The 136,826-nt window shown below is 33.2% G+C and overlaps 14 protein-coding genes and 2 pseudogenes across 24 annotated transcripts; 7 read left to right on the top strand and 9 right to left on the bottom strand.

Annotated features, from left to right (window-relative positions):
• The first annotated feature begins 6,177 nt into the window (after positions 1-6,177).
• Positions 6,178-7,187, top strand: LOC114369750 (transcription factor bHLH149-like). The gene has a single exon (XM_028326999.1). The coding sequence runs from the start codon at positions 6,368-6,370 to the stop codon at positions 6,965-6,967; it is 600 nt and encodes a 199-aa protein (XP_028182800.1). The 5' UTR covers positions 6,178-6,367; the 3' UTR covers positions 6,968-7,187.
• Positions 7,188-17,434: 10,247 nt separating this feature from the next.
• LOC114369943 lies at positions 17,435-20,081 on the bottom strand. Its single transcript, XM_028327224.1, has 2 exons — positions 19,751-20,081; positions 17,435-17,955 (listed from the first exon to the last, which is right to left on the bottom strand). Exons 1-2 carry the CDS (start codon positions 20,000-20,002, stop codon positions 17,878-17,880), a joined length of 330 nt encoding a protein of 109 aa, XP_028183025.1. The 5' UTR covers positions 20,003-20,081; the 3' UTR covers positions 17,435-17,877.
• Positions 20,082-22,598: 2,517 nt separating this feature from the next.
• On the top strand, positions 22,599-31,363 carry LOC114371218 (annotated as a pseudogene).
• A 6,696-nt stretch (positions 31,364-38,059) lies between these two features.
• LOC114370770 lies at positions 38,060-38,741 on the bottom strand. The gene has a single exon (XM_028328162.1). It carries the CDS (start codon positions 38,681-38,683, stop codon positions 38,438-38,440), a length of 246 nt encoding a protein of 81 aa, XP_028183963.1. The 5' UTR covers positions 38,684-38,741; the 3' UTR covers positions 38,060-38,437.
• Positions 38,742-45,712: 6,971 nt separating this feature from the next.
• LOC114372605 (rhodanese-like domain-containing protein 6) lies at positions 45,713-49,591 on the top strand. Of its 3 annotated transcripts, none has more exons than XM_028330254.1 (8): positions 45,713-46,014; positions 46,078-46,330; positions 46,527-46,707; positions 46,881-46,962; positions 47,263-47,345; positions 47,503-47,635; positions 48,326-48,494; positions 48,707-49,591. In XM_028330254.1, the coding sequence occupies exons 1-8, from the start codon at positions 45,865-45,867 to the stop codon at positions 49,453-49,455; spliced, it is 1,800 nt and encodes a 599-aa protein (XP_028186055.1). In that variant the 5' UTR covers positions 45,713-45,864; the 3' UTR covers positions 49,456-49,591. The 3 variants fall into 3 exon arrangements, with proteins under 3 accessions (XP_028186055.1, XP_028186054.1, XP_028186053.1); XM_028330253.1 differs by having other exon boundaries at positions 46,078-46,339; XM_028330252.1 differs by having other exon boundaries at positions 46,078-46,360.
• Positions 49,592-50,664: 1,073 nt separating this feature from the next.
• On the top strand, positions 50,665-60,259 carry LOC114369853 (intermediate cleaving peptidase 55, mitochondrial-like). Of its 2 annotated transcripts, none has more exons than XR_003657727.1 (14): positions 50,665-50,921; positions 51,340-51,417; positions 51,664-51,927; positions 52,372-52,464; positions 52,683-52,889; positions 53,049-53,152; positions 53,353-53,419; positions 53,494-53,601; positions 54,570-54,662; positions 55,887-55,977; positions 56,148-56,213; positions 57,044-57,099; positions 58,142-58,202; positions 59,651-59,732. XR_003657727.1 is itself a non-coding variant. In XM_028327120.1 (14 exons), exons 1-14 carry the CDS (start codon positions 50,874-50,876, stop codon positions 59,729-59,731), a joined length of 1,422 nt encoding a protein of 473 aa, XP_028182921.1. In that variant the 5' UTR covers positions 50,666-50,873; the 3' UTR covers positions 59,732-60,259. The 2 variants fall into 2 exon arrangements, 1 of the variants encoding a protein (XP_028182921.1); XM_028327120.1 differs by having other exon boundaries at positions 50,666-50,921; positions 56,148-56,218; positions 59,651-60,259.
• A 12,008-nt stretch (positions 60,260-72,267) lies between these two features.
• On the top strand, positions 72,268-73,101 carry LOC114369526. The gene has a single exon (XM_028326757.1). It carries the CDS (start codon positions 72,335-72,337, stop codon positions 72,869-72,871), a length of 537 nt encoding a protein of 178 aa, XP_028182558.1. The 5' UTR covers positions 72,268-72,334; the 3' UTR covers positions 72,872-73,101.
• A 12,527-nt stretch (positions 73,102-85,628) lies between these two features.
• On the bottom strand, positions 85,629-88,695 carry LOC114371744 (annotated as a pseudogene).
• Positions 88,696-89,776: 1,081 nt separating this feature from the next.
• Positions 89,777-92,326, bottom strand: LOC114371987. Of its 2 annotated transcripts, none has more exons than XR_003658092.1 (5): positions 91,630-92,326; positions 91,501-91,541; positions 91,043-91,163; positions 90,446-90,774; positions 89,777-90,346 (listed from the first exon to the last, which is right to left on the bottom strand). XR_003658092.1 is itself a non-coding variant. In XM_028329345.1 (5 exons), exons 1-4 carry the CDS (start codon positions 91,675-91,677, stop codon positions 90,457-90,459), a joined length of 270 nt encoding a protein of 89 aa, XP_028185146.1. In that variant the 5' UTR covers positions 91,678-92,326; the 3' UTR covers positions 89,777-90,346; positions 90,446-90,456. The 2 variants fall into 2 exon arrangements, 1 of the variants encoding a protein (XP_028185146.1); XM_028329345.1 differs by having other exon boundaries at positions 90,446-90,516.
• A 115-nt stretch (positions 92,327-92,441) lies between these two features.
• Positions 92,442-96,394, bottom strand: LOC114371986 (alkaline/neutral invertase A, mitochondrial-like). Its single transcript, XM_028329344.1, has 6 exons — positions 95,473-96,394; positions 94,920-95,079; positions 94,536-94,747; positions 93,706-94,199; positions 93,486-93,534; positions 92,442-93,088 (listed from the first exon to the last, which is right to left on the bottom strand). Exons 1-6 carry the CDS (start codon positions 96,184-96,186, stop codon positions 92,762-92,764), a joined length of 1,956 nt encoding a protein of 651 aa, XP_028185145.1. The 5' UTR covers positions 96,187-96,394; the 3' UTR covers positions 92,442-92,761.
• A 2,659-nt stretch (positions 96,395-99,053) lies between these two features.
• On the bottom strand, positions 99,054-101,785 carry LOC114369668 (AP-3 complex subunit mu-like). The gene is made up of 8 exons (XM_028326908.1): positions 101,638-101,785; positions 101,443-101,542; positions 101,220-101,330; positions 101,046-101,135; positions 100,716-100,963; positions 100,237-100,446; positions 99,806-100,013; positions 99,054-99,634 (listed from the first exon to the last, which is right to left on the bottom strand). Exons 1-8 carry the CDS (start codon positions 101,670-101,672, stop codon positions 99,389-99,391), a joined length of 1,248 nt encoding a protein of 415 aa, XP_028182709.1. The 5' UTR covers positions 101,673-101,785; the 3' UTR covers positions 99,054-99,388.
• Positions 101,786-109,804: 8,019 nt separating this feature from the next.
• Positions 109,805-113,082, bottom strand: LOC114369561 (Golgi apparatus membrane protein-like protein ECHIDNA). Of its 2 annotated transcripts, XM_028326790.1 has the most exons (7): positions 112,931-113,082; positions 112,760-112,842; positions 112,433-112,489; positions 112,130-112,333; positions 111,908-111,967; positions 111,117-111,243; positions 109,805-110,230 (listed from the first exon to the last, which is right to left on the bottom strand). In XM_028326790.1, the coding sequence occupies exons 2-7, from the start codon at positions 112,772-112,774 to the stop codon at positions 110,142-110,144; spliced, it is 552 nt and encodes a 183-aa protein (XP_028182591.1). In that variant the 5' UTR covers positions 112,775-112,842; positions 112,931-113,082; the 3' UTR covers positions 109,805-110,141. The 2 variants fall into 2 exon arrangements, with proteins under 2 accessions (XP_028182591.1, XP_028182590.1); XM_028326789.1 differs by having other exon boundaries at positions 112,760-112,962.
• A 2,470-nt stretch (positions 113,083-115,552) lies between these two features.
• On the top strand, positions 115,553-117,387 carry LOC114369532 (galactinol synthase 2-like). Of its 2 annotated transcripts, XR_003657656.1 has the most exons (5): positions 115,553-116,072; positions 116,303-116,623; positions 116,714-116,848; positions 116,942-117,189; positions 117,229-117,383. XR_003657656.1 is itself a non-coding variant. In XM_028326763.1 (4 exons), exons 1-4 carry the CDS (start codon positions 115,740-115,742, stop codon positions 117,137-117,139), a joined length of 987 nt encoding a protein of 328 aa, XP_028182564.1. In that variant the 5' UTR covers positions 115,553-115,739; the 3' UTR covers positions 117,140-117,387. The 2 variants fall into 2 exon arrangements, 1 of the variants encoding a protein (XP_028182564.1); XM_028326763.1 differs by having other exon boundaries at positions 116,942-117,387.
• Positions 117,388-123,374: 5,987 nt separating this feature from the next.
• LOC114369255 (ABC transporter I family member 20-like) lies at positions 123,375-126,566 on the top strand. Its single transcript, XM_028326446.1, has 7 exons — positions 123,375-123,757; positions 123,851-123,984; positions 124,145-124,264; positions 125,002-125,097; positions 125,182-125,334; positions 125,418-125,495; positions 126,059-126,566. Exons 1-7 carry the CDS (start codon positions 123,577-123,579, stop codon positions 126,296-126,298), a joined length of 1,002 nt encoding a protein of 333 aa, XP_028182247.1. The 5' UTR covers positions 123,375-123,576; the 3' UTR covers positions 126,299-126,566.
• A 1,818-nt stretch (positions 126,567-128,384) lies between these two features.
• On the bottom strand, positions 128,385-132,043 carry LOC114372417 (ADP-ribosylation factor-like). Of its 5 annotated transcripts, XM_028329955.1 has the most exons (8): positions 131,906-131,924; positions 131,696-131,798; positions 131,016-131,175; positions 130,759-130,829; positions 129,316-129,435; positions 128,903-129,021; positions 128,716-128,797; positions 128,385-128,627 (listed from the first exon to the last, which is right to left on the bottom strand). In XM_028329955.1, exons 3-8 carry the CDS (start codon positions 131,161-131,163, stop codon positions 128,622-128,624), a joined length of 546 nt encoding a protein of 181 aa, XP_028185756.1. In that variant the 5' UTR covers positions 131,164-131,175; positions 131,696-131,798; positions 131,906-131,924; the 3' UTR covers positions 128,385-128,621. The 5 variants fall into 5 exon arrangements, with proteins under 5 accessions (XP_028185756.1, XP_028185757.1, XP_028185754.1 ...); XM_028329956.1 differs by lacking the exon at positions 131,696-131,798 and having other exon boundaries at positions 131,906-132,043; XM_028329953.1 differs by lacking the exon at positions 131,696-131,798 and having other exon boundaries at positions 131,847-132,002.
• Positions 132,044-132,783: 740 nt separating this feature from the next.
• Positions 132,784-136,529, bottom strand: LOC114370764 (WAT1-related protein At1g09380-like). Its single transcript, XM_028328157.1, has 7 exons — positions 136,214-136,529; positions 134,679-134,741; positions 134,284-134,400; positions 133,858-134,113; positions 133,603-133,761; positions 133,358-133,509; positions 132,784-133,225 (listed from the first exon to the last, which is right to left on the bottom strand). Exons 1-7 carry the CDS (start codon positions 136,387-136,389, stop codon positions 133,015-133,017), a joined length of 1,134 nt encoding a protein of 377 aa, XP_028183958.1. The 5' UTR covers positions 136,390-136,529; the 3' UTR covers positions 132,784-133,014.
• Between the last annotated feature and the right edge of the window lie 297 nt (positions 136,530-136,826).

Genomic DNA, 136,826 nt, shown 5'->3' with positions numbered 1-136,826 from the left:
CGATTTTGAAATAATATATGGTGTTAAATAATATTGATAAAAGTTTCTTTTAAATGTTTACTTATTAATAAAAAAATGTCAATATTGTTGAAGTTAGAAATTTTTTGTCAATAATATCAAATGAGATTTACTTCAACACAAATGTGACAAAATATTGCTTTTTTTGCTTAGACAACAAGTCATAACTTTGATGGAAATACAATTTCATATCGCATTTATAGTGTCAGACGTGATCCTACATGTGTTAAACGTTTCTCCAAACATTGTAGAAACATTTGACTTAATATGCTTACATCCACTCAAAGCCGCAAATGTAACATATATTTTGCGTCTAAATTAAACAAGCTCTCGAAATCAAGAGTAGACATATAAATCGGCCAAATTAAATAATTGGACTAGGCTGTATTTTTATGGAGATGAAACATTAAATTGGTTAGGCTCATGTTGATCCAAGACGCATAAGTTATAAACGGTAAGCAAAGTATATGATCTTGCATGTGAAGACTAATTTGATGTATCACAAATTTTAGGATTTTATGAAGCTATATTGGAATTTTTTTTTCTTTTTTCCTTTTCTAAGAATGTAATGTAAACTAAAAGATAAGAAAACAAGTAATAATCACAAATATTTTAGAGATGCAATGCAACAATGGATGAGGAAGTTGGGATATTGTCTCATTAATCTTTCCTCTTATATTTCAGAGAATGAAATAGTCCTAGCACACTATTATGATATTCAGGGTTGGTCCCTTAATTAAATAGAGATATGATTGATTCCTTAGTTAACTAGTCTCTCATGAAATCTTGACTTATAGTTAATTCATTAACATTCATCAAGAACTCAAGGATAACGTACTCCACCCCAAGTAAATCCACAAGACCCATCACAATATTCTTAAGGAATTGGAAACAACATAGATTTGGCTGATCTCAATACATAAAGGATTACTACGCTAATAATTAAGTTTTTTGGGGTAACTTAAAGTTTAATATTAGCTCGACGATGAAAATGATAAGCTACCAATTAAAATGAGATTCTATTTTTTAACAGATACAAATTAAGTATTTTTTGTAGGCAAAGTTTTCACTAATGGAAAATAAGCCTAACGATGGTCTTCATTTGATACCCTATTATTATTTTTGTAACATATGTAAAAGTGTGAGGTGAAAGCTTAATATATTATTTATATAAAATAAGAAAAATAATTAACTACCTAACCAAAACACCATACTCTATAGACTCGACTAATTAACCAAATTAAGGTAATAATGTTGTGAGGCCACCTTCGGACAGTGAGTTCCCAACTCAACAAAAATAGACGTCTCTCTCGCACATTTTTTGAGCCAAGAACTTCAACCACTAGCTAGAGGCATAGTACCCCTTTCTAATGTCATTTTTTTTTTAATTAATTGCATTACATAATATTCAAATCCTTAGGGATCACGATCTTTTTTTCCGATGAAATCCGTCCAAATTTACAATTGCAGGATTTCTGTCAGGTTCCTTTGGCTTTCTCGTTACTAATTATAAGATGAGATCATCACATTAAACAATACGTTTATCACCACATATATTATACAAAATCGTCATTATGATGGTTGTTTTGTGGATAAGCAAAGGATGGATTGATTAGCAAGGCAAACACTCCCGCACAGTTGCGTTAAGTTTGATTAATATGATATGCTAGTAGGGTGATCAATAATTGGGCATTCGTGTGTTTTATTCGTTCTTAGAATGCTGAGGAAGCATATCACCCCACAAAAAGAGATAGCAAAAAGAAATTAATTAGTGTGTAGAAACAGTCTTGTTCAGCACAACACTGATTATTATAATATTAATATTCAAGATAAGACAGCGTGAAACGCGTTAGTTGCACCAAATCCCGAATTAAACTCCTGCCCTACCAATTGTCTAGTAGTTTGGTACAAGCGATTTGGTTAGTGGTTTTATTCTAAGGCTTAATTATCATCTGTATTGATGGAAGACATGTGTACAAATTAAATCCCATTCATAACATTCCTATAACCAATAGCGCAAGCTTTAGATGAATATTCAATGTCATAATTATACTTCATTTACATAATTAATATTTTTATAAAATGAACACTCTACAAAAGATTTTTTTAAAAATTGCATTATGCATATTTTCTATTTCATCAACATCTTTTTTTTACGCAAATAAGAAAATGAATATAATAATTATTTTCAGAAGTTATTGGTTTGTTTAGTCAAGGACTTTGGGCATAGAAAAGATAATTAAATAGGAAAATTATTCAAATCTTAATTAAGTCTAGTCCAACAAAAATTTATCAGCGGGTTTATTTAGCAATTATTAAGCTCAAACTCAAATGTCAGATAAATACTTGGAATTTGCACACCACATCTACTCAGTTATGGAGCCCATCACCGATATATAGTCAAACCAATAAGTCCTTAATTCACCGCCAAGACCATTTGCATCATTTTTAAATCTTCGCCACTTTGATATTATTAATTACAGAACGGTTGATTATCAATAGTATCTTGACAAAACAACAAATTGCTACATCACAACTTCGCATTGCCCTCACAAGCCATATTAAGCTCTATACATTTGTTGGTATGGTAGTTATATAACCATTCTTATGAGTTTAACTGCTTAAAAGTGGGTAACTGTGGAAGGAATCTACATAAAAGGTCAAAATAATTCAGGAGTGAAACCTTTTGGTTATTCAATCCCCATAGGATGAATGCTTTTAATTTGTATCCAGACATGATTCCTCTTCTTTTTGGTGTTCTGAAGAATAATTGGCAGCAGGCCGCGAATTTTGGTGCCATGATCATGAGAATTGGTTCACATTCAAATTGTGACAATAGTTTTACATCAAAGTTGAGATGAGTCAGCTCTTAGTGCCTATTCAATGTCAACCATTCATGAATCATAGCCGGTGAAAAGATGTATATGCATATAAAAATAAGAAACTGAATTATATGTTACGCGTTTATTTAATGTAAGAAAACCATGTTGGGAAGCATAGCAGCATCACTAATGAATGTTTTTTGTCTTATGCGGTCACCTGGTATAACTCGTCTTTTTTTATTTATATATACTAATGTTTGTGTTAAGAGGCTCTGTGAGCTGAACTTCCCATCAAAAAATTATTATAATATGGTCCAAAAGGAGGAAGTAAAATGCAAATTGGCTTGTTCACGGAATATGGTTAATTAGCAGGAGGGATGGATGGAATTATTGGTCTATTAGACAAGTCAAATTGATTGATTATGAACCAGGAAGAGGAGCTGCATAAAAGTCTCGTCATCATATAAGTCATATCTTCTCACATGGATTAATAACAAGATTTTAAAGTGGAAGTCCTAGTAACCCCACAGAAAAATACAAGATTCGGAGCAAATCTTACAAGAAAGGTAAAAAAAACAGTTGTTTTCACGGAGTAAAGATGGTTTCTGACCAGGCTAACTTTAAATATGCAAAAGGGATGTACAGCATACAAGGATAGAAAGCAATGAATATGATAAGAAATGGAGCTTCACTACTTGACCATGTGCTTCATGTTTGGACATAAGTCACCTACCTAATTAACTACTCTTTGATGCGGTGAAAATTTCTTAAGCTAGAGATAAAGGGGTCTCTCTCAGTCTCAATATCACAAAGGTTTTCAACTGTTCATAGTTATTATGATACACAGTGAAATCAATACTCTATTGTATCTTTCTTGGCTGAATGAGAAAATCATTGCACTGGACCAATTGCATTGTTGTTGTTTAATATATTGAGGAGAGTTAAGACAGCAAAGCCTGTCTCTTTCAAGGAGACAAAGTTCTCTGGCTTGTCATTTGGATACGAGGCTGATCAGATTTTTCACAGATTTTGTTTCCAATTTTTTCCATACTCACCACAGCTTTTTTATTCTTAATTTGTTGTTGCCTATAGTTTATATAACATTCATTTCTCCAAAGTCAAGGAAGAGATATAAGGTTGGTCTTGGATGGAAAAAGAATATTTCTAATTGACATTTTTAATCAAACTAATAAATTAACATTTATGAGATAAAAAAAAATCTCAAAGACATGGAAACAATTGGATCAGGTCATGGCCAAAATGGAGTGTATACCAATAATGCAAGGCAATGTACAGTACAATATTATTATTCTCCACAGAGAGAAAGGAGGGTGGGCAATGTGGATGAAACCTGGCCACACCGTCTCAATGAGGAAGTGAGTCCAAAAGCCGTTTCTTTCATAAAATTAAATAAAAAAAGAAATGCATAAAATAAAAATAGAGGGCCAGGTGATGGAAAGTGCGATGAAAACAACCACATGTCTTCCTTTTTTCTGCATCTTTGGCTTCCATTTGGGTGCATCACCCCCTAATGATTGCCAAGAATAAAAACAAATAAGTTTGGCCCCATTTCAGGAACCAATCAACAGACGCCAACTCCATTTCTCCATCCAATAGAACATTTTCATTCATCATCAATGCCTTCCAATTAAAGAATAAAGTTTTTTTTTTCATAGAATAATAAATCCATTACTTTATCAATTCATCTATACCTATTTTTCAAACCCCGTGGCCAAAAGATAGGGAAACTTATTTTTGTAACAATCACAAATTAATAAAAATTAAAGCATGAACAAGACATACACACATACATACAATCCTTGCAGCAGGTAAAGGTAAGAAACACAGTGAAATTTAACATTATCATAATACAGATTTTATGGCTTTTATCACATGCCAGGCATTTGTCATGGACTCATTAGGCCTGTCATTCATGCCCTGCCAAAAAAAGAAAAAATGAAAGAAAGAAAGAAAGCTTTATCATTTAGTGTGATAGGTGATGACTACTCTGACCATCAATCTTGACCGTTGATTAGAGACAGCAATGCCCCTGCACTGTTTTGATTCCAATATTTTTTAGTTGTTTGTTTTCTCATAAGGCTTTAAATTTTGCACTTCGTGTAATCGAGAGTTGGAGACACATTGAAAATGTTCTTTTTGCTTTGCAGGTAGAGTTAAGAAAAGAAGTTTTTAGCTGCAAGGTGACGTAGCACCCAAAAAATAACATACCCAGGAGGACTACACTAACAATAGGTATACCAATTAGATCACTATAATATAATGTTGCACCAAATGAAAGTTATACGCTTTGGTTAACCTAATCATGCTTTAATCTTTTATTTTTTTGTTTTAATTTTTTGCCCCCCCTTTTTCTCTCTCTTCTTTCTATCCTTAGGTTCTATCTTTGCTAGCAAGTTAAGATGATTGAGGCAACATGGGAGATCTTATCCGTAAGAGGTACAAAATAATAGTGATTAATTGGATAGTACATGCTTTGAAAGTGGACTCCTCGTTCTTCATTTAATCACAAACAGTTGTGTGTCTCCCGTGACTTATAGTATAAATTTTAAAGTTTGTTCAACCGAAATTTAGAATAAAAACAGAGGGTTTGAGGGGCCGAAAATTGAAATAAAAAAAATAATAATCACAATTAACGAATTAGTTAGAACTGCTGCACGAGAATACGATAAAATTAATTAGGCAAGTTGTCCACTAGCTCATCTTGTTCAATCAAATAAACCTAAACTTTCCTCATGGGAGGTGCCATGTGAGGTCTCTATCTCTCCCTATTTTATTAATATCATATTCAAAGACATCCTTGTTTGTTAATCTTTCATTTCAGTTTATTAGTCAAACTAAACTCAAAGTTAACTTCCTTCCCTTCCCACATCTTCCTTCAAATTAATTACGCCACTTATTTTGTACTCAAATATCCCCTTTATGTTTCCTTCAAAAATAATAATTATATAAAAATGCAACTTATCTTAATTCCACGATACCAACGGAAGAGATGTAATTTTTTTAGAGTTTAATAATAATATATTAATTATGTAAAATATTTTTTTAAGATAATTCAACCACAAATTATTGTTTGATTGAATGCCTTTTAATATAATTTCATAAAAAATCAATAAAATTTATTATAAATGACGAATTATAATTGAATAACACCAAAAAATTATTATAACTAAAGAAAATGTAATTTGTTCTTACAAATAAAAAATTTATATGTTTATTTATAATATTAAAAAATGTTATTTTAATAATAAAAAAACAACAGAAAAAACGAGCAGAAAGAAAAGAGATGGGGCAATAAATATGAGTAACTAAAGGACGGGTGGTTCCCCGTGACTTGAACTCCTTTTATACTCTTTCTTTTCTTCTATTTACTTCCCCTCACTTCGCTCCAAACACCATCAACTTCTTCTTCTTCTTCTTCTTCTTCTTCTTGCGTTTTTTATTGTTCATTCAATTTCTTTTTCTTCTCTCATCATCTCAACCAACAAATCATTTAATTGCAATCATCTATGGCGTCTTTCGACCCGAACGTAGATTCAAGTAATTCCGACACGTTGCGAGAATCCAATCACAAGAAGCGCAGAAAAATCGGAGACCACGCCGCCGGCGATCTCGATTTCGCCGCCGCCGTCCCTTGGAGATCCGACGTGGAGCAGCGGATCTACTCCCGCCGCCTCGTGGAGGCTCTCCGCCGCACTCCGTCATCGGCGACCAAGCCTAGAGCCGCCGGCCAGGTCCGCGAGACCGCCGACCGCGTCCTCGCCGCCACCGCCAGAGGCCGAACGAGGTGGAGCCGCGCGATTCTCAAGCGCTGGAGGAAGCTCCGCATGCAGCACAAGAAGGCGAAGGCGGCATCGTCCAACAACGGTTTGAAGAGAACGAGGATTGGAAACGGAGAGAGGAGGAACCGGTTACCGGCTGTTCAGAAGAAAGCGCGCGTTCTCAGCCGGTTGGTTCCCGGTTGCCGGAAGGTTTCGTTCCCGAACCTTCTGGAAGAAGCCACGGACTATATCTCCGCCTTGGAGATGCAAGTGCGAGCCATGACGGCTCTGGCCGAACTACTCGCCGGCGCCGCGCCGGCAAATCTCGCCGGCTCCGCGTTGAGTTGACCCGCGCGCCTAGGCTATATTGCGCCAGGTGTTTTTTATTTTTTATTTTTAATTATTATATCGTTTTTTTTTTCAGATTCATGTATTTTATCGTGTACACTGTACATGCCATTTGCTTATTCCTCCTTCCTTTGAGTTCCACTATCACCACCTCCATCTTCTTTTTTTCTTTCTTTCTTTTATTCTTTCATATTTAATTGAATGTGAACATGCATACCTACTTTGATTCTTTCCTTAACGACTTCCTTCATAAATAAATAACTCGTGATACATATTTATCTTGAAAAAAAAAATAAAGACCACTTAAAATTGATATTATGCTTAATAGGTTAAAAATAACTTAAATAATCGTTTTCATGAGTCAATATTATTACTCTTCTTTCCTAGCGGTATATGCAATTATTCATAACAAGTGTTTCCATGTAAAAAAATTTTGAGGAAGGACAAGAGTTGCGTACTATTTCAAGGTTTAATTTATTGCAAAATGAAAAAAAAGTACTTTAATTTTTTTTACAAATAACAAAAAAATGAAATTAGGTTTTTAATCTTCCTCCATGGTCACTTTCAGCCCTTTATCGTTTGAGTTTGAACTTTGAACATCATTTGAATGTTCCACCTTTTATCACTGTTAATACTACACTTTTATCGGGATTTGTATTGCGTAGAAGTTATCAACTTAGATAATTGCAATTACATTCTGTGTACCAATAGAAAATGTCATCTATGCTTGAAAAGTGAAAAATGACAAGCGTCATAATAAAGGGAAACGATAGAATAATCCAGCGTTTATAGGCCAAACTTCGCATTCAGCTTAACGGGGAAGTAAAATATTTAAGTAATCCTCATTTATTAGTGAATGATTCACAGAAAATTGTGAATTTTATGTTTTATGCGGTTCATTTCGTTACTGATTGCCCTCAATTTCTCTTTTTTGAAAGAAACGCTTAAATATAGTTTTTTAAAAATTTAAATTACTATTATTTTTGTTATCTAAATTTAAATTTGTTTTTTAATCTTTCAATTTTGAAAAATGTTGTTTTAGCCACTTCCGTAGTAAAAAATGCATTCGAACTGTAAAAAAATATTTTTAAAAAAAAAAGGAAAATAACCTTTAGGGTTGATAAAATGTCAAACTTCTGCTATTAAAGCTAGTTAAACAAAGTCGAAAGTAATTAAACGATACACAAGCTTGTACAAATCAGTTTCGTGCAGAAAATTCTTCATCCTGTATGGTCCATATATATCCTCTCATCGTTGTATCTAGCATTATATTAGCCGCCACTCCTTCTTGGGTGAGCCCGAAAGCAATTTTTCATCTGAGAGTGAATCCTGATGCATGGGCCTGGTCTTGGGATCATTGATCAGTTAATTAATTCTAGGACCGAGAAAACATTTTCTAATTTCTTCAAGGTCAATATGACGTAGATTCCTTGCACGATCCTCTATAACATTATTTTCTCTGCTCTTCTCCAAATATTTCTTCTTTAGGCGTTGTTCTTGCTGGTACTTCCTTAGAGGTTCACCTCCAATTATATATGTACTGTCCATCATTTTAGCATGAGCAGATGCCTCATCAGGGGCCATCTGCTCTTCCATGTACTTTCTTTGAGTTTCACCTCCAATCACAGCTTTTCATTTAATGATTTTCTCTATGATTGTATTAGATGAGAATCTAAACTTATCCAAATTGATAATTTTTAATAAATTTTAACTAATCATAAAAAAAATCCTTGAGAGAATGTCAGATAGAATATCATTAAATTAAAAAAAAAGTGTAAAAAAATCGCAATATTGTGAAGAGCGTGGAATCTAGCTAGTTTCAAATTGAGCTCGGCTCATGTACAACAAAATTGTACAATCTATCACATTAGATCTGACTAATTGTGTTGTATCTGGTGTAATAAAATGAATTAAAAATAAAATCAGATATAATGTGATCAGGGATATTATTATTTACTTATATGAATCAATAAATAATTTGTTGTGTTGAGTTTTTTTTTTCGATTTAATTACAAAAAAGTTGAACTCATATTTCAAAAATACTTTAATTAATAATATTATTTTTAAATATCTTATTTTACATACTATCTTTACACAAGGAAGGGATGAGGAGGGAAGAAATTCAATTGAGTCTTCCTTTTTTTTTAGAGTAGAAGTAATGATAGGGGAAAAAGACAAGGGTGTAAGAAAAATATTTTTGTACTTTAATATTACCGGTCAACAGTAAAATGCTATATATATATATATATATATATATATATATATATATATATATATATATATATATATATCCTATAAAAATAAATATTTCACGTAATATATGTCGCATGTGTGTATGAGAAATCTTCAATATGGTCCTTAGAAATACCATCCGGCTAGCATTGAACTTTCATCAAAGATGCGGGCGGAATCAGTGGTGCATGTATACATGCTGACCAGATTAATTCCATTCTGAACTAATTCATGATGTCTGCTATATGATTATATGAGAGTATTTCAAAAGATTTATGTCTTACAATATTTACTTTAATTTTAAGTGTTTATAAATAAATATATGTTTAGAGCATTTTAAACAAGCTGCTAAAGGTCCAGTGATACACTGAAAATCCTCTAATTTGACAAACGGGGGCCTCTTAGTGAGAAAAGCTTGTCAGTTCTATTACATGTTGCTGGTAATTAAATTGTTTTATGCAAAATTTGACAGTGGGTCATAGATAATAAAAATGATGATCTAAGATCTCAATTTAAGATTTCTCGTTAAAAATACTCTAATAAACAAGATGAAGTGCTTATACCTTTTGGTGCATAATATCCACCTGACCCGCCTAATCCACGGCCCATGACAGCCTTTATTAGCATATATATTATCCCACTGTCATTTGCTTCACCACTTTTGGTTATATATCATTGTAGTTGACTGCACCATGCTTAAACTAGTTAGAAAATATCAAAGTGATTAAATGTCATTAACTAATAACTATACTCATTTAAAGTACTAAGTTAGTTGGCATCTGCTGGCAAAGCCATTCCTGCCCCAACAACAACATTTCTTCCCACTAAACATGTCTGGTTAAGCCGTGCGTTAATGGTTCATAAGGATCATTAATTCATTATCTTGCATCATTAATTCATAATCTTTGATTCTGGTTGAGGAAAGCAACAAATTCATTAAAAAAAATTGCAAGTACAACTAAAAAGATATAGATTAATAAATAAAAAGGGTACTACTATAACCTCGATCGTTATTTAAAAATATTGTATAAAAAATTATCTCTAGCTAATTCAAAATGCATGTGGTTCAAGTGCAAGTAATCGGATTGGTAGTCATATATATCTAGACTAGATTAGATAGAAAAATAGAGGGAATAATTATAAAGCTGAGGAAGAGGAGATCCTATGGTAGTTTTGGATATTTGTTAGTAAAAAAGAAAGAAAGGAACCCCACGAATTGAAAAGTTAGTGAAGAAGGAAAAAATTGGAAACAGTGTGAAGGAGAGTTAATTTGGTATGTATGATGTGGGTGGGAGGGCCTACAATATGCAGTGCAGCGAAGGCTTATGCATTGGATTGCATGTGACTATGTGAGTGTATAGGGAAGAGTTTCACATGCTATTTTAAGAAGAAGGAAAAGGCGTGGTGTAATGTAATGCATATTTTGTTGCTGTTGTTGTTGGAACAGACACTTGACTTGAGAAAGGTCGAATAAAGACTCTAGGGTTGGGGCCCACCCACAGCAGTGGATGGATTAGCGACTTTTAAGGGATACCTTTTTCTAATTAAAGGCTGACACGTGTGGAACCTTCACATTACAACTGTCAAGTTCCAGATTATCAAATGCTGACATGCCTATATATATGCCTTCAAAAAATTTATGATTGTGCATCATCAATGTAAATATACCATCTTGATGAATCTCAAAATATGTCAAAAAATTATTAAATTCCTTAAGATTATTATAGTCTTAACTAATTTTAATGTAACACTTAATTAAATATTATTAATTCTATTTTATAAGCTGAAAGATAATAATTAAATAAAAAATAAACTTATTATTAATAATAATTTTTAATAAATTCTAACTAATAAAAAAAGTCTTAGGAAGACATCGAGTGTGAGTAACATTAATCTATTTTTAATTTAAACCGGTATTAATAACCACTACATGTAAAAACTAATTGGGATATCATATTTATTTAATTATTTTCCCATTTCGTGTGCGGCTCTATGACTCTATCCATGTGGCAATCCCATTTTCACTATTATTCACTAGGCAGGGTTCCCTCTCTGTAGCCACACCCATTGCAAAAATACGTTACATAAATAATTTAATGAAATAAAAGATAATCACCAGAAAATCATTTATCAACCCTTGTGTATTAATTTGAGTCTTTATTATTGAAAGTGATGACTTCTTTTAATATATATACTTTCTTTTGACTTTTTATATCAAACATTTCATATTTTGTCGTTATTTAAAATATTTTTTAAGTTTAATTAATATTAATTTATTAAATTAGTAAAGTTAAAAAATTATATATGCATTTTCAAAATTTATAACTTTGAATATATCATATTTCATAGTTTATTTTTATAATTTACTTCTTAATTTTAAAAGTTTTTTCTGTAATTTATTGCAATATAATCAAATCCAGATTTTTTTTATCATAATAATATATTTATGATACTTTATTTGTCTTTAAGATACATAATTTTAGAATTTATTGAAAATGGTGATATTTTTTATATTTTAGACTTTTTCCAAAATTAAAACTACACATGGAAAGAATATAAAAAAAAAATAGCTGGTTGATATATTATTTTTAAATTCATGATATGTGCATATACGGTTAATTAGAAAGGGACCATACCCACATATAATGTGTATATTGTTGGCTTACCCCTTCTAACTTCCACGAAATCACATTATTTGTGGGCTTTCATTTATTCTTTTTCATTCCCATTAGTCGTCACATTTCACATGCAACCATGTGCCTCCATTTAAGAAGCCGTCTCTCTCTCTCTCTCTCTTCTTTTTCTTTTTTGTCTTTGTTCTTTTCTTCTTTTTCTTTATTTTCTCTCCCTTCCTTTCGGTTTTCCATTCACCTTTATCTCCCTTTTTTACTTTCCTCTTGAACGCTTGGCTCAAATTGTAGAAGGCAAATAGCCAAATTAATCAAGCCCCGAACCCATCATCACCTAATTTATGGAATCTACCCCAATGGAAAGTACTAAGAATTTTTTTTTTCCTTCTTTAATACTAAGAATAAAGTTTTCATTATAACTAACTACCATGCATGCTATCAAGTAACAAAATATATCAAGTTGAAATTCTGTGCTTGCATAACATTGAAATGTCTTGATACACCTTATACTATACAAAACAATATTGTAGTTCTTTGTTAATGACAGGCGTCCTAGCAATTTCCATAGATGGAATAAGCCTAAAAAACAAGGTACAAAGACTTTGTTTGATGAGAAAACTTGTTCTTTCGAACAGAGATGCATCCACTTTTCAACATTCAAATGTGACCCATCTAGTACCATATACCTTGATACCTAGCTAGTCTGTAGTACTATGTAAAATTGAGCTTGTTACATCAATGACTTTGAAAATTGAGTTTACTTTATGTCCCTTTGAAAAACTGGGGTTAATTAACCCGTTCAACAAGGTAAATGTATATCGATCATTGGCTTCTTTCATAAATCTAACTTTTGTTATATCTTTTTTTTTTTAAAAAAAAAAGAGTATATTACTTTAGTGTAATCATTGGTGTCATGGTTCCAAAATCTTGAATTGTGTTTCAAGCAGTGCACTTTTAGTGTACATTATGTTCACCAAACAGGTGAAGTAATCATATATGTTTAGGAGCCTTGGAGCCTAAAGCATCATAATTTGGGCACTGACCCATGTTGCTTTTGTTGTCTGATTAAAGAGGATCATCGAGTAACGACTAACCTCTTCACTATTTAAAAGATTTTATATTTGGCATTGTGTTTTTTACCTATATAGTATATTGTTCTTGTCTGACTAAATATTCAAGTTTTGACCAACCAATAATGGACAAATGGTAAAACAAAACACTATCACTTTTTAAACTGAAATATAACTATATTTCTTCACGAGTATTTATAAGACAATAATTTAAAAAAAAAAATTGTATAAATTGGTTTTTTCTAATAAGCTAAACTCAACTTATACACTGAGTTGCTTATCAAGAAAAAAATTATATTTAGTTTCTCTTAGTTGTTGCCTATGGTAATCTCATTTAACTAGATTCCTACAACAGGTTATATATTTAACTCAAAAAAATTCGGAAATGCTGTCTCTTCTTAGAATAGTTTTTATTTTATTTTTAAATTACAACTCATGGTTTGCTGAAAATAAAGCTCTTTTTTTTTCTGCACTGCCACTTCCTGTTCAGAAATTCAGATGAGATAATAACATAATTGAGAGGAAAAAAATTCACTAAATTAAAAGTGATGAATCAAATTATTCGATGAAAATTAATCATGAAGAACAAAAAATATTTGATACGAATAATATAGTTATAAAAAAAAAAATCAGCTGTAACCGATGTGCCGCCAAATGACATGTCAGAGTTGGATCAAAAGGGAGAACTTGCATATTCCTCAATCCAGAGCCAACCAACCAAAGAGGGCATTATTTTAGCTAATTTTATTTTTCATTCTTTTGCTTTTTTCTGCCTTTGGTCTTATCAAAATCAAAGCAAATGGCCAAAAAAGAAAGGAAAAAAACAGCAATCACCCTTTCAATTGAACGCCCTAATTATTGAACCCATGTATGTGTCAGCTAGTTCAATTTAGATATATCTTTAATTAAGATTTATTAAAAATGTGAAAATCTCTATTTGGAGGAGGTGAGGTTAATTAGATAAACTATCCATATCATCGTGCCTACATGTTGATAACCGCAATATAAAAAAGCTTTGTTCAGTTGTAGTAACTGAAAAAATGGATACCAATAAGGTGCAGTTGGTAAATGATTTGATTTCTTAATTATGTTGTCATTGTAGTTGTGAGGAGTTTAATTCTTTAATTATGCATATAAAAAAGGTTTTGATGAAAGAGATAAAATTCACTTAGATGATTTTTATATCTAGAGGGTTAATCTCAAGACTTTCTATTATCATAATACATTATTTTCCGCAAATAAAAAAACTGAAAAATGGACGGGCAAAAAAAAGTTTATAATAAATCTCAATTATGTACTTTTAATTTCGTATTTATTATTGCCGAACTTTAGTTTTGCAATGAGAATTAAGAAAAAGAAAAAGTCCAATCCAAGTCACATCTCGAGATTAAAGAGCAACCTAATAAGACTTGTTTGTTTGGTTTAGCAATAAGTAGCAGTTAAGCCCAGCCTTTCATTAGGATTAAATTAGATAGGGGGAAGAATAAGAGAATAGTGTGCAACTAGCAAACGACAACATAAGAATCACTTTTGAGTTGTCAGAGTCCAACGACAACCCCCTCAAACAAAGTGTGGTCACATTGGGTTGGGCCCAAAACCCAGTATGCGACAAAATGTGTGTCAAACAAACCAGCTTCACCCATTTTTTTGCATTCAATGAACATCGTGTCGACGTACCGTGGTGGCTCACACAACGCAACCTTATTTAATATCCATTTAGTGCATCATGTTTTTCTTTTAATGCATTTCTAATTTCTATCATTTTTATTTATGCACGTTTTCTTTCTTTCTCATTTTTTTTATATCTACATGATTTTACATCTTTACACAATAATATAAGCACTTGGTTGTTTAATATAAGCACTTGGTTATTGTGAAAAACAAAAATGAATGAAGAGTGTTGGTGTTGAGGGTGGTTGAGAAGAAGGCAAAATAAAAAAATAAATAAAAATAGGGAAAGAAACAAAGGGGAAGGGTTGTGGACTTGTGGAACAAATACAAACAACTAGTATTTTGGAGACTAAGCGATAAGTGTCCCTTACCACACGTGGCCTCTCCGAATGATGGACAAAAGCTCCTGATGCATTGGGCCCCATCCTGTGGATCTATGAGTATTACTTTTGACACAACAATTTTAGGATAAGATTTCTTGACTCTTTAATTTTTTTCAATTTTTTTTTCTTTTTAATGTGAATATGGAAAAATGACAAAAATTAAGTTGAAGATATATTATCATCATGGCTTGTGATATCGAATAAGATGCTCAAAATTCGCAGATGTACCATTCCTGATATGATACCCCTTCTATTCTAGGTATCCTCTATTCCTCTTCGGTTATTAACATATCTTTATTTAGTTATTTGTTTATTTATCTCGTTATATAAAAATAAGTTATTTTTAAAAGCAAATTTGTCAAGCAAATTAATAAATTAAAATATGTATGTGCAATATTTATTAAATATAAAATACTTTATTATAATCTTAACATACCAAAATATAAGGACGAATAAATTACTAGCTTATTTAGAACTTTAATAGTGTGCAGCAGCCGGAAAAAACGAGTAAGCTGCTGCATTCCCCACCATACACGACATAGAAAAATCTAAACCGACGGTGGAATAAGTATTTGCAATTCTTATACGATGAGTATCTCACATTCTAGATTTGTCATTTCCAAAAAGCTTCCAAAATTAGGCTTACCAAACTCATTTATAAAGAGCTTGTATAGTCGGTAGACGGTATAATTCTTTTTGTTTGAATGCCTAGTTATAAGAGTAAAGTAAAATTTGAATAAGGATTATATATTAAGGGTTTTTTAAATGAAAACGTGTTTAAAATATAAATAAACTTAATTATTTTCTCAAAGGCTAAAATGGTAGTAGTTTTAAAAAATTAAAAGTTGTACTATAAATTATTATTTTTATTTAAACAAAAGGGCCTAAATTGTTTGTCAATCACATTTTAGCTTTTAGAACCAATTAGGACTCGTTTAGTTTGATTTTTTTTTGTATTTTTATGTCTTATTTTTACATTTTAGAAATAGTTTATATTTTTATAAATTTTAGGATTTAAAAATTGTTTTTTTGACTTTTTATTTTCAATTCTTTTTTAGAAGCCAATTCAAGAAAAATGAAAGGCTTCAAATTCAGCATACAAATTAGGAAAAGTATCTTGGGGATCTTTCTACCCATTTTGGCTCTCTTTGCCTTGTTCAACGTCTTTGCAAGTACATTTGGATTCACATTCATAGGTTATTTGGTTGCACATCTACGATAAATGATATACTTAAAACAACTTTAACTAACTTTTGTTTTAATTTTGTTTAGATTGCGACATTTGTGGATACATGTGTTGCATATGTGCAACCATATACGCATTTAGATGGCTTCAACTTGAGTTTAGGATTAGTCAAATATGATTTTCTCATTGACCACATTATGTTAAAAACATGATTCTAAGCTTTAGATTCAAGTTTCATTAAAGAAATTAAAAATAGTTTTTAATAAGAAGTGTTAATAATACATTTTTCTTAATATTGAAAACTATAAAATCAAGAGAGAGAAGATCATGAATGTCACTTTATTTTTATGTGAAATAAATTATTCTCTTGGATAGATAAAGTTGGTTGTTTCTAAACAGTGACAAGGATCATTTTGACCCGTTTTATTTAGGGGCGCTTACTTTTCTTATTTTTCTGTTTTCAGTTTCAATAAAAAAAAATAGAAAATAGGATTAAAAATATGTTTGTATAAAATTTAAAGAATGTTTTCAAAGAAAACGTTTTCTGATTGAAGCCCAATTTTGAAAATGCTCAAAAGTTGTTTTGGACATTTTATTTGTTAAATTTTGAAAATGGAAATAACAAAAATGCGGTGGCAAAATTACAACTAACATGAAAAACTTCTGCTTCCCTTGTTTCATTCATAACACACCATCACGGGATCAACATATGGCAGTGCATGAATTGACCAACACTAAGTTGGGCTGTATATGGCTGACCTTGTCATGTGAGAATCAAGTTTGCTGTGTTAGTGTGGATTGGTCGAGACTAAAATATAAACATTAATCAATAGATCACTCAAAACAAGGCCGCAGCTTCCTCCACCCAAAAAAACTCAAGCAGCACCTCCTTCCATTACGGAAAGGAGTACCCTTTCTGTAATATGAAATGGGGTGTTAGCTTGAGTTATTTGGGGTGCCGGAAGAAATATTCCCAAATAACTTTAGGATTAATAGGGATCCACATACACAAAACTCTGATCCAGTAGTACTCTAAACCAAATTCTCATAACGATGAGTCTTCAGAGTGAAAACAAAAGAGCAAAGGTCTTCATTTTCGGCCCGTAAAAGAAAGGACCCTACAGCCTAAACTGTGTTTAAAAGGAAACTGGCCCATCAATAAAGAACGACTCAACTAAGATTAAGGCAGACTTTAACACTAGTACCTCGTAAGAATCGGTGACGAATTCAATTCATTACCCCCCAAAAAAATTATTCAAGAAGGAAATTGCTAATAGCTAAGACAACCACAAAGATAAATAATGTCTAGTTTTATCATGCACAACAGAGTATCCGGTCAATCATGGAACAACTAATAAGGGATGCAAAAAAACTGCAACAGCATCTTTGGATTGAACCGCAGCTATCATGAAGTAAATGAAAGCATTGCGGACTCCTAAGCCCGAAATATTCTTTTGGCTAAAAACAAGTGATACATTACATAATATGCAATGATGTCACGGGATATGAATTATGAAATAACAAACACAAACTGTCAATTAAGACAAGTCCATTGTACATTACATAACTGGTGCAAAAACCAAACTTTGTCCACAAGAGATGAATGTGATGGAAAAGATGGGTGGTCTCCAAAGACAGTGCGACTTGATCTTTTCAAGTAGAGCATTGTCATTCTGCTGCGGCTAAACATTTGCAATATGGTCTAACAAACAGCGACTACTTACTACTTAGAAACCAATCAGGCAGTGATGAACTCAGCACGTGGCCTCCATAATCCCAGCCTGTACTTGTGTGTGTATTTCAATATTAACTTCCTCTGCAAAGCAAAAACTAGTTGTTAGAAAGAGCTTGCAAGTGAACTAGACAAATTGTATGTCTAGCGGCCAAATTTTGTGTATCTTAGAGAAAATGGTAATTTAAGTTCATAAAGCCTGAGCTTGTTTTAATTGATGGGAATCACATGCCTATAGGCATCTAAGATGCTAGTAATATAATCATGTACCAAACACAGGTATGTGCCAGGATGAGGATGACAGCAGAAGTACATTAGTACATCAAACACCTTAGTCCACACATAGTCACATACAGATGTAGAAAACTAAATCACTTAAACTTAAGAATGTGTAATGTGCACCCTTTTCTACTTAGCACCAGTTAAATAGCAAAAGGGAGTTATGTCAAATACCAACTCTCTTACAGAAAAGATGGCAGGCATTGAGAGGAGAATAAATTTAGTGTAGGACAGGAACAGCTGCAGGTTCAAAAGTCATAGAGATTTTTCAGATATGTAATTTATGTCAAATACCAATTCTCTTAAAAGCTTAAACAATGAAGACTCATGAACGGCTTTATTATATGTCTAACAATTTATTTTGTGCGACACAAACGACACTATGAGTCCTAAAGAGCTTCTAAAGGCCTTTGATAATCTTACCATCAAATCCACCAATTTTGATAAATTTCACATAAATCATAGTCATTCAAGTTCACTTTAATGTGTGGCTTGATTCATAGTAGGGAAGGGGAGGGAAAATGAAATCCCCCAATATTGGAGGGTAGGAATTTTCAGCTCCTTATTCCATTGCCCCAATTCGCCTCCAACCAAACAGAATGTAAAGTTACAATGCCAGTCATAAGATTCAGAGGTTGTTTGGTAAAGGCAAAAAAGGGTGGAAAATGAATGAAATGAACAGTAAAATTCCATGGGACCTACACTTTTACTATCTACTTTAATTCAAAAATTACATCTCTTATTTTTTCACTCTACCAAACATACACTCAATGATTTATACACAATTTTGCCAGCAGACTTAAGGAAGAAAACAGTGCACAATTCAACACAGGTTGAACTACTAACAGCTAACAAGTCAATCCAGTGGCTTCATCAGGTGCCACTGAATACTAATTAAGCTGATCACACGGCACCCAAATGTCTTGAAGAAGTTTATTCCTTTACTAGTTAGCTATTCAGTTGGCTTAATTGATTGATTGTTATTTAAGCACACATGTAAATAGCTGTCAGTTAACTGTATTGATCTGTGTGTGTGTGTGTGTGTATGTATATATATATATATATATATATATATATAGCCGAGCCTGTAGACTTTGCAGTTCAAAGAAGTAGTTTTACTCTCTCAAATGCCAGTGCTCAGCAATCTCTCTCTCTCCATCGTTTTTCTTTACCTTTCTCAGATCACCATTTTCACATCATGCCTACAAGGAGATATAAGGTTGGTTTGGTAGTAAAAGGAGAAGGGAGGGAGGGAAAGGTCATGGGTGGGTCCGATTCTCCTCCGCTAACAAAAAATTAATAATTAACAACTACCATTTGTGGGTAAAAAAAAAAAAACATCATGCTTACAAGAAATAGCATTTTTTTTTTCACATATGCTCCTGCACCAGTGGCTAATCGTCTTCCTCTACATGTCATTCTACATTCATACTTTTGAAGAATTACCAAATTCTTTGTGGCTAATAGGGAAAAGATAATAGCCCAAATAATCATATTGACGGGGACAATATTGGGCAAGATTAATAAAATTAATTCCATATATTAAGTTAAACATTGCATGAGTGCTTCTAAAAAGACAAAATAAAGAATAAAAACATACATGTTTGCAAGGAATACCGAGCTTCTTGAGTTTAAGGGTTCGAATGACGAGAAGTTTCTGGAAATCACCGATTTCAGATTCAAGCTTAGGAACGTGGGACTCAACCCCCTTCCCAATCCCGTTTAGAAACTCTGGTATTCCAACTTTCAAAACATAGGGGGAACATTTCGAGAAGAATCGTGGGAGCGGTGAGATCAAATTAGCACCTCCCTTGGTATTGGTGATGATTCTCTGCAACTGCAACCATGCCATTCCCCTTTTTCTCTTCTTGCTGCCTCTCCCACTCGCTTCAGCCTTCGGGTGCAGGGTTTTGACTTTCGACTATGCAAAACTACGCCGTCATAATAAACGACATCGTTCTAGCGAGTACATCATCGGGTTTTTCTTTTTGAGTGCTGCTAGGTGCACCCAGCATTTTTGCTGGTGCACCCAGCACTTGAAGTGAAAAGCCCGTAATGCCCTTGGGTTATTTTTTAAAAAAATGTGTGTGTCTCTCTCTCCCGCTACTCTCTCTCCATTGTAGTTTCTTCTTCTTCTTCCTCACACAACCTTTGATTCTTCTTCTTCCTCAAAGCATTTGATTCTTCTTCTTCCTCAGAGCCATTTTCGTATTTTGTTGGTGACCTCTTGGACCTATCTCTCTCCCGCTACCTTCTTCTTCTTCCTCAGCCATGAACCATTGTTGCTGTGAAGAGGATCTTGCGTTTTATTTTTGTTCTTATTGTTGTCGTGAAGAGGAGTCACGAACCACCGTCCATCGTCGAGGGAGCGTCGTCAGCGTCGACCGTCGAGGTAAGCGCCACTGTCCTCTGTTTCCGCCATTGATGTCGGAGTAGGGAAGCTTGGAGGAGCTTACGGATCAGGTGATCCTTAAGCGTTTTCTGGATCAAGTTGATCCGGAACATGCTTACGGATCACTTGATCCGTAAAGTAATAAAACATTGTTTACGGATCAAGTTGATCCGTAAGCATGTTCCGAATCAACTTGATCTGTAAACTACTCAAACATAGTTTATTGATCCAGAAAATGCTTACGGATCACTTAATCCATAAATAGTCACAGCTTCATTTTACAAATTGTCAAGTATTTGATTGATACATTGTGAGTTCTTTTTGAAATTAGGAATTTTGGTTATTAGGATGACCTTTGAATGTATGGTAAATATTTGATAAATAGTGTCATTTTGGAGAATATCAAGTGTTTCCTTTTATGTATTACTTTGTTAGAAGAATAAATATTGCCTATAATTTGAATCATTCTTATTAGATTGTTGTCACAATTTGTTTTGACCTTAGTCACAATTTGGTTGTAAATAATGAGATGTTGACATATAGATAAATAGTATAGATTGATTAGCATGAATTATGATTATATATAGATGTATCCTCTTTCAGGGAATTATCGAACTAGTATATATTGATTAGCATGAATTATGATTATATTGAGATGTTGACAATTTTCTTCATTTAAAAAATTCCAAAAGATACCTAGTGCTTGTTAGAAATTATCCAAATATTCCAAACCATATATTGCTACTAAAACTAGTCTCATTATTACAAAGATAAAAATCACAACTAGAGAAAGTTAAAGTCAAGTAGGGCAACTTTTTAGCAGAGAAACATGTACAAGAAGCCATGACGTGACCAAAATATTCACAAATGGCAATGGCATTATTCAACTCAACCATCTACCTACTTAGCTAGTAGTTTCAATAGTAGATCAACTTTCTGACCTTGACTTGATATATACTAGTTTATGTGAGTGTGTCAGTATGACAAATTATGTCACAAGTGTGTGTGCTTGTGTGCATGTTGTTCTTCAAGAGTTACTAAGGTAAATTCCCTTGAATTTCAATGCCAACATAAACTTGTACAGGGTAGTCAGCATCAAACTTCATTATCTCCCTCAAAAACCCTTTCATCTCCAACTTCAGCATCGTCCCCATCCACCTCTTTGACTAGTCATTCATTACATTCATCAATATCACAGAGGTTAATTGCATCAACTTCATCCTTATGGTTTGCTTAAGGGTTGGTTAACAAGTTATGCAATCTTTTATGCTCAAACCTATTCCTTTTCTCAATATAATCTTTAACATTGAGATAAATAACTAAGAAATAATTATAAGAAAGATTTGGAATTGATTATTGACTTTAAAAAAAGCAAATTACTTCCTTATAGACACTTCATTTACGTTCACAATTGAATGCACTACAAATAAAGCTTTAGATATTTATAGCTAGCTTTTGCAAATTGGGAATTGAGCTACAAAGCCAAAGAAAATGTATTAAACAATATTTAAGCAAGTGACTTAAAAAAATAAAAGTTTAAAAGTTGTATAAGCTTTGTTTGTTACTCGGTGAAACAGTTTTCCTCATTAATATGGCAATATCACTCCCCAAACATATCATCCACAATTTTAATATTGTGCAACTTCAACATGATCTTCTGCTCCACCTAGATATCCCACCAACTTATTGATGCATGTACATAATTCCCTTATAACCTCACTATCAAATTGCATCTGAGGATTGTCATTGAACTCTGCATTCGAAAAGTGGACAACCACATGTAATGGGTGATGAAGTTGGATATTCCATCTTCGTTCAATGATTTCAAACACACAAGTGTGTGTGCTTATTGATTTAGTCAACATATGATAAAGTTTCTAAAATCCTAAAGTGACCTAACCATGCTTTCAATGATTTTAATCACTCACTTAACCATGCTTTCAATGATTTTAATCATTTTCATTTGTCATCTGGCTTTGGTGGGTTTGTGAGACTCACGCATGAAATTTGAGAGAATGAAATGAGTGATGGATTTTGTGGTACTCGTTTGCAGATCATGGTTAGGACCAGAGGATTAGGTCGTGCCTTAGGTCACGTTACTGGTAGAGGTGTGGGTTGAGGAGATCGTGATGATTTCGATGATGCTCCGCAACGTCGAAGGCCTACCGCATCTGCACGGAGGCAGCGAGTCGCTGTGACTGCGGTGCACGATGAGCCAGTGATCCCTGCGCCAGATGTTGAGGCTGATGTATTTTCGGATGACCCGATGGCACCAGCTGATGTAGAGGACATTGTGGCAGACATTCCTGCAGACACAGGCGCGAAGGCTACTGAGGATGAGTATGAGGGATTTCCGGGTGGTCCAAGCGACCCATCCGTGTTGACCCAATATGCGAATCACGTTGCTTGCAGCGTATGGACGGGAGAGGTATTTATAATATTTATTTTTAGTTACTTGTAAATTATACTTTATGATTGAAATTAGTTTTCCTTTAAATGATGATTTTAACGAATTTTGCGTTCCTTTATACTTCAATTTAGGAGCGTCCTGAGTTGAAGTTATCCTCTCACGGGAGGAAAGTCCATAGTTTAGGCAGGCCTGTCCCTGCCATTGAGGGACTCGTTGTTGGGACAGGACTAAGTCCTCTAATCGCGTGTTCGGTAGACACCGGCGATCGGGGACTTTTGTCCTCGTTTGTGGAGCGGTGGCACTGGGAGACGTCTAGTTTCCATTTCCCGGTGGGAGAGCTCACGATCACGCTGGATGACATCTCCTCGCTTCTACATTCGCCCATGGTTGGCGACTTGCACGCCTTTCAACCCTTGCACGTGGACGATGCGGTTCAGATGCTGGTGGACTTATTGATGGTCTCTGCAGAGTCTGCCAGGGCTGAGACAGCCCAGTGTCATGGATCGTACGTATGCCTACAATGGGTACGTGATATATATGAGCACCGATGCCAGGCAGGTCATTGGACAGCTGCGACTCACACATATCTTCTTCACATTCTGGGTTGCACTCTGTTTGCTAACAAGAATGCAATCAATGTGCATGTTGTGTACTTGGAGGCCCTTCGTGACCTCAGTTAGACCGGGAGGTACGCCTGGGGGGTGGCTGCTCAGGTGCATATGTACGATCAGTTGAACGATGCCTCTATCAGCAGCAGCCGACAGCTTGGCGGTTATATCGCACTGCTGTAGGTAACAAATATGTTTTTCATTCGTTGAGGTTCAACAATGTTCAACTTTAAATTTTGTTAGACTTTCATAATTAATGTTTATCATTTTGATGTTACATCTATAGTGCTGGATTTACGAGCACTTTCCATCAGTCGTAGACTCCACAACTGATCAGGAATACGACGAGGATTCCTCGCGTGCGTGTAGGTGGATTGTGACGAATAAGACCGTGAAGAGCATACGTACACCGGCGTACAAGGAGCGTCTGGACCGACTTCGAATTCCGAATGTCTGTTGGATCCCGTATGGAGAGCACCGACCAGTTCGGGACTTCCATGCAGACCATTCCTGCTCCTCCTGTCGATTCATGGGTGTCGTATGATGATATACACGACAGGTGGATGCACTACTCGGATCATATCGTTCCAGCAGGTGAGGTGTGCGCTGTGCCAGGTCAGTGTGCCAATGACTACATGGATTGGTTCTTCTGCATCTCGCATCCTTTCATGACACCAGGCCACACATTAGATCCTCTGCCTGATGGTCATGCCCCGCACCCCCGAGTCGTCCCTCAGGCCCCACAGACGGATATCCCTCACGTGTCGGAGCTAGGAGCATCGTCGACATCTGTTGTTCTGAAGGATAATCAGTCAGAGATCCCCAACAATCCATGACATAATCCCAAGCATTTTTTTGCGCAATTAGTGATTTACATTTGGCCTTCACATTCTTGTTTATGTGAAAGCTGCACAACAAATTTGTACATTCAGGGAATACATCCTTCACTGCATTCATCAATGTTTGGTCTCTATTAGTGACAATAACTCCAGGGAGGGCATCACGCTTTAAAAAAAGGCCTCGGAAGCATTGTAAAGCTCATACCGAATTATTAACGCGTTCACCTCAGTCGGTGTCACCCCAACAAAATCGAGCAGTGGGAGTCTATACCGGTTTGTTTTGTAGGTGATGCCTATCAAAAACACCAAATTACATGTGTAGACTAACTTCATTGAATCAGGGTGACACCAAAAGATATCACGAACCACGTCTTCATCCTCTATTTTGTGCCAATGAATATACTGATCACGTTCAAGAAGCTTCATCATATGTTGCATTTCAAGATCGCTTCCTCTTATGGAAGAACGGAATGCACTTATTGCATTGTATATCTGTTTAATGGTCGTACAACTATTGACATTGTGTTCCTTCAGAGTTAGCAAAATGTTTCTTGGCTTCACCATGGACTTCGTCATATCAGCAATAAATGTTTTTTCAGCTTTAGTCAATCGCCCCGCATGTGGATGTCCAACTAATGACTTGGCCAATTCATGATTATGCACTCCACAAATCAACTTCACCATCCAACCTTCTCTTCCAATCGCTGGCTTGCAATGAAACTTGAAGGGACACCCACATTTCTTAGTCCTAGTGTCTCTTCTAATAAATTCTTTTTTCCTACACCTATACTCGTCACTCCTTTCACAGCCAATTAACACAAACGTAGTCCTTCCTCTACTACCTGTGTTTGTGTCCGACCTTAAAGTCACTGCCACAAATCCATTTTCATAAGTCACGGATCGAGCCCACCGCAAAACATCCTCTCGGCACTCAAACACCTACAAAGAAATCCACATAATTTAAGTTTTCTACCTGTATTCGTTTTATTAAATTTGTGACAAACATTAACATTATAACCTGAGAAGTGTTGAACGCATCCGAACAATCAACATGTGGTTCATTCGCACCACATGCTTCTACATTTTCATAATCCATATCCGCTTGTTCAGACATTATTTCATACATCCACTCATCTTCGTCCATCTAACCAAATCAAACAAAAAATGGCCATACAAAAAAATTAGTAATTTAAAAGAAAAAAAGGAAAATAAATTCAAAAACAGCAAATACCAAAAATAATAGACATATGGATCAACTTGATCTGGAGGTGATCCGTACGTCCGCGACAAACGCAACACCTTCTGCGTACCTCGTTTGCCGTCGTCGACCACCGCAACGCACCTTCACCTTCACCGCACCTAACCTTTCACAGCGAACCAACGAACCCGACACAATGCCGCACGAAAACCACAAAAACAGAGAAAAAAGCGGACAAAAATGGAGCCTGTGTGCATTTCTAAAAAAAAATAGCTTTTATAATGAAAAAATAGGCCAAGGGGATTTTTGCCATTTATGAATTTTGCTGGGTGCACCTAGCAACACTCTTTCTTTTTTTTCGTGTTTGTATCTAACAATACCGGCCCAAACTTATGATTAGGGCCTATTTTATTATTTTTCAAGGACCCAAAAAATAAGGTTGTTCTTAATTATTTCCCCTGTTTACTATTGCAACATTATCCCAAAAAATATACTCCCTTTCTAGGGAATAAAATATAACTAGGATTAATTTTTGTATGACCTTTAAACAAACATTGGATATCTTTTTTTGGTCATGGATTCCTGAGAATAATAAAATAATCTGTGAAACAAACTCATCCTAAGAGAAAAAAAAATTAAACATCATTCGTATAAAATAGTTTTACATTATGATCAATCATAAACCATAATTTATGATAAATTTATTAATTTTTACTAAAATTATTTTAAAAATCATATTTGTAATTAAATAACGTGTATTTTACATTCTTAGTACATCTCTTAATACATCAACATTAAACTTTAATAATAATAACTACCAACCAATCCAAACTTACATGTAAGAGATAGTTTTCTTGTTGTGTATGATTCTCGAATTTAGAATCATTTGGAAATAATTTAGCATCATCCATTACTGACAGAAGATCCAATAAAAGGAAAGACAAACCTATCAAACCATCATTCATACTAAGAGCAATTCCATGTTCAGGTCTTTTACACAACCTTAAGTGTGCCTTTAAATGGCTTGAGTCTATCAATGGCAAAACAAGTATACTGTAAATTCCCTTTGTGTGCAAGACTAAAGGCCACGACATATTTTTATTGTCCTCCTCTTCTTTGTTAACGTAAAGACCAATGGTATAACGAGTAATGGGATCATCCAACAATGGTAAAGAAGGCCTTCTTTACAATGATTTCCGATCAAAGATACTTGCGCAGATTGACAAAGGGGGTTAGGGAAGTGTATTTTTTGGGGGATAATTTTGGGAAGAAAAATAAAAGGAAAGAATAATAAGTCAATCAGTGATGCCAAAAAAATGAAATAAATAAATACATTACAACATCCAATGCAAAAACAAACATAATAAATTAATGTTATTTTGCATCAGATTCAATCTCTACTCTCTTCTTTATCCTATATAAGATACTACCTTCCCAAAGTAAGGTATGTGGCTTTGACAGTCCTTAAGAACATTTATTTAGAGAAGTGTTTCATGAAGTTATTATAAAGTGTCTAAGACAAAACTTTTGTCTTAGATTTAGTAGAATATTATCAAAACATTCATGAGATTCTGACATAATATGTAACGGTTAAGACCAAAATATATCATTTTGCGAACTTAGCAGACCCAAATAAATCCTTTTAGAAAATCAAAAGTATCCAATTGAAATCATTAGAAAACATAAATGATCAAAATAAAATCATTTAAAATGATGTTGTTTCAATTAACATGTCACGTCATTATCTTAATCGTCATACTTTTATGTTAACATATTTAATTTTTGAACAAAAAAGAACCAAAATGAAACTCTATCTAAATATAAATGATCAAAATATAACTTTTAAAATTTAATATAAAAAAAGATACTGAAGAATAAACAACTAAAAGTAGCACTTAGTCAAGTTTTAATTAATAACATTAAGTAGTTTTAGTATTAGTCTTACGTCCTTTTATAAAACAATTTATATTAAAATCTTTACTCATTATTTTTTAAAATGACATTTTTAAATTAAGGCATAAAAAAGTTTGTGGGTTATACACAGAGGTTGTTGTCAAGCCCGTAGGTTAAACAGAGTGCACTAAAAAGTCCATAAGTTAAGTGAACTAAAAAAATTGATGTAAAAAAATTGTACGGGTTGGAAGTGACCCGCAAGTCAAAGTCCAAATGTCTGATTCTAAATAGTAGTATCCTAAAACATAATAAATAAAATAAACACATAATACTCTCGTACTTTTTAGAGATATTAGTACGATACTTGTGCGTACACACATATAATACTATTGCTTGTGTGTTTTTTATATCAATTGACAAATGATATACGTGTGAAATGAGCAATTAATTAAAACTATATATTTAAGAGAAAAATATACTATTGATTGAATTTTTAAAAAGTAAAATATTGCTAGTGATTATCTTTTTAAATGAATGTATGTAACACAACTAGGTTTGACAATAAACTACATAGTCAAGAAAAGAGTTGCAATATTATGAAAGGAGTTTAATCAAGTCTTCTATCTTAAATATAACTATGTCTATTACAATAAATTAGCAAATCAACATAATTATATTTGGATGTCTTAATACAACTATTACAAACCCTTCTCAAAGGAAACTTATAACCCAAATTGACAAAAGTTTATCAATGTATGATTTGTTGCATGTATAGTCCTGGTTGAATATGTTGTGATAAAGTGATACCTAGTGACAAATTATATAAGCAAATTAGTTTTTTATGTAATAAGAAATTTGAATATCGATTGATTAGTGTTAGCACAAATGTATATCTCTAAAAACATTTTTTAGCAAAATTTATAATATAATAGTTGACATTATCCTGTGAGAACTTTAGGAGATCCTTATAAAATATCAATAACCACCAAAAACACATTACGTTAGATTATTAGGAAGAATTTTAGGAATACCTAGATCTATAATAATTGATCAAATAAACGCAGCGGAATCTGAATCCGTAGGTGATTTCTGATCTATGTACTCTTCTTAAGATCTGTTACGAAACGAATAACCGACTAATAGCATAACCGGTGGCTTCATGATTCTTCCTCAACTGAAACCTCTTTATTCCTTCCTTAATAGGACATTCATAACTCTTCATATGGGGAAGAAAAGAGAAACTATATGTGACGGCTCTGTATATTGGAGACCATAGCCTTCTTATAGTGTGTTAACCTAATAGGATTCTCATTATCACCTAATGGACCAACACTGACATCTGTTCATTTAAGTCCATATCATCTTATTTGGTTGTCTAACGGACTCACTTAATTTGATCACATAAAATAAAACCCACTAATGATAAATAGCTAATATAATTATCTTATAATATTAGCCCACATTAATTATTGGAATAGAAAATTCCAATAATCTCCCACTTGGGCTACATATTGTAACAATTATATAAAAACTCCTTAAGCGTGCATCTCTATGCTATTTACCTTTAGACTTTCACCTTAAAAATAGGGTCCACCTCATATATCAATAATAGAATCATTGTGGCTTTCGTCACTACAACAAATGTAACTAGATCCTAATGACCACCATATCAATACACTCAATGACATAGGTCAATATGGATAAGCAGCATGGAAATTACATGCAATGTGATCTTAGTCATGCCTATTTCCAACTGGTCCAAACTTTATTCCTTATAGAGATCTATCCAAACACAACATAAATATTGCAAACAAACAACCTGATAATGAAATGATAAACTTCAACTTTATTTTTACAGAAAATCCAAACAACAAAATATTTGTAAACCATAAGATATAAAACATAAGTAAGACTCTAACTAAACTAAGGTACTATCAGGAATTACACCCATATAAGCAGTGTGCTCATGAAAAACTTTAACTGTCATACTTTTAGTAAGTAAATCAGCTAGCATGGAATGAGTCCCTATATATTCTATACAAATCTATATTTTCTTGATTTCTTATTTAACAACCAAACACTTTATGTTAACAAACTTTTACTTTGTTGAATCCTTAATAAGACCGCTAAGATATTGCCCCAATAAACACCCAATGGCTACTTAATGTTGGTGACAACAGGCAAGCCAGTTACAATAATTTAACAATCATGAATTCTAGTATGACATCTCATAGCAAAATATTAACTCCACCAACATAGTTAAATGTGGATCCTTATGTGGAGTGATTGCTATTAAGACATTTAGAAAAAATCAAAGTCAAAATACCCAATGATCTCTAAACTTCTAGACTTTTGATATGAAAACATGTAGTTTCTTATTCTTTTCAATCAATGCATAATGCGCTTTACTACTTTCTAGTGTTGCATACCAAGATTACTCATATATCACCTTAAGACTCTTGCAAAAAAAATAATTTATGACAATAAAAAATAAACTTAAGAATACATGATAAATTCCAATATAACTGTTTTGCAACAATAAATCGTATGATAGTAGGATGTCATCAACATATAATACCAAAAGAATAAATTTAATCCAGTGAACTTTTAGCACACACAATCATCAACCAAATTTACCTCAACACCATAAGAGATAATCTTGATGAATTTTGTAATACCATAGACGAGAGACTTGTTTAAAAGCATAAATGGATTTCTTTAGTTTGTATACCATAGACTTTAAATCATCTTAAACAAGGTTTTCTGGTTGCACCATATAAAGTGTTTCATCAATGTTTCTATTTAGAAATATAATATTTACATCCATCTATGCAAAACAAGTATTAAAATGATCTACAGTGTCATTATAATCCTAAGAAAGTCTTTCTAAGAAATCAGAGAGAAAACTTCTTTGTGATCAATGTCTTCCTTCTTGTAAAAATTTTGGTGACAAGACAAACTTTATATATTTCAATATTACCCATTGAATCCCTTTCGACTATAGATACTTATATACAACTTATGGGTTTCACACTTTCAAGTAATTTGATGATATCCTAAATGTCATGTTCAACCATCGATTTTATTGCATCATTTATTACATCAATTCACTTGAGAGTTAGAACACAACATGACTTAACTAAGGTCAATTAGACATTCTCAGTCAACCTAATGTCATATTCGTGTTCTTCAAGAAATATGACATAATCATATCAAATTATATTTTTCCTTTCTCTAGTGGATCTTCGCATGTTGTTTATTACTGACCAGAGAGGGTCGTGCGGCAGTTTGGATACATGCAGACCATTCCTGCTCCTCCTGTTGATTCATGGATGTCGTATGATGATATACACGATAGGTGGATGCACTACTCGGATCATATCGTTCCAGCAGGTGAGATGTGCGCTGTGCCAGGTCAGTGTGCCAGTGACTACATGGACTGGTTCTTCCGCATCTCGCATCTTTTCATGACACCAGGCCACGCATTAGATCCTCTGCCTGATGGTCATGCCCCGCACCCCCGAGTCGTCCCTCTGGCCCCACAGACGGATATCCTTCACGTGTCGGAGCTAGGAGCATCGTCGACATCTGTGGAGGAGTCTAGACATGCAGTGGTAAGTAATACTAATAATTTACGTCATTTACATCAATATTTGCATAATAATTTGTGTAATCTATTTGTTTTGTATTTAACAGGAAGTTTGTGATGAGATTGCTGAGAGGTTGGAGCGCTATCTGAGTCTAGGGGTGGTCACGTCAGGCTCATCGACACATGAGGTGATCGAAGAATGCCTCAGGATGGCCAGGAGTGTGACATAGGACCATCTAGTATATGTTAGGTCTAAGCGCAGGCGGCGCACGGATCAGACGTAGTTTATTTACATATTTTATATTGATATTTCATGTATATACAAATATTGTACATGAACCCATTTCATCAGTATTGTTGGTTTTATTTATTTTCATTAGTAATGTTAATTTTATTTATTTCCATTGATTGTGTATTCCATTTGTGTCTATATACACGCATGTTATTAAAATGGGGCATGACCATCAGGCAGAGGATCTAATGCGTGGCCTGGTGTCATGAAAGGATGCGAGATGCGGAAGAACCAGTCCATGTAGTCACTGACACACTGACTTGGCACAACGCACACCTCACCTGCTGAAACGATATGATCCGAGTAGTGCATCCACCTGTCGTGTATATCATCATACGACACCCATGAATCGACAGGAGGAGCTGGAATGGTCTGCGTGCACCCAAACTGCCGCACGACCCTCTCTGGTCGGTAATGACACTTTTTTAGGCTATTGAGTTTGAACTTTAGATGGTGTTTGAGAGAGAATCTCAGTGTTGTCTTGTCTTTTAATAATGTTAGGAGTAACATCATTATTTAATTATCATATCCATTTCTTGTACAATGATAAGTACATAAACTTTTCTATTGTCAATAATAAGTTATTCTTTAAAGACAACACTCCTTATGTTTCCTTCCCCTCCAAACTCAATTTTTTCGAGGAGTCTTACACGTCTCAAACATGATTTTAAAGTGAGATTTTAAAACTTATACACATGAGAACTTTAAATGTAACAAAAAAAATTGTAACTAATTATCTTTAAGTCCAGCTTACCTTCATGCAACCTATAAGGCATTGTTTCGGCTGAACACCTATAGGGGTTCTTAATGACTACTTTAATTGGTACCCTAAAAAGATATAAATTGCATTCTTTAATGTCTTTCCCCAAAGCGACTTTGGTATAGAAGAATCAAACTTCTTACCATATCTGTACAAGTCTAGTTTCATCATTCTACAACTTTGTTCATGGTAGGTTTACCTAACACTATATGTTGTAGAAATTTTTTACAATTATTGAAAAAAACACATAGGGGACTCTAAACGTTGTACCTTATGTCATATTTACCATAGTATCTCCCGTGGTCAGATTTGACGACCATAATTTTCTTTCCTAGTTAAAGTTCAACTTCAGCTTTGAAAGACTAAATGTCTAAAGGCCAAAACTTATAATTAAATAAAGATGAATCATCTATGAATATAATAAAATACATTTGTTTATTCCATGAATCCATAAGGAATAGAACACAAATATATGCATGTATTAGTTCTAAGACATCCTTATTTCTTTCAGCACCTAAATTCCATTTGGTTTGTTTATTTTTCCTTTATATACTCAACATAGACTATAAGGTCCAACCAATATAAAGGATCCAGAATATCCTATAACACAAGCATCCAAATTCTCTATTAAGAGATATGACTTAAGTGCTTATGTTATAAAGTAATGAAATTCTCATTTAATTTTAAGTTTTGTACCACCCAAAATTGTTTGCAATAAGAACACTCAAATATTCATAAAAGAACTCATAACTTGCAACATTTGAATCACACGAGAGACTAACTTTATTAATTCTAATTGAACAAGAATAATTGAATTTGTCCAAATCAGAAATAAAATTTGGTCTAATAAATAACTCAATATATGTCTCAACCAAATTCAAATAAAATTGAGTCTTTTAAAGCAACATAAAAGTTCTCATAGTTTCAACTGCAACTTTATGTCATCGCCCACGTAGAAGAATTTTTCATTATCACTTGGCAGATGACTCCATAGGTAGCATTGTATAGACATGCTTTTGTGAGTAATAGAACCAAAATCTACCCACTAACGTCCTTCAGTACAAAACTAAATTAATTTTAAAACAAACAAAAATGAGAAGTTTACCCTTCTTCACACACTAAATAGTGTAATTGAAACTCCGTTTTTTTATATGCATCATCCTACAAAAGTAACAAGGAAATTTCTTATCTTGTTTTCTTGTTTAAAAAAAATAAAAAGTTATGCAATATCATCAACTCTCAACTGACTCCCTTTTCAAACTCTAAATTTTATACATGCATATTTGAGATTCAAATAATATGAGTAATTTAAACCATAGTAGTAACAACAACAATTAAAGAAGAGAACAATAAACATACAATGCACAAATAACCTTTATGGTAAATTTTAAGACCCAAACAAGATACCTAGCACACCATTAATCCTCAATCTTAGGATTGAAAAAGACTAACTGCAAGTGATCCTCTCAATGCATTGATTAAACATGGGTGATAAGTCCTGTAAAACAAAGGTTGTCTTTGGGCACTCCACTACTCACATGGAAATCTTATATGATGATTACTCCCGTCAAATAATGATTGTCTTTGAACATTTCATTATTCACATAGAAAACCACTCTATTTATAATCATCACATGTTTATCATCGCAAGAATGTAATTATTTTGCTAAATTATGTCTTCCTTTGGGCCGAGCACAATTCACACGAATAATTTCATGCAACATCCATGTAAATTCAATCAAATCAACTTACGCAACAAGGTTACATTGACAACATGTTGTTTCAATCAATTTAACCAAAAAATACAAGACAATTTAATATAATAAATGAGAGGTCTTAAAATTACACGACTTTCATGTATAATTTAGTTATATAAAAATATATATAATAGAACATGTAAATATTTTGCAGAACAGACCCATCACAAGATACCTAGCATAACATTAATTCGTAGAAAAATTAATTTGTAATTAGTACTCTCAATGCAATGATTAAATATTGACAATAAATTTTGTCGAATAATAGTCTTTCTTTGGACTCACTATTATTTACATGAAAACATCTCATAATTGTCACGCATTTATCATCACAAGTACAATATTATTTGGCTAAATTTCGTTTTCCTTTGGGCTGAACACAATTCGCATAAATAATTTTCTACTGATGTCTATGTAATTTTAATCAAATCAATTTTTACAATAAAAATTACTTTGGCAATATATTGTGTGGATTAATTTAATTAAATAAAATACTAGACATACAAATAAATGGAAAGGATATGTTATTTCTAAATTTACACCCAATCATGATAGCAAAAAATATAAAACATTAATTACAACAAATAAATATAATATCCTTAAATTATACTTAACACTATCATTGATCTATACTTAAAATCCAACAAGTAAATATCACATCCATAAATAATACTAGATTTGTATATGAAAAAATGTAAATCATATACGCAATTCATAAAGAAAATAAAAAAAGGTTTTATTCTCTTGAATGAAAGTAAATGCTTTAATTTTTTTAACTCCAGTCATAAATACTATTTGTCAAACTGATAATTTCATACATCCTTTTTTAAATTACATAACACAATTTTATAAAGACAATGTCCCAATGACATTAAATTTTTCTTTAAAGGATTAAATCATTAGTAATTGGTGATGAAAATCATGCCTTAACATTGCAATCGACATAGCTCAAGTGACCAATGACTTCGCATGGCAGAATTTTCGAACATAGATATTCCATTAGCCTGCAAAGTACTAAGGTGCTATTTACAAAAGGTACCAACCACTAAATAAACATTTTCTCACATTTTCATCAATGTAATGAAGAACTGGAAAAAAAAAAAGAATAGTCCCACTAATTTTTAATCAATTCGATGAAAAATAAATCCAAAATAAAATTAGGGTTCACGTAACAAAATAACATAGATATAAGACAAACCTAACAATTTTAATTTCCAATAATCTAACAGTAATGATGACTTTTATACCACTTATGGGAATTTTGGGGGATCCTTATAAAATACCAAGAACACATTAGTTAGATTATCATGAAGAGTTTTAGGAATATCTGGATCCATAATGGTTGATCAAATAAACGCAGCAGAATCTGAATCCATAGGTGATTTCTGATCTATATACTCTTCTTAGGATCTATTACAGAATAGATAACCGACTAACAGCGTAACCGGTGGCTTCAAGATTCTTCCTCAATCGGAACCTCTTTATTTCTTAATAGAACCTTCATAACTCTTCAGATTGGGAGAAGAAAAACTATATGTGATGGCTCGATATATTGGGGATCATAGCTTTCTTATAGTGTGTTAACCTAATAGGATTCTCATTATCTCCTAATGAGCCAAGATTGACATAAAATAAAACACACTAATGATAAATAACTAATATAATTATCTTATAATATTAGCCCACGTTAATTATTGGAATAGAAAATTTCAACATATCTTTCTTTAGAATTTTATATCAGAAAGTGTATTGTCAATAATTATTGAATTTGTAAATTGGAAGCAAGAGTATTGAATCTGAAAACATTATTTCCTATAAGCACTTACCAGAATATATTTAGTGTCGATTCAAAATGCACTGAAATTTTGTTGTAGTGTGCAAATCTGCATTATTATCAAGAATGTGTTAGTATTTTAGAAATAAATATTATAAATATAATGAATCAATTTTGAGATGTTTACCATAGATTTTAGAAAACTTCCTTGAAAACCACATTCATGTGTTTGCGTGTTTAGATCATATCCATTTTTACAAATTTGAGTAAAGTTGTGAGAAAATTCCTCACATTCTTTATAACTTTAACTAATATGGAACATGTGACATTAACGATTATGTATACCATGGAAGAATTAAACAATAGATTTTTTTTTTTGAAAATCGGCAAAGAAAACATCTTCATTAACACAAGGTACCAACTGTACCGAAGAGAAACCAAAAGAACAATGGTATACTGCATTTATATCTATGGATGATATAAATATTAAATAATCATGAGTTTGAACCAAATACAAACACACTATGAAATTTTCAGGCAAATTATGATCTTCAAAATATCGGTTTAATGACTTCAAACTTTGAGCTTGGAAGCTTGTATTTAGGTGTAAAATAATCTACTTACTTTCATAAAAAAAATGTTCATCCTCATGTGTTATGTATAATTTCTATTTTAACAAATATATATATATATATATATATATATATATATATATATATATATATAAAACTATCCCCATGTGTTGTATTTTGTATAATATTTTTATTTTGAAAAAAATTATATTCACATAATATTTTTATTTCCATTAATTTAATAATTTTATTCATTGATAATTACAATATTTGGATTAATTAATTTTTATCTCAAAAATTTGTGTTATATATATTTTTGGGAATGTCATTTTCTGTATAAAAATATATAATTTAGAATTAAGGTTAATTTCATAAAATTCAATATTTATTTTATTTTAGATTTGAATGAGTAGGATTAAGATTTAGTTTCATACAATTTAATATTACTGTTACACATTTATTTTATTCGTGTTCTTGAAGTATTTATTTAAAAATAATAGAAAATATGTTTCCTTTTCTAATATTAATATCATAACACTGTCAAGGGAATGAGAAAATATTTATAAAAATGTGTTGCAATAAAAAAATAGTATTTATCATAATCGATTATTTGAAAAGAAAACAAAAAACACATTTGAGAGAGACAATTTAGCTTCTATAAATAGAAGACAACGAAATAGAGAAAAAGGTGTAATGATAACAACCTCATAAATGAAGGATCTTATGTTTGTCATTAAGGATATTCTTTTCCTCTAAACCTAAAAAAATCCTACCACAGGAGACAATAGATATCAGTTAAATTTGTTCCATATGTTTCAGACCATTCGTATTCAATTTAGAATTTAAGAAGACCTATAAATAGACAAAACATTACCCTTGCTGCCCTTGGCATAGACCCAACATCATATACAATATGAAGAGAAGACGATCAACATAATTTTATACACCATCTCTAACACCAAATAAAATAACATTAAGAAAATAAGCAAACATAAGTTATTTGATGAATCTCAAATTCTCCAAATCATTATTTATCACATTTTATCTCACTGATTATATACTAACATTTTTATATTATTAGTCATTATTAATTTAATCTTACCATGTAAAGCAAGATTCCTTCAACCTTTTTGTGTTTCTTTTTACTGGAACAAAAATACATGGTTCTTGTTTCTGAAACCAAGTTTGACAAATGACAATGCATAAAACATTAAGAAAATAAGCAAAGAGTGTTGCTCATTGATGAGAGAAAAGGGAGGTATGAACCACTATATGTGAGGGCTAAGGATGGTGTAAACGATGTCAGGAACCATAGTATAGACATCAATGTTGCTCATTGACTATGACTTCTCTTGCAGTGAGGTAAAGGACAAGAGATAGAGGATGATAAAATGAAAAAGGAAAGAGAAAAAGAAAAGAGAAAAAGGAAGGTTGAAGACAAAGATAGGAAAAGAGAATAAATTTGAAATTAAAATTTGAGGGATGAGAGATAATTTAATTCAATAGCAAAAGTTAGAAAATTAGATGCCATCAAAACATTCATTTAATAATAATAATAATAGATAGATAATAAATTATTATCTTTTACTTTTTATTTAATAAAAAAGATTTCACTTTTTTCTAATTTCTTTTGTTTTAAACTACTGAAAATTTAAAAATACATGTATTTTTCACCTTTTTTTTGAATTCAAATTCTTTACTTTTTTCTTTGAACATTAGTAGTAATCAGTTACAAATCAACGTGCGTCGTCCGTCCGAAACACAATGTTGGTTTCTCCGGTGAGCACGCTCCAACACTGAAACAGAGAGGTTGGGGATAACATTATTGTGACAAATTCAAATCCCATTCTATTCTCTACTCTTTTTGTATACATACACACAGAATAAAAGAGCTTAAACATGCTCAATTCAGAGCTAACGCCAAATGCATCGCGGTATAACATTGGAAATCCCAGAAAGGTAGAGATATGAATTTTGAGAGAACAATTCACAATAGCAGCAAAAACTATAACCTTGTTCAGGCACTGTCTTTCTAGTTCTATTTTTCTAATAGCATTAGACAAAATTTACATTACAGAAAAAAAAGGCATACACATTTAAGACGCATAGCAAAATTGAAAATGGGAGAAAAGGGGAAAGAAGATTGGGTGTGACAAGGCGCAGTCAGATGGATTGTCTCTGCCGCAACAACAACGGGTTCAGATCAGATGGTGCAGCCACAGAACAAGAAGAAAAAACAGAGCATGGAAACGAGAGCCACAGATTCAAACGCCGTCACGACTCTCCACACCAACTCGTCGACAATGGACACGCTCATCATCCCCGACCACCTTAGTAACCTCCGTGGGGACCACCGAGGACTTATGTACGACGCCAACGTCCCTGGCCACGACGACACGGTCGAGAGCTCCCACATCGGCCAACGAAATGTGGATGTAGATGCCATCATACCCTAAAATCAAGCCAAACCTTATTTCTCTAGTAGTAACTGGTAAAGAGGTGGGAACCAGAGCGGGATATTTATTGATTCAGAATTATTAATTAAAAATCATAAAATAATAATAACAATTAATTAATTACCGTACGCTGCTTACAAGGAAAGAGTAAATTGTAACAGGGTAAAAATGATTGATTAACTATAAAGTCCTGTCTTCACATGAGTTGTTCAGTGTTCACACATTTAAGCGTGGAAATATGCAAGACAACTTGGTTACAAGTCAAAGTACAAGAAATACTTCAACCGGCGCTAAAGAACTTTTGAATTTTTACGGCTACAGCTGTTCATCATTAACAAGTTAATAGTTGGAAAAATGTTACATGACATAATGTGTCATGGTGTTGTGGAAAAATTGACTTATTTGCAAGTGAAACGGTAAGAATATTGTTAGGTGTTTTGTCATACGTGGGAGTAGGATCTGCGAGTGTATGAATTCCGGCATAAATCGCGGTTCAACATGCTAGGTGTCATTGGAACAGACATCCACCAGTTTCCAATCAAATCAAAATTAACTTAGAATAAAACAAAATAAACAAAGCTTTTTTTTTTCTTTCTTTCTGCGAGGGAAAATTTAATTTTTAAACGACTTTGTTAGCAAATGAATTTTTTCAATCCCCGCCACTCTGTTTTGGGGAATAATAATGATCAATCTTTTATTTGTTTCATAGGAATAAAAATTGAGGGGGGAATTTTAAATTCGAATTTAAAAAATAATAAAATAATGAATGTGTTTGATGACTTTGATCGTGCTTTTTCTTTTAGTTTTGAAAGTTATTTTATTTTATAAAAAGTCGCTCAAAAACTATTTTTCAAAAGGAACAATGAAAATGAAGATGGCTTTTACATAAAAAGAAGAAGAAGAAGGGATCAAGTAAGCAAAATAAAAAATAACAAAGAATTGAAAATAGAAAATCAAAACAACTTAAAAATGTTCCATTTTTTATAAGTTAGAATATTTTTTTATGGATAGGAATTAAAGATATTGTTAGAGAATTTACACTAAAATACATATCTTTCTCAACTAATGGAGTTAGAACCTCTTAACAAATAAAATATATATTTAGTATTTTATGTTTTATTTTTTGTTCAATTTTCTTCTTTATATTTTAGTCTTTTATCATTTTCAAATAGTTTTAAATTAGTTATCATCGTTAATTGTAACATAATGGCATTGATATACATATTTTTTAAAAGGATCACGGTCCTTAATATTTTTGAGAAAGATTCTGTTTAATTCTTAGTGTTTTTAATTTTGTTCATTTATAAGGAATAAGAAAAACTATTGATTGTATCAACAATATATTAAGCTATTAAAAAATATAATTTGCAAATTTAAATTATTTTAATAAAAAATTAAGCTTTCTAATTAATATTAAATATAATAAAATATTGTTAAAATAATTTTAAATATTTATATTCGAATTTATATTTTGACTATTACTAAACTATTTGTTAAAATGAATTTAATAGGAGTAGGAATAAACTCTCCTTTAAAAAATGGAATGAATTAATTAAAAGTCTATACTTTTTTTTAATAGGGAATAATTGCTAATTCATTAAACTGAAAAGTGCTTAAATATATTTTTAGTCATTTAAATGTAAATAATTTTATTTTTAATCCTTTAAATTTAAAGTTATTTTTTATTCTTTAAAATTCACATGTTTTTTTAGACCATTTGCACAATATGAGATTAAAAAAAAAGAAATTCACAATTATAACAATTTTTTAATGTTAAAATTTAATTTTTATTTTAAAGTATACTTTTTTGCCATTAAAAATCATCATCAAGTCAATAAATAACTAAAAACTCATTAACAACTTTAAAAATTACTTTAAATTTTTTATTAGGCAAAAACACCAAAATGGGGCAGTTTTACAAATTATTTACCAAAAATGGGCTCTTTTGAAATTATTTCCGGGGGGTCTGTTTTTTTATTACAAAGCGCCCCCTAGACAGGCACCTCCACTGTGCACGTGACACGTGGCACAATGGGTAGCGCCCCTGACACGGACGCCTTTGGTAGCGCCCAAGGGTCAGGCTCCACTGGCGCCCCTGACACGTGGCACAATGGGTAGCGCCCCTGACACGGACGCCTTTGGTAGCGCCCAAGGGTCAGGCTCCACTGGCGCCCCTGCTGCAGGCGCTACTGCTAGCGCAGGGCAGCCAGACGCCTGCCCCCCCCCCCCCCCCAAACACCCCCAGCCCTTTCCCACACCCCCAGCCTCTTCTTCTCACACCCCCCCAGCTTCTTCCCACACCCCCCCACCCCAAAATTGTATATTTTTTAATTTGTTTATCAAAAATTTAAATTTTGTTTCATTTTTGTTATTAGTATTATTTGTTATTTTTTTATATTCCCACACCCCCACCCCAAAATTTCAATAAGATTATTTTTTATACACTCTAAATTGTATATTTTTTAATTTGTTTATCAAAAATTTAATTTTTTTTCATTTTTATTATTAGTATTATTTGTTATTTTTTTATATTTTATTATTCTCTATTTTTGAAGTATATATAAGTACATTTTCAATAAAATACATTTTCACCTAAAATACATTTTGAAATCCTAAAATGTTTTAAAATGATTTTTGATTTGGTCAATTCTTTTTTGATTTGGCCATTAAATTACGTTAGAGATCACTTTTGGTTTATGTGTCATTAACATTATGGTTATTTATTTTTATTTATTTTAAAAGCATTGCACAATAAGATTGAAACGTTGAAGTGACAATAATGTAAAATTAACATGAAAAAAAATCATACAAAGTGCATGACAATATGAAACACATGGAAAAAAATAATACAAAGTACATGAAAATGTTAAACCATGCGGAAAAAATGTAAACTCATTATTTATCAATCATCACTATGTCTGTGATGCCGCGACGAAGTCCCACATGGTCGGTCCCAATTTCTAGCTGCCCTATCAGGATTTATTCTTCTAGGATTCGCCCTTTCATCCACTTGGTCAACCTCGGCAGGGAAATCATGACGTAAATCGACCCCTAATAAGTCGTCCATGTCGGGTATATCTCCAGGTACATTCCACGGACCAGCAAGTGGGGCATTTGGGGTCGATACTTGACCACTTTGGGTAAATGAAGGAGTTCCCGTTGAAGAAGGAGAGGACCCAAATATGCCTGCAAAACTATACCCTGGTTGAAAATTATGTGGGTATGAATACATCGGCGGCATCTGAGACGGTTCTTAGGTGAATGCCGGCGGTGTGTAATACATTCCATGTTGTCGTTCTGGCATCGGAGGCAAACTATATGTTGCTGCATCAACAGTTTCCCGACATCGCGCTAAGCCTCGAGTCTCCACACTTTGCCGTAGTATATTAAACTGTTGATGTTCAAATTGTGGCTGAGAAGGGGGAGCATCTTCATGTACCTCAAGTATCCTATCCTCTACCTCAGACAAAAGAGTGATCTTCTCGATACATGGCAGTAAATCGTCAAAAGTACAAACCCTTCTCCCAATAGGCGACACCATAAAATGTAGTGTTTCGGCGATTTCACCCTGCATAGAAAATAAATGAATAGTTATTAAAATAATCTTCAATAAGCGCAACATTCTTTTCTAAATTATAATGGACAATGTATACCAATAGTCCTCTTCTTGCATGTTTTGGATCGACATAAACTTTTGTTTTACGCCTGTACCACCTCATATATTCAGAGTTCAGACTGAGGGTCCCTGTTTGTGGCGGCGTTTGCTCTACTCTCCTTTCATAGCGACTATTCCATTCATTAAGCGCGGGTTGCATTAGTCGCATCCAATTTTTTCCTTCCTTTCCCTTTAATGTCAAGTCATGTATGTTGTTGGGTTGCATTACTGGTCCCGGAATAGGTTGTTGCATTCCAAATTGTCTCATGACTCTATCCGGCTGGTGCCATTCCACTTTTTGAAAACAAATAAGTTGTATGATACATGTCCATAATATAAAAGTTAAATTTAATAAATTAATTAAGAAATACAACATCATTTAATAAACAAACATCAAAATTGTTACCTCGTCGCGTTTCATGACATCTAATTTACGACGAAACTCAATTAAATTGTCATTGCCTATATGATGCAATTCACCTCCCAACCATCTTCACAAAAAATTAAATAACAAAATAAAATGTTACATAGAATAATGATTAACATCAACCAAACATGTTTATTAATAATGAATTCAAAATAGTAAAGGAAAGTATACCTGTAATCAAGTGGCGCGTTTTGTTGTTGTGGAGGAATAACTGAGGGGGCTAACGTTGGACATCGTTCCCATGCCCATAATTGAATCAAGAGAGTGAAACCGCCTATTGATTTAGTATTATAGTCGGTTGCGATGCACATCTCTCTATAAAGGTTACCCAAAACAGCAGCTCCCCATGCATAACTGCTGCACTCTCTAAAGTCTCTCAGAAACTGCAAATATTTCAAATGCACTCGTTTGCTGCTTTTGTCAACAAACATTACCCCTCCTATGAATCGTAAGATCCAAGCACAAGCAAATCTTTCAAGGCCTTCTTGGTTGCCTGTAAAATCATGAATATTTGCAAAATGAGAAGACAACCAACTCAATTTAATTGAGTTCCCATCAATTGCAGCATCGTCAGGCATGACACCCAATAATTCATGAAACAACTCAAACCAGTCAATATTTGTATTTCCAATTAATGGTCTTCCATCCACAGGAATACCAAGTAGCACAGAAACATCTTGAAGTGTAATAGTTGCCTCTCCACACTTCAAATGAAATGTATGCGTTTCTGGCCTCCACCTTTCAATAAAAGCATTCACCAATGCTCCATTCACTTTCAACTGCGCCAATTTCATTATCGGGTACAAACCCAAAATTTGTAATAGAGGAATAATTTCTTCGGGTGGTGCTTCTCTATGATTGTACAGTGGTGTGACTCGTCGGATTTTTAATGTCCTATCATTAGCACCATTCTAAATATGTTGGGATACATGATTTTTTTGCATCCACAATAAATCATCCTCTAATGGTCCAGATGCCACGTCATAATGATGAGAAGATGACGAACTAGCCATATGAAAACTCCTGTATAGAAAGAAAAAAAAATTAATAGTCACACATATCATAAATAATAAATAAAATCAAGTACGTACGCGTAATTTAAATTTTAGAAACGAACACGTAATTTAAATTTTAGAAATGAACACGTAATTTAAATTTTAGAAACAAACACGTAATTTAAATTTTCTTCACATTGAGGAAATTTTTTACTTAATTTTCAGAAAATATATATATTTTTTTCTCCATTTCAACAATTTCAAAAAACATATATATATATATACATATATATATATATATACATATATATATATATATGTATATATAATAAAAAATAATTTCTACACATTGAGGAATTTTTTTTCTTCATTTTCAGAATATATATATATATATATATATATATATATATATATATATTTATTGTTTGTCAATCTCAGTAATTTCAATAAACATATATATATAATATAAAATAATTTCTTCACATTGACGATTTTTTTTCTCAACTTTCAGAAAATATATATATTTTTTTCCTCAATTTCACCAATTTCAGAAATATATATATATATATATATATAAAATATGCCTTTCTTTTTTAAATACGCCTAATAACAATATTACAGTAATATTTATTATGAATCTTAATTAAATTTATATCTAAAAATTAAACAACCGTAACAAAAATAAACAATTTGTTATATAATTAATAAAAAATAACTAAAATAATAAACAAATTAAACTAACAACAAAAATATATAAAGATAAAGAAAATAAACTTGTTGAGTTGTGAGTTAATACAATTTTCTTGTACACAAGATGACTATCTGCAAAAAAAAATATCTAAATAATAAAATATAACAATTTATAAAAAATAAATAAATTTGAAACAATTAAAAAAATAACATACCTTGCTTGCTGGGAGAAGGGAAACAAAAATGAAGTGTTGGGAGAGGGAGGGGGGGGGGGACAAGCCTGGGGACAGAGGAGAGGTTGAGGGAGAAGGAGGGAGTGGGGTGAGGGGGGGACCAGGAGGGGGTGGGGTGGGGGGATCGCCCTTTATCGGGCTGGAGGGGGTGGGGGAGGGACGCGCCTGGTCCCTAGGCGCTTGGGGTCGAGCCTGGAGCAGGGACGCCCAGTGGCAGGGCGCTACCAGACGCGCCCGCGTCAGGGGCGCTACCCTGCTGCTCCCTCGTGCGCGCTTGTCTGGGGAGCGCTTTGTAATAAAAAAACAGACCCCCAGAAATAATTTTAAAAGAGTCCCTTTTTGATAAATAATTTATAAAATTGTCCCCTTTTAGTGTTTTTGCCTTTTTATTAACTTTATCCTAACAGTGTTATACAGTCAAAAATCGTATTTTAACTTTTACAATAAAAAAAATCAATTTCAAACGATAAAAAAATTATCACAAAATTACAAATATCTTATTACCCATTTGACTCAACTGGTGAAAAAGAACTAAAAAAATATATTATACAAATTTCGAGAATTAAAAATAACAACTTAAAATTTGAAGCACTAAAAACAAATATCCCAAATTTAAGACATTAAAAACATATTTAACGCAACTGAAAAGATCAGGAAAGATTATACATCTTCTAATACTAGGAGACAACGAATTTGATGAAGATACCTCAATCCAAATATGCTCCTCTTCAAAATCAAAAGTCTAAAAATTTAAAATTAATTATTAAATATATCAACATAATGGATTAATGAGAATTTAGTTTTTGAAAAAATGAAAATTCAGTTATTGAATGCATAATTTAATAATAAATTGATCATTTAATATTTTAATTTAATAATAAAAATTAAAATAATCTCACAGACTTAATCATCCATACTTTTTAGCCAGCCATTCAGATACTGAATAATTTTGTTGTTGTTAATATTTAAGATTAAACTATCACATGTTTAAGAACGTAAACGATCAAATATCCAACATATAGGCCTATGAGTATGTGATTAATTTAATGATAAAGAAAAAAAAAACAAAAAGGATACGGGGCAACCGGACCTAGCCCAGCCCCAACCCAAACCACGCTGTTGAATCGCGCAACCGCAGTGACAGCACCGGCGTGCATAAACCCTAAACCCTACTATGTCCGAAGACAAGTACGGCGTGCTCCTCTATTACAAGTACGCCGAAATTCCCAACCTCGACGACCTCCTCACCTTCTACCACTCCAACTGCTCCTCCCTCAGCCTCCTCGGTCGTGTTCGCCTTTCTTCTCACGGCGTCAATGTCACCGTAAGTGTTCCTCTCATTTCCTCCTTTATCCCTTTCATTCCCAACTCATTGCTCTTCACACAGGTTGGCGGCAACTTATCCTCTCTCGGGAATCACATCCAAGCCCTCAAAGCCTACAGCACCTTGTTTCACCACACTGATTTCAAGCTCGCCACTTGTCATCATCCATTAAACGACAAAGTAGCCCAGGAATGTGGTTTCACTTCCCTCTCTATTCGAATCGTCCACGAACTTGTTACTCTCAGTTCCCATCCACTGTTAAAGTCACCGAATATCTCAAATGCCGGAAAGCATCTCTCTTCCCTCCACAATACCAGTAGTTGCTGTAACGTTATTATCCATTCATGTATATATCTTGTTATTTTTTATTTATCTTAGTTCTGTGTTACTCTGTTAACATGTTTATTTCTCACTTTTATTTTCACTGTCTAGAACATTCGGTTATGTTTTGGTGGTTAGTATTGAAACCTGATTATTCTATTCATCGTTTGTGTGATCATGTTGTTTTGTAGACAGTGAGAGTCCCGAAAAAGGCCTTGTTTTACTTGATGCAAGGAATCTGTATGAAACAAGAATTGGCAAGTTTGATGTGCCAAATGTTGAAACTTTGGATCCACAAGTTAGGCAGTTTAGTGATTTGTCCTCTTGGATAGATGACAATGGGGAGCGGTTGAAAGGAAAAAATATACTCATGTAAGTTTTCCTTTTATGACATTTGTGGGTGATTCTAATTATGAATTATGATCTGGTAGATATCCGATCAGTGATTTCGGGGTAGCATTTTCCATGTCATGATCATTCTATACTTTTCAGTAACTTGTAATTGCTAATTACTTACACTGTGGAATTTCACTTGTTGGTTACAGGTATTGTACTGGTGGAATCAGGTGTGAAATGGCATCGGCATATATTAGGTCAAAAGGTGCTGGGTTTGAGAATGTGTTTCAGGTAAAATCTGAATTTCCCTTTTCCCTACTCACCCCCTTTTTGGAAACAAAAAGGATTTTGGATCAATATGCAATGATCATGTATTATGTTCATAAGGTGTTCATATTGTTACAGCTTATCACCTTATAAAAGAGCCTCCTAAGTCATAAGTTCCTTTTTATCAGTGTGCAATGGAATATTGACTGTGGATATGGGAGTCTTGTGGTAGTGTATCCTTCTATAATAATTTGTTATGAAACATGATCAAGAAAGCCTTAGAGCTGATGATCATTATTTCTTGTAATTTTGTATTAATTGCAGTTATTTGGTGGCATACAACGGTATTTGGAGCAATTCCCAGATGGTGGGTTTTTCAAAGGAAAAAATTTTGTTTTTGATCACCGGTATGTCTCTTAATTCTCACATCACTTTTAGGCAAGAATTTGTATGAGTATCTTACTATCTTGTTTTGATTGGAATATTGGTATTACATTGATTTTGAAAAGGTAGTTTTGCAACAGTGGATGAAAAGAATCCTTATCTCATTCCCTCTAACTGTAGGATATCAGTTGGAAGTTCAGATGCTAATGTTATTGGGACCTGTCTTATTTGTCAATGTTCATTTGATGATTACTCTTCTCGCTGCCGGTGTGCTTACTGCCGAATGCTTGTTTTGGTTTGTGGTAGTTGCCAGGTATGATCTGATAATGTATATATTATCTATTATCTTTATGCCAACATTTTCTGTTTGCATGTCTGAAGTTTATCATTTTGAAGGAGTTAGAAAGCAGACAAAGTAAATGGAAAGAAAAAGAAGTCGTTAATATCTCCTGAATCTGATATTGTATACTGGATCTAGCAGTCTCAAGCATGCTGCTGTTTTGGAGAACTAAACTAAGAACTGTGTTATATATGCTAGTTTGTGAAGTGCCCATGAACTTCTAAAGAAGAGTTTGGTTCTGATTATTTTTGCTTACTAACTGAGCTTAACTTGAGTGTTGCTTTTTTTGAGCTGACTTACTTGTAACCAGTTCTGGGTAATACTAATAATGTGACTTGCTTCTGATCCAGAATTTAAGTTTGTTATTGGGAAAATAGTTGGATTTTTCTCAAATGAGGTTCATGAGCTGATTGTGTAAGCCCCCTACTATTACTGTAGTCCATAGGCCTCAAAATAGGGTTTCAAGCATGCTCGCATTTGAATAACATTTGTCCTAAAGCCATGGGCCCTATAACTTGGATTAACTACATCTCTGAATTGGTACTCCAGAAAATTTATCCCTTCTCCATCATCTTTAATTTCCTGACTCCAATCTTTTTTCTATTTGTTTGCTGGGGTTCTTTGTTCTCTTTTCTTGCTTCTGATATTTTTGTGGTGCACCAGAATGAATCTACACAGTACGTTTGTGAGCTATGTCAGAAACAGGGAAAGGCCGTTAGGTCAACACAATTAATTGAAAATGGTGAATCAAAAACATCATTGCCAGGTGTTGAATTCCAGAATTTTTCTTCAGATACTACTATGTGTTTGCCTCAAGTGCCTAGGGGAGATGGTAAGGTCTGTGATCCATATTGCTCCATACACCTTGCTTTCACATGTGTTTTGTCAAATTTTAAGTTAACTAATGGTTGATTTTACAATTGGTACATTGTACTGACTACTGAAAAATTCAAGTCTCCTGAAATTTGAAGCACATGCAATTTAAAATGCCCTCTATAATTTACCAAAAGGGCAATTTATAACATTCCGATGGTTAATGTTCAGATCCAAGGACCTCAAGAAAACTGAGAATATTGTGCTTGCATGGGTTCCGACAGAATGCATCCAGTTTCAAAGGCAGAACAGCATCACTAGCCAAGAAACTCAAGAAAATGACTGAATTTGTTTTTATCGACGCACCTCATGAATTGCCATTCATTTACCAAACCCCCATGCCTGAGCTCAATGTGAATTGTGCATCGTCATCGCCACCTAGTCCTCCTCCACCTTTGGATAATTGCAAGAAGAAGTTTGCATGGTTTGTGGCACCCAACTTTGATGGAAGTAGTGCTGCTGACTGGAAGGTAGCAGATGGTCCATTTGATCCACTTCAATACCAGCAGCAAACTAATGGATATGATATTTCGGTATCACACTTGAAGAATGTGTTTTCCCAAGAAGGACCATTTGATGGAATCTTGGGATTTTCACAGGGAGCAGCAATGACTGCCTTGATCTCTGCACAACAAGAAAAGCTGAAAGGTGAAATGGACTTTAAATTTGTAGTCCTGTGCTCTGGCTTTGCCCTCCGGATGAAGGAGATGGAGTGTGGCCCTATCAAGTGCCCTTCTCTTCATATTTTTGGTAATGAACATGGTAAAGACAGACAGATAGCTAACCAAGCTAGCAAGGAACTTGCTTCTCTATATGATAGTGATTGTTCTGCGATCGTTGAGCATGATTGTGGTCATATAATTCCTACCCGGTCCCCTTACATAGATGAGATCAAGGATTTCCTTGGGCGTTTTCTGTAGGAGATCAAACAACAAAGATCTCAAGTTTTTGATACCATTCAAATTTTCATCGTTGCTTGATATCTTGTCTTCTATGTACCACACCAAAAAAATTGTACAATGCTCTAAAGTTATGCAATTGCCTCGTTAAAACTAACAAAAGGACATGTTATGTCGTGTTGAGAGACTGATTAGTAGGGGAATGTTTTACATGATTGAAAGGAAGAGGATTCATACATTATCAATATTAAAATGTCATTTTTTATATGTTTAAAATTTATTTTAAAATTTTAAATTCCTGCAGATATTGGTAGTATCTGTCTACTTGTAAATTGTAAGGGTTATAAATGGAAATAGTGGGAGTGTAGGAAGCAACAATCTAGCCTAGTCTTATTATCACGGATGACTCTTAAGTGGATGTTTAAGAATTTGAATCTTGTCCTTCCAACTTTATCATGCACCTCTCATTTTATGTGTGGAAAAAAATAGTTCTTTAGGGGGAATTTTCTTTTTGGAATACATCTCCGAATAAACATAAGTGTTCCAAAATGCTTATTCTGAAATAAGGTGATACAAAATTATTCTAGAATAATTTAGAATAATTTTTTTGAAAATATTTTTTTATTTCGAAATAATTATTTCGAAAGTGTATATGTATTCTAGAATAACTATTTCATAATAAAAAAAAATCCTTTCCAAAATAGTTGATGTAAGAAGCTTTAGATTTGCTAATCTAGATGTGGTGTGGTATGATGGTAGATGGCGTGTGATGACATTATTAGAGGATGTTGGAGGACGAGGCAGAGGGTGGCACAAGGCAGGACAAAGGGTGGTGGGTGGTGGGTGGTGTAGTGCAGGGTGAAGGGTTGATGTGCATTACTAGGGGAAGAAGACAAAAGAAAGAGGGAGTGACATTTTTGTCCATTCAACTTCCTTTGGGAGGTGTAGGATTCAAATACCATTTTACCTTAACCTCCAAAAGCATGTGAAAATCAATTAAAGTTTAATTTTGTATTTGCTTTGACCTTTAGTAATTATCATTAGTAAACAACATTGAAACGATTTTTCTTTATTTTAATATTTAACATATTTAAAGTAATACTTTGTTGCAACTTTGCAAATTGTTTATTTATATTTTTTAACATCAAATAAATGTTTGTGTTTAAATATTTCCTAGCGCATATATCTTTTAGCATTTAAAAAGGCAGTATAAATTATGAAAGGTTAATGGAAAGAGAGCATTCCTGTGGTACGAGACACAAATTTATTTATAGACGGAACATAAGTTGGACAAAAACGACGACGGTTACGAGTACGAGACACAAATCAAGTGACTGCAACTTGTGAGGCTTCTCACTTCTCAGTCACTCTTAAACCCCTTTAAACCTCTGGTCTGGTGGTTATTGTTGAACACACAACACAAAGGAGCTCCAACGAAGATGCAGGGTGCCGTAAGAAAACTAACCAGGATAATTTCACACCGACAAGTATGTATTCCTTCATCGCTTTCTGCTACCTCTCACCTCGTATTCATAGGAACTCAAACTACATGTCTTCTTAGTATGTTCTAAATGATTTTCTGCTGCCACTGTGGCTCCAATTCAATCATGCAAATTTAGTTTTGTTTCTTCAAATCCAGTTAATCATTTTATTAATTGCTTCTATCTCTTGCTTTTCGGTTGGGCAATTCAATTGTTCTCACTCTGCAATTTACGCTTCCACTGCAAATATTTTAACCATTCATACGCCCGACCTTTGAATTGGTTTCTCAGCGGAAGCTATATAATCGGTGGTCTCATTTTTTTTTTTTTTTATATTCTTATTTGCTTGGCTAAATCTAGGGAATTTTCAAATGATTCATTTGGGTGATTCTGACTCCTTGGCATTTGCATGTTTCGCTCGCAGGTTGTAGGTTTTCGTTCCTATTGCACTGACAAGGTGGTTGTTGATATTGGACAACCAACCTCTGCGTCTCATCCGCAGGTTTATTATAGTTTTCCATTTGTGTTTATATAAAAGTTTAAAAACAAAAGTAGAAAAAATTGTGAAATGTAACTAGAAGTATTTGAAGTGTCTATTATGTGTTTGGCACAGGTACGACAACTATTTTGAAGTGTTTGAGCTTCCTTGCTTGGCACTATGTGCTATAGAAGTATAGAGCATTTAGCTAAACTACTTGTTTGTTTAAGATTAATTCGCTTCTTTTTTTTTGGTCGTGTTACATTGTAGCTACTAAAAGATGGGGAGCTCACACCGGGTATATCTACTGAGGAATATATCCTAAGAAGAAAAAAGTTGTTGGATCTTCTCCCGGAGAAGAGTTTGGCAATCATTGCTGCTGCCCCAGTAAAGATGATGACAGATGTTGTGCCTTATACATTTCGACAAGATGCCGATTACTTGTATATCACAGGCTGCCAACAACCTGGTGGTGTGGCTATTTTAGGACATGACTGTGGTTTATGCATGTTCATGCCAGAAGCTAAGCCTAATGTGCGTCTGATATAATATCTTCTGAAAATAGAATTATGTTATGCAATATGCATTGATGATGTAAATTCAACTTTTATTATGTTAAGTAGCATAAATCGTTCACAAGTTTAATTTTTATGCATTTCCAGAGTAAAGATTTTTACATGGCTAACCAATTAGAAATCACCCTGTGTATGACTTTTGAAGTAGTTATTACAAAATTCAACAATCTTACCATATATGACAATCTATGATCAGATGGCATACGTATAAAAAAATTCTTTGTTTAGTAAATATCTGATCTGATTATCAATATAAATCTGTGTAACATTTCAATTTTTTTCATGTTAGATTCAACTATCTGTTGGTCATTGTGTGTGTGATTTATCTTGACTTTTTGAGTTATGGGATAAAGAAGTAACCAATTTCGAGCTAACATAATTTTAAAACCTTAAATTTGTGTAGGATGTGATTTGGCAAGGGCAGATAGCAGAAGTTGATGCAGCATTAGATACATTCAAGGCTGACAGGGCATATCCAATGAAAAAATTGCAAGAGGTGAATCACTGGTATTGACTATGAAAAGCTTTTACTTTTATAGAAATTATATAGTCAACTATTTTGTCCTCACCTGAAATATTTCCACTGGTAAGCCTTCTGGAGGCTTGAAGCCATTGTTATCCAAGCTTTGCAGTCTAAAAAGTCTATTTTCACCTCCTTGGTACTTCTGTTCTTTATAATGATTTTTAATATAACATTTTTAATTACTGATTCAGATCCTTCCAGATATGATAAGGGGATCATCAAAATTGTTCCACAATGTCGAGACTGCAACTCCTGAATATATGGAACTGGAAGCCTTCAAAAAGCTAGCTTACTGTAACAATGTAAAGAATCTAGCTGTTTATACCCATCAACTGCGATGGATAAAGTCACCAGCAGAGCTCAAGCTGATGAAGGAATCTGCATCAATTGCTTGTCAGGTACTTTCATCTTTATTGCATGGCCAACTATTTGGTAACTAAATATTCCAAATTCTCAATGAGGCTGTTAGATGCACATTTGGTAACTGTACCATTAGTTGGTCCTAGTTGCAAAATGATGACCAGTTGATGATTTGAACATTTTGTGGTCTTGAACAGGCTCTTTTGTTGGCAATGTTGCATTCAAAGACATTCCCTTTTGAAGGTATGCTAGCGGCAAAGGTTGAGTATGAATGCAAAATTAGAGGTGCTCAGCGGATGGGGTATGTATTTCTTTATTGAATAATTTGACCTTTTAAGCAATTTTTTAATGTCTGAATACTTTGTGTATTGTTGTTGATAATTTACGAAGCTCCCACAACAAAAATAGAGAAGTTCTTTAATAGAAAACAAATTCAAGTTTAAGCAGCACTTTCTTCCATAATTGATGATATGATTTTTCTTTTCTTTTTCTCTGTATCAGGTTCAATCCTGTGGTTGGTGGCGGGCCTAATGGAAGTGTTATACATTATTCTAGGAATGATCAGAGAGTAAATTCATTTACTAAATGCCATTTCCTAGTATCTTTAATTTCATATTTCTAATGGTTACAAATGTTTGGCAGATTAAACATGGTGATCTTGTTTTGATGGATGTTGGATGTGAGTTACATGGTTATGTCAGTGATCTTACTCGTACCTGGCCACCTTGTGGTAGCTTTTCTTCTGCCCAGGTTAGCATGATTGAAGTCCTTTTAGAAATTCTATCTATGTATTGCAGAGAGCTTAATAAAGGTTTATTTTCATTTCATCATAAGCAGTAAACTTATGTCTATATTTCTTTCTTGATTTTTCCTGTCGCATATCCAATTTATTGATCAATGAATAGCAATCTAAACAAGCAAACTGCATGGTTTCAGTTTTCTATTGCAAACCTCACTCCATGATGGGCATATAATTTTATGGATTCTTGTTTGTGGACGTGTAACTTCTCTCATACACAAAGCACTTCTTCTGGATTAAGTTTCTATGATGTGTAAAATAACTTTACTCTTGTTTCTTCATTTCTTGTCATGAGTTATTTTGGCTATGATATAGTGCTTTCTAAGTTTTCTACTCAAGGATGAGACTTTGCAACATTAAACTTCATGACGTGAAATCTTGGGCCATTTTTACTTTGAGAAACTGTTTTCTATTTTTATTTCTTGTTTCAATTTTAATTGAAAAAATGCTACTTTGTTTTCATTTGTTTTCTGTTGTCAAAGGTCTGTGAAGGAAATAGAGAACATTTGTTTGCACTGCTTCCTATACAAACCTTTAAAAATAGAAGATATAATGAAAATAATGTGACATTGTTGTAATTAAAAGTGAAAACAGAAAATGAAAACTGAAAACATTTTCTCAAACCAACACAACTCCTTATTTTCCTTATTTCTTTTTTTTTTTTGGAGGAAAGGGGGTTATGAGATCTCTTTCTCAACAAATAATGGGAAGTGTTGGTAGTTATGATATTTGAATTTGTTCAATTCTACAGTTACACCTCTATCAATTACTGTTAGGCAAATGACCTCTATCAACATAAAATAAAACTGCTAAATCCCCATATTGCTTTGTTTTTTTTTAACTTTTTAATCTACATAATGCTTTGCTCTTTATTCTTACCACTTTTTATATGAATGGCATGGTTTCTTTTATATTTCAGGAGGAGCTTTATGCGCTTATACTGGAAACAAATAAGCATTGTGTGGAACTTTGTAAGCCCGGTGCCAGTATTCGGCAAATACACAACCATTCGGTATCCCTTTTTTCTTGTCTCTTCTCAATTTTCCAGAGATGTATTGATGTAATAAGGTCATTGTCATTCATAAAACCCACCTAATATCTCAAGCTTTTAGGAGAGTTGGTGATTGACGTGGTGTTAAAGCCTCTATGACTAAGTTGTCATGAGTTTAATCCTTGCCGCCCTCATGATTCTAAATAAAAATTGAATATCATCACAAATTTGGGTGGGCCTGTGATTGTCCACCTTTCAACATGAGGGGTTGTGTTGTAGATATAATAATGTCATTATGAGCCTTCACCTATCAGCTTAATATTTAAGAAGAGTTGGTGATTGACACAGTTTATTAGTCATTATTACAATATTATCAAAAGCTGCGTTTGTGCTCTGTTTCTCTTTTCTTTTCCAGTACATGATGGGATTGAGAGGGAAAAAGTAACCTTAGTTATTCTAATATTTAAACATTCTGAATGATCTGCTTAGGAATAAGCAGTACTTTCACAAGTAATTGATTAGATCTATGAAATTATGTAGGAAATAATTAACTCTCTCTCTCTCTCTCTATATATATATATATATATATTTGGTAATTATATAGGATGCCCATCTGCATATTTTGAATTTATTTTGATTGAACATTTGCGATTGCTTCTATTCCAGTAATACTAGATTTTGGTTTGCCTCAAAGTTGGATGCTGGCTCATGCTATGTGGGTAGTAAAGCATAGGTTTCCTTTAATATCCCTTTTATGTGAAACTCATTTGTATATCTTCTCAGCACTGTCATTTGATTACTTCCTATTTTATTCTATGATCCGTTGGAGAGATACATAAAGGAGAGCAGAGGGAGTTTAATTATCTCTGGTTTCTGTTGTAGGCTTGTTGAAACTGTCCTATAATTCAGTTGCATACAATGTATATATTACCTGACTGTTAATTCTGTCTCAAGATTTCAAGTGGAGTTGAACCTATAACTTTGATAGTTAGCTTAGTTAATGTTCAAATTTTTTCTTCTCACCAAAATAGTACTTTCAATATTTGATTTGCCCTATGCATGATGAACACTATCTCATAACCAGTAACAGCAATTAATGTGTGCTAGTGGCTCAAGTATATTCTCGAAAGACCCATTTTTATTTGTTGATTGTCATCTTGCTTTTTTCCTTTTACACTTTTGAAACTCTTTATTCAACAAGCTGAAGTTATACAAAGTGTAATGTGAAATGATCCGGTTTCATAGGTTGAAATGCTGCAGAAAGGACTCAAAGAGCTCGGGATTTTGAGAGATGTTGGAAGCAGTTCTTACCATAAGCTGAACCCAACTTCTATAGGTAGCCTTGTGCTGAAATTTGCTTGCTGACGAAGCATGCAATACTTGGCCATCAGAGAAATAATTTTGTTTTGTAGATTTCATAAGCTAGTTTGAAGTTTGAAAACAAAAAATTGTGATAGCCAAGAGAGACTGCATATACATATATCTGATCATATTTTCTTGGTCCAGGTCACTATCTAGGGATGGACATTCATGATTGTTCAACGGTCAGCTTTGACTGTCCTCTGAAGCCAGGTGTTGTAAGTTGTTTCCCTGACCAAGCAACAATTTCATTTTTCCCATCTACTTTCTATAAATTTGAGATAATTTCTACCACTGACAGGTAATATTTAATAATCACTTGCCTTATGTGAATAAATATTGTTAGACATCTTTAATTATGTTAATTAGGAAATTATTGGATATTGTTAGATATCTTTAATCATGTTAATTAGGCAATTATTGGATTGTTTTTTATCCATGGGAATCAAAGACGGTGTTAGGGAGTTTACAACAACTCACACACCTTTGCTCAACCAACTGAGCTAGACCCTCTTGACTGCAATTATTGGATATTGTTAGATATCACTAGTTATGGTAATTAGGTAATTATTTTCTCCATAATTACTACACATGCTATATAACAGTACACTCTTCTTCTCAACATTGACATTCTGCTTTGTAATACACTCTGTTGTCTACCTTTTCACAGATTCAGTCATATCCGTTGATTTCAAAATCACATTAAAGTATCTCTTTTAATTAAATGAAATTGTCAAGTGTACTTGGACAGTTGTACCCGATGAGTGTTTTGTAAATATTAGTTTGCACCTAAGCCTGTTAATTGTTATTGGTGCCTAACTGCCTATTCAAGATTTAAAGGCATGTTTATTCCTTGAAGTACTGGTCCAGTACTTTCATCACTTTCTTTTCATTTTAGTTTAATAATTAATCAAATATTACCTTATATTGCAAAATTTTCTCGTATCTGCAGTGCGTCAATGCCAGCTCACATTTTTCAGTTTTCAGAACTGTTACCTTGAAAGGTATAGGTACTCACAGTTAATTTGTGTGGCTGTGTGCAGGTAATAACTATTGAACCAGGAGTGTACATCCCATCTTCTTTTAATGTTCCAGAGAGGTACTTATTGAGGTTAATTAAAGAGCTTGTTTTTTAACAAATTGATTATTACAATTTGATGATTCCCATTGCTTGATCCTCTTATGCGATTTTCGTGGCTTACCAGCTAAATCTACTAAAGAATGCAAAGTCACGGGACTTTGTTTCCTTTGACTAGCTCCAAGAATTTTACCTTTCATTTTTCCTTCCAAGAATCTGGTTGCATATACTAGTATATTAAAGCCTGAGTTGGGTCTCCCTGATTGATTATAATTTCCAAGGATGTCTTAGCACCGCTTACCCTGCTTGTTCATAATCTTCTTGATTCACTGAGCTCTTATTTGGAAATTTGGAATGAGACTAATCATTGCCTAGGGTGTTCTTATACCATCAGAAAGAGGGAATAGCCATTCCCTCCAAAATAGGAACTGTATTTTGTTCCATCAAGATTTCTAAAAATGCTAAAAAATAAAAATCATGTTCTACCAGTGCTGCTCCATCATGGTCCTACCTTCATCAACCCCTCAACTGCCACCACACCGGTTCCATCCCTTGTCATAAAAATGTTTTATTATACTCCTATTTGATTTGTCTCAAGTGTAATAGAACTAGAATGGAATAGTCATATAATCATATACACATGCTAATGGAAATGACTATTCCATTCTCATCTGCATTCCTATTAAAATCATTCCATTAAACCCAATGGGACCCAAAATTCTACAAATGTATAGTTTCTTAATTATTTAATCCTTAAGAGACGTGTGTCCATTTTTGGAGCTCAAATTTTTCATACGCAAATTCAGAATCTTGCTTAAGTTAATCGGTATCAGTTGTACATTTGGGCTAACATAATATGGATTTTATTTCTTTCTCATCTGTATTCTACTTGTTACGTCTTTTTAGTTATTCACTGTCCATAACTTACATTACATCATTTAAATAATCTCAATCTTTGTCCACCATATATTTCATGTGAGCATTTATGTTGTCTTCAATCCTGGCATTAAATGTTCCTGTTTCATGTGCAATATAATAAATCTTGGAAGATGTTCAATTGCAGGTACCGAGGCATTGGGATACGGATTGAGGATGAGGTTCTCATCACAGAAACTGGTTATGAGGTAATTTCTTTAAAAATATTTCAGTTGCAACTAGTTTGCCAATTTGTAACAGCTAGAGGTGACTGCTGATTACCATGAAAAACTAAAAATAGCAATCTAACTTTCAAGTAAAATACTTTATCCTTTAAAAAAAGTAAGCACTTGCACATATGAAACTTGCTAGCTGGCAAAAACAGGATGATTCTTTACCATCAGCTATACTTTTCCATTTAATCTAGATTTTGATTGTTAAATAGTTGTCAAAGCCAAACTCTTAATGATGTCACAGACTCACAATGCATGATTGAGTGATACACGCTGTTATGGTACGGTTTTTTTGGGATAATAGTACCCTTGATGAGTTGTCACTAAGTATTTTATTGATTGTTGCTTCTCTTCTCACAAGTCACAATTAATCTTTGAAATCCATAAAGTTCTAGAATTTCTTAGTAACACTCAGTCTTCTTGTACAGTATCATTAAATGTGTTCTTTGTTAGTTGTGTGATCTATCATTGTCTCACCAGTAACCAATAAATATCAGGGTATTGGCACGTTAGAAACTAATAAAAGTACCAGATTAATTCCCACCATTAATCGTGTATTTAATCAGAATTAAATCCTTAGCATATTTTAAAACTTGGATGCACTGGTTTTAAGTTAATATATTCAATACAACTATTGCTTCTACGAGTATCAAAAGAAACCAGCCAGCAGAAGCAAAACAATCGAGCGATAAAAGATATACTAGTAGTTTCAGACTTTCAGTTTCTTGAGTGTTTGCGGTGATATTTTTTAATAAAAACATGTGAATTTAATTTTCTACACTTATTTTTCATTACCATAGTTCTACGGAGTATCTACTGATTTTGTTGATAACTAATTTCTGTTGGAAAATCTAACTGATTATTTTTTATGGGTTTTTGTTTTCAATCATATTTTTTTTCATCTACAAAAGTTGAATCGTTACTTAAAGAAATTGAATCCAGTAATACTGGTACCGACGACCGGTTGGTTTTGCACCGAATACTTTACAAGGGTCTTGGAACTTTGGTTACGGAACTAATAAACAGTAGTATTTTTTTTTTTTTGAAAATCATGGTCGGAGTAAATTCATACTATAGTAATAAAAGCTTTCCATTTTTATTCCATAAATAGTACCTTACCACATTAGTTATCAGTTTTGTCTTAAAATATAGAAAACGGTAGCTAAAACATATTGCACGTTATGTTTTCATTGGAGAACAGTAATTTAGGTGCTTATTCCGTAGGTGATTGTGGTGCCTTTCCTTTAGAGTTTTACCTCAATAAGACAATAACTCATGCACTAAAGGTGGGTGTAGGTTATCATGGTAAAACTCCAATTTTAACTAAAAAATAACGTTAGGAGCAACTAAGAATAACATCTAATTAGTTTTGTTCTTCCACAGTGAATCAGTGACTAATATTGAGCTATTGCTAAACAACACAGGTCCTAACAGCATCAATCCCAAAAGAAGTGAAGCATATTGAGTCCTTGCTGAACAATTTCGGACAACTAAAGAGCTTATAGCCCAATTGATATATTGGCCATACGCTTGCATGGCACTGTCCAGAGCAGTAACTGAATTTCTATCCTTTTGTTTTGGTCTCCTGCATATTTTTTCAACCTGGGAACACGTGTACTCTATAATCTTGACGGGGAAAACAAGGTGATGGTGGTGGGGTTGTCATTTATGGTGTGTTTGGATTTTGATAAGAGAAAAGAAATAGAGAGAAAAAAAAATATGGATGGCAATATATATATATATATATATATATATATATATATTTACTCTAGCTACAACTTCAAAATAATTTCTTTCTTTCTATTTTCTCTTCAATACAAAAAAAACTCTTTTCTTACTTTCTTTCTTTTGAACCAAATGGAACTTTAGTAGTTTATTGTTGTTCCTTTGGCTAGACGTGTTCCCCATGTTTTGGTGCCGAATCATGGCTCATTTCATGTCGGGTGCTTCATTGTTGTAAATGATTGATGATTCATGATAACAACAAATGGCCGACTCCAGATACTAAATTGTTCACTGTTGTTGGAATGTAATCTTTTGCACAGACTTTTGGACAAATATGATAATAATCTTTTGCAAACCCTCTGCGAGAAGAAGATTTAATGAAGTCAAACACTTCTTACATTAAAACATTACAAAATGTAATAAGTATATAAAATAATCACTTAGGTAGTGACTTTACAAAGTAAAATTGGATATATAACCATTAGTCACAAACTGTTAGTCAACTAAATAATTGGAATATCATAAGTTTCTGTCAATAAATGGCATTCGTAAGATTTTAATATCAAATCATTTCTTTATATTTTAATATTTCAAATATAAATATTTAATTTATAAATCAAATATTACTTAAATGTTCTCCTTTAAACAAAGTGCGACACACTCACGTACAAAGGAGTCCGTGCATTCTTCCCATGAATGCTTATTGGAGTCATAAGTTTGGCTTAGTCTATATGCAAAGGGCGGTGAGAAAATAATGGAGTTCCAAATTAATCTCCCATGGTCTGTATTACAGAAATTTTTAGTAACCATAAGTATGTTTCATTAAAGACAGTTACATGTTCAAGTAGAATTACTTATAAAATATTAAAGTTTCCCTTTCAAATATTCAAATATTTAATGTAATTATATATCTTTTAAATTGATACTATTAGTTAAGTTAAAACAATTTTATGCATGCAGAGCTGGTGGCAATTTTCAATGGCTTACACCTAGCTTGGGAGTTGGGTTTCAAGAAAGTTATTTGTGAGACTGACTCTTTAATGACTCATGATCTACTGCTTACTGGTTATCATCCTTGGCATACTTATGAAACAATTCTTAATAGGATTACGACGCTTATTGATCGATATTGAGAATTTTCTTGCTCACACTCTAAGAGAAGGAAATCAGTGTGCGGATTGGTTAGCTAAATATGGCTCTTCGAATTCACATCAGTTTGTTAGATGAGGCTCTTGTCCTCCACAACTGTAACCTCTTGTTCTGGCTGATGCAGTTGGTGTAGCTTTCAATAGACCTTAGGCTCTTCTTGTTTGTGGTTTTTTTTTTTTTTTTTAACTTTCTCAATGATAAGAAAAATTATACCAAGGATGCCATATTTATTTGTCGTAATTTAAGTATAAATTAATGATAGCGTTAAATATAATTTAAAGATACAATATTTATTTTATGTGATTAATATCTTTATATTTATTGCTATCATGATTGATTGAGTGTAAATTTAATAGTTACGGATTCTCCTCATTTTTTTGTATGTGTGATAATTTTTTAATTAAATTGATTGACATGATATATTATCAAAATAATTTCTATTGTTAAATTTGATTTGATTAAAATTACATAGATATTGAGATTATTTATGTGAATTGTATTTGGCTTAAAGTAAGACACAATTTAATAAAAAATAATAACATATCGATGATGATAAATATGTGACCATTACAAAGTATTTTCATGTGAATAATGGTCAATAAAAAAAAAGACTATTATTTGACAAAAATAATTGTCAATATTTGATCTTGAGAGTACCAATTATACCAATTATAAATTAATTTCTCTATCCAAATAATAGTAATTAAAGTTGTGCTGAGTATCTTGTGATGAATTTATTATTTAAAATATTTGCATATCATGTTATATATATTTTATATGACTTGCTATTTGTAAGCATTATATATTAGGAATGGTTCTTTGTTATTCACTAAGCAAATATGTGGCTTATGACTAATACAAGGTCAATCTACAAAATATTGATTTGGATACAATATTAGTATATATCACAGTATCCATAGGGTGTAGCTGGTTTGTAAATTAATATGATTGCATTTTATTCTATTTTTTTTAATCAACCGCTAAAGTCATTTGGATTTTGGATATAATGAGATATTATTCAGCATATTTTTTTTTATAAAAAAAATGCATTGAATCTGGTGGGTTGATTACATATAGTTATGGTAATTTGAAATTAATCTTTTACGATTATATATAATATATAAAGCCTTGTGAAATTAAAAATTATTTTGGAAATACTTCTTTTTTACCAGAGGGTTGTTTAACGATTATATAATCATTCAACAATAATGTACACATACAATTTTTTATTTTGTATGCTTATGTGTAAATAAGACCTTCCATTTCAATTAAATTGTCTGGTATTTTTGGTTGCACTAATTTAAATAACATGTTGTCAAAGTAACCTCTGTTGGGTAGGTTAATCTAATTGAAATTACATAGATGTTGCAAGAAATTATTCTTGTAAATTGTGTTTGGCCCAAAAGAAGGCACAATTTGGGCGGATAGTTACATGCTTGCGATGGTAAATGTGCGATGATTATAAGGATTGGTTTTCCATGTGAATTATAAAGTGTTCGAAGATAATCACTATTTGATAGGATTTATCAGCATATTAGTTTTCCATGTGAACAATGGAATGTTCAAAGACAACCATTGTTTGACAGGACTTATCACCATTAATCATTGCATTGAGAGTACCATATACGATTAGTCTTTTCAATCCAAAGGTTAAGGATTAATGGTGGGTTATGTATCTTGTTTAGGTCTTTAAATTTACCATAATGATAAATTGTATATTGTATGTTTATTGTTCTCTCATTAGTAGTTGTTGCTACCACTCTTTTATCACTATTTATATTTCTCTGGAATCCCAAACTATCAGTTTAAAAGGATTTAATTGATAATTTTCTCAATTGCATGGAATTTGACAATTTTTTTAAACTACGAAAAACACTAATGGGGTTTTATTTATCATGATACTAGATCAAACTAGGTTTTTTTTAAATAAGAAAAGAAAGAGAGTCGAGGATATTGCATAAAGTTTTTCTCTATTAGAGTAGAAACATAAGAGTAAGATAAAGAATTACTTGTTACTTTTGTAAAAAGGTGGGACATATGAAGTAAAAGTGTCCTAAGTACACTGTTTGATGTGTGAAGAAGGGTAAACTTCTCATTTTTTTTGTTCTAAAGATAATTTAGTTTTCGTACCCAAGGTATTTGGTGGGTAGATTTTGGTGCTATTACTCACATAAATATGTTTTTGCAAGGTTACTTGTGGAGTCATTTGCCAAGTGATGCTGAAAGAATCATCTAATGGGACAATGAAAATAAAATTGGAGTTGAAGTTATAGGAACTTTTAAGTTGCTTTTAAAGACTTATTATTTGGATTTGGTGCCAAAAAAGCTAAGGATGTCTTAGAAATAATTCATACAAATATTTGTGGTCCCTTCCCTAGGGATTCATGGAATGGACAAATATATTTATTATCTTTATAGACAATTACTCTTTCTTTAATTGATGAGAAGTCTTGGTCTCTAGATGTTTTCAAGTCTTTCAAAGTTGAAGTTGAACTTTAATTAGGAAAGAAAATTAAGGTTGTCAAATTTGACTATGATGGTGAATATTACAGTAGATATGACAAATAAGGTGAGTAATGTCTAGAACTCTTCATGTTTTTTTCTCTTTCCTCAATAAGTGTGAAATTGTTCTGCAATACACAATGTAGGACAAACTTAGCATGAACAAAGTTACAAAATGACGAAATTGAACTCTTAAATATATGATAAGAAGTATGATTTTTCTTTACTACAGTCACTTTGGGAAAAGACATTAAAGATTGCAATTTATATCCTCAATAAGGTACCAATTAAAGTAGTCGTTAAACCCCCCATGAGCTATGGATGGGGAATAAGCCCATCATTAGGCACATGCACATTTGGGAATGTCTAGCCAAAGCAAGGCCTTTTAGGCCGCATTAAGGTAAACTAGACTTAAAGATATAGTTACTACTTTGTTGGTTAGATTGAGCGCTCTCGTGAGTGTAAGTTTTACAATCCCACTAAAGATTATTCTTTGAGATGAAAATCAAAAATTTCTTGAGGAAGTTGAGTTTGGAGGGGAAGGAAACATAAAGAGTGTTGTCCTTAAAGAATAACCTGTTATTGACAATGGATAAGTCTTTGTACTTACCATTGTTCAAGAAACATATCTAGTAATTAATAATGATGTTATTCTCGACATCATTCAAGGACAAGACAACACCAAGATTCCTCCTCAAGCATCACCTATAGTTCAAACTCAACCACCTCAAGAAATGTCATTTAGAAGATCTACTAGAAAACGAAGAAATGCAACTTTGGATTATTATGGTCTCTTTCGGAACATGAATATGACATTAGGTTGATTGAGGAAGATCTAATCAACTTTAGTCAAGTCATACATTGTTCTAATCCTTTAAAAGTGGATTATTGCTATTAATTATGTGGTAAAATCAATGGTTGATAATGACTTTTGGAATATCGTCAGATTACCTGCAGTTGCGAACCCCATAAGTTATAAACAAATATCTATAATTTAAAGGGATTCAAAGGGTAATGTTGAAATATATAAAACTCGTCTTGTTGCCAAAGACTAAACCATATGCTCCACCGCTTGTGCGGGCCCCCGTCAATTCCTTTGAGTTTCATTCTTGCGAACGTACTCCCCAGACGGGATACTTAACGCGTTAGCTACAACATTGCACGGGTCAATACGCATAGCGCCTAATATCCATCGTTTACGGCTAGGACTACTGGGGTATCTAATCTCATTCGCTCCCTTAGCTTTTGTCTCTCAGTGTCAGTGTCGGCCCAGCAGAGTACTTAAAAGGAAGACAATGATTATAGAGAGACTTTTTTCTCGTTTCTTAGAAAGATTCTTTTAAGACTATAATGACACGATGACTCATTTTGATTTAGACTTGCATTAGATGGATGTAAAAACCATGTTTCTAAATGATAACATTGATAAAATAATATAGTGTAACTAGAAAAATTTGTTAAGGTGATTCAAAGTTTATAGTGTGCAAAATAAAAGAAATCATCTAAGACTTTAAATAGACTTCTCGTCAATGGCATTACAAATTCCATCAAGTTATTACCTCTTATGATTTTGAGGCAATTTTGGTTGATGATTGCATATACCAAAAATTTCAGTGGAAGTAAAATTGTCCTTTTGGTATTATATATGTTGATGACAACTTTCTAATCATAATATAGTTTTGGATATATTCAACATGAAAAATAATAAACTAGAAGATACACAAGTTGGTAAAGGAGTCAAGTTAGTCTCAAACAATACCCCATTAGTAATCTTGAAAAAAGAATAGATGCAAATGACTCCTCGTGCTTTAGTTGTGGGGAGTCTTATATATGCTTAAGTTTGTTTTCATCTTAAATAGCTTTTTCTTAGTAGGAGTCCTAGGGAGATATGTGAGTAATCATGATATGTGACACTAGAAAGTAGTAAATCGTGTAATGCGTTATTTGAAGAGAGCAAGAAAATACATGCTTATACATCGGAAGTCTACAAGTTTTGAGATCGTAAGATATTTTGACTCTGATTTTGTGGGATGCCTAAATAGAAGAAATTCCACATTAGGATACATCTTTAAACATGGTGGTGGAGTTAATATCTTGTTTTGGGCATTAAACCGTATGATATGACTGCTAAATTTTGTCATTGGCTTGCCTATTGTTGCAAACATTAAGAGACCATTAAGTATTTATTGTGATAATAACTTAGTAGTGTTATACTCCAACGGCAACAAGAGTTCAACTAGGTCAGAGGTTATTGACACAAAGTTTATGGTTGTTAAATAAAGAATTATGAAAAATAAAGATATTTGTAGAACATATAGTAAGAGACAATACGCTAGTTGACCCACTAATTAATGGTTGACACTTAAAACGTGAGCATATACGTTGCTCGTATGGTGTTATTTCAGTTGTTGCCTTGGTTTAGTGGGAGTCTTTATGTTTTATGTTTGGATTCAGATTTCATGTATTCGATTTTTTTGCATAAATAAAGATTACAGTTTCTAAGTTTATTATGAAACTTATTTGTTTAAGTGGAATATTTAAATTGTACATAAGGACTTAAGATTGATCTTGCTAAAAACTTAAGTTGGACCAATTGGAAATAGACATGACTAAGATCACATTGCATGTTGTAGAAGCAAGCTTCATGATGATGAATCAAGTTGATTCAAGTAGTTTTGATGATGACAAAGATGATGACAAAAAGCCCAAAGAATGATTTCAAGATTGAGTCAACAAGTTCAAGATCAAGATTAATTTCAATTTTCATGAGAAGAAATCAAGAAAATTCAAGAATCAAGAGAAGTTTGATTTCAAGATTCAAGAGAAGAAATCAAGAAGACTTCACAAGGGAAGTATTGAAAAGATTTTTTCAAAAAACAAACATAGCACAATTTTGTTTTTCAAAAGAGTTTTCTCAAAATTTTCTAAGTTACTAGAGTTTTTACTCTTTGGTAATCGAATACCAGTTTCCAGTAATCGATTACCAGTGGCAAAGTTTGATTTCAAAAGCTTTTAACTGAATTTGCAACGTTCCAATTGATTTTTTAATGGTGTAATCGATTACAATATATTGGTAATCGATTACCAGTGTATCTGAACGTTGAAATTCAAATTCAATTATGAAGAGTCACATCTTTTCATAAAATGCTTTGTGTAATCGATTACATGGTTTTAGTAATCGATTACCAGTGACAAGTTTTGAATAAAAAAGTCAAGAGATGTAACTCTTCCAATGGTTTTCAGGTTTTTCTCAAGGTTATAACTCTTCCAATGGTTTTCTTGACCAGACATGAAGAGTCTATAAAAGCAAGACCTTAACTTGCATTTGAACAACTTTTTACAACTCTTTAGAACAACTTTTGAGAAACCTTTGCTACTTATTCTTCTTCTTCTTCCTTTGCCAAAAGCTTTCTAAGTTTTCTGGTTTCCAAACCTTGCTCTTTCACAGAAAACAAAAGTGTGCTATATCTTTTTATTCTCTTCTCCCTTTGCCAAAAAGAATTTGATAAGGACTAACCGCCTAAATTCTTTTTGTGTCTCTCTTCTCCCTTTTCCAAAAGAACAAAGACTAACCGTCTGAATTCTTTTGTGTCTTCCTTCTCCCTTTTCAAAGAATTCAAAACGACACAGTCTGAGAATTCTTTTGATTCTTCCCTTTCCCTTAAACGAAAGATTTCAAGGGACTAACCGCCTGAGATATCTTTTGTTTTCCCTTCACAAAGTTTCAAAGGACTAACCGCTTGAGAACTTTGTCTTAACACATTGGAGGGTACATCCTTTATGGTACAAGTAGATGGTACATCTACTTGGGTTGTTGTAACTGAGAACAAGAGAGGGTGCATCTCTTGTGGATCAGTTCAAGTGGAAGGTACATCCACTTGGTTGTTCAAAGAGAACAAGAGAGGGTACATCTCTTGTGGATCTTTGCTTGTAAAGGATTTTATAAGGTTGAAAAGAAATCTCAAGCACCGCAGGTCGCCTGGATGTAAGCATGGGTTGTTGTCAAACCAATATAAAATTCTTGTGTTTGTCTTCTTCTTTCTTACACTCTTTAATTTCCGCTATGCACTTTAATTATCGCTTTTACTTTTGGTTAAGTTTCAATTATTGTTTTTTACTTTCTTAACTTTGTAGTAAAAGCCTAATTAAATCTAGTAACATTAAGAAGGTTAGATTTTTAATTAGTAAAGGTTCATTAATAATTAATTCAACCCCTCCTTCTTAATTATTCCGAGGCCACTTGATCCAACACATGTAATTTTCATGTTGCTATCTATATTGACCTATGTCATTGAGTGTATTGATGTAATGGTCATTGGGGTCTAGTCACATTTGTTGTAGTGGCGAAAGTTACCGTGATTCCATTATTGATATATGAGATGTACCATGTTGTTAAGGTAGAAGACTAAAGGTAAATAGCATACAGATGTGTGCTTAAGGATTTTTGATATAATTGTTACAATATGTAGCCCAAGTGGGAGATTGTTAGAATTTTCTATTCCAATAATTAATGTGGGATAATATTATAAGACAATTATATTAACTATTTATTATTAGTGGATTTTATTTTAAGTGATCAAATTAAGTGAGTCCGTTAGACAATTAAATAAGATGCTATGGACTTAAATGAGAGCAGATGTCAGTGTTGATCCATTAGGGGATAATGTGAACCCTATTAGGTTAACACGCTATAAGAACACGCTATAAGAAGATTATAGTTCCCAATATACCGAGTCATCACACATAGTTTTTCTTCTCTCCATCTGAAGAGTTACGAAGATCCTATTGAGAAATAAAGAAACTCCGGTTGAGGAAGAACCATAATGTCATTGTTCGTGATTGTGATGAATAGTCACAAAAATTTTACAACAAATGTAGAAGAATGCTTAGACCAAGAACCAACTACGGATCCAAGTATTTTATCTCATCCTTAATAATCAAACATGTTGTAGATTTTATGACTTTTAATGAATTGTTCTAAATTATAGACTTGTGAATTTTTAGCTTTTGCATGAAGAATAAAGATTAAAGATATTCCAACAAAAACAATTTTATGGCATAAATTAAACAAATCTTTGATTATGTTATAAATGTTGTAAATTCCATCGGTGATGATGTTTGTTACTCTCCTTTATGCTTAATAAAGAGGAAGTGTGAACCCTAATAATCACAAGGATTTGGGTTTTCTTCAACGGTATAGAGTCCACAGACCCATGCGCTTTTCTCTCTCCAACTGAAATCTTTCGAATGAAGAGGATATCTACTCCAACCGAAGAGGATGTACTTTTTTCGTGTAATTTCACTAAAATTATTTCCTTCGATAACCTTGTGCATAATAGTTTTTATTAATTTAACTGTTATAAAAATTTTAAATTGTTCAATACTTGATTTGATTGAATAAATATATATATTATTTGTTATGAGTATTTTAGAAAATTAAAAATATTTTTTTTAACTTTAACCTTGTATTTTTGTTTCTGCATTCAGAGGGATAAAAGATTATTAACAGAATGAGACAGTAATATAGTAAAAAATCAGTTTATATTTTATTTAAATTAAAAATCGTTGTTTTTAATATTTGTAAAAATTTAATTGATAATTATTGGAAAATATATAGTATTATTCAAGATTTAGTACAAGAAATGGGCTATTAAATATTTTTATTTTGAGAAAATATAAGTTCATTTTCATCATATTATCTCCTTACCTAATTAATATTTGTCTTAAAACAGGTGTCGATTAAATCCTTATTAAAAGAGTACTAAAAACTAACTAATAAAATATGATGTGGAGGTGTGTTGGATGGTAGTTGCTAATCCATTCATTCATCGTCAATGTATCACGAAATAAATAGACAGACCATCTGCCCAACTATATTACACGTCAAACATTCTCATTGGCTTCTGTCTCCCGCCAAACAGGCTTCACCCTTTATTTTGCATTAAATTTTCAACCTATAATATATATGCATTTCAAGAAATTTCGATTTTTTATTAAAGAAACAATTGAGGGAAAGACAAGTAGTCAACAATAACGTGGTAGTTCATCCATGCATATTGCCATATCGGTACACCTCTGTCCTGAGTTACTGCTACTCTAACTAATCTTCTAGGTTACTGGTGCCGACTATGAACTACTTACTACTTTTTTTTTTTGGACAGAACTATGAACTACTACTATTCAACTTAAATTGGTATTTATCAACTCTTTTTTTTAGATCTAACATACATTCACTCTATCAATTTTCATAATTTTTTGTTATATTTTATATTGTTAAATTTAACAATATAAAATATAACAAAAAGTTTTTGTTACATGCATTAAGTATTTTTGAAATGTATATTAAAGTTTTAAAACTTTGATATACATTTCAGAAATACTTAATGCATGAAGTATGATAATTATATGCACTAATTAGCATGAAACTATTGAGAAGTTAATACGTTTTACTGTTTTTAGTTAAGATGTACTATATTAATAGGACCGCTTGGCAAAAGAATTTTTTTTTCTTAATTACTATTTAGTTCAATTTTGGGGTTATGTTTCTTTTAATTCTTGAAATTTAAAAATATTTTTTTAGTTCTTGATTTTTTTTATAAATTACTTTTTTTTAATCCTTGACATAATTAATTAACACTACAATGATTTTAGCACTTTATCATAGATTTTTTTTAATATTTTATGGTAATTTTAAAATATAAATACAGGCAGTTAAAAAATAAAAATTAATATATAATAATTAAAAATCGTTACAATGATCAATTTATTATACTAGAGATTAAAAAGAATAATTTATCAAAATTCAGAGACGAAAAAAATAATTTTAAATTTTAAGGACTAAAAAATACACACAAATCAAATTTAAAAATTAAAATAATAATTATGCCCTTTTTTAATGCAAAAAACTTATCTCATTTCATTCAAAATGATAGTAGCATCAATGCAAATAAGAATATGCTAAAAATAGTAAGAAATAACATGAAATTTAGACGTCCTTATCAAGGCATGAACAATTTGATTGACTTGTCATCAAACACAAAATGAAACCAAACTCTCAGTCGACTTTTACAAAAGGACAGAATGAAACCAAACTCTGGGTCAGTAGCATGACTCGAAAACAAATTATATGTTCTTCAATCGAGTTGATAATTTCTTTCGGTGGTAACTGGTGAAATAATAAATAATTTAGTTCACTGCAATAAATGTGTTTTTCTTTAGAAAATTAGCCATACTGTCGTCGGGTGACCTAACTCTTACGAATTAAAAGGTGAAGAAAAGTACTAAAGATAACAAATCAATAATCTAACCAGACTAACATTTTTTCTTAATTAAAGAAAACCACCATATTTATCTGATACTACGTGCTTAAAATTATTTATGACAATACAAGAAAGAGTCGTCAAAACATGGAAATGGATGCTTTTTGGTGAAAAAAAAAACACGTCTGATGAATGATGATGAAATGTCATGATCTTATCATTTAAATTTTCAAACCTCAAGTTATAAATAATAATAATAATTCAAACCTCAACTTTAAAATAAGAATATATTATATCGATAATTAAGGAAATAATTGATAGATTAGAATCTCATATAGTTATAAAGTTAGTATAAAGATTATAGGAATGTTTTTAAAAAAATATGTGCATATAAAAGATGGCAGACAACAAACAAATGGTTTGTTAGAGTAAAATTCGTTCAATTTTCTTAAATAAAGTCTTATACTCAAGTTTTATACATAAAAAAATATGATAAAAATGAGATTTCACTAAAAATGATAAATCAAATTTTTTGATAAAGATTAGTCATCAACCTAACTAATAAATGATAGTCAACACCAAAATTTCACGGTGACTTAAAAAAAATGACCAACACCAATATGGATCCACATTCATAAGGCAACTGCAAGATCCTGTAGTCAGCGTCCAATGGCCAAATGTTTTTTGAGTTATATTTTTTATTATTTAATATTTATAATTTGTTTTCAATAGTCAGGATTTTAAAAACTGGTTGCCTAAAATGAATGAGGAGAATTATCATTCCCACCAAATTGTTTGGAGTCAATAACATGCATTCATCCAATCAGCAAATTGTAACCGTTGGATGAGTATCAAATGACTAATATTTACCAAATTCAAAACGCCATTTATAATCTAAGCCATCCAATCTTTATCCAACAGTTGTAAAGCAAGCAGTCACTGGGTAAATACGTGTTTTTCCACTTCACCGAATCACTTTCTTAAAAATTGATATAGCTGTAAGAAAGAGCAAGAGGACACCTGCCACAAACAAATTTCGTGAAAAAAGTTAGTGCAAAAAAGACACTCATTTGAACACTCTTCAATGCAACTGCAGCCATGGTTTTAAATAGTTTTTCGGTATAAATATAAATATTTTTTGACCCATCGAGTTGCAACTGCAATTTAAAACCATGATTGCAGCTATGTATTAACGACATGCAGTAGTAAGTGGCATTTAAGACACACGTTATGCCTACCAACTACCTTAACAGTGAGGAGCTATTACACCCAACACAACATATTACAAATTAATGTCAGTATGTGGCACATAACGAACCATGCCAGTGGCATTTGTTGAAGTTTATGAGAGTTACAAGGGCAAAGTCATAGCTTTAGAGCTATATGAACCCCACCTATCTCCCCTGATCCTTCATAATCACATAACAAACGTTAACTGATACTCCTGATATCAGAAAAAGAAAAAAGAAAAAAATGTCTCTAGTGACTGCAGAGATCAAAGCCAAAGCAGAGGTGTATCATGGAGATGAACTCTGCCAAGAGAAGTCAAAGTTGCTGCTAAAGGAGGTAGGGCTACCTAATGGGCTTTTGCCATTGAAGGACATTGAGGAATGTGGGTATGAGAGGGATAGTGGGTTTGTGTGGCTGAAGCAGAAGAAGAGCACAAACCACAAGTTTGAGAAGATTGGGAAGCTGGTTTCCTATGCTCCTGAGATCACTGCCTATGTTGAGGTTGGTAAGATCAAAAAGCTCACTGGTGTGAAAACCAAGGAGCTCTTGGTTTGGATCACACTCAGTGAGATCTTTGTTGATGATCCTCCCACTGGCAAGATCACTTTCAAGACTCCTTCGGGGCTCTTCAGGACATTCCCCGTCTCGGCTTTCGAGATTGAAGAGCCAGTTAAGGAAGTTAAGGAAAAGGAGGAAGAACACAAGGAAGTGAAACAAGTTAAGGAAGAACTCAAGGAAGTTAAACCAGTTGCCAGTGCTGTTGAAGTTCAAGAGGTTTGATTCTCATTTTGAAGGTTGGTTATGATATGATAATAAGTTGATTTTAATTATAGGCTTATCTAAATCTTGCACTAAGTTGTAATGCTTTCAATTTCTTTCTCTTGATCTACAGCTAGGCTAGCTAGCTATGTATCAGTATCAGTATCGGCTTCAGGGATATAGGCATAGCAGCTCCCTGCACTTTGAATGAAAGCAAAAATTAATCCAAATATAACTTTTTTTAAAACATATATTATCAATTTTTAGTTGTATAATAATTTATAATTGAATGTGTGAAAATATTTAAATAATTTACAATTAAATGAGCATATAAAAAATATTTATCACGCATTTACTGAATATCAAAATAAATAAAATGATAATAGAAAAAATTGAATAAATGATGAGCGATTTGTAGCTTAATTGAGATGTTTTAAAAGAAAAGAAAAGTATTCTAGGCCACTACCATACCAACACCCATCCTGTTCTAGTTGCCAAACTAAATGCGCGAAAAGGAAAGTCACGCACGAATGCAAAACCAGATTGGACTTCTTTATAAGTGAAGCTATCACATTCACATGCTTTTCATCTCGTCAAATGGAAACTGGAAAGAAATAACAAATAGCAACACAATACGTCACATGATAATACTAATAAACACAAGCGAAGTTCCAGAATTATGAAAAATTCAGTTTGGAAATGCATGAAAAAAATACTATAGGGCATATTGATAACATTTTTTAATGAAAACCTTTTGCTTTTGATTGCTTATCTAATGTTTTTAACGGCACAAGATAACATTACGAAAAATTAAAATTATGTGCTGCGACATAGCAAACCAGCATACCAGAAAAGGAAAAGTTGCTCCTCCCTTAAGTACAAATTGCAATTCCAGAGTATGTACTGAGTTCTAAAATGGCCATTAGCATATCTAGCAAGATGAGTTTAAGTTTTGATTCATACGAACTAATAAGTCCTAATGAGTGACTGAACTGAATCGGGTTTTTTCTTCTGCTTCTTGCTATCTTCAGCGTTCACAACTTCAATGCCTAAAAAAATTTAAACCAAAAGCATCGAAGGTTAATACCTTCGAAACAAAATATTTTTGCATGAGTCAAAGACTATGGCTCAGTAACTTGAAATGCAAGGGTATATCAATTACTGATCTTCATCAACTACAACAAGTGAGTTCCAACCAAATACACACTATCACTCCTAAACTGAGTTTGTTTGCAAAATATCTAAATACGTTTTAGTTTCACTTTACTTGTTCCTCACGTATGCTTTACCCCTTATTTTCGTAGACATATCCCTGAACCCATTATCTTAGCTCACAACATGATTTGTCAGAGGGGGGAAGGGGGGTGAAACTAAGCCAACAGTCATACATGAAGATCAACTGGAGCAAGTTTTGATTTTGTTCCTGCAAAGAACAAAATAGATAGATCCATTGGATGCTGAAAACCCAAGTACTAGAGAGGGATGCAAAACTAAGCCAGCAGTCATAGATGCTGTAAAGAACAATATGGATAGGTCTATTGGATGCCCAAGACCCAAGTGCTAGATTCCATACCCTCCTTTATAGTGTGTTTGGAAGGAAAGATGAAAATAATATTGGAGAAATTTTGTACTTTTTCAGTGGGACCCATATCTGTTATCCTCTATTTTAATTCAAAAAAATTTCTTCTATTTTCATTCTCAAAACCAAACACATCATTAAAGACCTCCTTTCAGACAACAGATGATTATGTAGTAAATTAGATTGTTAATAAGCCGATAGGATTGACCCAGTGGTGGGAGGTTGGGTAGATGCATGAGAACTTGGGTTCCATCCTCATTGTGTCATTATACACCAAAAAAAAAATGATCATTCATGACTTATGAAGGTTTAGTAACTGTGACTATGGGACTGTAATGTCTAATAATAATGCTTATTTCGATTGGATGGTATGCTTCAGATATTCTGGACCACAAAAACAAGTAGGCAAAAATGAAATTCCAACCTACCAAGGCCCTGTTCGGATGGTATGCTTAAGATATTTTGCAACAACTTTTTAAAATTAAAAATGAAAACCTGAGTCATTTCACATCTATCGTCTCTATTGAACCAACCCTCAAATAGGCAAAATACATACTGCAAACCATCTTCAAAGTCCTCTGGTTGGAACACCAACACAGGCAAAGGGACCAAAGACTAATCATCGTCTTGAAGACAAACCACCGCCGCACACCGCCACTGGTTACAGACAAACCACTGCAACGTTGCAACCAATTGCGAATACAAACCACCATTGTGAAGACAAATCTGGATTTGGTTTTTTTAAATTTTAAAACTGAATACTGAAAACCATTCCAAACAGGGCCTGAGTTTCTTTTATTGGACATTCCAACCAGCGTTTTAAATACCAGATAGTGATACATAGTGGCCGATCCCAAAAACATTATAGGGGGATAGCAGATAGCGGGATACTCACTATTCCAAATTTTTTTGTATAGCTATGTGCATATAGATTCTCAAAAATGATAAAAATTACTCAAAAGTCATGACATGCATATTTTTAATAATAAAACGAAATAGGTGCCTTATAAAAAACAATGAAACATACAAGTAAATAGCAACAAAAAGTCAAATAGAAGTTTCCCATATGGGGGAATCATCAATCAGCATTTTCTGAATTCAAGTATTCTTTTTTATTTTTTTACCATTTTCACTACTATAGCGGCAGGCATATTTGATTTTTGCAAATTGAAATCTCAAAAATACCTCCCCTCGCCCCTTATAAAAAGCCCTAATGTCTCTGTTTAAAGGACTTCTTTAGAGTCAACACATAGCACTACTATCTCAGCCGATATTTGGTTCGGCACGACCACCACATTAAACCAGTCTGCTGCCGTGGCAGCCCACTGTAGCAGCCTGGGGCTGCTCTACTATGCTACACCGCAATAGGGTCCTATTTAAAACCTTGATTTCGACCTACTAAGCTTAAAAATCTCTGACTTGAATTTAAGTTAGTAATTATTCAAATCTGATTAAATGCAATTTTCTTCCTAAGAAGCCATCAACTTAAAAATGGGAATCAATCCTCACTAAAAATTTAATGAGAGGATTCATTCCCACTAAAAATATCAACAGATGCCTCCACATCCTAAATTGATTCCCTAAGAAGCCACAAATTCCAAAACCTGCCCTGCCTTCCAGCAGGGGGTGAAATCCAACATACTCACAAAGATCTACAAGAGGATTGAAGTCAATCATAACAAGGCAACAATTGATTTTGACTAAAGGTTTTAAATTGGAGTCGAAATCATGGTTAGAAATTCTTGATGTCATGAAATATTCCAGTTGATGTGGCCACAATTGTGATTACTGTCAATACGGTGTGGTTATGGAGACCCCGAAAACCTTGACCACAATAACCTTGATGATATGACTGCAATTATGTCACAATAACGTCACAAACCATTTTTTAAAACCTATTTTTAACTGTAAGCTGATATGCGAAATTTTAAAAGAAAGTTTCAACATGCATACATGAACAATAAAAAGAGTAGCAGTAAATATCCATACCTTACAAGGCATGACCCATTTGCCACCAATCCAATCCTGGTGCAGCCTCAACTGCGAGTGCTCAAACTCTAGTTCTTCATTAGAAGACCTAAAGTAAACTACATACCTTGAAATCAGCAAGAGCCTTAGAAATCACACCAACCCACCAACCATCATTGTAGAAAGCATCAAGTTCATCAAGAAGACTGAATTGACCATCAACATCAGCATCCGGTGGATGAGGCCTAATGTGCAGAACATCAATCTCTTCTCTAAGCTGGGAATCATCATCAGCCAACAGACCATGATACTCAACAAGGAACTTGTCCTTCCTCACTACCTTAACAACAGTAGCAGCAAACCAAGCTCCACTGTCACTGCTAACCTCAACTATTGCCCCCACACCAATCTCATTCCCCTTCACAGTTTCAACTGATTTCACTTTCGGTGTCAACAACACTCTCTTTGATTCACCATTACCCTATAATTAACACCACCGCCATTACATTAGGTTTAATTTTTTAGTCTACCTCACCAATCATTGGCCGATCGGCTTAGGACTTTTCCCACAAGTTTGTCTATGGTCGGTTACTTACCAATATTACATGAGTAACGTTATATCCATTCATGTAACTCCCTCTGAAACAGTAATGATTATGAAAAAATATAGCCACAAGAAACCTATAATAACAATTAATGGGAAGTTAAGTTAGGAATGACAGTAACCGAGAATAAGGGGAGACATGTGAATAAGAATCCCTTGGACAGAACTGAGAAGACGGATTATATTTGCCTCAATTGAATATTTTTAAATTAGGTTTCATAAACCTAGGTCAGACTTTATTACAGGAACATTTAGTATGACGATGATGTTGAGATTGACTTCTCGCTGAAATTTTCTTAAAGCGATAGTCATGGAGATATAGATGTTTTTCAAAGCCAGAGAAATGGAAAGCATATTGTGCCGAAACATATTGTAAGAAATCAACTATATGAAGGAGTAATGAGGCTCGAATTGGATGGGAAACAAATTATTTCCTAGGGTGTTTTAAGGTATGACACTGTATTTTTAGGAATTATATTCCCATAAATATTATTAGTGGGAATGTTATTTCAGAGGATATTTAAAAATTTGTTTTGGTTAGATTTTAACATTATGAGAATGTTTTAAAATTTAAAATAATTGTAGTAAAAAATAAGTTAAAATGAAAGTTATAAGGGAGTTAAGAAAATAACTTCTCACATTCCAAAGAGGAATACAACTTACCCTCCCCTCTATGGGAATAAAAATAAAACAAATCATGTTATAGCCATTTTCCTAGGAAATGAGCATAAATCATGTGTGCAGAAATTGACCTTAATGTACCAATGGTTGGTAAGTTCAATCTTAAAGGCAAATAGTATAATGCTAGATATGATGGTCTCCACATTTTTGGCTCATCTTGCGACTGCTATGATCATCATGCTTAGAATTGCAGTGATTGCCGATATTGGAGAAGTACAAGGAGGAGAAAATCAATCTCCAACCATTAGTTGACAATCATTCACAATCCTACTTAATTAGCTCGATTATCTTATATGGAAAATAGTTGATAGTTACATAAAAGAAAAACTAATATTAATCAACATTAAAAGAACAATAAACCAGAAACTATGATCAATAGAAATCGAAGACACAGGAGATTTATAATTATGATAAAAACAAATAAATCCAACGATTTGGTGAACAATAAAAATTTAGCGTAACTAACAAACATATTAGTAGGCTTAGGGGTAAATAAGACAATTGTGCCTATTATTAATGTGTTCAGTGTTCACACGTGTGTAATATACGTAAGAATGAGAAAAAACAATGTCCAATGAAAGTGATTTTATGCCTAGGCTCTTCTTTGGTGGTCTTGCCGATTAAAAGTAATGTTGCACAATCAAATCAGGATGTTGTAGAAAATCTAGGATAAGGAGTCTCCTCAATGATGAACATAACCCTGTGTCAAGCAATTAATTTTATTTTCGGAATACGGGTGAGCCTTCAAATGGTCAAGAAGGGAGTTCTCTAATCACGACAAACTTAGATTTAGCGATATGTAGGCCTAAGGAAATCTATAAGGACCAAGCTATGACATGTAATTGTAAATATTCTTAAGGGATTTCCTAAACTATCAATGATAGGAAATAACAGGATCTTGAAACCTATGGTTCTCACAAACAATCAATAAACAACAATAGATAATGATGTGTACCTTTCTCCATAGGAAGACTTGTACCTTTATCCATAGGAACTTCTCTCCAGTGCGCTTTGATTTCCTTGAAAGATGAGAGAAATAAGATTTCACTTCCTTTGGCCTTTCTTTTCTGCCTCTCTCCGTTAGTGATGGCTATGAGTGAGAGAGAACACTTTTCTGGTCAGGAAGGGGACCTTATTTCACGTTAGTGGGTATTAAGCCCCTTTTATAACCACTACTCCCATCAAGTAGCAGTCAACCCTAGAAACTTCTCCTATTAAGCCCAATTACAATTTAGTCCTTAATCGTTAATTATTTACTTATTAGTCCCTACATAAGTCACATGCCTCTCACATGAGACATAAATTCTAACATTCTCCCACTTGGCTCATGTGACATTAATAAACATTATGGACTAAATAAATAAATAGATTAACTAACATAATGCGCATTAAAATTGACTAAATTGTTCTATACATTGGGTACATCATAATTTCATGATTAAGAATATGAACCAATTTGAGTCATGGTGGTTGTACATCATCTAATCGACATAGTCCCTTCCATGTACTACAAATTAGTCTTCTCCTTAATGTGACCATTAGTTAGGAGTACATTAAACATTATGGACTAAATAAATAAATAGATTAACTAACATAATGCGCATTAAAATTGACTAAATTGTTCTATACATTGGGTACATCATAATTTCATGATTAAGAATAGAAACCAATTTGAGTCATGGCGGTTGTACATCATCTAATCGACATAGTCCCTTCCATGTACTACAAATTAGTCTTCTCCTTAATGTGACCATTAGTTAGGAGTACATAATTGGTCCAACATAATGTCTTCATTCAAGACAAAACCTGTTAACATTACTCTAACACAAACATGCATGCAAACATAGAGAACAGGTAATCAGAAACATATCATAATTGAGCTCAGAGTGTCAGCAAAATTACATAAGGTAAATTACACTTAATGATCATCAATAACAATAATGTCCATACTTTCAACATGTTCTATAATGTCTTGGGCAATAATCCTTTATTCAAAGGGTCAACTATCATAAGGTTTGTGCTAATATGTTCTATTGACACTCTTTGTTTCTGAACTCCTTCCTTCACGACAAAGTACCTCAATTTTATATGCTTAGCACCCTTAGAGTACTTGTCGTTCTTACAAAAAAAATATTGTTGCGGAGTTATCACAATACATTTTCAGCGGCCTAGCAATACTGTCGACAATTCCAAGCCCTGAAATAAAGTTCCGCAACCAATTAATCTGAACTGTAGCCTCAAAATATACTACAAATTCAGCTTTCAGATGCAACAACAACTGATGCATACAAAATAGCTTTCATTTATTTTCGTTCCATATCATTTCTAGGACATTTTGCGAGACTAAATTAGTCTCCCTTCTAAATTAGAATAGGTGATGTTAAATACCTTTTCATCTTGAATCTCTCTAGTACTTTATCGATATATATGCTTTCTGAGATAAGTCTGACAATCCTTGTGATCTATTATGGAATATTTCTATCCCTATCACATAGCTTACCTCACCCATATCTTTCACTTCAAAGTTTCTAGAGAGAAATTTCTTAGTCTCATGAAGAAGACCAAGATCGTTAGTTGCAAGCAAGATATCACCAATATACAGAATTAGAAAAATAACCTTACTCCCACTAACCTTCAGATACATACACTGATAAACAGTATTTGCCTTAAATTTAAAGGAAACAATGGCATCATTAAACCTCAAATACCATTGGCGGGAAGCTTACTTTAAGACTGTATATTGATTTCTTTAGTTTGCACACTATGTGTTCCTTTCCTTCAACTGAGAACCCCATTGGTTGGTCCATACAAACATTCTCCTCTAAATCTCCATTAAGAAAGGCAGTTTTCACATCCATCTGATGTAGCTCCAAGTCATAATGGGCTACTAATGCCATAATAATCCTGAAAGAATCCTTTCGTGAGACCGGTAAAATGTCTCTTTATAATCAATGTCATCTTTCTGAGTAAATTCCTTAGCAACAAGTCTAACCTTGTAACGTTCAAGGTTACCATGAGAGTCACGTTTAGTCTTGAAGACCCACTTACAACCAACTCTTTTACAACCCTTTGGTAATCCTACAAGGTCCCAAACTCTATTATGTTCCATGGAATTTATCTCTTCTTTCATGACATTTAACCACTTCTCAGAATTATCACAACTTATAGCTTGTGAAAACAAAACTGGATCATTATCATTAATACTTAAGTTTATTTTTATTTCATGTAGGTATACCACATAATCATTCGAAATAGCTGGTCTCCTTTCTCTTTGAGACCTCTTTAATGCTACTTCTTGTGGTTCTTCCATAATAAGTTCATTATGCATCATGGGTTCATTATTGTGTTGCTCCTCTTCATTAATTTTGTAGCAATAACTGAAGGAGCAATCACCTTACTGTTAGAGGCATAAGCTAAAAGGACTTACACTCTAACTTCTTTAATTTCCATTTCTCGTGGAACTGTACTCCCACTGATTTCATCATTTCCAATGAACCTTACATTTCCAGTTTTGACAATTCTCATACTATGATTAGAACAATAAAACATATACCCTTTTAACTTTTCTGGATAACCAATGAAATATCCACTGATTGTTCTTGTATCCAATTTTATTTCTTGCGGATTATAAATCCTTATTTCTGCCTGGCAACCCCAAACATGCAGGTGCCTTATACTAGGTATCCTATTTGTCCACAGTTCAAAAGGTGTCTTTGGAACTACCTTACTAGGAACCCTGTTCAACAACTACATGGCAGTTTTCAAGGTATACATCCACAAGGATACGGATAAAGTCTAAGTTCTATTCCGCCTTTTTGATACACCATTTTGTTGTGGTGTACCGGGAATTGTGTATTGCACACAAATGCACGTTTCTGAACAAGCTTAGCAAATAGACCTGGGTGTTGCCCAGTTTCATCATATCTTCCGTAATACTCATCACCTCTATCATATCTAATAATTTTCACATTTATGTCTAATTGCCCTTTTACTTCATTGTAGTAAATTTCTAAGGCATCCATTGCCTAAGAAATCTCGGGCAGTAAGTAGACATAACTGTAACGTGAATAATCATCAATAATGGTGATAAAGTATCATTCCTTTCTGAAAGAACTAACATCAAAAGGTCCACAAATATCAGTATACACAATTTCAAGAAGCTGAGTGCTTCTTGTAGCTCCTTTCTTTGTATGTTTTGTTTGTTTTCCTTTAATACAACCCACACAAATATTTAGATCCGTAAAATCTAGATAAGGAAGAATTTCATTTTTTATTAATCTTTCCATCCTTTCTCTAGAAATGTGACCTAAACGTTTATGCCACAAGAAAGCAGATCGTTCATTCACTAAACTATGCTTAGTGCCAACATTATGATGCAGAGTTAAAACAGTTTCAGCATACAAATTGTTTATTTCAAATTTATATAAACCATCACAAGAATACCAGTACCAATGAGATGATTATGTTTAAATAAATTGAAACATTCATTACCAAATTAAAAGAGTATCCAGTAACATCAAGTTTAGATAATGAAACTAAATTACTAGATAAACTAGGTACATAAAGAGTTTCTAGTAAATCTAAATGATGTCCAGTGTCGAGTTTTACGCAATAAGTCTCGACTGCTTACACTGGAGTTTCACTCTATTCCCCATGAAAATGAACTTCTCATTTGGGCTTATGGTTTGGATTGTAAGGAATATCTGCATAATGTTAGAAACATGAGTCATACATCCAAAATTAATCCATCATGTATCATGGAAAACTTTAGTTAAGTTTGATTCAAAACATACACGAGCATTAAGCTCACTTTTCTTTTCGAACCAAGACTTGCACTTTAGGTAATCCTTATGGAAATGTTCGGATTTCCTACAAAATTAACAATTATTTCCCTTTGATACCTTCCTTTGGATTTGCAAAGAGTCGTCATTGTTCTTTAATGACCCTTTGCCTTTATCATGCTTCTTCATAAATTTCTTTTCAAGCTCCTTGATTTCCTTGGTGGCTTACATAATAAACTGAGTGACTTCCTTGATTCTTAAGCCTTATTTTTTTTTCCTGAACTAACATACTGTGCAATCCATGCACATTCCATTTATCTTTCATGGTATTATAGTTCATTTAGAACGGGCCAAACTCAGACGGTAATGAGTTTAGAACAAACTGAACAAGAAAGTTCTCATTCACAGCCATTATATTCCCAAGGTCTTAAGTCTTGCTGCAATGTTTGTCATCTCAATGACATGTTCATACATAGTACGTGAACCATCAAACTTCATGGTGGTCAATGTACTCATTAATGTCCCAGCAACAGACTTATGAGCTGTTTGAGAGCACTCTCCCACTAATCACATAAACTTTTTAGCACTTTCGATTTTAGGGAGAGTTGTCTTAATACTGTTTGCAACAGTCATTCTCATCAACATTAGGCTGAGTCTGTTAGATCTTTCTCAAGTTTTATAATGGACTTTCTCTTCATTGCTACTAGCATCAATAAAAGTAACAAACTTCTCTTCCAACATAGCAAGATCATGATCCAAAACACTAAGGTGAAATTGGACTTGCTCATTTCAGTCAGAGAAGTTAAGCCCATTAAAATTGGCTCAGATGATACATAAGAATCCAATGAATTCAAAACATATATTACATAATAAAGTTCACATAAGTGTTTTGAGACATAAAATACATGTCATACATATGATTCATTCAGATAACAGTTAATGTATATTGATGTTTTCCTTTGGGTGATACACCAACACACAACATACAAACATAATGATGCTAATAAAATTTTAACATTATTTGACAATTAAATATGCACCAATTAGTAATATCTATTTCCTTTGGGCATATAAATAAAACTAATGATACACACAAATTGCCTACAATTATATTCATTAATTATAAGAACAACTAATCAACCTTTGGGCGATCCATAAATGCCTTATAACAATGAATTTCAATTACCCATAAACCAATAATCATATAATTTAGCATCCATTATTCTATGAGTAATTGGAATAATCATTAAGTTGGAATTAAATAACCTTACAAATTTGGTCACTTTGGTAACTAACAAATTCAACATACATTTAATTTCAACCAAGTATAATTGAAATAATCATTAATTTGGAATTAAATAACCTTACAAATTTGGCCACTTTGGTGACTAACAAATTCAACATACATTTAATTCCAACCAAATATGTATGGTCTGCACATACTTATTGCTATTAACAATTCATAGCCATTCTATTAATTTCATTCCAGGCCATAAAATAATATTTGCATTTATTTGTGTTTTTGCATTCAAACACGTTCAAGCAAATATGTAGCATATACATATATTTACTGCTACCAATAATTGCAAAACATTCACATTAATTTAATTACAGAATATAAACTTTCAATCCTTTAATCACCTTCAACAATAATTTTTTGAAAAAAAAAAGGATCAAGTGGGATTGGAAATAGCAAACATAAGGTTGCAAATAGCAATTTCCAAAATTTCATAACAAACGAACCTGCGCAGCTTTTCAAAATTGGAATTGAATCTTTACGTTAATGGCACGCTTCCTTTCTTTCACCATTAGAAGTAAAAACTTTCTCCAAATTTAATATATACATGTTGTGTAGCTTTCTCTCCGATAATCATAAGTTTTCAAATAATCTTTCTCCAAAATTTGGTATTCAACAATAACAAAATATTGCCAATAAAACAATACATGCAGCGGAAAATAAAATTCCTAAATTTCATAATTAGGATTTATGCATAATTGAAAGAAATTAAATTATCCCTAAATTTCATAATTAGGGTTCATACATAATTGAGAGAAATTAAATTATCCCTAAATTTCATAATTAGGGTTCATACATAATTGGGAGAAATTAAATCATTCTTGGAGAATCATAAATTTCATAACACATGCTCTGATACCACATGTAAATATTCTTAAGGGGTTTCCTAAACTATCAATGATAGGAAACAACAGGATCTTGAAACCTATGGTTCTCACAAATAATCAATAAACAACAATAGATAATGATGTGTACCTTTCTCCATAGGAAGACTTGTACCTTTCTTCATAGGAACTTCTCTCCGGTGCGCTTTGATTTTCTTGAAAGATGAGAGAAATAAGATTTCACTTCCTTTGACCTTTCTTTTCTGCCTCTCTCCGTTAGTGATGGCTATGAGTGAGAGAGAACACTTTTCTGGTCAGGAAGGGGACCTTATTTCACGTTAGTGGGTATTAAACCCCTTTTATAACCACTACTCCCATCAAGTAGCAGTCAACCCTAGAAACTTCTCCTATTAAGCCCAATTACAATTTAATCCTTAATCGTTAATTATTTACTTATTAGTCCCTATATAAGTCACATGCCTCTCACATGAGACATAAATTCTAACAGTAATACCCAACCAATAATAATCATGGGGGAGGGGGAAGCTATTGACTCTTTTGAGAATTACATATTGTTATGGTTCAGTCAATATTAAATTGTTAGTAGGATTGTGATTACATTAGTGACAAGAATAAGCTTAAAAACAAAATGAAAGATTTTTAACATATTGTTTGATTATTTATATTGAGAAAATGATTGATGTTTGATACATATTGATGAATTGTATGATTTAAAAGAGCCACATCCACAACTTAAATAAACGATATAATGCATCTAAATATTATAATTTAATTATTTAATATTTAGTATTAAATAATTTCCTGTCCCATCCCTTTTAGTAGATTTATGGATCATCTTGTATATAGTGCAATGACAGTGAGTATCTTTTGGCTCATCTTTAATTTATTTAAATATAATCATAAATCATGAATATGTTTTCAAATATGATAATTTTATTGTGAATTTCTTTGGCGATCCTGTTCAGTAAACACCACTTTTTTCTTCTTTATTGATTGGTATCAAATATCATTTGATTCTAAATATACAAATTAAATTCACAAAAGCATCGGTTATATTTATATGTACGTTTACAGAATGAATAAATGACGTCTATACAAAAATTACTTTGCTATTCTACGTTTTTCTCTGTTTATTGCATTGTAGAACTCAGGACCAGGACCTCTCATTCTCAAGACCATGGTTTGGCTAGTTGACATCTAATAGGAATGCAACTTCCGTTTTGTTTGCTATTGGGAAGATTCTTCATCCACCTGTTTTGGTGTTCATCTCTCCTATTGAATTTATTTTATCATAAGAGAAAAAAAAACCAGAACTTTATGAAAAATATTCATCCCTTCCCTTCTTCCAACTCCTTTTCCATTGATTTCTAACCTAAACTAAGCAAACACTTCGCAAGAAAAATGTCAAATTCCCCCGTGCACCGACTCTTTCCTGTTATCTGTAACCAAGTTGATTGTGTTTGGAACAAGTAACAGACCAGAGAATCATCTAGAAGCTTTCGGCAATAACATGGTCTTTTCAGCTTTGATTTAAGTGATCAGTTATTTTCTTGCAGGTCATGTACATTGCAGTCTAAATCAGGTCCATATCAACATCTTTCATATGCACAATCAACAATTTCAAAACTTCACACACACACCTGTTCATTGGAAGAGACAAATCTATCTCCAACAACAAAACTGCAAACCTGGTCTTTCAATTCAATCCACTCCTCCCCGACTCACTTTTATTTTTAATACTTCTCAACTTCGTTGAGCTGGCAAAATCAGCCCAGTTTCCTTCAGCAGCATAAATATTTGATAACAACGCATAAGTTCCTGCACTATTTGGCTTCATATCCAGAGCTCTCAAAGCTCTGCTAATTTGGCCACACTGGGTTGTTTATGCACTTTACAAGCTCCAAGAAGGGCTGCCCAGATAGACTCATTTGGATTAAATGGCATACTCTCTATTAGTTGATAAGCTTCCTTTACTCTTCCAGCACGTCCAAGCAAATCAACCACACATTCATATACCTCTATATCAGGGGTTACATCATAATAGCTGGTCATTAATATAAAATATCTCATCCCTTCGTCCACTAGTCCAGTATGGCTACAAGCACTTAGAACTGCCATAAATACCATCTTATCTGGTTTAATACCTGATCTGACGATTTCATTGAATAACTCAACAGCCTCTTTACCGTATCCGTGATCCCCATATTCAATCATCATTGAAGTCCAGGAGACAAATTTGTGCATAGCATTTTGCTAAATATGTTATGTGAATCAGCTATATTTCCACACTTAGCATACATATAAATAAGCGCATTGGATATTTCTAAGTTATCCAGGCCTCTATGAACAATTACACCATGAAGCTGTTGCCCACAATACAGAACTGCTAAGTTAGCACATGCACCTACTGCACTAGTAAATGAGAAGCAATCTGGACTAAAACCTTCTGATACCATTCACGAAAATATGCAGAGAGACTCTCTGGAATCCAATGCTTCAAATCCAGCTATCAAGGTATTCCATGTGATGGTATCTTTATGAGTCATTTCAGAGAATAATTGTTTTTCCTCAGATGCACAATGACACTTGCAGTACATGTCCAGTATGGAATTCATGACAGGAAGGTTGGACTCAAATCCATGCTTAACCACTGCAGCATTTACCTGCTTGCCCAAAATACCCGATCCAATTGATGCACAAGCTTTAGCTGCAATTGAGAAGCTGAAGAGACTTAACGCTCCTTCATCCTGTTTGTTAGCAAGAAATTATGTTGTACAATACTAATATTTAGACTACTAATAAGTCGAACAATTAAATAAAAGTAGACCTAGATTTAGAACAAGAGGGATAAAATAGAAGTTTACCAGAAACATTTGACTGAAAACTTGAAGACCACCTTAGGCGCCTCCTCTATGAGTGTACCCAGTGATAAAAGTAGTCCTGGTAACATCAGTCTTGGTTGTGATATCATCGAAAACCATCCTTGCATGATCCATCCTATTGCAACAAGTGGCATACATATCCATAAGTGCATTATCAATATATATGGATGATCCTTGGACACCAATCTTGAAGGCCAAAGCATGAACTAACTGGCCACATGGAAGAGCTTTCAAACCCTTACAGAGGCCTTCAAAAAAGATGATATGGTGAAAGCAGTGGGGTTCACCCCATCTCTGAGCATTTGAGGAAACACACTCCATGCACTCATATGGTTGTTGCCAGATCATGGCCGTCCAGGTGACCACGTTTCTGTGGGACATTTAGTCGAACACCGCATGGGGTTCTTCGATTGAGCCCTTATCGAAGGAAAAACTTAATTAATCATTCGGGCAAAATGGTTCTTCAATTGGGTGCAGCGAAGAGAGTTTTTGACAAGCAATGGAGTAGCCATCATCGATCAAATGACCATGCAACCAATGCTTTTATTTATGTTGTTACTACGATATATGCGAGTTCAAAAATGCAAGTGTTAAACCTTCACAATCTGGCTAGCCGTTAACCGTTGGTATCTGGTTTGCTTCAGAAAATTATATATGATTCCGCACTGGCCAAAGACCAACTGGTAAGGTGGTTCTTCCTTCAATGGTAAGAGTATGAACTACCAATGTGTATGTGTGTGTGTGTGAAATAGACAGACATGGAAAAATTTGCAACTAAATACCAAGACACAGAGGATGTTGTCATGTTGCTTTTATTAATGAAATATAAGTCCCAAGTCTAGAAGTGAGAGTGAGATAGTGATAGCAACCCTGAATTAGAGGCTAATCGTAGGCCCAAAAGAATTATCAAAAGGCCACAAAGGTGGGAAGAGTTTATTCACTAAAGGATATCAAATCAGCACCGGAATTCTGTTAGTAGTGGATCAACATCCGTTAGCGGTATTTGTTAGTGCCTAACCATTCTTTTATGATTCCGTTATGCTTGTTTCATTTTCGCTATTCTGTTGTGGTTGTCCTTATCCTTTAAGCTAATGTAAGTCTATATATAGTGTGTTATCAATGAAAGGGGACAAGAATTTCAAAGCTAAAATACTATCTTCTAACCTTTCCTTCTGGATGTATTTCCTGACCTCGAATACAGGATCCATTGTTCACAGAGCGCCATCACTTGGGGCTTTCATTGATCCCTCCCATGGTCGATAATACACATTCTCACTTCCTTTCTCGCCTTGAGGAGGCTGTGACCCTCTTGACTCAGAACCAGAGCGCACTCACCTCCACACAGAGCTCCCTCCACGTAAGAACCTTGAGGTTCCTCGCTTCGACGAACGACTCCAGGTTGCCTCCTTCTACCGCGACGGGCCAGCCATTAGTTGCTTTCAGTGGATGTTCTACAACCACCAACTGCCTTCTTGCTCTACTTTTCTTTAGGCCTTGGAGATGCGTTTTTGCGCCCTCCTTATATGGTCTAGTTTTCTTTAATATATAAATATTTTTAATTTCACATAAAAAAAAGGTAAAAATAAGCTGTATATTGAAATCAATTTTAAAAAATTTATGTAAACAATTTAATTATAAATTGATAAAATAAAAATGTGTAAACTATTTAAAATAAAAACATATAAATGATATAAAATAAAATTAAAATATTTATATATTAAATATTTTTTAATTTATAAATTTAATAATTTTAAAAAAATAGTAACGGTTGATTAATGATACATAGAAAATAATACTAATGTAATTAATTAAATAAAATAAATATGTTGGTGATTTATTACCTTGTCTATGAATAAAGGATGAGTTTAATTTATACGGAAACATTTTTTATTTTTCACTTTATTTTTTATCAAATAAACGTCATGTTAATAACCTACCTAAGCTCCACATTAACACAAATATATCACATCAAAGTCAACATTTGACTTTAAATGATCAACTTATAGAAGGATAAAACATTACTTATTTTAGAAAATAAGAGACTAAATATCTTCATTTAGAAATAGAAGAAACAAAATTACAGATCTAAAATTATTAGGAACTAAAACTACAATTTAGCCTTAAAAATAAGAAAATTCATAAAAAAAATAATCTCTAAAAGTGCAGTTTTTATTTACTTTGGTCCAAATTACACAAAGTCATATAACTTAAATGATAATATTAACCTATGTTTATGAATTTATTTGACATGTTTTTTACAACAAATAAAAATATGACGACAAACAAACATATTTAAACCTCAGGTTGAAAGAAGTCATCCCAACCGTACACACGTACAAGTTAATTCCTAACAACACCTCCTATCTCCCACATAAAGCATTATAAACCAACTGAACTATGCATAAAAAAATTTCAAAATCTGAGCAACATTGCCACGATTCTATTTGAAGTTTCGGTGGCCTTACCAAGCTCGTTCCGTCTAAAACTCAGATTAAACGATTATGAATACAAACCAATTTGTAATATTTTTCAAGAGCTCCTAGAGGAAGACTATCTTCTTATGCAAAGTTAATGGTTTGCATAGAAAAACTTGACAGAACCTTTATAATAACTAATAATCATTCGTTTAGTCCTCACTTTCCTCTGGTTTCACAAAGAATTCAATATGAGCTATTCTACCTGGTTGCTGATAGCCAACTGAATCAACATGTGTGTGACACAGATGGTTTGGCAATTGAAACCAGATGCTGAACTTTTAACATTCCACCTCTCCCAATGCTTAACTTACTTCCTCTATTTTCTTTAATAACACTGCTAGGCATATTAGAAGTTGTTGCTCTGAGGAACTTATATTTGTACCTGTTAACAGCAAGCATAGTAATAACAAATAAAATTGCTGGCAAGGAAATGACAACTAACACAAAAATAATAGTTTTTTAAAAAAGAAAAATAAAATACTTGAAAGAAGCTCAATGATCACACTGAAATGCCACCAAGAGTTCAGAATTCACATAATACATGAAGTCTATCTGAAAAACAAAATGTGTACATAGTCAGTTTAAATTTCAAAGCAACCAGCATCTGATCATTTGAGTTAAAAACAACACAGTACAAACTTGGTGTAGAATAATCTGGAGGCTCTGGCTTTAGAATTAAATAAAACAAGTGTTGCACCTGTTGATCTCTTATTTTCTTAATGTAACAGAAGGAAGCTCTGGCTCTAGAATAATCTGGATGCTTGATCCAGGCCATTCAAGATCCTCAATAGCTTCCTTTAGAGCTGCAGACTTGGTGTAGATTAATAATAATCAAAATATCAGTTAACATCATTCAAAACATATGTGTTTTTTTCACAAGTATCAACTTCAGGAATACATGTATTTTCCATAGAATATATATATATATATATTCAGAATCGATAGAAGCATAAAACCATGCCTATCATATCAAAGGGTTCATCCACACTTTTAATTTTATGATTGCAGAGTGTAAAAAAAAAGGGTCATTTAGAAGATAATAAGTCATTGAAATTGATATCTGAAATTTCTGACATACTTTAACAGTAAAGGTTAAAGGGTTTGCCCCTGCAGGTTCAAAATTGTAGTCCCATGCAATTGTATCTGGAATCTTTGTCCTGATCTCTGCACAAATACTGGCATCCAGAGAATCTACAGATCTAAAAAGAAGTGGAACAAAGACAAGACAATTCTATGAAACTGTTTGGCTGATTGATTGTAGAGCCCTAAAGAAAATTAAGCTATCAAGAATCTTATTCAATAAACCATCATTATGACTATCACACAGATACTTGGCTGGGAGTTAGTAAAATGTTGGATTAACTTGTAATTAGAACATAACATGGTTCAATTCAAGTAGAAAAGAAGAGAAGGGAAGGGCATAGTGTAGTTAGTTACATAACATACTTGAGAAGAAGCTGCATGTCAGGACCCGGATATTGAATCTGAATCCAATGAAGATGGTAAGAAAAGAAGAGAATGGTACCTACTACCTACCTATCATTTGAGATAAACCTTGGCTTGGAGGCAACCGCATTCTTGACAATCAAAACAATGCCGTGTTCAGACAACTCCAACACGGCGTCCTAGGTTAATTAAGGAATGAAGAAAAGAGGGAATTACTACCTGCTGGCGCTTCCACCGAACGGCCCTTGAACGTTTTCCAGCTAGCATATAACGTCTGGGGCTTCTTCCTCCTCCTCCATGCCACCTTCGCAAAACCCCTTCTCTTCCTTTCAACTCCACTCACTTGTAAATGGAACCATCACACCACCTCTCAGCTGTTTATAGGTTTACTTTCCCCCTAATTTTACTACTTTCTCTCTCAAACTAAATTTTACTTCATATTGTAGCCCTGCATTTTCGCTGAGTTCTTCAACTTGTATTCGTCTTTTTAATCGAGTTCTTTCGTCTAATTGTTGTTATAAAAAATTAATCACATGGACCTAATTAATTCATGAATCCAGTATTGTCACCTTTATTTATGTGTACATCAGTATTCTCACCATTCCAAGTAAGTATTCTTGCATTTTCAGGTCAGTATTCTCACCATTCCAAGTAAGTATTCTTGCATTTTCAGGTCAGTATTCTCACTTTTACAGATTCTAAATCAGGTTCTTCAACTAATATTCTCACGTACGTATGTTGTGATGATTTATTGTTACTTGATGACACCAAATCAATTGACTTTGTAGAAAGATTTAACATTTAATTTTATATGACTTTTGGAATGAATTTCTTATGAAAGTAGGCGTGGATTTCTTCATTTGATTTTCAAAGCTATCCATTCAATGGTTCACTTCACCACCTTATAAAATCTCCATACATATCATAACATTCCAAATAAAGTAACCTTCACAGTATTATGATTTATAATGTCCTTTAATCTCCGCATCAGTGATGAGAAAGTGAAGTCAAAGACACAGAGCAGAACGATGTAAAATAATAATAGTTTAGGTACGCTCACAAGGAAACTCATTATAAAATGCTGCAAAGGAGCAACTGTATAATGAGATAAATCAATGTGAATATTTGTGCATATACACACAAGAGCTCATACTTTTAAATCTCTATCCCCTAATTGTTAAAAAAAAAAGTGAGAATTGCCCTCCCAGAACAAAGGAAAGCCTTCTTAACCATAATTACAGCAATGGAGAAGGTGTTTATTTTCCAATTTAACTTTTTCTATAACCTACCAAACGCACAATATAAATATATGATCCCCCTGGCTATGAATGTACACTACTCTAGGAATTCGTCATACAAGAATTTGAGACCTTGCGGCACCACGGGAACACCTTTTCCTGCCACTCTTGCTAAGTCCACAAACACATATGTCAAGAAGCTCGTAATCCTCCTCCCAGAATAACATGGATGCCATCTCAGGATTCTTCAAAAGCATCTTGGATGTAAGGAAACCAGCTATGGTCCATGTTTGATACATTCGGGCTTGTTTTCCGATAAATTTTCCAGTACGTGTATCATAGTATTCAGGCCAAGAATCAACTGGCAGTCTTTTCTCAGCCAAAGCAACTGCTTTCTGGGCAAGTTCAATTCTCCCCATTTTGATGCATGCCAGTGTGAACTGAAAGATGATGGACAAGGAAAATGCATCAGAAATTAAAGCAACATTTCATGACTTGGCAGTTGATATGCAAGGTCTCAGTAACAAAATTGGCAAAAAAAAAAAAAATTGTTTCATTTTAAACATTTTCTCTCCTGATTAACAACCCAAGAAAATAATCTCTCCTGATCTTTTTTTTCTCTCTTCAGGTTCTGCAGTATATGGTTTTAATTTCCAATTTTCTGCAGTATAATAGAATGAGTTTCTGGTAAGTTCTCTGATTCTCTCCCATGTGTCTTATTCCCATCAATCAGAGTCACCAGACTCAGTTGAGGTAGTAAGACAGGACAGAGTAGATAGCCAACAATATATCTGACCTGACCTTAAAACACACACATTGCCATCAGGAAAAATTTACCTGCCACAGAAGGGTTGGCCAAGATCCACCATTGTGATATGACCAAGGGCTGCAAAAGTTAAGCATGTTGTTTCAGTTAAGATGCACTCAGTAGAAGAAATTCTGACTACAAAGACAAACAAATTATACAACATAAATTCATCAAATGTACTCCGTATAAAAAAAATCAAAGTTCTCAAATACACAAACAACAGAAAGAAAAATTATGGTAAGAACTTACGTATTCTTTGGGTCACAACCAGTAACTATGCGCCACTCTTCATTATCCAAGGCAGGATAACATATCTTAAGAGGCATATGGCCCACAAGATCATCCCATTTTGCTTCTATCAGATTTAAAATAGCCTGGTTCTGTCTTGGGGTGCCCAATGATGAGACAATAGACCAAAGATTTCCAAGTGAGAAAAACCGGAAGTCCATGTGAGCTGGCTGCAAATTCCCAATCAGATACCCACCTTCTTCAGGAATCCAATCCATTAACCACAATGGAATTTGTTCTGGGTAGATGTTGAATTTGTTGATGGCATCTGTGGAGTACTCTTCAGTTTTATACCTGTATATTTCATTCATCTTTTTCATATCCACCCAATAATATTCTCTAATGTGAAATGACAGTGCACTGAGTCTGTTGTTAATGGCTCTAATAAGATTATTGGTTCCATCAGTTGCAACAAGCATCTCACGTGAGCAGCGAAGAGCTGAGTAAAATAATGCCTGTAAAGTAAAACTTACCACAGATAAATGGAGGAATAATAAGTGAAAAAATAGAGGTAGAATGCAGAAACCAGATTACCTGAATGCAGAGTTTTATCTCATGTTTAACAAACATAGATTAATGTCACTTGTTTCATATACATGAAAATAGCATTCATCAAATAAAACAGGAGCATATACTGATTTAAGTATAGACTAAGACAATTGCAACTTAGTAATATAGAGCATCATTCAATTTTAAATAGAACATACCACAAATAGCATAATTTCCAAATCCATATTTAGTACCCAATACCAATAAGATAAGAATGAAAAGCATTACATAGTTACACTCACTTGGATCTCAAGGGGGTGACCATGAATTCCCATCCGCCTGTCTATCATGCAAGACCCATCAGTGACTAACAGAGAAGGAAACATATCAAACCCATCTGTTAAACACAAGTTAAGGATCATTTTTAAGCCTGTTTGAACATCCGCCCTTTCTTGCAAGCTGCAGTCACCAGTGAGCTTCCCATAAGCCCGCAAGAGGATGATCCACCACAATCCTATCAAGGAAACAAAATGGAAACAGTAGAGGAGAGTCATTTAGTTATGCTACTCAAATAATTTTCTTTTGAGAATGCTCATGGTTTACATCTCATTAGCAATTTTCAACATCATTCATTCATTCTTCCTATAGGCATATTATAAGAAACTGTCAAATAGTTAACTACTAACCTGAATCTACAGGTGCAACACGACCAATAGCTGATTCCCCAAAATCAGGATCTAAAACTTCTTCATGGTTATCTTCATCAAGAGCAACAGTTCTAACTTTGAAACTTGCAGGCATCAAGCCCTGCCCTGGACTGTAGCAGTCCACCGTTTTCTCCCAACTCTTTTAAGAAAAAAGGTAATCAATATTAAACAAAGTTTTAAAAACGCTCAATGATTTTTGTATTCACAATTACACTTTCTTTCAGGATCAATCAAGTACAGACAGAACATTGAATTAACATTTAATCATGACAATAAATACACTTTCTTTTAGCATTTAACCCTCAGATTTACAATTGATCATTAGCATCCACTGTAATTGTTACGTTGCTAACTCTTAACTCTTAATTAAATATCCAAGACGAGTGCTAGCAACACACTCTTTCTTACACATTCTCTACACTATTGTTAAAATTTATTGAAAACTACAATATGTTAAAGAATCTGTTGCTAACATTTCTCATTCATCCAGTAAATGGGTTCAAGTGACTCTAAAAGGGGGTAAATAAATTACCTGCAATTGCAAGGTGTGAAGAAGAAAGTTCTTGACAATCTCACTTTCTCCTCTAAGCAAGAAAGCAAGTGCTGAAGGTATAAAATCCCTAATAAAGACCTGATCATAATTCAAGGGTATCTTGTCCCCAGGATCATTTGCAGCCATAGTTCCCACAGGGTTGCCACAATAAGTCACAACAGCACCCTGCAACAACTTCCATGCTTCTTTTTCCACCTCTGAGTCCTCCTCCCCTTTAGTCTTTCCCACACTCACATTCACATCACCACCCAAATCCCTCTCATCCTCCTTATGAACACTTTCCACCACCAATGGTTTCACATTGTTCATGCCACCCTGTACGTAAATCCTCTCAAAATTGTTGTTGTCCTTGACGCGGGTCTCAACAGAGGTCGAGAAATTTCGAACCTTGAAGGTGGAAACGTCCCTGCTCGATGTGCTCAAACTAAAATGCATAGATGGAGGGGCGAAATTCGAAGAGGGTAAGCCAAAAACTTTCTGAGCAACATCAATACCCTTTGTGCGATGAATTTGAAAAGGGTGGTGATTGGCGCGGTCATGATTGAAACGAGGTTTCAGCGAATTGTTAGCAATGGAAAGAGTGTGGTCAGATTTTGCAGGAGTGGACCCGAAAAACAATGAAGTTCTAGAACCGGTGAGAATCCTGCGAGCGGAATTAATGGCGCGGTTGCGAATAAGGGTAATTGTGTTCATCGTGAAAAGGCAATGGGAGTGAAAACAGAGAAGAAATCTAAGGAAATTACTGTTAGTATATCATAGACACAAAAGTGTGATGTTGGTGAGAATGAGAAGGTTTAGGTTGAGTGGTTGTTTCATGTGGATTGAAGGGGGCGCTGCTGCCGCCGGGGAACACAGAAATCTTTCATACCTTTTCTTCTCAGAACGTGAAGTATATTACAATCATTACAAATCTTATCCATAGATTCCATACGTTAGTTTTAGAAGATTTTATTTTGGTTTAATTACTAATTAGATTTTTTTAAAGGTACTAATTGGATATCTATCTATCTATAGTATAATAATGTTTTGATCTTATTATGTAAAAATTTAATATAATTTGTTAGTTATTGGTTAAATTAGTTTTTCTATTGTTTTAATTTATCCTTTAATTTTTTTAGTTAAATTTGTTTCTTTTGTTTAAATGATAAGAAATCATATTTTTACAACGGTTTAAAATTAAACAATCAAATTAAACTCAAAATAAATTAGAAAATTAAATTAAATCTAATAATAAATTGGAGTTAAAAAAAAACTAATTTAGCATTAGTTATTTTCTAACTTAATGTACTTGAAATCATGTCAATAGTAGTTGCATTAGATGAATATGATTCAAGAAACAGTGATAATAATACATGTACAGTTATCAACTTATCTTAATCATTAGAGAACCCAACAATGTAAAAAATAAAGAGAGTTTCTTTTAGCAATTCAATTTTTTTCTAGTTGTGTTAGCAATTCAATTAAACTAGCTACATATCAATTGTCAAGACATGTTAGAGGCAATTTGAGAATGCAACAATTATGGACATATTAATGATTTCTCTTCTGTGTTTTCTGCCGTAGAAACTACCTTAACGCAACTACCAAAAATCTTCTGACGATTTTACACAACTAGAAAAAAATATATATATAATAGTGATACAGTGGTCAAAGTTAACAAGTTTGAAGACAACTGACAGTAGTGACAACCAAAAAAATTGCTAATCCAAAAACTTGCAATTTTACTTGGAGGATCAAAACATAAAGGAGAAACAAGTACAAAGACCAAATTAACAATTAAACATTTCAATTTTTATCCTTTTATATGATTTTTAATATAATTATTATAAAAATCAATAAAAATATTTACATGTATTTTAATTAAACTCTTATTTAATTTTATTAAGTGAATTTAATTTAAATTGAGTTTGGATAAAAAAAACACAAAATGGAAGGAAAACACACAAATAACATTAGAGTTTTTGTTTAGTTAAAACTGGAAAGAAAAAGAAGAAACAAAATACTTTTAGAATAAAAAGTTCAAATTTTTCTTTCTTTATGATTTTTCATCATTTTAATTTGTAACTTTTTCTTCCTATCTTTTTACTTTCTTTCCTCTAATTAAATAGAGTCTAATACTCAAAACAAATACTAATATTAAGCGTATATATCACTTTTAATTTGAATTTTACAATATATGAATGGAATTTAGATAATATTATCTATTATGCAAGTTAGTTAAAGTAGTGTGTTATTTAAATTATTTATATAATAAAAATGGTATTAAAAATCAATATTAATTATATAAATGTTGCAAACAGTATAAAAATCATCTAAAATACTGTACATTCTTTTTTCTAAAATTAATATTGAAAAAATACATACACAACACGTGCGTTACCCGAAAAAGTTGGATAGGACATTAATAAGAGTCAGGCGGAAAAGAAGTGAAGTCCATTACATTTTGGGTGTCTCAACGTGCCTCTGCCACAACTGCATGTTTGGTTTACCACTGTCCACTAGTGTTCAACCAAGTGTTTGGTCTTATCTTTTTTTTTTTTTTCTAATCTTTTATTTTATTTATTTTTTTATATGTAATTAATATTTTTCAAATAAAAATATAGTTGTAGTCTTCAAAATATTTCATCATTTAATTTTAAGCTTTATAAAACAATTAATATATTTTTTTTAGCTTTTATACTTGCCAAAAATAAATTAACTTTAATCTCCCGTCAAAAATTACTATTAAAATGTAAAAGATAAAAAAATACTTATTAAATTTCTTTAAGAACTAAAATTAAATTTCAAAATATTTTAAAGGACGAAAACATGTTTTATCCATATTCTTTTAAAAATTTGTCCATCACAATGCTAAATTACTTTTTTGTCTGTAAAATTTGTCTATCACAATGCTAAATTATGATACGTGTTAGAATCATGTTGCCACTTACGTCAAAATAAAATAATGTCACCACATTGAAAAAAGTGTTAGAAAAAGTGTCAAGTGTCAACTATCAGTTCCCGATGATTCTTGGATCTACTGCGTCCCTTGATGAAAGATTTTGAGCTTGAGTTATATATATATATATATATATATATATATATATATATATATATATAATGGATTTTGAGCTTGAAGTGCAATTCGGTAATTAAGCTTTTGTTCAAAAAATACAGTGGCAAGAATCGAGAAGTTCTAAATTATGTAAAAAAAACAACAGCTAATAAGATGAAAAATATTCGAATAAAAACTTAATCACATAAATTATTGCCACATACTAATAAAACAAGTAAAAAATAATTAATTAAAATTAAATGGTGAAAAATTAAACTTTGATAAATTTATATACTTCATACTATTTAACAAATTTAATATTTTCTCAAGATTTAAATGATACTTATACTTAAGTATTTTATATGTACTATATCCTCTTCAATCTTCATCCAAAGTCAAGTCTTAAAGCTTGAAGCACAAACAATATTACTATACACGTCTACCAATTTATTATTATGAGATTATACTATTTATCATAACAGCTATTTATTCCAAATGTATAAGCAAATAGATAGATAAGATTAAATTAAGAGCATGAATATTTTGTATATCTCAACAAAGCTTTGACATACTACATGCCATCATGGCTGCTGGAACAAATTACACAGTACTATTTGAATAGGAATGCAGAGGTTTGCTCCACTTGATAGTGGTAACGGTAAGGTTCATCAAAGAATAACTCCATTGATAGTCACGAGATTCAGTCAGATAACCATGGTAAGGTTCATCAAAGAATAACTCATGACCAGAATAAAACATAATCATCTTATAATGATACAAAAGAAACCACACAATGTTATTACAGCCAAGAAAATTTCATATCCACACTATACATATGACTTATGGTAGGTAGATCTGAAATTATGATCTTACTTCAAATTCTCCGGCCCGAGTAAGAGCTCGAAAACCTTTGTAAAATCGGTATGGTACAGTCTTCAGATCCAGTTTATCTATTTGCAGACCAGACAGGGCGACACCCATAATCCTAAAACCCACTTGAAATGTAGGGAAGACATGAAGGCGCTCCAATCCAGTTTCAATCACTAATGTTCCAGACAAGGAAGGGGTTTTGTCTTTTGGGATTCGACCAATGGACCATATGCAAGTCTGGTATAACAAGATATAAATGAAAAATTAAAATATATAGCAAAAATAATGGAGCATAGAAACTTATCTTTGATGATTTTAATTGCTTCCATAGAGGACATAAAATTGTCTCTATGCAGAAACAGTGAAAAACTACTCACTAGAAGCATGATACTCGTGCAAATTAAGCACCTGTTTAGCAAGGATGTTCACTGTTCCATGATTTGAAGTAAGATCAGCTGATAAGATGAAAGGAGGGAGCTGAAACTGAACAGTAACCGAATCAATTGTCTTTCCAGGATCATTTCTTATTCCAGCCAATACACTAACACGGCATATCCCACCATCTGAAGTTAACTGCGGCTTTACATATATTGGGGTGCTCTTCAACTTTCTAACTCTGAAAAGTGAAGTGCTTGAATTAATGAGAGAACACAAAGTAGGAATACAAGTTTAATGTAAACAGAGAACTCAACATTCAGAATTACAACTTTATCCAATACTGACTTTCTACAAACAGATTTTTGGTTCATGATAAATCACAGCCAAAAGAAACAAGGCTTCTAGCGTTCTAGTTTCATTTTCAAATCCTGATTCAGACAACAAAAAAGTGGATATTGTACCTGTAACTCATAAGCTTAAATTGTCCATCAGGAGGCACAAAGGAAAGAATTTGATGAGACTCCCAAGGCCGAAAACGAACACAGGGATGGAACCTCACATCATTGAGGATGGAAGGATTTGTAAATGAAAGGGTTAAATCAGGAAAACCTGAGATCCGGGAATTTACTTGGACTTCACCATAGATCTCACATTTCACCAAACCCCCGTCCCTGAATGAATAAAACCCTTTAGCTGTGACTACAAAGAAAGAACGAAATTCTCCATAAGATAAAACCTATTAAAGAGCGGTCTCACAACACAATCTGTAATAATTTCTATGTTCTACAAAAAAGTTCCAAGTTCAAGCTTCCAAGAGTTAGTAATATCCCATTCACCAAAACATTGTAGCTAATAAGACCATGATAACCAAAAGGCAAAAACACTAGTAATTTTATCACTGTCATTTTAAGAAATGATGAAGGAGAATGAGCATATAGACCTGTTTATAATTGCATCCATTTCTTCAACAAGGTCTACATAGACTTCATTGTTGGAGTACTTTGGCTCTGCCGTTCTCCAGGGAACACAAGATGCTGCAGCCCCAGGAAGGGTATCACTCACATTTGAACTGCTACCAGTGACGATGCTCAAGGCTTTGTCAACCATATTCGGCGGAGTAATCATTTCTCGCAGGATACTAGGTTCTGTAGTTAAGGGGAAGCCATTGTCTATCATCTCATCCAACAGCTACAATAACAAAGTAAAGTGATTAGTTTCCATTTACTCAACAAAGAGCAACAGGGTAGAGGTTAGTACTAGAGACAAGTACCTCGTACACAATGACAAAGTTGTCTTTAATTATGTCCTCGTTTAAGGCCCCAAAATAATCATTGAGGACATTGGCTACCCTACAAAGGAACTAAAAATCAGAAAGTTAAGAGAAAACTAATAGTTAATAAATAAAAAGGGTAGCATTCAGGCGTTTATTTGGCTTCAGATATACCTCAATGGCCATCAAGGGTGGCATTTCAACTTGCGTGCAGCCCAAAAAAGTGATTCCATCACGAAAAACTTGGAAAATATAATGCGTAGGAGAAGCAATCACCGGTTGTTGCTAAAAATTAAATAAGTTTTATAAAATAGTCATACACTGAATGAAATGAAATTAAAAAAGAAAAATCTGAAAGAAATAAAAGAGGTTGTGGAAACTAAAATAAAAAAGAAACCTTGAAGGAGTCGCCTAGTGAAATGGCTTGTTCCCAGAACCAGGCACAGATGGAGCGATCCACGCGGTGCCCCGTGAGCTGTTTCTCTAACATTACCTCTCTTCATATGAAATCAAAAACTCAAATTGCAATCAAATTCAATAATTCCACTAAGAAATGAAAAGAACAATACAAAGTTGCATTTATTTATCATACCCGGCATCTGACACGAGAAATATGCACTGCAGCATCACTCGAAATCGGAAGTAGAAGGCAAGGAAAGGGTCGTAGTGCGTTGAAGGGATTATCAAACAATAGACAATGTGTCATCTTCGCAATGATTCCAACCAGAAGAAGCTGCCAAACTTACCTGCTGACATGGATATCCAATAAACTACTAGTTTCACATTAATCTAGGGCCAGTTTTTATTTATTTGTTTATTTAGGATTAGGGTCGATTTGTTTAAAGGCTTAATTATTGATATGTTCTTCAAATTATTTTTAAAATTTTAATTTATTTAAACTTACAAAAAATAATTGCGAAAAAAAAGTTTTTTTTAGAAAATCTATTTCTTTTACAAAAAGTAAATAGAAGTTGTCCTATTGCTAGCATATTTCTCTCTTCCTCAATTCTTTTTTCATTGTTTCCATTTGAAAAATATTTTTTTAAAAGTAAATAGAAGTTGTAGCAAACAGTGCTAACGAGTACATTTGAATAGAGTTTTGAAAAAGTAAAAATAGAGGACAAATTATTTTTTAAAAATTTTCTCAAATTTGTTAATTTTATTTTTAAAAATGATATATTAACATTAATTTAATATTTTAATCTTTTACTTACTTTTATAAACATTATATGACTATTTTTCAAAAAAAATATTTTCTCATCTCCGATTCCTTCCGAAATCTAATTCTCAAATGTATCTTTATTTTTTTTTCTTTTTATTTGACAAAAATATAATATTTGTTAAAAGTGAAAATAATCTGCAAAATAAATTACAGGTTTTGAAAAATATCCGGCACCATCAAAATGGATAAACAGATCCTCCTAATTAAAGATATTGAAACATAGTGTCACACATGGATTTTTGCAATACGTTATTTGAAAGCTTAAAATATGTTTTTCGTTCATATAAATATTAAAATGTTTGAAATCTGTCACTGTGAAATTTTGAGTCTATTTTTCATCCTTGTAAAATGTAAATGTATGATATTTTGGTTTGGATGTAAGTTTGGAAGATTCGATCCTAAGTGTTAATTTTTTTTGGACATTTTATTTGAACAAAGGCTTCGTCGCCGCCTTCATCTTCTTCAACCTTCCCCTTCATCTTCTTTCTCCCAACTTCAACCTTTCTCTTCCACCTCCAAACTGCGACTTTCATCTTCCACCTGCCACCTACAACCCACCAACATACAAATTTGGAGTTTCTAGAGCCCGTAGGTGATGGGGTGCTCCAAGTTCCTTGGCATCTTCATCTGCGACGATTAACGAGTGCCCGTGCAAATTACTCATGTTGTTGCTGACTTCAAGGAGCACCAACAACGCCAAAAGGCGTTTTTTGAGATGTCAAAATTGGGTGTAAGTGCTATACTTGATGCATTTTTATGTTCTCCATGTCCCCTTTTTATGTTCTTCATGATCCTAATTTGTTGATGGATATAGAGTCCAAGTTCCTGCAACTTTTTTCATAGGACTAAGGGCCTTGTCAATGTTAGAGGAGCAAATGTTGATGGAAGGCAAGTGGTTGTTGCTGATCTAAGCCAAGACACATTTCATAGGACATACCAACAATTGGAGCAATAGTTAGAGGAGGCTCAAAGGAAGATTATTAAATTGCAGAAGAAAGTTGTTGGTAAAAGAAGGAATGTGTATTTTTTAATGAGTGTTTTGGTGATGTGTTTATTCATGTTACAGGCATAGATTTTCATTTTTCTATTGAAATGTAACTGTTGAATGTAATGGGTTAAGGTGATGTTGTTGTTAGTAGTGAACAAGTTGTTTACTTCATTTTTTGGTCATTAATGGAGTTTTACATACTTTATTTTTAAATACTTCATTTTTAATTACTTTAGTAAAGCATTCCCGGTAAAGAGTCCCTATAAATACTTTAATTTAGCATGGTATACATCATTTTTAAATGCTTGAGTAAAACATTCCCTACAAAAAGTCCCTGTAAATACTTTAGTTTAACATGGTATTAATTTAATTTTACATACATCATTTTTAAATAGTTGAGTAAAGCATTCCCTATAAAAAAGACTCCAAACTCCTTTACCTAAACACAATTTAATAGCATTCATTCATGTATTGAATGAAACAACAAATTTTATGTAAAATATAGAAAATAAAGTTTAATATTGATAAGGGTAGTCTTTAATAATCACATAATAATATAACCATTGTCTAGTAAAAAAAGTAGTAACAGACAATGTTTGGTACTTTGGATTCCATAAAAAGACTACATAGAAGATTCTCATTGTTTAATTGAACCAAAAAAATCTCACCCACTCAGCAAATACATCCAAGAAACTCTAATTAGTATTGTCCACCACACATCGACACCCAACTTATTCTCTTTCACATGTTTTGATACAGAAATAAACACCTCATTCCTTTGTCCTTCTTTGTTCTTCTTTTGGTTCACCATCTTTTGATTCACAATCTTTATTAGCAATTCTGCTGGAGTACAATTTTCAAGGAAATCCTTTTCTTTGTCGATGTCCTTCATGCTTGAGGCAGAACATGTCTTCTCCTTTTCCTGCATAAGTAGACATGTTTAGAATACAACTCTTACACAAGTAGAACAAAGTGTAGGAAGTAACTTTTACCTTTTGTTTCGGTTTTGGTTGCTTTTTTGTATACTTACTCCTACTCGAGTTAGCTATCCCAACTTGAGATGTTTGCATTGGAATTTCAGGTTCAACAGTTGTTGCATCATTGTTTCATGCAGGAATTATAGATCCAAGTCCTCCCACCTCAAATCCAACATCTGCACCATTGTTTCATACTGTTGGAATTTCGTATCCAGTAGCTTGTATCTCAGGTCTAGTAGCTACAACATTGTTTCCTACTGTTGGAATTTCAGATCCAGCAACTGCCACAGGTCACTCTTTGCAAGTTCGAGTGGTATGTCCATAATTTTGGCATCTCTTGCATTTTTTTTTGTATTTTCTCTTCTCAGTTTAGTTGGTCTTGGATCTTAACTGGCTCTCTTCTTCTTAATATTTTTGGTCTTTCAAGCCCAACTTTGTAGATTGAAGGCAGAATTAGATCAACAATATCCTTTGGCAATCTATCTTCACCATTTATAGGACTTATTGTGTGACGGTAGCACTTAGCATAGGTTTCTATGGTAATAGGCATGAACATAGTCTTCTGGTTTCTCTTTTTTTTTTTTTTTGTATAGCATAAACAACATGCCTACAAGGTATGTCTACCAATGTCCACAAGTTACAAGAACAAGTCCTAGATGCTAGATTTACAAATGAAATTTTCAGTAAACAATGTGTGTGTGACCTCATACAACATGTTTCCAACACATTCAACAAACCAATTTTTGGCTTTTTTAATTCCTAGTCTAACCTTTTCATAGGTCTTGGCATTATTTTACCTTGAATTTTTTCCAACCTTTCCTTCATAACATTAAATCTAGACATCAAATAAGTCATAACCCAATCTAGCGTAGCTATTATTGGCTTATCTCTAGCAAGCATAATTACACTATTAAAATACTCACACATGTTGTTCATGACAACATCACACTTGGAGTAAGTACTAAATGCATGCTTTCATATTGTGAACCTTTTCAGATGTTTTGAACTTGTCAAGTAGCACCTTTGCAACCCACTTTGGACTGACATTTTTATCCTAAAAAACTCTGGCACGTGTGTGGGTCGATTTTAGTGTTTTCAATTGAAAGGTAGTGGTCTCACCAACCCTAGATACATATGTTGTGAATGAACACTCCTTTGTCTTACACACAACCCCTTGTATGGTCATTTTTTGGGAAACTGACTTGATATCCATTCAAGACAGAATACTCCATCATGCCTTCCTTAAAATTTTGCAAAAAAGTGAACTACATTCCTAGTGTCCACGTGAAGGCCTTGGACATAGTTTCTTTCCTAAACATTGGAAACTTTTTTCCAAGCTTTGTAGTATCATCCTTATATTCAACATCACTCTACAGTTTCATAGCCAATCTCCAAATCATGCATCTCTCTAAAATTTGGATTAGGTTCCTCATGGTGTGGGTCAATCACACTGTCATAATCCATCCCATTTGGGTCTTCATCACATTGACCAAGATTTTCAATAGAAAGATCTTCATATCCAAAAGCCTTATGTTTTCCTTTGTGGCTTACTTTGTTTTTCACTCTAGGCTCCTTTTGCTTCTTGGATGACTCATCGTTGTCATCAAATGCCATAACACTGTCCCAATCAAACAAAATCTACACCATGGTCAAACTTTACAATTTGTTGGCCATTAAACAACTCCTCACCCCTGGTAACTTCATCCCCAGTAACTTCTTCATAATCATTCACCTAAACACCACATAAATATTAACTTCACACTTATGACTCAAAGCATACCTTGCCAAATCCACAACGTCTTAATCATTGGACAAATCTCTTTAGGTTTCATAATCAACATCAACCCCTTTCCACCACATTTTAAGCCCACCAATATCAAAATACTCAAGATCGTGTATTAGGTCGACAACTTCAAGGAATGACCATGTATCAATATCCAAGTCTTGATAGCCATTCTCCTTTTCCCCTCCCGTTTTAATGTTGGGTTCACAACCCATGAGCCCATGGAGTGAATATCAACTGAAAACTCCATACCTGATGAAAAATCAAACACAAATCAGTCAACAATGACCAAAATCCCTAATCCAATTCGAAAATATCAAATCCCCAACTACCATAACCCAAATCAAACCCACAAAAAAACGTAACTCAGTTCGCATTTGTGTCAACATTCCCATCCCACCAATCATGAACACAAACCAAACTCACTTCAAGCCCAAATGAAACTAAACATTACCCACTTTGAACCCAAACAAACCCTAATCACGAATAACACCATTGAATAACTCAGCCCCAAGCGAAACCATAACCATGACCAAACACAAAATACACATAATGAAAAAGTCAAAGAGTTAAATAAAATTATCTTCCTATTTGGGACGACAATCACATTCGAGTTTGAACCACCACCTACTTCGAGTTCCGACCACCACCACCTTTGAGTACTCCAATAACGGACGATGTGCCTTCTCACAGTGTCTTTCTATGAAGAATTACTCAAATTTCGAAAGGGTAAACAATCACTAACTAGAGAGGGGGTTCATAGTCAAAACGACATTAAATGAGACTAAAAGGCACTAAAAACGACACCAACCTCGCATTCACCGAGCACCAAAAAGATAACCATCAAGAACTTGACATGTGACAAGTTCTAGTTGACATGTTGACCCATTGACACGTAGGATCAGATTTTTCAAACCTATATTCGAGCTAAGATATCACACATCTATATTTTGCGAGAAAAAAAAAACATACTCGAAATTCCAGAGAGACAAATTTTGAACATTTCGAGACGAAACATATATTTTAACCTATTTGAAATTACCTCTAAATTTAACAAGCGGATGGTTATTATTTTTGTATTAAATCTTTCCAAATTTGATTTAAGGTTGGGGGAGGATATATATCAACTCTCCTGTTCACAATTGTTTCGCTTACCAGAATATATGTACAGCTTAATTAAAATTTGGAAGAGAGTTGTTATATCCTCCATAATCACGTAAATCCTCCTACTCAATAAGATTTTGACATTTGGCAATACTTTTACCTTGTGTTTGGATCAGGAATTTTAAAGTTTTAGGAAATTTCAAATGCTTAGAATTTGAATTGCTTTGATTTTAATTTCCTTCATTTTTCAAATGCTTTGTTTGGATAAATCAATTCAAATTTCTTCAATTTTAAATTCTTTGTTTGGATAAGGCAATTCAATTTTCTCCATATGCAAAATTTCAATTTTATATTTTAAATAGATGAAATTTCAATATTAAACTTTATAGAAAACAAACACAATCTAATTTTAAAATATTAATTAAAAAATATTTTTCAATTTTTAATAATTTAAAAATATAAAATATTGATAATTTTAACTAGGACTGTTTTGTCTGACCACAACTAGTGAAGTTTTTCAACCGACATCAACCAAGGCTATTTTTCGGTTGACATCAAATAAGCTTTATTTTGTCAAAGTATGCCGGGAATATTTGTCAGCTAACGTTAGTTGGGGCTATTTTTCAGCTAGCATTGGTTGAGTCTATTTTTCTGCCGATGTTGGCTAGGTTTTTTTTACTAACATCATCTAGGGTTTGTTTGGCCGACACCGGCTAAGGCCTTTTCGAACGAAATTGACTAAGGCTATTTTTAGCCAACGTCAGCTTGAGATTTTTTGGTCGATGTCTTCTGGGGATTTTTCAGTCAATAAATAGCCCTTACTAACCAACATCAGCCTTAAAAACCCTAGCAGGCGTTGACAAAAAAACTCTACCCAACATCGACTAAAAAATAGTTTGGTCGATGTCGACCAATAGAACTCACCCGACCTTGGCTGAAAAACATCATTGGTCAACGTTGGCCGAAAAATCCATAGTCTAAGTTGGCTAAAACATAGCCCTAATCAATGTAAGACAAAAAACCGTAGCCAACATCGGCTATAAAATAGCCTTGGCTGATGTTGACTAAAAAATAGCTCTAACCGATGTCAACTGAAAAAACTCTAGTGGATGTCAGCTGAAAGAACCTAGTCAATGTCGACTAAAAATAATCATACCTGATGTCAGTCAAAAATACCTAGCTGGTGTTAGTAGAAAAAACCCTAGCCAACAACAACCAAAAAACCCTAGCTAATGTGGTTAAAAAATAGCTCTGACTGATGTTAGTAGAAAACCCTAGTTGATGTCAGCAAAAAAAATCCTAACCGACGTCGGTTATGAAATTTTTTTGACATCAGCCAAAACACCCTAGCTAACATCAGCTGAAAAATAACCCTAACTGATGTTGACTAAAAAATAGCTTTGGTTGATGTTGGCTGGAAAAACCTAGCTGATGTCGGTTGAAAAACCCTAACAGGTGTCTATTCAAAAGTTAGTCATGATCGATGTCAGTAGAAAAAATCTAACCAATGTTGGCCAAAAAAATCATTGGTCAACATCAACTGAAAAAATCTGGACGACAACGGTCAGAAAATATCCTTGACCAACGTTAGCAAAAAATTCCCATGACTGACATGTTAGTGAGAAAATAACCCTAACCAAAATCATCTAAAAAAAATCTTGGCTGATATCGACAAAAGATAGCTTTGGTTGACATCATACAAAAAATTCTGACTGAAAAAATCTCAGCCAACGTCAATGAAAAACAACTTATGTCGATTTTGGCCGTAAAAACTTTGGTCACCCGTAGTTGTGAGTGTTGAGTAAGAAAGAGTCGCGAGAAAAAACGTGAGTTAAAGTGAGCATCTCCAAAAAAAAGAATTTCAAATTCTTTATTTTTTGAGAGAATTTGAAATCCCATTGTTTTAGTCAATCAAAATGATTCATAAAAATATCAAAAATTAAATCTTTTTTCAAATATTCTATCCAAACATGCTATTTTATCATGAATCATTTTAAATTTCTTGAAAAAATGAATTCTCCCAGTGAATTGTTCCATCCAAACACACTATTATAGTAAAATATTTACTTATTTTATTTCCAAGTTTATTCCTTTCTCACATGACCATTTAAATTCCTTGAAAAAATGAATTCTCCCAGTGAATTGTTCCATCCAAACACACTATTATAGTAAAATATTTACTTATTTTATTTCCAAGTTTATTCCTTTCTCACATGACCAGCCATTCATTCGTCCACAACACCCTCAGCAACACGTCCGCCGCATCTACCTCCTTCCTAAAACTCACGTATGCTCGATCAGGTGCCGCTACTGGGTACGATAGATCAGCAAGGCACGAAAGCTGGAACCAACTTCAAGATACCATCACTTGCCACTTTCCGCCATCTTCAAAAAGAGTATGTGATGGTGATGGTGGTGGAGAATGTGAAAACGGGGGTGGTCACTAGTCAGAGAAGGAGGTAGAAGGAAGGGGCAAATCGTTAATGGGAAAAAAAAAAAAAAAAACTCAACGGGGAAAGAGGGTCTTTTGAAAACAAGGGGTAAGTTTGAAAAGGCAAAAAAAGTTAAAAAATGTGTTAACAAGGGTCAACGTTTATATGGTTCGCGGCTACTTTTTCTGCATATATAATCGGAGGAATAAGCATTTCTCTTGTGACCAGTCACCGGTGCGATGCAACTTCGTAATTTATAATTATCCTTCAATTTCCATGAGTCAATATCCTCTGATTATATGCCATAAAGATTTGTTGACATACAGAATATAAATCCGAATCCATCGATGTAAAAAGAATACAAGAAAAAACATGATTTACACCTACAAAGAACTGTTTTACTAAGTAATTCGATCATCAAAGTCTCATTCAAGCCATTTCATGTAAAAAGTACAAAATTTTGCATTTGCTGTATCAGTAACTATGCAAGTTTGATAAATCCAATTCGATGCTGGCCGAAATAATCATGTACAAACTTCCACTGCATCTCAATAATTGAACAGTTCAACTTGCATTTCCATCTTTGACGATCAGACAACACTGAATGCTGACTGTAAGGTAGATGAGAACCGAGAGGCAATTGTCTGAGAGGCAAATTGTTGAATCTGCTTCTTGGCATCTGAAAAGGCAACCAATAAGTTTTAGCCATCGCAAGTTTCTCCATTAAAGACAAAATGGTATATTCAAAACATGCACGAAGAGAAATCCTTCCTGTTGGGTAGGAAGAGCACACACAGGAGAAGAGCAAGCGTGGAACCACTATTCTCAAGATGAGGAGTAAAACTAGCCTTATAGAAAAGAACTCCTAAGGCATGCATGTTTAATGTTTCACAAATATCCAAATTATTTGAAATGAAACATGTATTCATGGGAAGTAGGAAAATATTGATACAATAAATAAAAACAATACCAAGAGTTTCTAATCCCACCAAAACAGGGTAGTACTACAAGGAGTTGTTTGTTCCCTTTCACAAACTATGTACATTATCATTCCAAAATGGTGTTTCTTGTTACTTAACCAACTCCCCCTACAATTATTTCTATAGCTATAAAAACATCTTCCAAAGCATTTTTGTACCAAATATCACAATCCAACTCTAGGAAACTATGATTCAGTTATTAAATGACTCATATTGAGGCCTAATGGAGCCCTTTCACCAGCAGGGAATTGACAAAAAGATCATAAATTGCTATTTAACAGTTAAAAGATGGACTCTAAACATGAGTTATCAAGTAGTCAGCAGTCACCCTCATATGTCAACAACTTTGCAAATTATAGTTTGCATTTTTCAAAATGAGATGAAAAACAGGCACTACAAGAATAGTTTCCATAACTTCAAGATGGCATATATGTATATCATAAACCACAAAAAAGTCTTGCACCAAAAAATTTTGTATCTTACTATATGCAGACAATTCCTCCAACCTAAAACAATTTTGCTATATTAGGAGAGTGGGAATTGGGAAACATACATTTTAAGAATATTATCAATAAACTTACTGACCTTTTTTGCATTTGGTAAAACCAACAATATTTGCAATGCTGAGGGTCAGACACACTCCTACAACAAGGAGATAATCAGCTTGAAGCCTTATGAGTGAGAATATTGCCAGCAGTATCCACAAAACCGCCTGCAGAACAATACAAATAAAAAAAAAAATATCATTTCTTATGCTGAACATAATTATCATTATATCTTTTGGAAAGCGGGTTGTATCAAAACTACAAGCAATGTTGGTTAATGGCAGATGGTGGTTCATGGAAGAAAGCCAAAAAAAGCCCATTAAAATATGCTAGATAGTGTAGCAGCCTAGCAGGTTAAGGCGGAAGCATGGTGGCTATAATAAAAGCATAACATATACCAAAAATACAAAAAACTGCACAATCTAGCAAAAAAAAATAAAAAAACTAACAACTAAGGTTAAAGAACAATAAGCAAAAAATATCGCAATTCATAAACTTTAGAGACGGAGCACTAGAGCCTAAATAAACAGAGTAGAAACACTAACTACAAGTAGCAACACAACCATACCATGTTAATTCAGAGTTATTCTCCATCCCAACCCAAATTTTATGGAGAACACATTACTTTATTCTGAGCATTACAACCTATCTAGCATACTAATTACTCCTAAGAAGCACATGCCACATGTTACTGAATCTGATCAAGCAATAATATTATATAAAGCCCCTATTACTGGATCTTAGAACAACCACATTTAGATTGTAACTCTGTAAGGATCCAAGAGAAAACTGGAATGTCATTGCATGCAGTAATCAATCATACTATCTTACCGTAAGGTACAGGGTCCACCAGAAAAGCCATGAATCCTTCTTGTTCATCCGAGCCAATGACTGGAGGGGCAAAAAATCAATATAAGAATAAGATGCAAGCACGTATCAATAAAGAATTCAGAGCCAGTTCTTAAGCTATGTTCTGATTCAGCAGATACAGTACACGATAGAGAGATTACACCACTGCAACGGATCTAAACAAGGAAAATACTGAATACCTACCTCGTGGTCAAGACATTCAAATTTCCAAACACTCTCACCCAGATCATTAATTTCATTCCACCACCTCAATCCAACTAAAATTCGCCCACTCACATTCTTCACTACCCAAAAATCAAGGGCGGCAAGAAGAACGGTCACCACGAAAATGATGACAAAGTTATCAATAAAGAGGGCCGAGAGAATGTAAAATGCCAAGGCTGCAGCCTGAGAGAGGATACAAAGAAAAAAGTATGCCTTAATAAAGTGAAAATGGCTTGCATAAATAGACATGATAAAGAGCACAATTAATTGGGTAAAAAAAACCTTGAAGAGGACATGAAAGAAGCAAGTCCTGGGATTGGCGTAGTTTTCACCCACGGGCTGCACCACACACACAAGAAAATCTAATTAATCACCTAAATCTGAAAGGAATCAACATTCAATAGCACGATCAATCATTTAATTAAATCCTATCCAGCGCAAAAATTGAAAAATCGAGCAGAAAATAAATGGCATTACTGAATCACCAGAGGAAATTAAGCGTGTGATTAGATTTTTCCCCAAGGAACAAAAATCAAATCGACGCACCAAATTGAACGAAACAAACTAGATTAAACCAGATCTAAGAATTATGCAGAAATGTTGAGTTACCTGGTTGGGATCCATGAGTGCAGATGAAGCTTGCAAGTAATCAATCAGAGACGTGGGAGCAAGAGCATACCAGATCTTATACTCTGCAAAGCAACGATTTTCAGACCAAAATTTGTTCCCAAAGCACAAATTATATGAATATAAAATATTTGTGAGTAAAATCGCATAAACCTTTTCCCTTTGTATTGTAAGTACCAAGTTGTACTATGGAGAGTTAGGGGACTTTTTTTTTTTCTTTCAATGGAAATGCAAATGGTATACCAAAAGCGTTTTGGGCTGGATTGGGCTTTAGTTGAACTAGTATTGGAGATGGATGGGCCTGGAGATAGTGGATTCTGCTAGCTCCCTCTGAGGGAATTGCTATTCTCACATTCACATTTGCTACTTAAACCCCATGTGCTTCAAAAATAAAATTGTTCTGAAAATAACAGTTTACCGAAATAGGATTCTCTTGACAAAATATACACTAAAATCATGTTTCTATCGTCTAAGAGTAGGTGTAAAAATAAATGACAGATGCTAAAGCATGCAAATGATTTTATGGGAAACTTCAGTTGATCCAATTAGAATGTGACAGCTGTCAATCACTTTGTTTTGCTGCAGCTCTCATTGATTTATTTTTACTTTGACTTCAAAGCTAAATATAGGATCCAAAATATGAAGAAAAAAAAAAGAATCTGGAATTTTAGAGAATATTCTCATGGAGGATGTTTCCTTCGTGCTGCTGCCAGTCAATTTCTTTTGTAAGAAGTTTTGAAGGCAACAACACTTTTGAACATTCAGATGGACATCATTTTCATTTATAAATCTAAAATGGTGGGTGTTTGAAAACAAAGCCCAAAGTGTTATCCTAAAAATATAAAATGTTATATTTCACTTTAATATTCTATTCGACTATTCTCCATGTTGCTGCTGCATCTTAGTGTCTTACACCACCATCGAGTAATGTCATATTTATAAAAATGTATCTTTTTACTAACCTCATAATATTTTCTATTTAATAAATAAAAAGTCTCACATAAAATAAAATACTGTACTAAAATTATAATTAGAATTAATTCATTAAATTAGATTGTTTTTGGACCAACTAACATAACCAGAAAACGCCACGTGGCTCTCTCTTCACCAGACAGCGCCACCTCGCATTACACACGCAAAGGATTTTATGGATCCCACCAAAATTCAGAGACTTGGGAGCAATACCTTGGAAAGCCACGTGTCTAGTAAGTGTCGACGTGGAGAGGATTTAGTAACGTAGGGCCCAGTCGGTGGTGATAGTATACACTATTGGGGGCGGTGGCAGGTAACCTGAAAACGGATATTCTATTCTTTCTTTTTTGTCGTTTATGTACCAACTGAGGTAGCTTTTCCACATGGAAATATTAACTTGGAGAGAGGTTGATTAGTGTCAAGAAGGATCATAAATATGTGATTAGTTAGTTATCTGTATGCATCACTTCTTAATTATCATGTCAGCTTACATTTTACTTTTCCCTTATTTTTGGAAGTTGGTTTCGAAATTACTTTTGTTTTTTTTTTTAACTCTCCAAATTAACATAAACATAGAGGTTTAAACTTAAAACAATTATTTGTTCTGCCAAAAAACCTATGGTCAATGTTGAGAGGTTTTTATTAAGGTCTCTTCCTCTCTGGTCTCTTGTTAGGAAACAAAGCTTAATTGCAAATTTCTCGATTCTTCATATGTCCACTTAAGTGGTATTTTTCTATTATTTCTCCTAAGTGTAAGAATAAAGGGGATCACAACCGAACTTCAAGAGTTGCAGTGAGAAAAAAAATATCTAATGCAATTATTGATACTACATATTTGAATAAATATTAGTAAGAAAATGCGTTAGAACTTACTAGGGGAACGTGTTTCTCTAAATGTTTCAAATAATAAAAAAATTGAAGTTAAATATAGTTAATAAAAAATAATAAAATAAAACAAAATTAACAATATAAAAGTAATAGAAAATTAATGTAGATCAGAAGAAAAATATAAAATTTAATAAATAATTTAAAAATAAAATTATCTAATAAAATATAAACATCATGTCAAATGAAAATAATTCTCGTTATTAATAGTGACAAGTAACGCATAATAACATTGGTTCTTTTAAAACTATCTCTTTTCCTTGAGTATCATAAAACGAAATGATGCATCCGTCAATCACTATGATTCATATGTTTTCTTTTTAAAAAAGGAAGATTATATTTTTATTGGCAAAAAATACTTTTATGTATTTATATAAAAGAGGAAGATTCTGATTCATGTTCCCAAACGTTAATTATTTTGATTCAGGTCTTTTTATTATATTTTCCATTTAAGATGAAATAAAAAATAACTGCAAAATAATTATTTTGATATAAGAATGTGGTTGCCAATTGTTTACTATATTTATATTTATGTGAAGATTTTATTGTTCAGTTAACAAAACTTAAATGCTACAGGATTTTTATAAGTTATAACTATATCTTGCATGTCTATCGCTATCAAGATTTTATTACAAGCTTACAACTAGTATAACACATTGAAGGAACACTGGAATGTTCTAATGTTACAAGTCTACAAAAAAGATAATATAAATTAATTAATCGTTTATTCAATTAATTAATTAACCAGTGAAAGACTATATCTACAACCGCGTGAGTGGAAACGAATTAACTAATCAAGGAAAGATTATCCATTATCCCTCACCGTGGGATTCCAAAGCCATCTCCTTAACCGTTAGATTACTTGAGAGTGCAATGGCGACAATACCCCCCCGAAGCTCTATATAAGCAACCACAGCATTTCCCCGACCATCACAACAACAAACCAACAAAGATCTTCCTTACAAAAGTTTGTTTTCAAAGTGTGTTTTGTTTCCCAAATCCTACTCTTGTGACCACAACCCTTCCTCCTCTTTCTTTTGAAACCTCTTTTTTTCTATTCCCCAACCAAACAAGCAAACGCTACTCACTCATCATCACTGAGATCATGGCTCCTAATATCACCACTGTCAAAACCACCATCACCGACGCTCAAGCCAAGGTCGCCACCGATCATGGTCGTGCCTACGTCACCTTCCTCGCCGGAAACGGTGACTATGTGAAAGGTGTCGTTGGCTTGGCAAAAGGTCTGAGAAAAGTGAAGAGCATGTACCCTCTGGTGGTTGCAGTGCTACCCGATGTTCCCCAAGATCACCGCAACATTCTCACCTCCCAAGGTTGCATTGTTAGAGAGATTGAGCCCGTGTACCCCCCAGAGAATCAAACCCAGTTTGCCATGGCATATTACGTCATCAACTATTCCAAGCTACGTATTTGGGAGGTACGTGTATATATATATATATATTTTCTTTTATCCACGAATGTTAATTTGTTTTGTTAGCTTTATTATAAATGGAAATGGGTGAATTCAAACCCATTATTTTTTGTCTCTTTCCATTTTTCTGGATCAATCTTAGTAGGTGTGCATATACAATATGTATGTCATTACTTTGTGTTTGATGAGGAGTTTAATTAAATTAACGTGCAATTTTTCTTTATTGTATATACCAGTTTGTGGAGTACAGCAAGATGATATACCTAGACGGTGATATCCAAGTTTTTGACAACATTGACCACTTGTTTGACTTGCCTGATAACTACTTCTATGCGGTGATGGACTGTTTCTGTGAGCCAACTTGGGGCCACACTAAACAATATCAGATCGGTTACTGCCAGCAGTGCCCCCATAAGGTTCAGTGGCCCACTCACTTTGGGCCCAAACCTCCTCTCTATTTCAATGCTGGCATGTTTGTGTATGAGCCCAATTTGGCTACTTACCGTGACCTCCTTCAAACAGTCCAAGTCACCCAGCCCACTTCCTTTGCTGAACAGGTATTTAATTACTGAGTTAATTAATCTTATACAATATTAATATATTATAAGGTGTAAAGAGTATATTTATGTTGGATTATTGGATTGCAGGATTTTTTGAACATGTACTTCAAGGACAAATATAGGCCAATTCCTAATGTCTACAATCTTGTGCTGGCCATGCTGTGGCGTCACCCTGAGAACGTTGAGCTTGACAAAGTTAAAGTGGTTCACTACTGTGCTGCTGTGAGTGTTCAATTTTAATTGAAATGAAACTGGAATTTAAACTTTGGTGTACAGTAAGATAGAAATTTTAATTTGGTTGAATTGGTGTGACAGGGGTCTAAGCCTTGGAGGTACACTGGGAAGGAGGAGAATATGGAGAGAGAAGATATCAAGATGTTAGTGAAAAAGTGGTGGGATATATATGAGGATGAGACTTTGGACTACAACAATCCACTCAATGTGGATAAGTTCACTGCGGCACTTATGGAGGTTGGTGAAGTCAAGTTCGTCCGTGCCCCATCTGCTGCTTAAGAGTGTCTTTGGAAATCAAGTGTGATCCAAGTACATGTACAAAGTCATACATCATTACATTAACTTTTATGTATTTCTAAAAGTCATACATCATTACATTAAGTTTTATGTATTTCTAAAGTCTTAAGACTTAAGAGGACCTTTTTTATGTGTCCCGCTTTTCTTTTTTTCTTTTTCCAATTCTGTCATTGTAAAGCAGTGAATACCGTATCCTTAATTTTATAAATGGATATGAATTTTATTTTGTACTTTCTCTTTTTTCCTTTGCTGATTGATCTATTTCCTTTTACTTCCATGATAAAGCACATGCGCACTGTAACGGTGACCGTTGTTGTGACACCAATTCTTAGTATCAATTACCAATTAACCTTGCATACGTACAAACGAAAATGAAGGGAAATAGTAAATTAAAAATTAAAGCTTTCACTGTTGCTCCTCCTCCTCCTCCTCCTCACATTAGTTGCTTGAAATTTCGCCTGTACAATCGCATGACCTGCTGGGCACGTTAATACTTATTTGTTAAGCATGAAAGGGGATCACATAAAACCAATTAAGGTGTTGTTGTTGAATCAAAATAATTAAGAAACTTATTTTGATTTGGAACCCGTGACTATACGTTACAACATTAACAAATAATGTGTAAATAGCATAATATAAAAATATCACTTGGAGAGCTTTTGGATTTATCAAAGGTGCAGGCTCTGGTGCCTTCATTTGAAACTGTTATGGTGCCTTTGAAAATACAAATGAGATGTCTTCATGTGGATTCACCATTTCCATGTCAATATTGAGCTGGCCGTTTTAAACTTCTCAAATATTATATTTGTTTAAACAATATTTTTAGGACCTTATGAAAAAAAATCTTTTTAGGACTTGATTAATAAATTAAAACACTTTAATGCTAATATTTATTTGAATATTGTAAAAAGTGAAATTGTTTTTACTATTTTGTTCTCTCCCTTGTCGGAGAGTCCTAGGCAGTCAAGCACGATAGGGGAAGAGCATGAACATGTGACGATGAAAGTCTTGTTGAAAATCAAAGGTTATTTGCCTTGTCTTGTTTGTGAATCATTGTTAAGTCTAAAGTCCAAACCTATATTAAACTTGTGTAAAAAGACTCATTGGGAACGCATAGAACTGAACAGAGTGAAAGTGTACTAGTTCGAATTGTTCTGAGATGCTTTTAGTTGGTTTTTCTTTTCAACATAACAAAGAACTGTGGTGGAGGATTGGTACCTACTAAGGCAATTCAATGCTCAAATTAGTGAGAATTTTAACAGAGTTACGATAAATGCCATAAATGTGTACCTGATGCTGGTGATGATAACATATTTTTATAAGGATATTATTCTAAAGGGAAGATTTTATTTGTCTGGGAGTAACACACTATTAATTTACCCCTAATTGAGGTAAATTAGATTCCAGAACAGTAAAAAATTTAATACATTACACAAACTAAATATTGAAATTAAGTAATCTCATAACATTCTATACATTAGTATTTCAAATATTACAAAAGTATCTAAGTACAACACATCATATATCATACTATCTTTCTTTCTATATATAAAATAAATAACTAAATTATCACGATCGATAAAAATAATTAAATTGATTACTTTAAATTAATAATAGTACAAATTAAAATTTCATTCCAAAAGTATCTTAGCATTAAATATATTAAGGAGTGATTATCTTTAATGAGGCTACTCTTAATTTTATGAACAAAACTATTCAAGAATAAATATTCTATTTTTTAAAATGTCAACATTACCAAAATTACTCAAAATAAGATTTTCCTCTTAAATTAAAATTAAACAAATTGATAAAACTTTTACAAATCATAATTTTCCACCAAAAATTAGAAATTGATTATTCTTAAAAATTGAAGTGTAACTCTCCAATTCTTTAAGTAGCTGCACCAAATAAATAGAGTAAACCTCACCGAAAAATGAAATCACACTTCACAAAAAATGCCAATGCAAATAGACTTGGACATTACAGAGAAAAAATGAGGAACCATTGACACTATTATCTACATTTCAGGAAGTTGAGGAAGCAATAGGGACAGGGTGGAGGGGAACATGAGGAAGTTGAAGAAACATTCACTCCCGAGGAAGTTGATGAAGCTTTAACACATGAGGAAGTTGAGGAGGAGCTAGCATCGACTTTGACAACAAGTGAAGCTCAATCTATGATAAATATTGATTTTGTTTACTTGTTTATATAATGTCCAATTCAAATAGTATAATCATATGTTATTTGACATTTCAAATCCCATCATCGTCACCTTTCATGGATAATTGTCCCAAAACATAGCACATGCTTCATTTGGAATATATTGACACACTTGAGAAAAAAAGACATTATAGTACAAGCACCTTAAAGGCTTGAACTTTTACCGCACCATGAACTTTCCTTTTTATAAGTGTGTCCAACTTGCATTTGATGTTGGGGATTGTCACATTTATATATAGGCTCCACTGCAGATTAATCTATTCATGTTTTATGTGTTGCTCTTTTTTAATATAACATGCTAAATCTACTTTTGAATTTGTCGAGGCCTTTTTCTGGTTTCCTATGTTCATTTGTCATAACTAACATGTGAAATGAAGGATAAATGGATAAACATGGGAAAAACATAATCTCAGTAGTAGTTAATCTTAATAAAAATATTAAAACAGTATTCTTAATAATCTTTGATAGTTTAACTTTTATCTTAATTTGTGGTATTTGATCTCATCATATTAATTGTAGGGATGTGTAGTAACTTGCATGTTTTTTTTTATAGCATTTCAAATTTAGCTTTCATTTGTGCTGACATGGTGACAAGTGATCCAAGTTCCAGAAAGCGTTTATTTCTAATAAATGAACAAATGACGATTATATCTCATTTATTGTTGTAGTCAATTGAACCTGATAAACTAAAATCCAGGAAATAGTGTGAGTTGCAAAATTGTACAATGTGAATAGAAGCATTGTTTATCGTATTTGGAATCAATTGAAAGTTGTGGGTGATGCTTCTCATAATAAAACAAAGAATTATGGAAGAAAAATAGTTTAACTAAACAGTGAAAGACTACGTGAAGTTCCATTATCAAAGTGGATTGCCCTTCGGTCTCTATCTTGTCCTTTGCACATTAACATGACATCATTGTTTAGATTGCAAAAGGCTGAAGTTATACAACGCCATTCAAATGTACTTAAGCCATATTTAAAACCGGAGAACATGGTTGTTCGCTTAAAGTTTTTCTTGTAAATGTTGGATGATAGCAACACAGGGTATGTAACTTCCAAAGTTTAAGCAATATTTTCCAAAGTTTAAGTCGATGGAAAATATTGTGTTCATTGATGAGAAATGGTTCTGCATTACAAAAAATTTCACCAATTTTTACTTGTTTGTAGAGGAGGACAAGCCACGCAAGATATGTAAAAGAAAAAATGTTATAGTCAAGCTTATGGTTTTAGTTGCAGCGGCTAGACCCTGGTTTGACCATGAAGGGAATGAGACATTTTCGGGGAAAATTGGTGTTTTTCCTTTGTAATTGATCAACCAATAAAGAGAACCAGTGTGAATCAAGTGGTGGGCACAATGGAAAAGAAACTCATGACTTATGTGACAAAGGATATGAATAAATGGTTCTTAATTGATAAAATTTTGCCAGCTATGAAGAATCTATGGCCAAGGAAAGATGCAAGGAAGCCAATTTTCATACAACAAGATAATGCAAGGTGTCATGTTGATCCAAATGATGTTGACTTTTGTTGAGCAACAAAATAATGGGGGTTTAACATTCAGTTAACTTGTCAACCTCTAAACTCTCCTGATTTAAATGTGTTGCATTTGAGATTTTTCAATGTCATACAATCTTTACAACATAAAGAAGCAACCAAGACAATTGATGAACTTATTATGGCAGTAGAAAAATCATTTGATGTGTTTTCTACCACACAATCAAACAAGATTTTCCTCACTCTTCAATCATGCATGGTTGAAATAATGAAGATCAAGGGATCAAACAAGTACAAGATACCTCATATGAAGAAAGATAAGCTATGTAACCAAGGTAGAATACCAAGTCAGTTGAGTTGTGGTCCTTTATTGATTCAAGAAGTCACTCAATATATTAGTGATAACATTGCTTGACTTGTGTTAGAGATGAGAATACAATTATCTTTATCCTTTGCTTTGTCATTGTAACTTGTTTTAGTGATGACATTGGTTGAATTGTGTTATGATTTATTTGATTTAGTTGCTTTTTTATCCTTTAATGAGCAAAAGTTGTTTTATCCTTTTATGATTTTTGTTTGCTATATGTAAGTGCTATTGGTATTGGAGTGGAATAAAGGATGGGGTTTGAATTGTAACACATTACTGATGATGTTTTTCCAAGCATATATAGGTTGAAGCTCTACGTGGTGGAAATGTGTCAATTAATTTGATACACATACCATGCACTTTAATGACTATGAATGAATATGAACGAGAACCATCAAAATTAAACTTACGCTAACTCAAGTTGGAAGAGTTGTTGGTAGGGGTGTTAAGAAAACGAGTAACAAAATTCTTGTGTTCGCCTTTTGATAAAATTATTTGCATTAAAAAAACTCCTTTTTAAAAGACTTCAAATTGAAAGTAAATAAAATACTTTGCCTGAAACGAGCTTAATTTGTGATAATTTTTTTTGGCAACTATATGTTCGTAAAAAATTCAAGGCAAAAGCCATTGACACTCCATTTTGATAAGGCTATTTGCATCATGTAATGCATTGGCCTTTGCCCACCTAAAAAACTTTATGAATTGAAAATAAGAACCGTGAATGTGTATGAATTCAAATAAGTCTTTTTAAATTAACTAAAAAAATAAAGTCCTTTTAATTGAGTAGAATATTCATTAATTATTTTGATAATAAATCATTTTAATCAATTTAATTTCTTACTTTTCTTACCCTTTCAACCAAATTATAACATTATTTTTTTATTGTGACATTCAAGTGGAAAATCTAGAATGACAATCATTGTCAAAACATGCATAAAGAGATTTACTCAAAATTTCCATAAAAAAGAAAAACTACTCCAAATAAGCAAACATAAATATTATGCCAAAAAAAAAACAAACATTAACACAACAAGATCTACTCCAAATTCTCATCACAAAGAAATAAAAAAGAAATATACTCCAAATAAGCAAAATTAAATATTTAGCCCAAAAAAAAGCAAATTGAAGCCAGATCTTCATTGCACACACTTATATTTAAGCAACTTAGTAGAATCTATCAAAATAAATCTTCAGCATTGATAAAACCTCTTTGTTCATATCTTCACTTTCAAAACCAAAATGATGCACTTCATCCGGATATTTGTTAAGATGAAAAAGATTGTTGTTCACAAAGTCACTAGAAGTCGAGGGAGCACGACCATTTAAACAAACCTCTTTGATTTCTGTTAAATATTCCTCAAGTCATGGTTTTTGCTTGTGCCTAAAAAGGATTTCTCCAACCTCATTTTCATCCTCGCTAGCCACTGCCGAGTCTTTTCAACAATTTTATCAAAGGAATCTTCATCCTCTTCGTTCTTGATAGCCTTGTTTAGTAAACCCTGTACAAATATTTTGTTTGGATCCTTGTTCAGATCGAAAATTTCATCTTTCAATTTATTTTTCTCAATCTCTAATTCATGCATGGAAAGCATTGTTGTTGTGGTTGAATATAACCAATGACCAATATACCAAGAGTTTGTTTACTATCCTGGTGCAAAAAGAATGTTCTCCTTATTTAAAAAATAAAGTTGAGATGCAATTATCATCGGTGTCATGCATAAAAATAATTTAATAAGAGACAAGTTTAAAAACAAATCAATATTTCTTATAAAAAGGAAAATAATCATCATTTTGTTTCTCATATATAAGAACAAAAGTAGTATATAACAAATTTGTTAATTTTTATGATAATTATTTTAAAATTCATACAAATAGTGATTTATGATTGAATTATAAAGTTGCGTAATACATAATAATCAAATTCTCTATAAAAAAAAAGTATTTTCATGAAAAAGTAACAAAAATATGATAATATGAAGAGAATTGTGTAACTTATTCAAATGAAAATGAGGTTAAACAACTTATTTTTGTATTTTTTATGCAATTTATTTCTACATGAGATGTTAAGGTAAAAAAAAAAAAAGAAAAGGAAAAGAGAATTGGCGCTTTCATTAAAGACTTGGATCATGTGTTGTCTTTCATGTGAGCTAGGCCCAATAGTCGTTTCGGTTGGTGGTTGAGCTGAGCGCGAGTGTCTGAGACTTAGCCACGCATCCCCGAAAGGCCACCAAACACCGCTTCAATTTCAATTTATACGTCAACGAAGCAATTTCAGAAGCAGAAGCATAAGCATAAGCGTTCAGTTATTAAGTGTCGGTGTTGAACGTTAAAACCTAAAATGGCCGGTAAAGGGACCCATTCAGATTCAAAAGCAGCAACAATTGTGATTAAGGATCTGAGATTCACATACCCCGGCATCGACGGCCACCCTCCGCCGGGTTCCACTCCCCTCATTCAGGATTTCAATCTCACTCTTTCTTCCGGCCATCGCTGCCTCCTCGTCGGTTCCAACGGCGCCGGTACTTTCTTTATCTCTGAATCTTAAGCAGAAAGAAGCATTTGGCTATTTGCATATCTATTTATAACTTTTTATTTGTTTTTGTGATTAATAGGAAAGACCACTCTCCTCAAGATATTAGGAGGGAAACACTTGGTGGAGCCTGACATGGTTCGCGTGCTCGGAAGATCAGCTTTTCACGACACCACTCTAATATCTTCTGGTGATCTCTGTTACCTTGGTGGCGAGGTTCGTTCCTGCTTTCCACTTTACTTTTACACCTTCAACTCTTAAGTTGTTATTAATTAATGTGATAATGTCCATTTCGATATTTAACTAACTCCCTGCTAGAAATTTCTATTGAATTGTTAACTGTTTCAAATTGGTTCCTTCATTTGTTTTTTTGCAGTGGAGGCGAGATGTTGCTTTTGCGGGTTTTGAGGTTCCAATACAAATGGACATATCTGCTCAAAAAATGATATTTGGTGTGCCTGGGATTGATCCTCAAAGAAGAGCCGAGCTAATCAAGGTCTGTTTCGATGTTTTTTTTTCTTAAACCTTTATTTACCTATCTTAAGCTCAACATGGTTCCTTGGTTTTATGTGTCAACATACACTTCATGAATACTTTTTTTTTTTTTTCTCTTCATATGACATGAGTATGCTTTACTGAGTTTGTAAGCAAAACAAAGCAGCAGCAGGGCAACACCATGAATAATTTACCTTTAGTGTTTTTCTTAACCACCTAATAAAATTGACCACGATTCTTTGGCAACTTGTTTTTTCTTTGTGGGCATAGATATGGCTGTAGGAGTGGCTTAGTAACCACTGAATTGGCATGTTGTTTATACAAAATACCAGTTTGTGTGTAACCATGAGAAATATTATTTGACTTTTATTCATTTCCTAAGATATCCTTCTTTTTCCATTGGGCCTCTTTGGTTCATTTATGAATGTGGTTGTCCATGAGGTTTCTCTTAACTTATGTAGTTTATGTTAATAAAATATAAGGAAACTAACTCATTGAGGTGAATGCATTTAAGATGTTACCAGCATCTATCCATGAATTTGATATTAGATGCCAGATGGCATAAAGACTGAGCTTTGCAGTGCCAGATTTGACCAAAATAAAGCCATTATGGTCTCTTGATGTTCATTTTCTCTGTTTATGCATGGCTATTTCTGGAAAGTTTTTTGTGGGAATGCATAAATAGTTGTCTCTGGAAATACTGTTTCTTAATTTCTGTTTTGCTGTTCAATTGGGTAGGTATTAGATATCGATCTTTCCTGGAGATTGCATAAAGTATCTGATGGTCAAAGAAGAAGGGTGCAGATTTGTATGGGTCTCCTCAAACCATTCAAGGTATGATAATCTTTTGATTGATGTGTTAAAAAGTCATTTTAGCCTCATCGTGCGTTTGTACAAGCTTGTTCCTTGTTTATATAGGTTCTTCTTCTCGATGAGATAACAGTTGACCTTGATGTTCTAGCAAGAGCTGACCTTCTGAGATTTCTAAGAAAGGAATGTGACGAGAGGGGTGCCACTATTATCTATGCAACACATATATTTGACGGCCTCGAGGATTGGCCAACAAATATTGTATGTCAATGCTCCATTCTGAACTCTTTTTATGTCAATGTTTTAGCATAGTCCTTCACCTTTCTTAATATCCTTTTTATCAGGTTTATGTAGCCCATGGGAAGCTGCAACTAGCAATGCCTATGGACAAAGTCAAAGAAATTAGCAAATTATCACTAATGGTTAGTGCTGTACATTATCTTGAGAACGCATTTGATCAATTATTTATACGCTACTCACTGTTTCATATGGTAATATAAGCCTTAGTCAAAGAAATTAACAAATTAGTCTATGGTTGCATAAATCTGAGTAAAGGAAGAGGGTTGTGTTAGGTTCTCGACAACTATCATAAAACTTGTCAAGACCTCAAGCATACTCATGCCGAATTGTGTGACAATGTAACAAGAAATAATGCATTGTATGTCTCGAGTATAATTTTAAATGAGTTAGTTTCGCATTTCTTGGCACTGTGATAATTTCCAAAACATTTTTTTTTTTTTGCTCTAGTTCATTTAACATTATATTCAGACTAAACAACGTATTACTTCTGAGTAACAACCTAGTATTAGCACACGGTCATATAATCAATATTTGGGATTTTGACAAGTTTTATGTTGGTTCTAACACAATCCTTCTCAGTCCTCATTTATCCGGGTTTGGGACCAACTATGAGACTATAGGCAGAGTTAAGCAGTGAATTTTACAATTAAAATAAAATTGTTCCTAATTGGTTTTGAATATGCAGAGAACAGTAGAAAGTTGGCTGCGGAAAGAACGAGATGAAGATAGAAAGAAAAGGAAAGAGAGAAAAGCAGCTGGTCTTCCTGAATTTGGAAAGCGAGTTGAGGAAAGCCGTGTAACAGGGGATCCAGCGCGTGCTGCAGTTCGAGTAATTAATAATGGTTGGGCTGCAGGACGATTAACTTCCACCGTTGCTGGTGAGGAAAACTTTCTCCTGAGCTCAAACCGAGTATTGAGGCAGTAGATAAATTTCAAATGCTATTGCCTATGAGCATTTTTTCTGTGTATTTTTATAAACTTCAAAACAAATTTTTTTCTCCAATGCTTTCTGGCATATGTAATTCGTTGTGATATAGAAATGATCACAACAGGTTATACACAAAATGTGAGCTAATGTATCTGAGTATCTCTACTATTGAAAGTATCGTGTCACATGTGGCCTTAGTACTGCAAATTTGTGACCAATATATGAGAATAAAGAAAAGCACTAACAACCTTAAATTCTCTTAAAATTACTCTCGCGTTTTTTTTATTTATTTATTTAGATTGCCTTTGACTTTAAATCCAAATATCCGAGAATTTCACTAACATAAAAAAGAGGCTTTTAGAAACAAAGATCGCCTGCCTACGGATTCATAGATTCATAGCCTGGCGGCAGTTCCCTAGAAACAAAGGGACTATGTTGTTCATATTCAAGATGGATGATTCGATTCTTCTGCATTCTCTCTCAATTCTCCACATAAAATCGCAATAAGGTCTCCAACCTTATAATTTTTACGGCTCTCTCATATATTTTTTACAAATTAACTAATGATTAGTTAATGAAAAGTTTATTTTAACTTATGAAACAGTTTATTTCATTTTTTTCTTCTACTAGAAGTACTTATGAAGAAGTTTTTTCAACAGACCCTTATACATGTCTGGCAACAAACACAAGAGATACAGAATTTTTAAGGCCTACCTTTTTAGCTTTATTGTTGGAGAGACAGTAGTCCTTCCCCAAAGGTGGCACATGTGCTCTAGATATACCACGATTCTATTTAGGTGCTTCTTGACAAAGTAAGCAAATTCTAAAGGAATTGATCACACGCAAACACAAGATTTTAATGTAACATCTCAATTTTGTTTATCTTCGGAAGTTAATAGTAAAAATAATATTTGCTTGTGTTGAACTATAATGTAGAAGCTTTTGAAATAGTGAAAAAATCAATAGGAGTAACATTTGAATCACATGGACCCTAACAACCTCATTAAGAGTAATCCTAATCCTCTTTTGTGTTGATGCCACCATTTTTTACAATGTACTCATAAGCATCAAAGCAACAACTATATATATATATAAAAAAAAAAACATGTAAATGTAGACTTGGAGGAAATGTTTATGAGTACATACTAAAAAATGGTGGCATCAACACAAGAGGATTACTCCTATCGAAGTTGTCAGAGTCCATGTGATCCAAAAGTTACTCCTATTGCATTTTTTATTATTTCAAAAGCTACTGTACTATAGTTCAACACAAAGATAGCGTCCTGCTTTATTATGTATTATGAGTTTCTAATGTACACACACTTGCTCAAATCTAGTTAAATTCTTGTGTTTACGTGTGCCCGTGTGATCAATTCTTTTAGAATTCGCTAACTTTGTCAACAAGTACATATATAGAATCGTGGTTTATGTCTGCTTTGGTTTTGTTCATGATTACTGGATCAGATTCCAAGAAAAAAGGATAAAGTATCTAGTATGTCATAATATAATAGATAGATGAACTTTAGGGAATCAAAGCTGTTGAGAACTGCATGAATCCTCTGTTATATGTATTCCATGCACTCGTACAAATATTATATTTCCTTTGTTGTTTTGATGATGTAAATGTCACTTTATGTATAAAGGGTATGGTGCAGATGGGCATTTGATGGGTGTGCTGAACTTGAATTATAAGAAAAATGAAGAACCATGCATGCAGATGCACACAGGCCTAAGATGTATTGGAATTTATGCAACCAACGATTGATTAGCGCAGCAAACATACACATCTTTAGACCGTATATTCATTCCCCGTTGATTCAATTACAGACATAGGCTTTTGTGACATGAAAAAAAAAAAAATAAAACATTAACGTAACGTCGGTGATAGACTCGAGTAATTCAACTTTTTTTTAATAGAAAAATGCAGTGCTACCAGAACCATTGATTACAGAATTATTACTGTTTCCGCATAATCAAAGTACTGTACTACATATTAAGTGAAATTTCTAAAGCGTCCACCGGGACATCTGATTAATGGAAGCTTTAAATTTAAAGGTTTAGGGATTATTGACTGATGCAGCCATGAAGGATTGAAAAGCATGATCGCGTCATGTATAGTTTGTAATTCATTAATTATTTAAAAATTCTACAGGATTCAATACGATTGCTATGATATAGTATCAAACACCTAAATAAAGAAAAAGAAAAGACTTAAAAGAGTAAAATATATATATATATTATAATGCTATATAAGAGAAGCAGCAACCCATCAACCTCATAATATAATAAGCAAGAAATAGCGGCATTCCACAAAATGTCCCTAAGCCTGATCCAGAAAAGTAAACAACAGAAATCAATCAGAGTTATACAGCTCAAGCAACGAACACAAGAGATGCAGAATTTTTAAGGCCTACCTTGTTAGCTATATTGTTGGAGAGCCACTCCAGTCCTTCATATAGTCCTTCCCCAGAGGTAGCACATGTGCTCTGGATATACCTGCAATGAGCGAGAAAAAAACACTCAATACAAAAATTCAATTATCAAAGAACACATTAATTGAAGGTGGAAGCAGGCAGATATAACAGAAATGCATTTGAATACCAGTGGCGTTGGCGAAGAGAATGAAGACCAAGCTTGTCTGTGATTTCTGCAGCATTCATAGCATTTGGAAGATCTTGTTTGTTGGCAAATACCAGGAGAACAGCATCTCTCAACTCATCCTATAAATTAACCAAGTAGATAACTAAATTTTCTACCACAAAATATAATGCTTAAATACAACAGTGTCACTATCATCACTCATAAAGTCAACCGAAAAAAGCTACAGCCAGAAGATTATCAATAAAAAGTGTACAACTATAGCCAGAGCTTCCTGGAGTTGACAGAGCACGAGAAGTATCAAAATTTCAAATCCAGTGTATGCAAGTTTATTTGCAATCAAGCAAGACCTTTCTGTCAAAGTGATGCTGTCCACATATTTTAGATTCACCTTGCTCTTAGTGTCATCTATTTACCTCATTCAACATCCGGTGGAGCTCATCTCTAGCCTCAACAACACGGTCACGATCATTGCTATCCACAACAAAGATAAGCCCCTGAGTGTTTTGGAAGTAGTGTCTCCATAAAGGACGAATCTGTGAGTGCACATTACAAAAGACCATTATTGATTAGTATGCAAGAATAAAAAAATGAAGGCAAGACAAATTTGGAAGCTAACCAAATAGGCCTTGCATGTATGTGTTCTAATTCTAATAAAGGTGCAGAAGCCATAGGAACCATCCAAAATTTTTGCAAAGTAAACAGGAACACAGTAGAAATTTTGCTACCTCATAAAAAAAAAAACTTCGTACCCCATTGCCCAGAGGCTCTTCGCTATGCGAAGGTATGGGAGAGGGATAATGTACGCAGCCTTACCCTTGCATATGCATGAATTTCAAAAATGTTGATTAAAGCACACAACATGGTAAATACTAAATACTTTTGAATAAATACAAATGGATGAATGAACAAAGGCATTCATGGAAATACACTAAAAAAATACATGGATGACCAGACTACTCTGTACATGACATTCCATAAGTAAATACAACTCATCAAAACCTTTACAAATACATATGTACATTGGAATTCTGATTAACATCCGAACTGTAAGCCACACCATGTATCATGCATTCCATCACATTTTCATAGGAAAAACTTGGAAACCTCAAAGGCTTAATATGTAGTTTATAACTTAATGTAAGTATGTTGGTGTTGTGTGTTAGTGAGAGAACCTCTGATAGGCACAAGACCATCAACAAGCATGTTGCCATCAAAACCAACAAATTTTAAGGAGCAAATTCTATAGAAGGGAAATCTAGAATATATTACAAAAGATTGCATATATCTACATTTAAACAAACATAAAGCAGCATATATTTTCATAGGCAGTGGCAGAGCTTCTTTCAGGTAGGGCATGGCAACTACCGCCCTAAAGTCTTGAGTCTTTCTTGTTTTGTCATAAACTTCCTTCACAGTCAAAGCTTGATATTTTTCACCACAACTAGGACCTAAGCTAATTCAAAGGAAGAAGGACTACAGAGAAGACATCATTCAGCTCCTTCCCCTATCAAACTTTTGGATGATGTTCTGTCACTGTTTGTAGGAGTTCTTTGTTTAATTTATTATAAAATGTAAGTCCCAACACTGATAATTTTCCCTAATATGAATAAAAGAAAAACTCAAAAGGAGACAGGTGCCATATATGTATCCTATGTTGATGCTCAAAAGTAAGTTTGAAATAGAAAGAAGTAGTTAGTAGTTACTGCCACATGTTCACAGCACATCTGTTATCAACAAAGAAAAGTAACAGGAAAAAAAATACTATAGTAATATAGTTCATAGCGAAATTGAATAAAATGTTCTTCCACAGTTTGAACAGAACTTATTGCAAAAATACAAATATACAAGCCACAAACCTTATCTTGGCCACCCACATCCCATACAGTAAAGCTAATATTCTTATATTCCACAGTCTCCACATTAAATCCTGGATAACAACAAACGTAAGCATCAATTGGCAATTCAATAATCAACAAAAAGATGAGCAAGAGAAGTAGGATGGTGAGTAGAATCACAACATAAAGCACTATAACTTCTAAAACTAGAGAGAATAAAAGAAGTTGAAACATAAGCAAAAAAAGGAAGCATGTAAAAGACCAATTCAGGTGAATACCAATTGTGGGAATGGTTGTGACAATTTCTCCCAGCTTGAGCTTGTACAAGATGGTAGTCTTACCAGCAGCATCAAGACCTACCATGAGAATACGCATCTCTTTCTTGGCAAAGAGCCGGCTAAAAAGCTTGGTGAAAGACAACCCCATCTCTTAATTCAACTGGATGCAGAAGTTCATAAGAAAGCACATGTTAGCCAAATCACATAGTTGCAATCAAATCTCATATTTCAGGAATCAAATGTATAAGAGAACCGTTCTCATCTTATCCAGATGCAACGAACACAACCTAATTTTTGAAACTCAGACTGAAATATAAATAAATAAATAAAATACTAAAAGCAAGTGATTCCAGGTTTTTTTGAAAATTAAAGAGGTAGTGTTAAGTGTTGATTTATTTCACCAACTACCTAGAAAATCCATCAAACGAAATACAATAAAATAATTCAGTGCGAGCTAAAATCTAAACGGAACAGGAAAAAAATAAAGAGGAAAAATAACAGAGAGATCTGCTCCACAAAACTACGAATGACGATTTTCAAAAACTGTTTTGAAAATAAAATAATTTGACTTCTTCATTCAGCAGAAAACACTACACAGCAAATTGCGAATGTTTGGATCTCCGTTATTGAGGAAAACCTGCTCGATTTGCTATTCGAAAAAGAGAAACGGATTTACTTACAACAGATCTGGTAGCGTAACAAGTAACAAGATGGCAAGTATTTGAATTCAGATTATGCAGGGACGAAACAAGGAACCAGAACTCGAATAAAAGCTAATCAGATCTAGAGCAAGCAAACACGCGAAAATGAGTATATAGCTAAGGCAAGCACCTCTCGCAGTCCAGAAGATAAGAAACTTATGCAGAGCGAGAGAGAGAGAGAGAACCTACAAGAAGAAGAAGCAGAGCCAGAAGAATGAGATAATTAGCAAACATCCAATAAGAAACTCCCTGGAATCAACACGCAAGTGAATGTTCCACACATAGAAAAGTTGATATTTAATGTTAAAGGTTACATGACTTTTTAAAAAAACTTACATCACTTTTTAATTGGTCATATGATCACCCATATTTAATTATATAATTGCAATTTAATCATGTCACCCTCCCTCGTATAAGATAATTTCATCTCATATAATGTCTTTTATATTATATAAAAGCTTTTTCTAGTGTTAGGCACTAAGGACCAAAATCGAATTTTGTATACATGTGTAGGAACTAGAATTTACAATTTTTTAGTATAGGACCTAAAATTTTAAATAAAGGTAATTATTTAATAATTTTTAAAAAATATTTTTAATATATAAATCATATGGATGTTAGTGTAATGAGATTAATATTTATTCTTCTCTCACACACAAATTAAAAGGGGTTAATCTAATATAAAAGATTGGTCATTTACTCATTTATAAGTTATAACAACTAAGGTTTGGATTTGCTAAAAAAAAGTGTTTTCATTTAGGATTCAACAATGTCTTGAATATAAGATTTTCTCCAAAAGAATATACCTCTAAAAACTATGAAACTTCTCTGTTGGGAGTTGCTCAAGATGAAAATAAAAACATTTTTCCCATAAGATGACTGTATGGTTATTTTAAAATAGTTTTATTTTTGTACAATACTAGTTTTTTATTTTAATTTTAGAATTACGTTTATAATTTATAATTCTTGCTTTTTTAACAAGCATTCGAATCAAATAAAAGGAAAACTTGAAACAACGATGCTATTTGTTAGAAAAAAACAAAAATTGACATGAAAAGACTATGATCAAATTTGAATAAAATTCTTCTGCATTAAAATTGATATCGTTTAGTAACATGTAACAATCTTTTCTCAACTTGAGAATCACATTCTTATTGCTAGATAGGGGTAATAAATTAAAAATGTGTAGGAACAATTTTCAATCTAGGCTTTCAAATGTGACACAAGATAACAAAATGCACCAGGCATTAGAAATGTGTTGTCTTCATGCACTTGATCTGCATTGAATCCTCTGCCCTTTAATTAGCATCATGATGGTAACCGTTAACGTTGGAAGGATCATATTCATAGGGTTGCAATTCCAGGTCTTTCACCTCATCCTTCTCGCTATCCTTTATTGCCTCCATGACCGTGCCTTCAACTTCAACAACGTCTATCTTATTCATCTCTTTGTTCTTTCCCCACAGAACAAAATACAGCCCCAACACTATCAGCAGAGACCCTATGACACTGCACCAAACCAAATTGAAATAAAACATAATGTACAACTTTTATTTATCATCAGGCACAAAAATAAAATCATATATAGATGGGTGAGTATTGATTATTGAGTAAAGTCCATATCATATAGTAATTTCTTACGTGCCAACGTATAATTGCTCGTGAAGAAAAGCCCAGCTAGCAACAGCAATGATGACAAGCAGCAAAGGGGAGAACACAGACACATAGAGAGGACCTTTCCTCTCAATGGTCCACGCAAGGAGCACATACGCTAGCGCAGTAGAAATAGTCCCCTGAAACCAACATTATAAAATGCAATATAATTATGACTATTATATAATTATATAAATGTACCACTCATCATAGAAAATGGGAACTATATGTACCGCATAAAGAGCAGAGGTTAGTCTTATAGTACTGTGGAGTGACCAAGCTGAGACATTGTGTTCAGCAGCCAAGGCAATGACCACACACTGAATGCTTGCCATCAAACACATGTAGAAAGTGCTAGTGTAAGGAGCTGGATAGCTCTTGCTCATGTTTTTCTGAACAACCAAAACAAGTATATATTAATTTAAGGAACCCTTTTTTCCAAGTATAGTAATTAATTAATTGAAAATATCAGTTGGCATGATTCTTACTTGAACTATGAACCATACTGCCCAAACAAGAGCACTAACAATTACAGCAACAGGGCCCAGAAGATGGTTTCTTCCACCACCAGAAGAAGAGGATTCTCTTTGCATGTTTTCTGCATATCTCCAGTGAATCTTTGATTCACCTAGACCAAGTACTTTTCCATGGTAAAATGATAAAAGCACTGCTCCACCCACACTAAGGACTGTCCCTAAGGCCTTCGCTACCCCTGCCCTAGTCTTGATTCTCAAATACTCTTGTCTGCGTATAAATAAAACGTAATGTAAGTGCTTCTACTATGTTTTATTTTTCTGGTGATCATTATCTAGTTCTATCTTAAAGCCTTTTGCAAAGTAATATTATTATTTATTAGTGAACATGAATGATGAAAATACTGGGGTAGTCTTGTTTGTTTAATTTGCTACTTATACCTGGAGAGGACAGCAAGAATAAAAGTGAATGCTGGTAGCAAGTTGTTTAGTGCACATGCAATTGTAGGGGTTGAATATTTAAGCCCCAAGAAGTATAGAATCTGATTTCCTGTTACTCTGCATCCAAGTTCAAATTAATAATTAATAAATAATTGGAATTAGAGGAACAAAATATCAATAAATAAAATAATAGATATTATTTTTCTAAGAACATTTCCAAATAAACAGTTTGGTGATTGAACATTGAAGTGTTATATCAATGAATTCTCAGCTTATAATGTGCTCATTTTCTAACTAGAACAGGCATCATCATCATCATCATCATCATATAAAGTCTAAAAAGAAAATGCAACTTGAACAAATTAAAAGGGTAGCAGCAACCAGATTAAACTTACCCTGTTAAGGAAGATAGTAATATCTGGAACGCAATGTGCTTTGTCATTCGGGGAGCCGTATTCCTATTGAAAGTAAACAAAAAAAAAATAATAATAATAAAAAAATTGTAAATCATGATGCAATCACTGATCAGGGTTTTCTCCCCTGTTTTAACATGTATTATTTTAACGGACAAATAACTACGAGTACAACTATATGCCCTGAGCAGAGTCTTTATTACGAGTAAATCATGTGTGAACACTGTAATTATAATTGATCAGAAGCTCAAAATGTGTTAAAATAATAATAAAGTCCGCTAGACTTAGAATTTAATTATAATTTGTCATGTGTAAAATTGTTTATTTTTCTAACAATTATTTTAAAAATTACATGGACATGATTATCAATTTATCATCCCAGAAGTAGAACTCCGGAAGTTGTGTTGATAAAGGACGAGAAATTGGATGCAGAATATGAGATGGGTCAGGAGGCATAAGGGCCCAAGAAGAGGAATAAGGGCCCAAGAAGAGGAATAGCCTTAGGCATAAATGGTTCAAGAACTACGAAGTTCCTTGAGCATGGGGTGTATGACCTGTAAAGTGGCGTAAAGTACGGGGAGTTGTTATTTTGTTATGGTGCTGATGTGGTGTTGAGTTTTTCTGTTATTTTTTAGCACATGCTTCTATGTTATAATGAGGAAATAAGGAAAGTGTGAATCATACAAGCATGCTTGGTTGTACAAAAAATCATTTGCTTTGTATAAGTACATGCTAACTAAAAATATATAAGCTAAATATAGGTTAATAGCTAGAAGAGGGAAAGTGTATAATCGTGTCTTTGATTTGATGTTTGAGAATTTCTTGTTGTAAAAGATTTTTAAATTGATTATAGATCAAAATTTGATTTTAAATTAAAATAATTTTGAATAATCTTTTGTTAGATAAGAAAATTTATAATAAATTTTATTTCTAACTTGATTTTATAACGAAAACATTTAAATATACATTACTAATTTTAAAATTAATTAATTTAAAATCAATTTTATTAACGTTTATTTAAACATACACTAAATAATTGATTGAATTAAAAATATTTGATAAAATTAATTATTAAGCTAACTGATAAATATAATAATAAAATATTTAATTGTTTGAGATAAAACGAGATTTTAAATAAATTATTGAGGATAAAAATAAAATAAAAAATAATAATTTATAATTTTGATAAGCTAGTTGAAGAAACTTATCAATATAAATTAGAAACCGTCAGAATAAGCTCATTTGTTAAATAAATTTTGGGTCAGACTAGCTTATAAATTAGTCAAAAAGTAATTTACAAGTTAATAAAGTGACTTATCAAACACAAAGAATTAGTAAGAAATTAAGAATTGTATTATTATTTTTTTTAAAGAAGAGAATTGTATTATTATTGATGCACGTATATGAAATAAACCTGACTACAAAATAACATAAGCAATATATTCATCAAATGTTGATGTGAGATATATATATATATATATATATATATATATATATATATATAAGTATATTATTACCGTTCTAACCAAAAAGCGAAGGGAGCAAGGGAAATAGTTGCAAAAATTTGGCGATAAGCAACGAGAACAAGAGGGTGCATGCCAGATTGTATTGCAAGCTTTGAGGTAATATTCATCCCTGCATAGCCCAATTGTACAATAATCATGGCCAACAGTGGAATAACACTACTCGCCATTAATTCTCTCTTCAAAGTAAAGGTTCTTTCTTTTCTCTGCTCTGCCTTCGGAATTTGGAGACAGCTTTTTAGAGAATAATGGGTCTTGATCGACAATGTAACTGGACAAAGGATGAGAAATGAAATGTAGGAGATATATGTGTCTCTATGTACAAATATATATAAGAAAATGCAACAAGAAGTATGGGAAGCCGTGAATGAAACGAGTATAAGAAAAGGGTGGCAAGTGTTCCTGATATAAAAGTAAAACAAGAAAAAGAAACGTAAACAGACAGTGCTTATATATTTATAACCTGTTTTTGAGAATAAAACAAATTTAGGTAGTAGCTTATGGCAAACACTAACACTAACACATTCTTAAGAAATGTCTTTATACATGTCAAATATTTTTTGAATTCTGTAAGAAAAATAAATTGTCTGAAAAATTATTTTCCAAC

Source organism: Glycine soja, chromosome 10 (genome assembly GCF_004193775.1).
Source record: "Glycine soja cultivar W05 chromosome 10, ASM419377v2, whole genome shotgun sequence".
In the NCBI taxonomy this organism is placed as follows: domain Eukaryota; kingdom Viridiplantae; phylum Streptophyta; class Magnoliopsida; order Fabales; family Fabaceae; genus Glycine; species Glycine soja.
This window is presented reverse-complemented; position numbering and strand designations above follow the sequence as displayed.

Coding starts and splice junctions, on each gene's coding strand:
- LOC114369750 (XM_028326999.1), top strand. CDS start 6,368: ATGGCGTCTTTCGACCCGAACGTAGATTCAAGTAATTCCGACACGTTG.
- LOC114369943 (XM_028327224.1), bottom strand. CDS start 20,002: ATGGCATGGTTGCAGTTGCAGAGAATCATCACCAATACCAAGGGAGGT. Junction 17,956..19,750: donor TCGGTATTCCTTGCAAACAT/GTATGTTTTTAT, acceptor TTTGCTTTGCAG/AGGAAGTTAATATTGAAATA.
- LOC114370770 (XM_028328162.1), bottom strand. CDS start 38,683: ATGATGGCATCTACATCCACATTTCGTTGGCCGATGTGGGAGCTCTCG.
- LOC114372605 (XM_028330252.1), top strand. CDS start 45,865: ATGTCCGAAGACAAGTACGGCGTGCTCCTCTATTACAAGTACGCCGAA. Junction 46,015..46,077: donor CTCACGGCGTCAATGTCACC/GTAAGTGTTCCT, acceptor CTCTTCACACAG/GTTGGCGGCAACTTATCCTC. Junction 46,361..46,526: donor TAACGTTATTATCCATTCAT/GTATATATCTTG, acceptor GTTGTTTTGTAG/ACAGTGAGAGTCCCGAAAAA.
- LOC114369853 (XM_028327120.1), top strand. CDS start 50,874: ATGCAGGGTGCCGTAAGAAAACTAACCAGGATAATTTCACACCGACAA. Junction 53,420..53,493: donor ATTCTAGGAATGATCAGAGA/GTAAATTCATTT, acceptor AATGTTTGGCAG/ATTAAACATGGTGATCTTGT. Junction 56,219..57,043: donor GTCCTCTGAAGCCAGGTGTT/GTAAGTTGTTTC, acceptor GGCTGTGTGCAG/GTAATAACTATTGAACCAGG.
- LOC114369526 (XM_028326757.1), top strand. CDS start 72,335: ATGTCTCTAGTGACTGCAGAGATCAAAGCCAAAGCAGAGGTGTATCAT.
- LOC114371987 (XM_028329345.1), bottom strand. CDS start 91,677: ATGCTAGCTGGAAAACGTTCAAGGGCCGTTCGGTGGAAGCGCCAGCAG. Junction 91,164..91,500: donor AGGTTTATCTCAAATGATAG/GTAGGTAGTAGG, acceptor ACTTCTTTTTAG/ATCTGTAGATTCTCTGGATG. Junction 90,517..91,042: donor CTTTAACCTTTACTGTTAAA/GTATGTCAGAAA, acceptor TTTGTTTTTCAG/ATAGACTTCATGTATTATGT.
- LOC114371986 (XM_028329344.1), bottom strand. CDS start 96,186: ATGAACACAATTACCCTTATTCGCAACCGCGCCATTAATTCCGCTCGC. Junction 95,080..95,472: donor TTCACACCTTGCAATTGCAG/GTAATTTATTTA, acceptor TTTTCTTAAAAG/AGTTGGGAGAAAACGGTGGA. Junction 94,200..94,535: donor GTCACCCCCTTGAGATCCAA/GTGAGTGTAACT, acceptor TTTACTTTACAG/GCATTATTTTACTCAGCTCT.
- LOC114369668 (XM_028326908.1), bottom strand. CDS start 101,672: ATGCTGCAGTGCATATTTCTCGTGTCAGATGCCGG. Junction 101,543..101,637: donor TTTCTCGTGTCAGATGCCGG/GTATGATAAATA, acceptor TTTCATATGAAG/AGAGGTAATGTTAGAGAAAC. Junction 101,136..101,219: donor CACCCTTGATGGCCATTGAG/GTATATCTGAAG, acceptor TCTGATTTTTAG/TTCCTTTGTAGGGTAGCCAA.
- LOC114369561 (XM_028326790.1), bottom strand. Junction 111,968..112,129: donor TTGAATGTCTTGACCACGAG/GTAGGTATTCAG, acceptor TTGCCCCTCCAG/TCATTGGCTCGGATGAACAA. Junction 111,244..111,907: donor GGTGGACCCTGTACCTTACG/GTAAGATAGTAT, acceptor ATTGTTCTGCAG/GCGGTTTTGTGGATACTGCT.
- LOC114369532 (XM_028326763.1), top strand. CDS start 115,740: ATGGCTCCTAATATCACCACTGTCAAAACCACCATCACCGACGCTCAA. Junction 116,073..116,302: donor CCAAGCTACGTATTTGGGAG/GTACGTGTATAT, acceptor TGTATATACCAG/TTTGTGGAGTACAGCAAGAT. Junction 116,849..116,941: donor TGGTTCACTACTGTGCTGCT/GTGAGTGTTCAA, acceptor TTGGTGTGACAG/GGGTCTAAGCCTTGGAGGTA.
- LOC114369255 (XM_028326446.1), top strand. CDS start 123,577: ATGGCCGGTAAAGGGACCCATTCAGATTCAAAAGCAGCAACAATTGTG. Junction 124,265..125,001: donor GAAGAGCCGAGCTAATCAAG/GTCTGTTTCGAT, acceptor TCAATTGGGTAG/GTATTAGATATCGATCTTTC. Junction 125,335..125,417: donor AGGATTGGCCAACAAATATT/GTATGTCAATGC, acceptor CCTTTTTATCAG/GTTTATGTAGCCCATGGGAA.
- LOC114372417 (XM_028329956.1), bottom strand. CDS start 131,163: ATGGGGTTGTCTTTCACCAAGCTTTTTAGCCGGCTCTTTGCCAAGAAA. Junction 130,830..131,015: donor CACAACCATTCCCACAATTG/GTATTCACCTGA, acceptor GTTGTTATCCAG/GATTTAATGTGGAGACTGTG. Junction 129,022..129,315: donor TCCACCGGATGTTGAATGAG/GTAAATAGATGA, acceptor GTTAATTTATAG/GATGAGTTGAGAGATGCTGT.
- LOC114370764 (XM_028328157.1), bottom strand. CDS start 136,389: ATGGCGAGTAGTGTTATTCCACTGTTGGCCATGATTATTGTACAATTG. Junction 134,114..134,283: donor ATTCTTGCTGTCCTCTCCAG/GTATAAGTAGCA, acceptor ATTTATACGCAG/ACAAGAGTATTTGAGAATCA. Junction 133,226..133,357: donor GAGCAATTATACGTTGGCAC/GTAAGAAATTAC, acceptor GGTTTGGTGCAG/TGTCATAGGGTCTCTGCTGA.